The 121,896-nt window shown below is 45.4% G+C and overlaps 3 protein-coding genes across 5 annotated transcripts; 1 reads left to right on the top strand and 2 right to left on the bottom strand.

The window, feature by feature from the left end:
* The first annotated feature begins 3,962 nt into the window (after positions 1 to 3,962).
* ZNF697 (zinc finger protein 697) lies at positions 3,963 to 5,671 on the top strand. Its single transcript, XM_055002923.1, has 2 exons — positions 3,963 to 4,011; positions 4,845 to 5,671. The coding sequence occupies exons 1-2, from the start codon at positions 3,981 to 3,983 to the stop codon at positions 5,669 to 5,671; spliced, it is 858 nt and encodes a 285-aa protein (XP_054858898.1). The 5' UTR covers positions 3,963 to 3,980.
* Positions 5,672 to 8,709: 3,038 nt separating this feature from the next.
* On the bottom strand, positions 8,710 to 17,267 carry LOC129345698 (3 beta-hydroxysteroid dehydrogenase/Delta 5-->4-isomerase-like). The gene is made up of 3 exons (XM_055002922.1): positions 17,114 to 17,267; positions 13,264 to 13,428; positions 8,710 to 9,524 (listed from the first exon to the last, which is right to left on the bottom strand). The coding sequence occupies exons 1-3, from the start codon at positions 17,265 to 17,267 to the stop codon at positions 8,710 to 8,712; spliced, it is 1,134 nt and encodes a 377-aa protein (XP_054858897.1).
* Positions 17,268 to 20,732: 3,465 nt separating this feature from the next.
* Positions 20,733 to 77,342, bottom strand: HAO2 (hydroxyacid oxidase 2). 3 transcript variants are annotated; one of them, XM_055002528.1, is made up of 8 exons: positions 77,248 to 77,342; positions 52,648 to 52,800; positions 40,596 to 40,747; positions 33,515 to 33,798; positions 28,566 to 28,781; positions 27,822 to 27,980; positions 24,626 to 24,695; positions 20,733 to 21,825 (listed from the first exon to the last, which is right to left on the bottom strand). In XM_055002528.1, exons 2-8 carry the CDS (start codon positions 52,776 to 52,778, stop codon positions 21,770 to 21,772), a joined length of 1,068 nt encoding a protein of 355 aa, XP_054858503.1. In that variant the 5' UTR covers positions 52,779 to 52,800; positions 77,248 to 77,342; the 3' UTR covers positions 20,733 to 21,769. The 3 variants fall into 3 exon arrangements, with proteins under 3 accessions (XP_054858503.1, XP_054858502.1, XP_054858501.1); XM_055002527.1 differs by having other exon boundaries at positions 77,239 to 77,340; XM_055002526.1 differs by lacking the exon at positions 77,248 to 77,342 and adding an exon at positions 69,871 to 70,058.
* Positions 77,343 to 121,896: the final 44,554 nt, after the last annotated feature.

Raw genomic sequence — 121,896 nt, 5'->3', positions numbered from 1 at the left:
TTATTCCTCTAAACAATGTTTGTCATCAATCCTGGCTTTCTATGGGGTTATGGAAATCAGTGGCCTGAATTGGACAGAATGAGTGGATGTCTTGGATCTCCTGGGGTTGCCTTATTTCATGACTTTTTATTTAGTCAGAAAATTCAAATGCTATTCTTCCACTTTGGAAGTCCACATGTAAGGGCCATGAGAACTAAGCACTGAGGTAACCCTTCTTCTGTCCTGTTTGCAGTGAACCTTCCACCCTGTTTGCAGTGTCTACGACCACTGGCTCCCCACGATTTCACACGGATCAGGCTCTCACCCGCCGCATGTAGTAGGCAAAAGATGAAGGCCGCGTTGTAGCAGACCTGGCGCAGGAGGGACACTGATGGTCTGCCTCTGTCTCTCCACAGAAACCAGCGATGAAATCACTGCTTGAGCCTGACCCGTCACACAAAACAGAAAGCTCAGGAGAAATCCTGACCCATGGAAAGCAAGCAGGGAGGGGCTGATAGTGCCCGTGCTGATGGCAGCGCGTAATACAGCAAACTGCTAGAAGTCGACAGAGTCTTTATCAGTGCATCTTTGATAGTCTGAACTATGGCAAATTGCAATGGTAGAAAAACTGGCCTACCAACTCAAGGGTTGTCAAAACGCTAGAATGTTGGATTTTTATGAAACGTGGCGAGACTTTATTACAATAATCAGAAAAGTGCTCAGCACCAATATTTATCTGAACCCTTCTTCAAATGGTGGAAAAGAGATTAGATTTGTAGCATACATGGAAATGCTCCAGAAAAAAGGAAAAAAATGCCAATAAAAATTCCTCTCTGAGCTCTACATAGTACAAGTTGAAAAGTCCTCCTTTAATAGGTCGATTCAACATTGCCTATTTTCTTTTTCTCTTTTTTTAATCACATATGTTCTTTCTCTGTTCCCTCATGTAATTCTGAATGTTATGTCTGTGGCCTAGATGGTGTTTTTTATGTTGTGTTTGAAAAACAGTAAAAAAAAATTTTTTTTTTTAAAATCCAAACGAAGTAACAATCCCCAAATCCTTCCTTGTGTTTCTTTTGCTATAATTTCAATGAGAGACTGGCTAGGCAAGAGCGCTCCTCCCATCAAGACTTCCGGCTTGCACGGCGTCTCCCTGAACGCAGGCGGTCACCCAGTCAAGCAACAAGCTTGGCATCTAAGAAATGAGAGTGTACACTAGCAAAATCAAAAAGAGTCCAGTAGCACCTTTAAGACTAACCAATTTTATTGTAGCATAAGCTTTCGAGAATCAAGTTCTCTTCGTCAGATGCCTGATACAGAGACTGGCCAAATACAGAAGAGCAGGAGAAAGAAGAGAGGCGGCAATTAGGGGGGGAGGGGGAGGGAGCAATCAAAATCAAAACATTCCTCTGCATCTACACTAGCAAAGACTCCCAAAAGTATTTTCAGCTCTGTCAACACTGGCATTTATCTTTAGTTGTGGAACGCCAGCACGCCACAGGGCCAAAAGATGCTTTGTGTGTTTGTGTGCATATGCATGCGCGTGCACACACATGGACTTTTCCATACCCAAAGATTCAGACATCAGTATTACATGGGGACTGAAAGATGCAGATTCACATGGGCTCATTGAGATAGAATGTTATCTATCTAAATATATCATCTTGTCTTTTACTCTGCTCACTTCTTCACGATGGGTAGCTGTGTTAGTCTGTCTGTAGTAAAGAGCAAGAGTCCAGTAGCAGCCATAAGACTAACCAAATGTGTGGTAGGGTATGAGCTTTCATGACACACAGCTCACTTCTTCAGATACCTTAAGAAGTGAGCAGGTATTTGAAGAAGTGACCTGTGACTCATGAAAGCTCATACCCTGCCATAAATTTTGTTAAGTCTTATGGCTGCTACTGGACTCTTACCTTTTTAAGTCTATGGGAAGACTTAAAGATGATTGCATTAAGTCACAATATGTAACCCACCTGTGAAGAAAGCTGACAGGAAGAAAATTGATTCGTTTGAAATGTGGTGTTGGCGGAGATACTATGGAGGGCCAAAAAGACCACTAAGTGGGTACTAGATCACATCCAGCCTGAATTCTCCCTAGAAGCTAAAATGACAAAACTGAGGCTATCGCACTTTGGTCACATTATGAGAAGGCAGGATTCTCTGGAAAAGTCCATAATGCTGGGGAAAGAGGAAGACCCAAGACGAGATGTCTGGCCTCAGTCAAAGAAGCCCAGTTGGCGGGATCTGAGCCAGTCTCTTAATGCCGGGGCGTTTGGGAGGTCTTTCCTCCACAGGGTCGCCACAGGTCGGAGGCGACTTGACGGCGCATAGCGCACACCCAGCCCGCCTCAAGTCCCGGCAAGAAAGGCGGGCTGTAAAGAGCAAGAAGTAACGCTCACGAAGCCCGCGCGGCCTCTCCGGGCTGCCCCTCTGGAGCGTGAGGGGAAGGATTCCCGCGGGCGAGGAAGGGGCGCGGGCGGGGCGGCTCTCTTCCCAAGGGAGGCCGCTGCTTCTGGGCCTAGGCCAGAGGCGCCGCAGGTCGGCGGTCGGCCCTTCTCGGGTTTCCTCCCCGGGCCTGAGGTGAAGCCTGCCCGGCAAGGGTGGGAGGGCCACGGCAAGGCCGGGCGAGGCGCGGAGCTGAAGGCCCCGCCGCGTCGCCCTCCGCCCAAGTCAGGGAGCGGCGGCTGGGCCTGGCGGCGGCGGCGGCGGCAACCTCCGGGCGGAGCCGAGCCAAGGCGGAGAAAGGAGGTAGGAGGGCGGCCCGGCCTGCCGCCTGCTGTCGCCGCCCTTCCGCGGGCCGCCGGGAGTCGGAGGGCTTCTTGGCCCTTCCCAGCCCGCCCTTGGCATAGGAAGAGAAGGCGGCGGCACCGCAGTTCCGAACCCGGTGCTTGGTTCCAAACACGTGTGCGCTCGTGGGAATGCATTGTGCTCACGTGTTTCGAGCAGCGCGGGTTTCTTCTTCCGCGGTAGCATGCGAGTGGGGACAATCCCCTTCCCAAACGGCACTATGTAAATGCAGGGGCGTTAGAGACATTAACTGTATTTAATCCAACCTGTTTTCCCGAATCAGGGCAATGTCATCATTCACATGTTACACTGAACACACGTGCATAGAATCATAGGCTTGGAAGGGCTCTCCAGGGCCATCTAGTCCAACCCCCTGCACAAAGCAGGAAATTCACAAATACTACCCCCACACACACCCTTAGTGACCCTTGCTGCGTGCTCAGGAGATGGTAAAATGCCATCAGGATCCCTAGCCAAAGTGGCCTGGGAAAAATTGCTACCTCACCCCAAGGTGGCAATCAGCATTACCCTGGGCCTGTAAGAAGGGGCCACGAGAACTAAGCACTGATGTAACTTTCCTTCCCTCCCTCTCATGATCTGCCCAATTCACAGAATTTGCATTGCTGTCATATGGCCATCTAGCCTCTGCTTAAAAACCTCCAAAGAAGGAGAGTCCACCACCTCCCGAGGAAGCCTGTTCCCCTGAGGGACTGCGCTAACTGTCAGGAACTTCTTCCTAATGTTTAGCCGAAAACACTTTCAACCCATTGATTCTGGTCCAATCTTCCGGGGCAGTGGAAAACAACTCTGCGCCATCCTCTATATTGCAGCCCTTCAAGTACTTGAAGATGGTTATCCTATCACCTCTCAGTCATCATCTCCTCCCCAGATAATGGTGGAATTGGAGCAGAGCTTTGGATGATGCCCACAATCATGGGGCAGGTAGAAATGGGTAGATAAGGTGGATCTGCTATCTGAATACAGTTTCTGTTAACATGGTAGCTGGCAAAGGGGCATTGTTTGTATCTCTGAGTGCTTTGTTGCATTGATTATTGTTCTTGAAAGAGATTTAACAGATTGCTGCAGTGCTGATTGTTTTGGTTTTGCTATTGGTTCATTTTGCTTTTTGTTACCCTGAACAGATCTCCTTAGCTTGGCGTCTCTAGATGGAACCAGAAGAGGACTTGTGTGTGTCTGTGCTCCAGGTCTCCATGGAAAGAGAAATCCCCTCTGACTTCATAGGTAGGAAAGAAATGTGACCACTTTGAAAAGAGGGTTATTTCCTCCAAAGATTTCTGAGTGGGTTAAATCCATTGGTTTCTTCAGATCTCTGGCAGTTTCCATCACTAAAATAGGTATACCTCCCTGTGAACGTTTTCTCTACCATTCCGCACAACTTTGTGTGAGATGGCTGACTTTGTAGCTGTATATTCATTATGACACTATTCTTTCCCATAGATCTGCAAGTTGCCCCAGTTCCTTTTGCCTTTTCCTTCCCTCACATACTCAGACAGGATTGGGGAAAGGAGGCACCTGGACTTAGTGGCTGGTAGGCTTGCAGCCGATTTTACCTCTGCTTGCAGAAGCACGATCTGCATGTTGGCCACCCCGGAATAAGGGTGCTGGTCTTTTGTCTGAGGTTACAAAAAACCTTAAATCTAAAGCAAATTTAAGATATTTATTTCTCTGAGAACTGTAATAGATTCCCAGTGCACACCTTTGTAGTGTTACTCCAGGCTAGGACAAAGACATTTGTCACAGCAAACCAGGATTTCTGTACAAGTCAAATCCTGGTTTCACAGCCTAACTGTAATCAGACCATGGTTTCAGGTTATGTTTATCTTTCACGAGGAAGCTTCCTCTCTGTGATGTGTGCAGGTAGACTTCTCAGTGACCTCATTCACTTGTGCCGTTTTCAGTTGCTGGCACAACTTTGTGATATTTGGAATAAATTTTTGAATATACATATATTTTGGGTTTTGTTTTCCAAGTCAGAGGAACGAACAGTAAAGAAACAGAAGGGCATTCCTTTCTGGCTGTTACCAGGAAACATGGTAGGTTTTTTTCTCTTCTAGGAAGCTATGATCTTCTAAGTGAGTATGAGGAGGTGATTCCTCCAGGGGAAGTTCCTGAGACGGTGGAGCAGCGTAAGAATTTTCTGGGGCAAGCTGAAGAAAAAGCTCACGCTGAGAAAGAAGCTTTTGCAGATCAGCAAGTGGAAGACCCGTGCACCTGTCAGCTACAGAGCGAGTCTTTTGATGCAGAAAGAGGCTTGGGGATCCTCCAAGACATCACTCCACCACCTGGGATTCCCCTGGCTGTGGGAGCTTTGGGTTACGATGAACACAGGGAGAACTCAAGCCTTGATGACCCATCAGAAATCTCTCCACTGGGAGAGAAGCCTCATAAATGTACTGAATGTAGTAAGAGCTTTAACTGGCGCTCGGACCTTATTAAACATCAAAGAATCCACACGGGAGAAAAACCTTACATCTGTAGCGAATGTGGAGAGAACTTCACTGTGAGCTCTCACCTGTTCACGCACAAGAGAATCCACACAGGAGAGAAGCCTTTCCTTTGCATCGTGTGTGGGAAATGCTTCAGTCGGAACTCGCATCTTGTTAACCACCAAAGAATCCACACAGGAGAGAAGCCCTTTGAGTGCAGCGAGTGTGGGAAGAGCTTCAGTGATTTCTCAACACTAACTCAGCACCAGAGAACTCACACTGGTGAAAAGCCTTATGTATGTGTTGAATGTGGGAAAGGCTTTATACAGAGCTCGCATCTCACGAGGCATCGGAAAACCCACACAGGAGAGAAGCCCTATAAATGTGCTGAGTGTGGGAAAGGCTTCCGATACAAGGCTCACCTTGTGCAACACCATAGGCTTCATATCGGGTGAGAAAGGAGGGACAGGACTACTTTCCTGCCCATATGAGCTAGTGACTGGTTTTGTTCTCTGAGGCATTGCAGTAAGAAAAGAAACCTACGGAAAATGTTCAAGTATTGATCGAAGCCAGCCCTGGCAGCAGCTCCGTGTTTTAAAACAGAACAGGTTCACTGTGCGTATGCCAAATGTCCCCCTGCAGCAAACATGTGAAGTAGGGCTAATACATGTACGCGTGTCTGGAGGATGTGCACAGGTGTTTATAGATGCATGTACACAGTTGTGGGCTGTACATATTTACTGCAGGTAACACTGGTGTAACACTGTTGTACACACAGTAATAAGGAGCTACACACAGAGAAATGTAACATGTGAATCAGTAACTTGGGTTGGGGATAGGGGGGCGGATGCCACCCAAACACAGGGATCTGGATTCTGTAAGAATATGGTGCATATGAATTGTTTGAAGTACAGGAGGTGAGAGAAGTTGAGAAAAAGGTCTCTTGAGTCCTTATTCAGACAGCAGAACATGTGCTGTCCTGTAGCTCAAGTGCTGTTTCTGGAAACATTTCTCTTTTTCATCTCTGGAAGAAAGAATTTGCATTATTTCGTACACTGTCTCCTACTAACGTATTGACTTTTTAATATATATTTATGGTAGGTGCCCAACCTGATGGGCAAATGCACCAGTTTTTCAATTGACTGTTATGAAGTTAACTGTCCTTTCAATAAAAATCCCATTTAAAGAAAATGAGCCCCTTCTTCTGCCACTGTTTCTTTATGGGTGAAGATGACCTTCTCCCATGAACAGCCTCCCTCTCCCATCTACCTTGCAGAGAAGGAAAAGGCCGTACACGCGTAGGAAGGAACTCGCTTTCCGAGTTCCACAATGACAGGTGAGGCCACGCCCCCTTCACCCTAATGGCCAGCCTCTGCTGCTTGCGTTGTATACAGGTTAGAGGGGTGGTTCTCTGACTTTTTGAAGGGAAGCCATTTCCCCCCTCTTTGAGGACCCATCACTGCAACTCCCCAAATCCTGGACTTGACTCCCAACCTAGCTGCTGCTGCTGCTATGGGGACTAGAGGCAATGAGCCAGTTGCCTCCTGCCAGCCAGGAGGAAGCTGAGCCCCTGCACCCTGGCTGCACCCCAGGATGAGGCTTAGCTTGGGCTGGCCCCCAGCAGCATGTGTCCAGTTGGCAGTCGGCTTCGCCCATGGCCTCCTGCACCACTAGTGGCTGGGAGCTAGCTGAGTAAAGAGTGCAGCAGCAGCTCGGCGCTCCCTCATCCCTGTGCATCTCAGGCTTGAGTCTTACAAGCCACCTTCATGAGAGTTGTGGCCCACCTTTGGATCATGACTCGCAGGTTGAGTGTGCTCATCTGTGTTGCCTGTCTGAATAGGAGAACCAGCATCTGGGAAGAATGCAAGTCGTTGTCGCCCCCCCCCCCGCCCCGCTTCATGTGCAGGGAAGTGGCCTCTTAGTAACGGAACATTTAGGCAGCATCACTCTGAGTTCTCTGCGGTATTACACTCCACAAAAATCAGTGTCACTTGCTCATAGCTATTGAACAAACTGCCCCACGAAGTCCTTTTTAAACCAAGCGGGCTTGCAAGACAAAATTCTGTGAATTAGGTAAAGGTTCAAGGGAGTCTGGGAGCTCACCAGAGGTCAGCAGAGTTACTGGAATGCTCTGAAAGGGGAATGTTCACATGCAGACTGAACAGTTAAAAAGTCTAGCAACAAGCTACACCAGCTATATGATCTCTGTGATGTGTGTGTGTGTTACGTGCCATCAGATTGCTTCTGACATATGGTGACCCTATGAATTAACGACCTCCCAAATGTCCTGTCATTGACACTCTACCCAGCCTTTTCCAAATGACATTATATCTGGGATTCCCTCCCCTGCTCCCCCGTTCATAATACTGGCCCCAATAACGTGTGTGTATTTCCTGTTTCCTTTCTTGTCTAGTCATTCCATTCTGATTTCTTCAATAGGGGCTATTGATTTGAGAGGCACGCTTCACCCAAAATTGAATTTCCTGCAGCATTGGGTGTCCTGCAGCTCACAATCTGGGGTGGGGCTGCCTTGAAAACATTGTAGAGACAGATGAGAACTGGGGTCGGACAGTTCCGCAGGGAGCACAAGTAGGATGGATCATGTGACAATCCAATTAAATGAATAGTTCCATGAAAGCTTTGGAATCTGGCACCCAGTCTGGTACTTCTGGAGGATCTGAGCCTTTTGCAAACAGGGATCACAGCCCTCTTTTTGTAAGGCCCCGTGGGCTGGATCCCACAAATCTTTTTTACTAGTAAAGGTGCTTTCCTCCAGCAGAGGGAACCTTCGCCTGTCACAAGATGTGTCTTACAACATGGCACTGTTCCTTTTGCTTGAGGAAAGCGCCTCTGCTTGTGGGATGGAGACACAGGGATGCTTCGTCAGCACGTACGCTAAGACTGGGACGATGCGCAGCATTCAGGCCTTTGCCTCTTTGGTTGCACTGTGCCTTTGTAAGACCATCCTGCATTAGCCTTGCTGGGGCGGGGAATGGCCCTTCCTTGAACTCTTAAGGATGGTTAGGGGGTTCCTGACCAAACTTCTCCATTAAAATAAAAAAGCAGACTAGTGGCACCAGACTGTGTGTTGGGAGATTGCTGTTTGACTGGGAAACAGTTGCAGATGCTGCTTATTAACGAGAGCCCCTGTTAGCGTGCCGGTGTGGGCTTTGGGCAATTCAAAACAACAGCTGTAGTCAGCTCCTTTCTTCATTCCTGCTGAGAAATAAATACTGCAATGAGCCACCGTGTCCTCTTTGGATTCCCCAGGAAATGTTTTAAACAGAAAGTGGTGAATGAATCAAGCATGAAGGTTTGTGAGTTACTTATTAACAGAGTAGTTTACCCATCCTAATGCACAGCGAAGCAACGTGGGAATTTCTGGATCATTTATTCAGGTATTTCAGTATGCGGCCCCCGCCCCAAGGCGCGCTCTGTTCCATTCTCTCCTACTGTCCAGTGACCAGTTTGCTTTGGCCTGTTTGCCTCTGCTTTAGACTTTCTTGCTTCTCAGGTAGGTTGTTCTCGATGGTGTCACCTCAGCAATCCACTGGCTGGTGTGCCGTTTGGCCTCTTCCCAACTGTAGCGAGGTGTGTAGCCAAAATCTCTTTGTGCCCTCTTGTAAGAAAAGGTGAATGGGGTGTTCAGCAAAGTCAACACGTGACGATTGATGACGGGGACATACCGGACAAAAGGCCGAAGCAAGAAGCTCATGATTTTCAGCAACAGAGCGTAGCAGTAGAGGACTGTCAGGGGCATTGCTAGCTTGGGCTCCACGCCAAACCCCAGCTCCTTAGCCAACTCATGGTTGAAGTCTGCGTAGCTTAAATGGGGAGAGTCATCTGCAATGTAATAGAATTGTCCTCGCACCTGCTTGACCTTCTCCGGATTCCTCATGGCTCTTGCTGCTTGGATATGAGCCCAAGCGATGTTCCCCACGTAGACTGGGTTTACGAGAGCTTCCTTCCTGGAGATCCTCAAGAAGACTTTATTGTTTAAGATGCTTTCGTCAATGTGCTTCAGAAGAAAAGGACTTCCTTCTCCAAAGATATACATGGGCCTCAACGCACACGTCACAAAACTGCTGCCGTCCTTCAATGGCAGGCCGTCTAACTCCAGCACAGATTTTTCTGCCTCTCTCTTAGTTTCAGCATAAGGGAATCCGTCAGTGACTTGGTATATTGTGTCTTCATCGCCATTGCATATGGGGTCACCTTTGCAGTTTGGACCTGCCACTTCGATGCTGCTGGTGTAGATAAAGTATTTGACATCACTGAGGAGGCATGCTTCCAGCAGAAGTTGTGTACCTTCCCAGAAAGGAAAAGCAAGAGGGGGAATAAGTTAGTCAAGGCTGAAAACAACACTGGGTCTGTGCAAAAGTTGTTGTGAAGAACAGCAGTTGTGGAAGAGCACCACTGTGTTTCTGTGCAACTGCCATTTATTTGAGTGCAAAAGAACTTCTTGGGGTGTTATAGCCTGTGGATTAGATCTGTCTCTCCCTTGCTCTGTCACCTAGTCCAAATGTATCTCATCGCATCGCCTCATTAAAGAGCCACTTATTTATTTGCTTCATTTATACCCCACCTTTCTCCCAACAGGGACCCAAAGCAGCTTATATTGTATTGAGCAAAGTGATTGAGAGACCAGTAGCTGACCAACTCCAGGACTTCTTGGATAATTCTAGTCCTCTGGACCCTTTCCAGTATGGATTCAGACCAGGTCATGGGACAGAGATGGCTCTAGTAGCTTTAGTGGATGATCTCTGTTTGAATATAGACAAAGGTTATGCCTCCTTATTGCTCCTCCTGGATCTATCTGTAGACTGTGACCATGCCATCCTGTTGAGGTGTTTGGAGACAGAAGTGGGCATCAAAGGATACGCCTTGGACTGGTTTAAACGGTTTCTCATGGAATGGACTCAAAGGGTTGCTGTTGGAGATCAGCTGTCTCCAGAATGGGAATTATTTTGCGGGGTTCTACAGGTTCCACAGATTTAGAGATCTTAAATCTTAGAGATCTTAAATCTCTATGTAAAGCCTTTAGGAGAACTCATTTGCAGCTATGGAGTGGGATGTTATCAATATGCGGATGACACGCAACTCTATATCTCACTATTCAAATAGCCAAAGGATGCAGTAAAAATCTTGGGTCGCTGCCTGACAGCTGTGGTCAAATGGCTGAAAACAAACAAACTGAAACTGATCTCAGATGAGATGGAAGTGATGGTGGTCAGGAAGGCAGAGATCCTGAAGGACGTTGCACTCCCCACATTCAGTGGTGTTTGTCTGACCCTTGCTGATTCAGTTAAGAGCCTATAACAAAAACATTTCATTTATATAGCGCCCTTCAGGACAACTTAATGCCCACTCAGAGCGGTTTACAAAGTATCTCATTATTACCCCACAACAATAATCACCCTGTGAGGTGGGTGGGGCTGAGAGAGGTCTGAAAAGCTGTGACTGTCCCAAGGTCACCCAGCTGGCTACAAGTGGAGGAGTGGGGAATCAAACCCTGCTCTCCAGATAAGAGTCCCACCGCTCTTAACCACTGCACCAAACTGGCCCGGGGTGGTTGTACTGGATCCAGTGCTACTGCTAGAAAGCCAAGTTAAAGTAGCCACAAAAATTGCTTTCTACAACCTCACTCCAGCCTGGAAGATGGCTTCCTACCTTGACACACCCAACCTGGCCACCTGGATCCATGCTATGGTAACATCAGGACTTGACTATTGTAATGCACTATACACAGGTCTCCCCTCTAGGAGACTCCAGTCGGTGCAGCATGCTACAGCTTAGCTGTTGTCGGGAGCAAGCAGGAGCATGAAAGTCACTCTCATTCTGCAGTCTCTCCCTTGGCTACCTATCAGTCACAAGGCTCAATTCATGGCATTGGCTATCACATACAAAGCTCTTCACGGCCTTGGTCCAGCATAGCTACGGGACCAGCTCTCCCCTTATGTTCCTCCATGGCAGCTTCTCTCATCTGAACAGGGTCTCCTGCAAGTGCCACCCTGCCCATGAGTGAAAGCAACCGCTGCCTATTCACGTGCATTCTCTGTGGCGGCCCCTCCCCCACCCTATGGAACAGCCTGCCTGAGCAGGTCCGAAGAGCCCCCACTCTCTTGGCTTTCCGCAAACAATGCAAAATTGAATTATTCAAGAGGGCTTTTTTACTCAGATAAGGGGGGGGCTGTACTGCAGGATGGTCAGGGCTCATTTTGAGGGGGAACGTGCAGGAACACAGTTCCAGCAGTTCTCCAAAGAGGTCACATGTCAGGTGCCCCCACCCATCTGACTTTCAGCCATTTTGGGCCCGTTTCGGCCTGGATTGGGGCTGAAACAGCCCAGATTGGGTCAGCCCCTTTTTGCCATTTTGAGCCCAATTTTGGCCCTGAATGGCCAGGATTGGGTCCAAAATAGGCAGGATAGGTGATGCCATGGGGCGTGGCATATGCTAATGAGTTATGCTAATGAGTTATGCTAATGAGCTCCTCCAGCTCTTTTTCTATGAAATGACCCCTGAGGGTGGTGGTCTCAAAGAGGTGGTTCACTAAAGAGATAGGGACCATAGACTTCATCTCTATATACTATCTGTTGCTTTATGTCCTATCTGTTGCTTTAAGTATGTGCTCCTGTGTACTACCTCTTGCTTTATGTATGACCCTACTGGGTAGTTTAATGTCTAATGTAAATCGTAGAATTACTTATGATCTGTTTCACCATTTCTTCAACTCTGCATTGGATTTTTGCTGATGTTGTGTGTATTAAGTGCTCTCAAGCCACACCTGACATATAGCCAGGGCTTTTTTTCAGCGAGAACGCGGTGGAACGGAGTTCCAGAACCTCTTGAAAATGGTCACATGGCTGGTGGCCCTGCCCCCCTGATCTCCAGACGAAGGGGAGTTGAGATTGCCCTACGCACAGCAGAGTGGCATGGAGGGCAATCTCAACTCCCCTCTGTCTGGAGATCAGGGGGCGGGGCCACCAGCCATGAGACCATTTTCTCCTCGGGCAACCCACTGAGTTCCACCACCTCTTTTCCCAGAAAAAAGCCCTGCATATAGCAATCCCAGCAAGGGGCTTCCAAGGCACATGAGAAGCAGAGGTGGCTTGCCATTGCCTTCCTCTGCAGAGTCTTCCTTAGTGGTCCCCCATCCAAGTACTGATGAGATGCCGCCTTCCCTCCCTTGGCTGATGGAGGGTCTTTGTAAACTTGCATTTATTTACCCTACGGCATTGTTTATTGAAATACCCTTGATATTGACTGAACTAATCTCACACCATGTAATCCGCCTTGAGTCTCAGTGAGAAAGGTGGACTATAAATGACAAACATATGTACTCTTCACACATAACAACAACAACAACATTCGATTTATATACCGCCCTTCAGAACAACTTAACGCTAACTCAGAATAGTTTATAAAGTATGTCATTGTTATACCCACGATGGGTGGGGCTGAGAGAGCTCTGAGAGAGCTGTGACTGACCCAAGGTCACCCAGCTGGCTTGAAGCAGAGGAGGGGGGGAATCAAACCCAGCTCTCCAGATCAGAGTTCCGCACTCTTAACCACTACCCCAAACTGACTCTTATGCCTGGCCCCATTTAAGTACCCCCAGAACCATTCACATGGAACATCAGATTCTGAGGAGGGAGAGTGCCTTCCGCCCCTTGGGATTTCCCCAGATCTTTCTTGTCTCATGCTGATGATGCATATGAGGCTGAACCACAGCAAAGGGCGAGGGTAAGGATCGCGCAGGCCCAGGAGGAGGACACCTTTTATACTGCCCCCGTGGCGCACTGCCTCGTCTTCGTTGCATGACTCACAGCAGTGTTCTTGGGTTTTCGGGCTGAAGAACGTGCCCTGTCTCTAGGTTTGGACATTACTCATCCTTCTAAGGAAAACCCCTCCAGTCTCCAAAATTATTACTTGGGTGGGGTGGGGTACATTGAAATATCCTTCTTGGATTCTAGGAGCAATCAAAGACCTGCTTGCCTGTATCCCCTGATGAGTATTTCCAACACGCAAACACGCTGTTAAACTCACCTCCAACGTTGATGTCCCACAGCACCTGCTTTTCCACCAAACCCAAGATGTCGATGACGCAAGCTGAGTGTATGACAAGTGAGATCCCTTGGACAGCTTTGTGGAGGAACGATGCATCCCGGATATCCCCTTTCATGATTGTCAAGAGAGTCGTACTCTTCAGATCTGGAAGGAATAGCACCAGACAAAACAGAAAGCAGTGGTTGGCCTCCATTAATCCAGTGCAGAGCAAGCCGTGACGGCCACCCTCTAGTTAAGAAGAGCAGGAGGAGAATCCTCCACTAACGCTCGAGGGACCGTAGATCTCACCACTATGTCGCCTTACGTCCTACCTGTTGCTTTAAGTATGTGCTCCTATGTGCTACCTGTGCTTCAAGTATGATCCTACTGGGTTGTTCTACGTTGCCTAATGTCAGTCCTAGAGTTGCTTATGCTCCGTTTCAGCATTTCTTCAGTTCTGTATTGGATTCTTACTAATGCTATGTAAACTTGTGTTTATTGACCCTATGGCATTGTATATGGAAAAGTCCTTGATATTGACTGTACTAATCTCACACTGTAATCCGTCTTGAGTCTCAGTGAGAAAGGTGGACTATAAATGGCATAAAAAAATAATGAAATAATAAGATGCACCATTTAAAAGAGTGGCCAAAATACAAACTGTAAAGTTAGGGCTGGGTGAGAAAGCAGCATAGTATAGCCCAATCTCGTCAGAAGCTAAGCAGGGTCCATACGTGGCAAGGAAGGCGGACGGTTGCTCTGTGGAGGAAGGCAATGGCAAAGCACCTCTGCTCCTCACTTGCCTTCAAAGCCCCTTTATGAGATCACCCTAAGTTGGCTGCAACTTGAGGCACATCCATACATATAATGTTCGGGCAATGAAAACATAGTTCCAAGTAACAGGAAAGAGTTAAATGTGCTTACATTCCAGGGGCCTTAAATCTGCCCTGTGCGGTGTTGGATCCACTTGAAAAGCATGTTTCATTTTGTCATAATGGACCTAGCTAGCACATCTCTATGAGGGACATCTAAGGTTGTAGAAAGCAAGCAACATCTTTGATTTTAACAATTAGGGGTGTGTGTGTGTGTGTGTGTGTGTGTGTGTGTGTGTGTGTGTGTGTGTGTGTGTGTGTGTGTGTGTGTGTGTGTGTGTGTGTGTGTGTGTGTGTGTGTGTGTGTGTGTGTGTGTGTGTGTGTGTGTGTGTGTGTGTGTGTGTGTGTGTGTGTGTGTGTGTGTGTGTGTGTAATCTGACATATTACCACCCTGTTAATTGAAAGTAACCGCTGGACCAAGTAATTGGCAGTAACTTTCTGGAAGCAAAACAATGCCTTGGAATTTCCAACACCATTTCTTTAGCACTGAAATATTCTGTTTCATTTAAAAAGAAAGAAATATTTTCTCATGTATAGTAAAATTTGGACCTCACTTAACCAGCTAACTCTGCATGTGAGAGGTCAGCTGAAACAAAATTCAGTTGCCTGAATGCCAGCCCTGGGGATTGGTTGGGATGATGAGATTTTGTTATCTGAAGGCTGGTGGTCAGTTGAATGCAAAGCAAGTCAGTCGAAGTTAGGAGGGAGTCCGTCCCACAAACATCCTTGAGAAGAGATGCATAAAACACCCCAAAGGAGTGTAGCATAATCATTGCAGTGAAACATCAGGAGTCTCTGAGAGGCTGATACCGCCTGATGGATACTGAAGGAAGAGCAGGAAAACATTTCGGAAGGGAAAAAATGTGGCAAGAGCGGAGTGGAGGGATGGATGAGATAAGCCTCTTCCTGTGTCCCAAAATGAGGAGGTGAGGCCTCAGCACTGCAGAGAGCTCGGGGGACAACTTCACTGAGAGCCAAGCCACAAGTGACAAAGGACACTTGCCTGGCAAGTGAACAGACTCACGCGTATCCCTCCCTGTTCACTTGCCCTCCACTTGCTCTCCGCTTGATCAGGCAAGTGTAATTCGTCCCTTGTAGCTTGGCTCTGAAAAGAAAACTCTTAGTAGTAAGAGTGGTTTGGCAATGAAACTAGTTACAGGATTTACTCAAATGCAAGACTGGGTGTTCGCATGCACGCCATCAAAACAAAATGTGTGTGTGGGAGAGTCATCTTGCATGTGCAAACCAGGTACAGGTATATTCAATAATGTGTGTGTGTGTGTGTGTAACATTTTAAGGGGGTCTTCTTACATTCAGGGTCATCTTTCTTTTGAGTAAATACAGCATCCGAAGGTCAGCTGCCTGCTTCTCACAATTGCCTTTATAAACTGGCTCTTGTTTTGTTTGCCGTGTTTCTGTTTTAATTTTTTTGCTTAAATTTTCCAACAGTAGACTGACTCTGGTATTCCAGGGTAAAAGCCCCAGAGAAGAAATATTTAGCGAATTATTCACATTTATGGGAACTTTGCTAACAGGGTTAAACGTTAAAAATATCAAAGTAGATTTTTTTCTAGTTACTTTCATTGGTTCACAATATTAGTCAAGGAAAAATTTTGTGATCGGAATAACTATCAAACCCAGACCTTCGCTGTTGTTTTAATAAAGTGAATGCTTTAAGAATACTTGGCCATTATTAGTCAATCTGTCATCTGACCATATCTTTAATAATAATTGGAACCAAAAGATGAAAAACAGTCTCCTGTCTTTTGAACTGGTGGAAGACGTGTTTACAGAGCAAATAATACAGCTGTCCTTGCGGTGGCTGTTAGGCTGTATTATAAAATTCACCCAATTTTCATGTACAGGTTTAGAATTTAAGGGACTGAACTTAAGCGTGACTTTGCCTTTGGTTTCTCCTTCCTCACTAACAGCATCCAGAAGAGACATATGGCGGAAGTTTCTCAAAAAGTTTACATGCAGCAATTGAAGCAACTGTCAGATAATCTCCTGTTACACTTGTGAATTGTTGAAATGTGCAAAGCAGGCCTTGGTGTGTTTTACTGTCACATGTCTTTGCACCCAGTGAGAGGCAATCTGAGGGTTCAGTGTCAGGAATTCCGTGAATGGCATTCCATATTGTTTTGTTACCTTTGAACCCTGGTGTTGAGAAAGCTGGGGGAAATGGGCCATGCGGTGTGGGGCAATGCCACAGAGACCTGGATCATAGAAAGAATGACAGTGAGCATAGATTTTCCTGCTTCTTGGACCCTCGGATTCTGATTAGGAGTATGGTGCAAGGAGTATGGTGTAAGAAGGGTTAAGCCACCCCCCCCACACACACAACTGTTTCCCTGATCCAGAGTGAATGTTTGCCCCATGTGAATGGAGTGCCCCAGAGCATGCCCCAGAATCCACAGCAAGGTGAAGCAAAGGTAGTCTGAAAGGTAGTCTTGGCAGTAGAAAGTAGTGAAAAACCACTGCAGTAGCAGACTGTACCGGGAGAAGAAAAAGAGGAAGGCAGACAGCTGCAGCAAGGGGTCCAAGAATGCCTGCTGCACTGGCACAGCCTGGCCAGTCTCCATCAAATGGAAGTGATGATAGATACTGCCTACCCAGTTTTCTATACAACATTCAGATGCCCAGGCATCTTGTGGAGAACTGCTTACAAATTTGTTACAGATTTTAAAAAGGTTGAGGCTATACTAATTCAGGCTGCAGATGAACACTGCCATGAAGGAATGTTCCTGCAGACTGAAAAAGAAACCAGTCGCCTGTAGAAAACAAGCTCATCATGGAGAAGAATTCTATGCTAGCTTTCTACATGCAGGAAAATGTATAAAAGTCATGTGAACTCCCTATTGCTCAGATACACTTGTCCTTCCAGAACGAGGCCATTTTCACGAGTCAAGAGATGCAAGCTTATAGGAAAGCAGAACTCTCTTATCTTTTAAAAGACGACCACAGTAGATTCACTTACCTTCGAAACGCCGAAGAGTCTTGGAACTGAAAGCCTTGTCCAATGCACGAACCTCGGCCAGTTTCTCTGCTTCCTCCAGCAACTGGCAAACAATTGTTTGGCCAAGAAACCCCCCAGCTCCCGTCACCAGGCACTTCAAGCCAGCCAGGGACATGGCAACAGACTTGTGGACAGCAGAGTTTTGCAGGGTCAGCCCCTTCCTTCGAAGAGCAGAGAGAACGCAGAAATGGACTGAAAAGTCTAGGGAGACAGGAGGGGGAATCTCAGGTATGCCTTTGCACACCAGAGGGAGGCTTGGTAACCTCTGCTACCGGGGCTTCTCCGAGGCTTTCTGTGGCCCTGTGCCCTTTAGGGCCATCAGCCCAGGAGGGGAAGGCCAGTTGCCTGCCACGATGCTAAGGGGCGGGAGCAAACTGAGCCCCAGTAGTGGACACATCAGTGCTGCCCTCCTCATGCCCCCAAACTGGCCCTCAGCATTGCATAGTTGGGTCCCCACTGGCACCACCACCACCACCAAGAACAAGGATGAAATTCCAGATTCACCAAAGGTTAAACCCCAGTTGGTTGGTGCTTACAGCTGCTTCAGCAAGAATCCAATGACAACCGAGCTGTGTTCACGCTTCTGCTTCTGGCCTCGGTCAAAAATTCCTCTAGCAGAGAGGGCAGTCCTTGGTATTTATCTCTCCCTCCTCTTATCTTTTCAAAAAAGACCACCAGTGAAGAAGTCATGTGATCTCCCTATAGCTGAAATATTCTCCTCCCCCCCCCCTTGCCCCAAAAACCCAACTGGACATCAAAACTTTCTCCCGGTCTGTCCCCCCCACTCCCACTTTGGAGAACATCCTTGAAATGGTAATTTATGGGAGCCTGTGTCAAAGTTATCATTTGTGTTTGTTTTTGAAAGGGAACACACACCGCACCACTGTGTGTGCAAAGACAAAACATTGGTCACAACTGAATTTTCTTTGTGAATCAGATGACCCAGGAGGTGACTGACGACTCTAGCACGAGGACAGCACAATCCCCAGCTGCGGGGGCGGGGGGGGGGACACTCACAGATCTGTGGTCATTGGAGCACTTGCCCGTGACTCACTTTCCTTTGCTGTGAGCAAGGGGAGTTTGTGCCTTGACCCCCGTCTACCATTGTCAAAATGGCAAAACATTTCCCTTGGCTCTTTCCTGCTGGCCAAAACGGTCTCGAGGACAGCAGGTGTTTGTCTCACCTTGAGATCATGGTCACAGATGAGCCCATAACAAAACACCTTGAGCGCTCTTTTGTGTGTGTTGCCGTTGTTTTTGCCGTACCAGTAACACACAATTCCTGTGAATGCTTTCTACAAAACATCTTTGGGTTTTCTGTAGCATGTCTGGTAAGAATTGTTCAGAAGAAAACGTATGACTTGATCCAAGAAAGAAGATCTGTACACAAACGGTGTTCAAGAGCAGGATTTCTGAAATCCAGCGGGATCATTTCTAGTCTGCGTAAGAGGTTGGCAAGCTGTTGCCACCAGAAAAGTAGGGGAGTCTTATTTTTTTGTAATGGGAATTTGCATGCTTTGTGCTGTCACATAAAATTCCATGCGTGGAAAAGGCCCTTGGATGTGTTTACAACAAACTGCATCTGTTCTAGCTACAGGGAAACAAAAACCACCTTTGTTTGGAGAGCAACCAACGGCTCAGTGGTAGAAGCCCCCCTGCTTTGCATGCAGAAGATCACGGGTTCAGTCTCGGCCAACTTCTGCTGAAGGGTCTCGGGGAGCAGGTGCTGGGGAAGAGTCCTTTCTGCCTGGGAGTCTGAGGAACAGTTGTGAGTCAGGGTAGCTAACACTACACAACACAGACTCGGTATACGGAAGCATGTCTGTGCACAGGAGAATGAGGGGAAGCAGCACAGAGAAGCAGCCAACAGAGGCTCCGAGGAAAGAGACCTGGCGCGGGCCGGCTTCTATAGAGGGTGTGGGTGTGGGGGCCACCTCCGCCACCTTCAGGCGCCCTCCTACCTGAAGCAGGCCATCATCCCCCCCACTGGGGAATGATGTCACGGAGGGCCAGTCACAGGGAGGCCATCCTGATGGAAGGATGCTGGTGCTTGAGGCCACTCAGTCATGCCGCTTTATGACACAGGCGACAGGCCCCTGTTTTAAGGGCGAATGGGCATTGTGGCGTCACACAATGGCCCGGCCAATAGGAAGCTGGAGGAGTTCTGAAGCCGCAGCATGGTCAAGCATCCTCCCCGTCTCTGTGTAGAGTTTCCAATGCCAGGTTTGGAAATTCTTGGAGATTTAAGGGCAGATCCTGGAGGGAGGCTGGAGCTTGGGGAGGGGAAGGCTCTCAGCAGGATACAATGCCACAGAGTCCAGATCCCAACACCACCATTTCATCCAGAGGAGTTAGCCGTGACAGTCTGTAGTTGCAAAATAGTAAAGAGTCCAATAGCACCTTTAAGATTAACCAACTTTATTGTTGCATAAGCTTTTGAGAACCACTGCTCTCTTCGTCAGATGCATCTGATGGAGAGCCGTGGTTCTCGAAAGCTTATGCTACAAGAAAGTAGGTTTGTCTTAAAGGTGCTACTGGACTCTTTACTATTTCCTCCAGGGAAGCTGATCTCTGTAGCCTGGATATCAGTTGTAATCCCAGGAGAACTCCAGGCCCACTTTAAACCTCAACCCCAACACCTGGGAGGTTGTTGTGGAGCCCAGAGAGAACACACCATACATTCGTTTTGCAATGATACCAGCAAAAATTAGTTTGGGGGTTACGTGCATTTTGATAGCTCTGTGCTGCATGGCTTTCAGGTGATTTCTTTCCCCTGATCCACCTTGGACTCCCTTTGGATTACCAAGACACTGGGTGACCTTCTAGGAGGACATTTCCTGGTGGTATTCTGTTTCTTCCCTCCAGTTGTTTTTGTTCTGCGTCTTTTAAACAGAAATATAGGAATGTTATCCTTTGCTTTCGGTTATGTTTATCAGTCTTAGTCCTGTTCTGACTCTGGGACAGTCCCTCAGTGAGGGGGATGCCCTGCCAAATGCTTTCCTCCCTAACCTACCCTGTGCAAATTAGTGAAATACACTGGGTTTTTTTAATTTTTAAAATTTTATTTGAAAAAGAAAATAGAAATAACAATAGAAAGTGCATAGAACCTTATACAAAATACATTAAGCTACAATGAAAAGTATAGCATATATAATAGATTTAAGTTGCATAGGCGATATAAACAAGATTTATAACATTACTGAGTTTCATACTGTTACTCCTCTCCCTCAATGTATGTTATAGAAAGAAGAAAGGAAAAAATCTGTAATACTTCTAGATAGAATATTTAGTATCATATTTTTAGGGTTTGGGGGAAGGGGTTTCAGCACAAGGTGAGACTTAAACATTTTGTATTCAACATAATATTCAGCCTCACAATAGTGAAATACACTGCTGAGGGTGCTTTAAATCCAACCTTCTAGATGATATGATGTATTTGAGAAAGCCTAACATATTTCTTATTGTCCGAACAAACTGTGGAGAAACAGCCCTGGAGGACCCACGCAGTCTCTGCTGATAAGTGAACATCCTTGAAATCTGGCTTGTGTCTTGCTATTCCAATATTTTATCTAGGCAGCAACTGTGTTTGCCAAGAAAGCACTTTATCAACAGTGTACCAAAAAAAGAGCCCATGTGAAGGCCATGGAGAGGCACAGTACAGATGCATTTATCTCAGAGACAACCTCAGATCTTAACAGGATCTGCGAATAAGAGGCTCTTGAGGGTCCAGCAGTTGTCCAAACAGGGAAGCCAATGGGATAATTCATTCGTGGCACTGTTCGTCAGCCATGTTGGTAACAGAAAGAAGTTGCCTGGTGCGAATCCCTCTTCTGTTCTCAAGATGCTCCCTCCCTCCACATCTTTACTGCCTGTTTATGGGTGGAGGTTGTTGGGCTGGCCAGCTCAAGGAGACCAGTCAAGTCAATGTGGACTTAGCAGAGGACTTCCCGTTTCTGACTCTGCTCCTATGATCGAACCTCTGTGTTAAAAGCTGTATTCTCACATATACAGGACCAAATGTATATCTTAATCACAAAAATGGGAATATAACAATGGGAATGTCATTTCAGTCCCTCCCCATTTTTTATTGCCTGCATAAGGTTCAAGAAGGAGCTTGGATTCTTTAAGGATGCAGGAATCACCAGGGCCTATGGGGACGTACAGCTCTTGGCAAGGGTGCAGTTAGTTGGGATGACGGCAGAGAGAGACAGAGAAGAAATTTTCAGTTGCTGTGGCAAGGCCTTCACATGGGCTCTTTTTTTGGTACCCTGTTGATAAAGCGCTTCCTTGGCAAACACAGTTGCTGCCTAGATAAAATATTGGAATAGCAAGACACAAGCCAGATCTCAAGGATGTTCCCTGATCAGCAGAGACTGCGTGGGTCCTCCAGTCTTCTCCATAGGGACACAAAGAGAGCTGTTTCTTCCATGCCAGTGAGGAGCTTAGCAACAGTCAGGGGCAGCAGTTAAGCAAGCCTTTGGAAGTTCATGGACTTGTATATGGCAGCCTTGCTCTGCCCCACAAGGGGCGGGGTGGGAAGTTATTCTGGCATCCGTGCACGGCAGCACAGATTGGTGGCCTGTTTGGCTGGTCTGCTGAGCATTGCAGGGTGATCCTTTACAGCCTGGAGAACTGGACCAAGTGTCGGCCAATTTCAGAGACATTTCGACAGCCTGAAAGAAAGTGCACAGAAGGTTAAAAACAAAGCACTTAGGGCAAAGATTTGGGAAAGCAGGAGCCTTGTGGCGGGATTCTGGTGTGATTCTATGCAAGTAGATAAAGCAAGTAAGCCTGAAGGGGCTGCTGCTTTTACACAGAGGGAAACACAAGGATTCCGTGTGGTCCAGTGCTTAAAGCTGCTGGAAGGAAGAGGGGGAAGTAGAGGACCATACGGCTGGGATGCTCTTTACCTGGCAGTCCCAGTGTCTCACTAGGCTCTCGGGTCCAAACAGGTGCTGTAGCATGGTTATGCACATGAGGCATTGCCTTCAAGGAAAAATATCTAGAATGGCCAGGCAGGACTTGACAACAGCAAGACATTAAAAACCAAAAACCAACAAACGAAAAACCCTGAAGCAACAAAGTTCCTCCGTTCCTCCCATGCATAATGCCATCCACAAAGATGTCTATTGTGATGGATTTCAACTGTATGCATTTGGGGAGTTAGTTTGGTTAGAAAACATCAGTGTATCAAAAATAAACAAACACGTAACAGCATTAAATCTGGCGGAAAAGTTAGAATGCATGTCTTCTTTTCAAATACACCAAGTACATTTTATGTCTGAAAAACTGAAATATCCCCCCCCCGCTCCTTGCCCAAGTAAATCAACTGGATTTATTAACAAAGCACAGCTCTTCTGCCTTTGCAGTGTCTTCTCACAGGTTAGTGGTTTTGGGGTCTCAAGTTAGGATTTTGAGGGCGGGGATAGTCGACGCCACCCATCAGAAAGCTTAGCAGAGGCAGTGAGTATTCTTTGCTGCCATTGGCTGGGGTCATTGGGCCATCAGGTTGCCACCCTCCAGGTGGGGCCGGGAGAACTCCTGGAACTGCAACTTATCTTCAGGCTACAGAGGTCAGTTCTGCTTTGAAGGGTGGACTTTGGCATTATAACCCATTGGGCTCCCGCCCTTCCCCAAACTCTGTCCTCCCCAGACACTGCCCCAAATCTCCTGGAATTTCCCAATCTGGAGTTGGCAACCCTATCACCCACCCCCCAGCCAGTTATCAAGCAAGCTGTTGGCCTGCCGGGGGGGGGAGGGGGCGTGATGGAGAGGAAGCGGAATGGATCCCATGAGCTAGATATCTGTGTTGATGACGCTCGTTGGCCAGACAGATCCCTCCAGTGGAGTCAGCGGCCCAGTAAAAGAAGCAAAGGGAACCCCCAAAGTGCTGGGACGATTCCTGGTTCTGGCAGCATTGCATCTGCCCAGACCACCGGAACAGCCTTGGAAGGAGAAGAATACGGTCATTTAAAACACTGGGAACCAACAGCTGTGTTCAGCCTCTTCTGGGGTGAACAGTGGAATATAAATACGTTAATAAAATCAATAACCCCTTTGTAGCAGCAAAAACAATAATCACAATAAAATGGAATGCTAAGGCAGCACCAGATATAGACCAATGGCTTAGTAAGGTGTGGGACCAAATGATTATGGAAAAAATTACAGAAAGAATTCAACAATCCTCAGAAAAAGAAAAGACAACAGAATTTTACAGTAAGTGGAAGCCATTTCTTGACTACATTACAACAAGCAACATACAGTCTACGAACACAATCTACCAGTCATTAATAGAAATATAAGTAATTGAAGAACAACAAAACTTTCATGGATCTATATGAGGAAAACCATTTAAAGAAAAAAAACTTTAAATGTTAATAGTAAACTTGTAAATAAGTTATTGTTATGTGAATGTAAAGGTAAGACTTGAATTGGACTATGTGCTTGATAACCTTTAATAAAATTTAATTTTAAAAAAATCAATAACCCTAATACTCTGACAAGTATGAGGCCCAGTGTAAGGAGGTCAGCCTCCCCCCGCCTCCTCAGATATCTGCAGATTGTTCCTCCTTTTCTTTGGCAGCCTTGGTATTAAGTAGTATTGAGATTTCAGCTCATAGTAACAGCTTCATTGAAGATTGGAAGCAGACAGACTGAAGACAGGCTCAACGGGAGCCAACTATATACACGCCCCTTTTACAAGCAACACGCCCCTTTTACAAGCCACGCCCCTTTTACAAGCAACAGCCAATAGGCACACACAACTAGAATCCTTAGTTAGCATTACTATATGCAAAGTAACTTATTTGCAGTACAGTGATGGGTCTTTATTATACAGCACTGATTGGCTGCTGCCAGCAGGAAACAGCCAATAGTAATGAAGACTTCAGGAGCCTTAGCTCAGGCAGAAGCTAAGTCAATACAGAACACTTGGGATACAATAAAGAACGCAGACATCAAGTCTTTTCTTGATTGCATTTGAAATTTACACCATTACATCTCCCAACTGTACTTCCTGCATTTCATGGGCCTTTGGCCCTGATATTTAAACATGTTCCCTTCATATCTCTCTATATGAATGCCTGCTTAGAAAATGCCTGCCCTGACCTACATAGCCCAGGTGAGCCTGATCTTGTCAGATCTCAGAAGCTAAGCAGGGTCTGCCTTGGTTAGCAACTGGATGGGAGACTGCCAACAAAGACCAGGGTTGCAGAGGCAGGCAATGGCGAACCACCTCTGTTAGTCTCTTGCCATGAAAATCCCACTAGGGGTCTCCATAAGTCAGCTATGACTTGAGGGTACTCTCCATCACCAGAAAAGACCCAGTAAATGCATTTGATAAGGTGGGCTATGGTCTTAACGATTCATTTTGAAATAAAATATTATTGATCATTACGGTGCTACAAGACTCCCGTTTATTTAGTCACCGAGTACTGAAGGAGCTCATGACAAGAGAAGGAGTAACAGGTTTACCGGTTAGAGCCATGGACAAACGAAATTCATCTTTCAAAATCTGCAGCACATCTTTAAGTCCCTCTTCACCCTGTCCAGACAGACGAAAAGGGAAATGGTACGCAACATCATAAGCAGTTCTTTTAAGACACAAATGTGCAGAGCAGGGATCGTTTCTTCCTTTGTTGTTCCTTTTACTCTGTGATGGAACAGCCTCGTTGACCTATGAGCACTGCCCCTTCTTATCCTCTGGGGTGCCTGGAGTGACCAGTGACAGTCCAAGTCTCTGCCTGGCACGTGCCACCCACATGCTGCCTAGGGTGGGTAGGCCCCCTTACCCTCCTGGCGGGAGGTAGGAGACTGGCACTCACCTTCACGCGCACACTCCCGGCCTGCGCGATGGCATCACCTCCTGGAAGCGATGTCATTGCGTAGCACCTTGTGCCACTCCTGGGAGCACTCCTGCACTTCACAGCGGGCCGATTTCAGCCCACTTGGGGCCAAATCAGGCCCATTTGGGGCCTAAATTGACCCGCTGTGAAGCACCGGAGCTCTCCGGGGCCCTCCCACCAGCTCTCCCATGCTCCACAGCAGGCCTAATCGTTACTGTTTGGGGCCGAAATCGACCTGCTGCAGAGCGTGGAAGAACTGCCAGAGTGGTGCAGGGTCATTGTGCCCCTGCTTTTCAACCACAATGAACCCCCCCTGAGGTGCATCTAGGGTTGCCAGCGCCGGGTGGAGAAACTCCTGGAGATTTGGGGGTGGAGCCTGGAAAAGGAGACGTTTGGGGAGGGGAGAGGCCTCAACAGGTTATAATCCCATAGAGTCCACCCTCCAAAGCAGCCATTCTCTCCAGAACTGGTCTCTATGGCCTGGAGATCAACTGTAATCCTGGGAGATCTCCAGCTGCCACCTGGAGCCTGGCAACCCTAGCTGCCCCTGGGAATAAATCTCCCTTTGCGGATCCTGTCACTGAGAACCTTCAGAAGTAACAGAGCCGAAAAATGAGCACTCTGAGAAAGGAATGGGTGCAAAATGCAGACGTGGACTGAGGCACGTTGGGGAAACCACCTGAGAAGCAGGCCCAGGCTCACGGGGACAGTGAATTTCTCAAGCCCTTGGTTATTCTGCCTATTTACCCTTCTGGATGAATCTGGTCTCCCTTAAAATTCAAGTCAGAAACTCTCGTTGCTGCAGAAAATGTCACAGCTTGGTTATTACAGTGGGGTTATTATCAGGAACTAGACGGAGCAGGCATATGGCTCCCACTCTGCTCTTACTCCATTGGCTAGCAGGCCCAATTCGAGGTCGTCATGACTACCATGTTCAAAGCCCTTCGTGGCCTTGGTCCCTCATATCTGTGGGACTGCCTCTCCCCCTGCGGCCCCCGTGGCAGCTTCGCTCATCTCAGCAGGGCCCTCTTCACCTGCCACCGTGCAAATAGGCAAAAGCGCCGACTACCTGGACGTGTGCATCTTTATGGAGTGGCCTGCCTGAAGAGGTCAGGAACTCACACTTCCCTGGCATTTTGCAAACTACGTAAAACTGAATTATTCAGGAGGGCATTTTTACACAGAAAAAAGAATTTTATTTTAATGGAACGGTTCAGGAAGAATACTTAAAGGAAGGGAAAGGGACTGTGGACTACACTACCATGTACAGCTGCTGTTTGTATTATCCTACTATGTAATTTATATATCATTGAATATGTCATGTTAAAACTGATGCTTTGTTTCAGCTCAGTTTCAGATTTCTGCTTGATTTCAGGGCTGTTTCCACACGGCTCCCCGCTGCTCGTAACAACTCGGAAGATAGCGCAAAAAACGCAGAAGATCACGCAAATCTCGTGCGAGAAAATGCGATCTTCCGCGTTTTTTGCGTGATCTTCCGGGCTGTTATGAGTAGTGGGGAGCTGTGTGGAAACAGCCCAGGTTACTGCAGTCGTAATCCTATCACATCGCTTATTGGATGTTGCACCCTGTTGATTGTATTGACGTATACTTTCTAGTCTGCCGGGAAACTTAGTGTGAAAGGTAAACTATAAATAACATAAATTAAAAAAATAAATCAAGTGGATGCAGGAAGGACTATAGCACTTTTAAGTGGCTTATAAGGCCACAGTGTGGGGTAAACACGGTGGTGTGGTCCACGAAGGGCAGACTGAAAGAAATCGGAGTGGAGGAGAGTCAAACGCCCCGTGGTACACCTGCAGCCCCTGACTTCACCTTCTAAACCCATCACAATGACGGCAACCTACTCCTGGCATATCTAGTTTTGAGGGATAACTTTGTTCCTCCCTGGTTGAGATTGCTGAGGAGCAAATTAGGTTATGATGGTTTCTCCCAACAATATCTATTGTCCATGAATATGGCACAGGCGAGGGTCCTGATTAAACAGAGAATCCTAGATGTGGAAAGGCAACATGACCTGACCAGAGCTGAGAACTATTTATTGGAGAGGTGCATCATGAATAGCGTTTCACCAATGCCCTATTTAAACATCTTAGAGAATCCTGATTATAGGAGAGCTTTTACTTTATTACGGTATGATGTCTTACCCTCTGCTGTCTTGGAAGGCAAATATAAGAAGATACCTTATGAAAAATGTTTGTACCTATGCAGCGATGGAAGTGTCAAGTTTTCTTTGATTGTAAAATAGATGAACATATTAGGGAAACATATATTAACCCTATAATTGATAGTCTGCTTAGGAAAGAGAGAAGGAATTGTATTACAATTATGTTAGCAGACAACAATAGGGAAATGATGCTCCAAGTGGCAAAATATGGCTGGATGGTCATTAATAGGAGGAAATCCTGGCTTAGTGTGCAGAATCCTAGATAAGTATCAATATAATCCAATAATATAAGGTAGTTTGAATTTTAGATATTTATATTATGTAAATTATAGTAAGGTGCAATTTCAGTGATTGTCTGGATATTTTAAGTATATATTGCTGTTGAATAATTATGCTTTTAGGATTGATTAATTATGTTTTAAGATTGGTTTATTAAGCAAATTTTTAAACGTGGTAACTTGCTGAAATGTGTAGCTTTTAAAATATTTATTTTATTTGGTGTGTGCCTTGCTGATGTGCAATCATATGTAATGCTGAATTGGTTCTGAGAATGTGATGACCTCTGGCTAATAAACTTTGTTGTTGTTGTTGTTGTTATTGTTGTTGTTGACTCCAACCTACTCCTGGCTTGCTTATTCACCTTATAGGCAAGACCCCATAAGGCTGGCCTTCCAATGAAGACACACGTGGCCCCTAAGGCAAGAGCTTTCAACACGTCGCTTCCAGTTCGTACCCCGCCGTCCAAATAAAGTTCAACCTTGTCTTGCACCGCGTCCTTAATTTCCACCAGAGCATCGATCTGCAAAGGAACAATCAACAAGAAATTCAGGTGACCACAGAGGCATCAATGCGGGGAGAGGACACAGATGCACCACCCACATCTCATACTCGTAAGGACCCATTTCTTACCACTGTCCTATCGTTCAAAGCCGTCTTTGGATGAACAAACTCCTAATAAACGCCAAGCCGGTTATGCCAACTTGACGGTCCCCACCCTCCATACCTGCCCAAGTCTCATAATTTAAAAATACTTCTTCTGTTTTAAATCCTGCCCTCCCTGCCCTCTCCTGCTTAAGCACCCTTGTAAACATCTGGAAGGAAAGAAAGCAGCTAACGCGAGGATAACTGTTCTTCTTCCAGTGAGAAGCCTCCTAGTTATGGGAGCCTTCCTTCTCAGGATTTCTTTGAAAGACATACAACTCCAGTCCTCTCCCTTCTCTATCCCAGTTCCAAAGGTTGTGAATATTTTCATGCAGCCTTTTCAGTGCTTTCATTAATGAATGATGGTCTATCCTGAGTGGGAGTCGGGCCAACCGCTCCAATAATGATAGTCCTGGACATTTTTGCACATGCAACCCTGACAGATCAATGGCTCATCACTCACGCTTGCTAGGACCCCATCCAGCTGCCTCCCACCATGGTTGGAGACCATGATCCCTTGAACTCCATGTCTCACGGCCAGTTCAGCATCTTCCCTCGTCAGGATTCCCTTGAGGATGATGGGCAGGCGGGTCAAGCTCTGCAGCCAGTGGATGTCCTCCCAACAAAGGAAGGGGCTCATGGAATTAGCAGGCAGCCCGTACTCTGAGCGATCTTTGTCCTGTAGAAGATGAGTGGCAGGAAACCTCATTGTGGCTGACACAGTTGGCACATCTCTTAAATGTTTCCTCTGTCTCTTAAATGTTTCCTCCTGCTGCCAGATTTTGGTATATTGGCCCTGTGAATTTTCACTCTATTGTTCCCCACAATGAATAGTGGGGTCAAATCTGGATATGTTCTCTATTTTATGTTTTGTGCAGACTGGCTATCACTTTGATTATATTAATCTCTTTTCCTACAGGGCCATGGGTTTTCAAGCTTTCTACTTTCAAGGGATCTTTGTTACAACAATTGTTCTGTTACAGAACCTCTACATGTTGCAGAGAAGTCTGGGGCACATTGTAGAGAGCACACTCGTGCTCACTGGGTGCTAGCCAGGCCTTTTGGGCTTCATCATCACCCCACATGAGCTGAGAGTTCACCCAAGGTCATGGTACGAACCAGGGTTGCAGACACGAGCTTATAGGTTTTGGAGGAAAACTCACTGTACAAGGTTAATAGATTTAACCAAGAACACAAAGGTTTTAGATAAGTCTCTTTTAGAGGCCAAATTAGATTCCCAGATTCATCGGTATCAATATTTTCAAATAAGAAACTTAGTTAACATGCTTAAAGAACATTTGTCAAAACCTTTGACTGACTTTGAAAAATTGTTGGAAGTACCTCCAGCAAGTGACAAAGGAATTATCTCAAGCCTCTACACAGTCTTATTAACGGCCTCCAATAATAAACCACCATCATATGTGCAGGCTTGGCACAGAGACCTTCGTTTTACACTCTCTGAAGATCAATGGCAACAGATCTGGCAATCTAAATTGGCTACTTCCAGATCAATCCATATTAAAACCCAGATGTTTAAATGATTACTGAGATGGCATCTTACGCCAGTTAAAATTCATCATATGAACTGCAACCAGCAATCAACCTACCGGAAAAAATGTGGAGACCGAGGTTCCTGTTTTCCTACTTGATGGTCTTGTAAATTCGTCCAGTCATTCTGGTGTCTAATTCAAACTCAAATATTTACTATCATAACATGTCTAATTCCTTTTAAGCTGGAAGTAATGTTGTTGCATTTCTTTCAAAATACAGGTATACACCAGTTAAGACTTAACCTAATGGCATTTTTATGTTCCGCAGCCTGCTTAGTCATTGATGCAGCTTGGAAGAGCAGTAAACTCCCTTTGTTATCTGATTGGTACAAGAAGATATGGGACATATTTGCAATGGAGAAAATTCTAGATCAACAAAAGCAGATCGAGTCAGACCAATATATCTCTGATTTTGCTGAAATATGGCAACTTTTAATTGACTTTATAGCAAGAAATGAGGTAACATTCCACTTCACCCACTCCAAACAGTTCCTACGTTTATGATGTAGATATATCGTTAGCTGTAGTTCTATCCATGATTGTAAATTTAGTTGTGTAATCCTTGTGTATACTTTAATATTTAGCATCTTTCAATGTTTTGATTTCTAACTTCTGATGTATGTTGTTTTTAAGCTGTTATTGTACAATTTTTCTCTGTTTTAATAAAGTTTATTTAAAGCGGGAAAAAAAGAAGAAGCAGAGAGTGCACCCAAGGACACATACCGATACCAGCAGTTGAAAAACTCTTATTTAGGGGCAGTTGTCAACTCTTACTGGTTTGGTCACTGGCGATCCCTTGAGAACCTTCTGAGGAATCTCAAGATTCTATGGAAGAGTTTGAAAACTTCTGCCTCCAAATTGTGGCACCAGAGGCAACGGGGTCTGGAAACTGGTCACTTTCCAGCACTCATCCAAGTGCTCATCTTGCAGGCTTGGGGCTGCAGTTCTTAAAACAAAAGCCAGAAACCTACATTTGGCTCACCCATCTTATCCGCCACTAGCTTCTTTTAGCTTACTGGTGTGACTGATCTCATTTTTAAGTATCTTACGCAATGTCATTAATGGGTAGATTACCATGCCATCAATAATGGTGTGAGACTTCTTCAAGCCATCACAAACCAGAATATACAAGAATCCAGATTCTCAGCAGTGCCTGGGGAAGACGGAGAGGAGGTGATATCACCTCTGAACGATGCTTTAGGTGTAAGCAGGGCTTTTTTTTCTGGGAAAAGAGGTGGTGGAACTCAGTGGGTTGCCCTCGGAGAAAATGGTCACATGGCCAGTGGCCCCGCCCCCTGATCTCCAGACAGAGTGGAGTTTAGATTGCCCTCCATGCCACTGAGCGGCGTGGAGAGCAATCTAAACTCCCCTCTGTCTGGAGATCAGGGGGTGGGGCCACCAGCCATGTGACCATTTTCTCCGAGGGCGATTTAAACTAAAAAACTCCCCCCTTGTTCCAGCTGACCCAAAGTGACATCATTGTGCAGTCCTGGGAGCATGCACACACTTTGTGTGTGTACAAGTGGTACCAGGGGCACCACCTCTCACCAGGAGTTGCCCCCTGTGCTGGCAACCCACTGAGTTCCACCACCTCTTTTCCCAGAAAAAAAGCCCTGCTCCTACCCAAGGCCCCCAGGCCTCTTCAGGAGGCAGCATGCCGACACAAGAGAGATCTCTGGGGGTATTAATGGACACTGCAAGTCAATGCAGAGCCATGGAAGCTACTTTAAAGTCGATATAGACTGTGTGATGGGTCACCCCTGAAAAAAAGGATACACAAAAGAGACTAAGACAAGAATGAGCATGTCTAAAATATCTGAGAGCTTTTAGTGTGTATAGAAAAACAGGGGAACTGCTGATCGTGAAACAGCATCCAACGCCAGCATTCCTCCTGACAATTGTGTGGGGATGTTGCCTTCAGGGACACCTACCAAAAACTCCTCTTGCATTTGAACAAGGAGCCTCTTCCAACTCACATATGGAATCCAGGTTTCTGACCTCTCACCTTTCACCTGCTTTGCCTGCTGCTACTCACCTGGGCGGTAGGACAAAAATTTCTGGGGACAATGGGTGGCAATCAGCATTATCTGATGCCATGGTGTCACTTCTGGCGTGACGAAGAAATGATGTAATCACATTGGCTGATGTTCTAGCATTTGCCCCAAACTCTATGGTTAAACTTTATAATTTGGGGCAATTGCTAGAGCACCACTAGTGACCTGTAAGTGATATTGCTGCACTGCAGGCCATGTCACCTTGTTGCTGGTGAGGCCCCTTGCCACAGGTAAGTCTGCTGGTTGCCAGTCTAAGAGTTGGCAGCCCAACTTCCACATGTTTCAAGTAGACCTTTTCCTAAGTTGGCTACAGTCTGGGGGGAAAGAGATGCAAGTTGAGGAGGTGAAATGGCTCCTCTGAGAAACTGGATGCTGGGGGCAGAATTACCCTTTGCATTTGGGAATGGTTTTCACCAATATATTTTGCCTTTATGCTACACAGATTTCAAGTGGCATAGTAGCACAGGAGAGAAGCCCTTGCACCTGTTGTTGCTCACCTGGGACCTGTTAGAGGTAGCACAGAAGGAGGACAGTTGGCAGGGCAAATGCTCTGGGTCGGCCCTGCCCCCCTCCCTGTTGCTTTCACCTCCACTGGGGGAAAACTTACAGGCACACGAGGCAATAAAACATCTATGCAATGGAGAAATGGTTTGAGGTGATTCAGCTCCTTGATCTGCAGGAATCCACTCAGACTTTTGGTTTCACTTCTCTTTCTCTTCAATTCTTATCCCATCCTTCTTCCACATTGCTCAGGACGGAGTAGATGGCTTCCTCCAACTATCCACACACCATTTTATCCTGTGAGGTGGGTTAGGCTGAGGCACAGTGGCTGGCCTGAAGTCACCCAGTGAGCTTCTCAACTCAGGGGGAGCTCGAACCCAGATCTCCCCAGCCCACATCCAATATTCACACCCAGTAGTTTTCAACCATGCCAGAGCTGGGACTCACCAGGTGGCAGCATGAGAGTCAGCCTAATTTTGTCAGTAGGTTAACTTCCCTGTTACTTACATCCCTGTTGAATTGCTCTCTCCTCACTCTTCCCTGTCCCGTTTGATGTAGTGGTTAAGAGCGTGGGACTCTAATCTGGAGAACCAGGTTTGATTCCTCACTCCTCCACTTGAAGCCAGCTGGGTCAGTCACAGCTTCTAGGAGCTCTCTCAGCCTCAGCCACCTCACAGGGTGATTGTTGTTGTGGGGATAATGATAACATACTTGGTAAACCACTCTGAGTGGGTGCTAAGTCGTCCTGAAGGGTGGTATATAAATTGAATGTTGTGTTGTTGATATTATTATTCCTGCTGGCTCTCTTGAACTCTAAATCAGGGGCCAGGATTCTAGCCGTATCTAAATATTTCTAATAATTATTTGTTATTAGTTTTCAGTAGGGAGTAATTAGAATAACAATACCAAAGAAAAGGGTATTTTCAGTTCATAATTGAAAAAAGCTGATGTGCAAAGGCCAGATACATATGTGAGGCATATAACGATGACGACAACAACAACAACGACATTTGATTTATATACCGCCCTTCAGGACAACTTAATGCCCACCCAGAGCTGTTTACAAAGTATGTTATCATTATCCCCACAACACGACACCCTGTGAGGTGGGTGGGGCTGAGAGAGCTCTGAGAGAGCTGTTACTGACCCAAGGTCACCTAGATGGCTTCAAGCAGAGGAGTGGGGAATCAAACCCGGCTCTCCAGATTAGAGTCCCAGCACTCTTAACCACTACGCCAAACTGGCTTTCCAGTTTGTGAGGATATGAGTGGTCTTATCTCCTTCTCTCCCATCACAAGTTTACAAACCTCAAAGACACCTTCCAAGTTCTTGACGGACATGTGCTGAGGGAGATGGAAGTTGTTGCGGATGTCGTCACGTCTCTTACCGGCGTAAGGCACATCCACCGTTAGCACCAGAGCCTGGAATCCCAGGGCTTCTGCCCTCCTCACCAGCATCTCAGAGGCTGACCTCTTCTGGTGAATGTAGAGTTGGAACCATCGGAAGCCAGCAGGGGCTGCGGCTACTATTTCTTCCACGGAGCAAGTGGCGTAAGTGCTGGCAATGTAGCAGGTATTCATGGCATCTGCAGCTTCAAAAGGTACGGGCGAAGTGGGAGGAGAATCATAGAATCTTAGGGGAAAAGGGGCCTTGTATGCCTCTAACTAAGGTTGTGAACTTCCATGTGGGGCCGAGAGATCTCCCAGAATTACAACTAGGGTTGCTAGTCTCCAGGTAGTGGCTGGAGAGCTCCCAGAATTGCAACTGATCTCCAGAGGACAGAGACCAGTGCCCCTGGAGAAAATGACTGCTTGGGAGGGTGCGTTCTATGGCATTATACTCCGCTAACGTCCCTCCCTGCCCCAAATCCCACCGTCTCCATGCTCCTTCCCCCCCATACTCCAGGAATTTCCCAACCTTAACCTAGCAACCTTAATTACAACTGATGTCCAGAAGACAGAGATCAATTCCCTTGGAGAGGACTTCTGGTTTGGGATCCATGAAGGTCTAATGCAGCTCTAAGAGCTGAGCTGTCCGGGCTGCTGTTTTGGAGGCTAGAGGGGCGAGGATTTGCCCGTAGCCAACTGTTCTCAGGTGGAGAACGCTCAAGAACCTGAGGGCGCATTGATCTCGGGCGAGGGGGGGGTCCTGCGCAATGGACTCTCTCCTGTCCCTTGAGGTCCCACCCGAAGAAAGGTTTTGCCAAGATCTCTACAGCAGTTTTGGAGCCAATTTGGTTGGCATAAGACCTGCATGCCCAAGCTTCATAAAGGGACAAGGGGACTTGAAGTGAATTGAATACAGAAACAGTGATTACAACCCGTGAAAACGACTAAGAAGGTAAAGATTACTATCTCTTGAAATGGGACAGATTGCTTTAAGAAATAAAGTACTAAAGGAAATTTAAAAACTGCCACAGATTGATTACAATGAGGGGAAGTTCCGGCAAGAAATTTTTTTTAAAAAGGACTATGTATAACGGAGTTAGTAGAGAAAGCTGATTATAGTTTACATACCTGCGGAGAGTAAGAGATAGTGGACTGTGGGAAAGTCTCAACGTCGCGAGAACTGCTGTGTGTGGCAGAGGAACAGGAAATACGTCAGAACGATAGAGAAGCTGGAGAGAAGCGGCCTTTTCTATGTGACAGGAAGTAGAAGATCGCCATTTTGAAGAAGGGAAAGGTCGTGGCTTCAGCGGAAGAGGAAGTAGGCCATCTTGGATTAGAAGTATAGTTGAAATAACCATAGAGAAAAGACGCCCAACATTTTGGACTGTGTAAATGTGTTTTTTTTTCTTAAAGGAATAGATCAAATTCAGGACTTTTAAAAGTAAAAGTATATAAAGTTAAACGCCACGGAGTTAAGAAAAAGAGCGGACTCATGGGAGCAAGGCAAAGCTAGCCCCACGATGTCGAAAAAGGAGTGGCAAGCAGCAATTGAAAGTCTGGATAAAAAAGTTTCAGAAGGAAACAAAGAAGTTAAAGATATGATAGAAGAGATGGCGAAAGAGTTTAAAGAGACACTTAAGAAGGAATTGGCGGAACTGACGAAAGGTATGGAAAAAATATAAAACGACTTGCAAATCACACAGCAAAGGGTTAATGTAGTAGAAAATGCAATGGACACTTTAGCAGACACGCAACAAACTGAGATGAGGGCGATGAGAGGCAGAATGGCTGTAGCAGAAAGTAAACATATGGAGAAACAACTGAGATTTCGTGGTTTGCCGGAAAGTGAAGGAAAAACTGCCCAAGAACAGATTACAGAAGTTTTGGCTGGATACCTGGGGAAAGAGGAAGCAGAAATTGCGGCTTTCCTAGATGTAGTATACAGAATAAATTCAAGATTCGCGACCCAGAGGAAATTACCAAGAGATATGATCGTGCAATTCACGACTAGAAACACAAGAGAAATGATTGTGAGTAAACAATTCCAGGACCCATTGGAGGTCGATGGCAAGGTGGTGATTATTATGAAGGAATTGCCCAGATCGGTGCTGTTAGATCGCAAAAAATATAAAGATTTAGTCCAGATTTTGAAGGACATGAAGATAAGATATAGATGGGAAATACCAGAAGGACTGTCCTTCGAATTTGGAGGAGCTAAAAAGCGCATCAGATCTGAATTGGAGATGGAAAAGTTCATTAGGGACAATGTAAAGGACTTACCAACAACAAGATTATGATTATGGAGTGCAAAATAATATCTAGGAATGTAAATGGACTTAACTCGCCTAATAAGAGGAAAAATATCTTCCATTGGCTATTAAAACAAAAATGTGACATTGTATGTTTGCAAGAAACCCATATTAAAAAGCAAGATATAAAGTATTTAAAGTTTGCAAAATTGGGAAGTGAATTTGTGGCTGCTTCAAAAAAAAGAAAAAAGGTGTGGTGTTGTATATAAAAGAAGAATTACAGCCAAAATTAGTAGTGAGCGATGTGGAAGCCAGATATTTAGCAGTGGCAATTATGTGGAATTTAAAAAAGGTGTTGGTGATTGGAATATATGCACCTAATGGAGCAAAAGAAAATTTTTTTGAGGACTTGGTAAAACAACTGGATGAACTATCTTATGATCAGATAATTCTAGCTGGAGACTTCAATGGAGTTACCAACTTGGATGAAGATAAGAAATCAGGAACTGCACAAAAGAAAAGAGGATTACTACCAAAGTCTTTTTTTGCAATAAAGGAACAAGAGACTTTAGAAGACGTGTGGAGGAGACAGAACCCCAAAACTAGACAATATACATTTTATTCTGCAAGACATTTTACTTTATCACGAATTGACATGATCTGGGCCTCCAAAGACTTAGCGTTATGGACTAAAGATGTGGAAATAATGCCTATGGTAGGCTCAGATCACAACCCAATTATGTGGAGATTTGGGAAAAGAAATAAAAGAAAAGGATGGAGAATAAATGAGGATCTTTTGCATGAAGAAGAAAACATTGAGTTGTTACTAAGAGAGACCAGATTCTTTATACAACATAATATGAATAAGGAAGTTTTGACTAATAAGGTATGGGACACTTATAAAGCAGTGACCAGAGGCATACTAATGGATTTAAATGCAAGAGCTAGAAAGAAAAAAGAGGAGAAGAGGTTAGAGATTATGGAGAAAATAAAAGCCAAAGAGATTCAACTTAAGAAGAGACCGGGAAAAAAGATATATCAGGATATTAAAATCCTACAAGAACAATTGACGGCAATGAATAACAAGGAATTGGAATGGAATCTTAAGAGAATGAACCAGAAGTCGTTTGAGGGTGCAAACAAGCCTGGGAAATATTTGGGGTGGAAACTGAAGAAAAGAAAAGAGAAGAGAATCATAAATAAAATTTGTGAGGAGAATAAGACATATTTGGAGCAGGCAGCCATTAGTAGAGCTTTTTAAAAATTTTATGCAAAGCTGTACCAAAAAAAGGAAGTGAATAAAGACTCTATAATGAGGTATTTGGAAAAGATGAAGCTCCCTGCAATTTCTGAAAGCTGGAGAGAAAAATTGAATAGGGAAGTGACGGAGGAGGAAATAAAAGAGGCAATTCAGTCAACAAAATTAGAAAAGGCACCAGGTCCGGATGGACTAACAGCTAAATTCTATAAAGTAATGGCTAATGAATTGGCGCCTTTCCTGAAAGAAGTGATTAATGGAGTCATGAGAGATCAGAGGATCCCCGATACTTGGGGAGAAGCTGATATATCATTGATTCCTAAGGAGGGACAGGATTTGACCAATGTTAAAAATTATAGACCAATTTCGTTGCTGAACAATGATTACAAAATCTTTGTGAAGATTTTGGCTGAGAGAATAAAAGGATGGATGTCTGAATTTATTGCGGAGGAGCAAGCTGGATTTTTGCCAAATAGACAAATCAAAGACAACTTAAGGACAGTTATAAATGCTATTGAATACTATGACAAGCGTTGTGATAGAGAAGTTGATTTCTTCTTCGCGGACGCTGAAAAAGCATTTGACAACTTGAACTGGGACTTTATGTTTGCCACTATCTAGAAGCTGCAAATGGGAGAAAAGTTCATACGAGCAGTGAAAGAAATTTATAGGGACCAGAGTGCAGCAATTGTGGTGAATGATGATGTGACTAAAAAATTAACAATAGGTAAAGGTACAAGACAGGGTTGCCCTTCACCATTGTTGTTTATTTTGGTTTTGGAAATATTGATGATTCAGATACGGGAAGATGATGCAATCCGAGGAATAAAAATAAAAGAGTTTTCCTACAAGGTCAGAGCATTTGCGGATGATATAATGTTAATTGTGGACGACCCAATTGAGAACATGCCAAAGGTAATGGAGAAAATAAAGGAATTTGGAGATTTGGCAGGATTTTATGTAAATAAAAGGAAGTCAAAGATACTATGTAAGAATATGACTAAACAGAAACAACAAGAACTAATGGAAATAACGGACTGTGAAGTAACAAATAAGGTGAAATATCTTGGTATTGAACTAACTGCGAAAAACATAGACTTATTTAAGAATAACTATGAGAAATTGTGGATACAAATAGAGCGAGACTTGATAAAATGGAATAAGTTGAATTTGTCATGGTTGGGAAGAATTGCAGCAGTAAAGATGAATGTATTGCCAAGAGTGATGTTCTTGTTACAAACAATTCCAATTATCCGAGACTCCAAACAATTTGAAAAATGGCAAAGGAAAATATCGGACTTTGTGTGGGCAGGCAAGAAACCTCGTGTGAAAATGAAAGTATTGCAGGACGCTAAAGAGAGAGGTGGAATGCAGCTGCCCAATCTAAGACTATATCACGAAGCAATATGTTTGGCATGGATAAAAGAATGGATGACGTTGAAAAACCGCAAGTTATTGGCTTTGGAGGGATACAAAAAAACATTTGGATGGCATGCATATTTGTGGTATGATAAAGTAAAAGCAGACTCTATGTTTATACACCACTATATCCGGAGAAGCCTCTTCACAATTTGGAAGAAGTATAAAAATTACCTACAAGATGGAATTCCTTCTTGGGTGGTTCCATATGAAGTAATAGATCCGAGAGCTGTTGATAATGAGCAGCAATGTTTAACCTACAAGGAGATAACTTGAGTAGAATTTTCAAAACTGAGAATAAAAACAGAAGAAGAGCTGTCTCCATGTTATGGATGGTTTCAATATAGACAGATCAGAGATCTTTACAATTCGGACTGTTTGAAAGGAGGAATAAGAATGGAGAATTCAGAATTAGAAGATGTAATTTTTCAAGAAGGTAAAAAGGAAATTTCAAGGATTTATAAAGTACTTTTAAAATGGTTTACAGAGGATGAAACAGTAAAAGTCCAGATGGTGAAGTGGGCTATAAATTTTCACAAAGAAATAAAAATGGAGGCGTGGGAATACCTGTGGAAAACGACTTTGAAGATTACAACATGTACAAGTATTAAAGAGCATGTCTACAAAATGATTTATCATTGGTACTTGACACCAAAGAAAATTGCGCTAGGAAATATTAATATGTCGAATAAATGCTGGAAATGTAAAAAACATGAAGGATCATTATACCACATGTGGTGGACTTGTGAGGTAGCGAAGCAATACTGGGGAGATATAATTGAAGTAATTAATGAGGTTTTGCAAACCCAAATAAATAAGAACCCAGAATTGCTGCTACTGAACTTGGGAATGGAAGATGTTCCAATGCAGTATAGAACATTGTTATTTTACATGATTACAGCAGCAAGACTTTTATATGTGCAGAAATGGAAAGTACAAGAAATACCAACTACAGAAGATTGGATCTATAAATTGCTGTACATGGCTGAGATGGACAAAATGACAAGAAAACTTAAAGATCTTGATCCAGGACAATTTAATGCAGATTGGGAGAAATTGAAACAATATCTAGGGAAAAAATGGGACGTGAAAGGGGAACTGTGGCAGTTCGAGAATTATTGAAATGTAATAGAAGAAGAAGAGAGAAGTGATTTTACCGGGAAAGGGGGAATATAATTATAGAAATCTAAGCTACCATTGGCGTTATGATAAAAGTAAAAATTATAGAGTATTAAATAATAGATGTTTTATTATGGATATATAAGCTATATAAGTTTAAACTAGCTAGATATTATGTACAATATATAGTTTAAGTAAAGAGTATATAATAGATATTTGAGTATAACAGTTACCTTATAGACTTAAAATAAGCTCAGAACAAGAAAAAGTAAAAGATGGGTGTGTAATAGAATATTAGAGTTTAAGTTAATAATAGAATTAGGAGGATTGTGGAAAGTAAAGAGTTTAGATAATCGGAAAGTAAAATGGATGTAATGTTATATTTTTAATATCTTGATTGCTAATATATATGATTATGCTAGCATTATCTTAGGTAGAATATATGGTTTACCTGAGGTATTTAAAGGGAAACTTGTACCATAGAGATATAGAGATATTTTTAGTAGAGATTTAATAAGCTTAGAGAAAAGAGTATTAAGTGTGTGTTTAACAGGGTATATGAGATATTAAGTAATTAAGTAATAAAATAGACCAAGGGTTGGAAAACTGTTGGAAGTCAACTAAAAAGGGGGGGAGAAAGGGAGGGGGTTAGAAATAGACTTACAAGGGGGTAAGGAATGTGCTGAATGATATTATAATCTAATCCAATAAAAATTTTTTAAAAAAAATTCCCTTGGAGAAAATGGCTGCTTTGGATGGAGGAATCTATGACATTATACTCCACTGAGGTCCCTCCCCTCTGTAGGCTTCACCCCCAGTTCTCCAGGAATTACCCAAGCCAGTGTTGGCAACCATATCTGTATTAGTTTTGGACCACCATGTTCCCATGGTGAATCAAGCATGTCACCCCTGCCCCATGGTTGTTTCGTTTCCAGGTAAGGAGAATTTGACATACCTTTGGCTGTGCTCTGCTCCCCATCGGGCCAGGCCAGCTTGTGAAAGCCTGTGGGAGCAATCCCTACAGGGAAGCTGATTTCCGTGCCAAGGATCGTGGTCCTGGTGTCTATTGCAAGCACGTTGCGCAGCATGCGGGGTCGCAAATGGATTCTGTGGAGAGAAGCAGAGGGCTGAAATATTAGGCCTGGCTGGTGGACGGTAGGACTTCCTGGGGCCCAAAGAACATTCGGAGGAAACCCATCTCATCGGACAATCTCTCAAGACTCCCTCATAACAGAGGCCGTCCCATTTCTTTTTAATTCATGGAAAAAACTGGGGAAGAAACAAGAGAGTTTACCAAAAGCAGCTACCACCAAGAATCTGCTTTAGTCAGAGACTAAAGAGGTACATTTAACCCTAAGGAATGTAATGTAGATCTACCTGATGACTCAAAAGGAGAAGGTTAAAGGGGGATTGTTTATCCTGCTTGGTAGGGTTGCTAGCTCCGGGTTGGGAAATTTCTGGAGATTTGAGGGCGCATCCTGGAGAGGGCAGGGTTTTGGGAAGGGAGGGACCTCAGAGCAGAACCACAAGTGACAAAAGGCACAGACTGGACACTTGTCTGCTTCCCTCAAGTTTTGATGGGAAATGTAGGCAGCTTGGCGGAATGTTGGACAAGTGACAGTTGAAAAGTCCGTTGGACAGCAGTCGGAGAGCCAAGCTGCAAGACCAGGATGCCTACATTTCCCATCAAAACTTGAGGGAAGCAGACAAGTGTCCAATCTGTGCCTTTTGTCACTTGTGGTTCTGCTCTCAGTCATACATTTCTCCATCAGCAGGAGAATAATACCATAGTGCCCACCCAGCCCCAAATCAGCTAATTTATCCAAGAGAACTAATCTCTGTCTTCTGAAGATGAGTTGTACTTCTGCAGAAACTCCCACTCCCTACCTGGAGTTTGGCAACTCTGTAGAGAGCCACGTGCCTCACATTGGCCGTTTCCACAAAGCTTACCTTGTTGTGGAAAATAGCGAAATCTCGCGAGAAGACTGTTATCGCATCTTCTCGCGTGATAACAGCGTCTTCTCGCGAGATTTCGCACGAGATTTCGCTATTTTCCACAACAAGGTAAGCTGTGTGGAAACAGCCATTGTTTTGTGAGCTTTCTTTCATGTGGTGCTCATTCCAAGAATTACCAGCTCATGGCTGGCAACCCACAGGATATGAGGGAGGAGCAAGATAACCACCGATTTTGGGGAGAAGGATAGAGCGTTGCCTGACACCAGGGCTTTTTTTCTGGGAAAAGAGGTGGTGGAACTCAGTGGGTTGCCAGCACAAGGGGCAACTCCTGGTGGGAGGTGGTGCCCCGGTACCACATGCAGGACTGCACAATGACATCACTTTGGGTCAGCTGGAACAAGGGGGGAGTTTTTCAAAGTTTAAATCACCCTCGGCGAAAATGGTCATATTGCGGGTGGCCCTGCCCCCTGATCTCCAGGCAGAGGGAAATTTAGCTTGCCCTCCACGCTGAGCAGCACGGAGGGCAATCTATTTTCTGTCTGGAGATCAGGAGGCGGGGCCACCAGCCATGTGACCATTTTCAAGAGATGCCGGAACTCCATTCCACCGCGTTCCAGCTGAAAAAAAGCCCTGTCTGACACAATGATGTCACTTGGAAGTTATGCTGGAAGTGACATCATTGTGCTAGGCAATGATGATGGACACACAAACACCCAGTTTCCCCTGGCATTTCCCCCCTGCTGCCCAGCTGAATTGAGGTGGGGGTGGAAGGTCTCCCATAAAACCAGGAGACCTGGTAATCTTGTGAGGTGTTACAGAGCTAATGGCTCAAAGAGAAGGCTGTTCAATGATCCACTGCTAGTGAGTCACTGGCAGTTTTCAAGAAGAGGCTGGATGAATACTTGTCAGAGATGCATTAGGCTGATCCTGCACTGGGCAGGGGGTTGGACTAGATGGTCTGTATGGCCCCTTCCAACTCTATGATTCTATGATTCTATGAGTCATTGAGCAAGAGTGTTGTACATCTGCTGACTCAGAGATGAGGCCACTAGTGGGCCAAACCAGCCTGTGAAAGGCTGTGGGAACCATCCCTACAGGGAAATTGATTTCCATGCCAAGGATCGTGGTCTTCGTTTCTGTCACAGACACATTGCGCAGCATGTGGGGTCGTAAATGGAGAGAAGCAGAGGGCTGAAACATCAGGGCTGGCTGGTGGGAGTTAGGACTTTGAAGTTCACCTTCCACCTATGCTAGGGTTGCCAGCTCCAAGTTGGGAAATTCCTGGAGATCTGGGGGGTGAAACCTGGAGAAAGTGGGGTTTGGGGAGCGAAAGGACCTTGGCTTGGCATAATTCCATAAGTCCACCCACCAAAGTAGCCATTTTTTCCAGGTGAACTGATCTCTGTGGCCTGGAGACCAGCTGTAATTACGGGAGATCTCCAACCACTACCTGGAGGCTGGCAACCCTAACCTACGCCGAGGCTTCGGAATGGGAGGGGGTTGAATCTTCAGCCTGGTCCACCTCCTCCCCTCAGGATGCTCTTGCCTTTTCTCTGAGGTAGCTCCAGGATGAGAGGAGTACCTTAGTCTCCTTGGCTCTGGGCTGGAGGAGCTTAAATAACTCTTCACAGGCCCTGCAAGCCCCTCCCTCTCCTCCGGTTTGTAGGGGGCCAGCCAGTCCCCTGTGCTGCCTCCCATTCTGGGGAGATGATCTGTGACTGCTTGTGGTGAACTTTTCTCCGGCCTTTTGCTTGGCCTCACCCCTTCAGGCCGCCCTTGGACAGGGCCGTATTATTCCTAAGGTTGACCAGGCCGAAGCCTAGGGGTCCCACAGGGACTAAGGGCCTGTCAAATTTTTTTTGCTGAGGCATACCCCTACATAAATTACAATTAATTGATTCTCTCATATAATATTTATTAATAAGATAATTAACTGCTTCCTTATTGAAGTGAAACAAATTGTCTCTTATAGTAAAACAATTATCCATAAATTATATATATATTAAAGAAATAATAAACATTTTATTCACTTCAAAATACTACAGTATTGAACAATTATGCCACCCAAAGTGTGCTTTCCTGAAGAATTCTACTCATGCAATAAAAATATTTTAAAAATTGTGAATAGAATTCTTCAGGACACCCTCAAAATGGCTATAGGGCTATGTACTGTGGTCTAGTACCTACCGTACCAGGGTTAGGTTGTCAACTGTAGTGGAGTGAAAGATACGAAGCGGAAGTTGGTTCCCAGTTCTGTACTCACAGTTCCTAGTTCCTTATTCGCAAAGACAAAGAAAAATATTGTGGGGAAATTGAAAAGCTCTGAACCCAAAAATGAAGTTTGCAGAGGCACATATTATACACCTCCAGATTCAGCAGACTCAGCCCTCTAAGAGCTAAGCTACAAGTAACGCGTGACACAGGTTGGACACCTGTCATCTTCCCTCAAGTTTTGATGGGAAATGTAGGCATCCTGGTCTTGCAGCTGTAATGGAGAGCCAAGCTGTAAAACCAGGACGCCTACATTTCCCATCAAAATTTGAGGTAAGCTGACAAGTGTCCAACCTGGGTCAGGCGTCACTTGCAGTTTGGCTCTTAGTGGACCGATACTGGGCCATCCTACGAAATCCAGATCTTGAGTTAACAGCTTCAAAATAGGGTGCCCCCAGAACAATTCAATAAGAAGGGGCGGCAGCTGCAGCAGAAAAAAACTTTGGATCAGCCCAAATCACGCAGCCCTGAACTTGAGAGATTGTCCTCTACAAAAGGATATGTGCTGGATCTGATCCAGTCTCTACTTCTGGAGCTGAGACCTACTATTTCACCTTTCTCTGAAAACCTTGCATTAGACATTGCTGTGAATAAGGAACTGAGAACCATAAGAGGCCGCTGCACCCCCAAATAATCTTGGGATCACTCCAAATCACACAGCCATGAACTCCAGAGACTGCCCTCTACAAGAAAACATGTGCTGGATCTGATCCAGTCTCTGGTTCTGGAGCTGAGGACTCCTATTTCACCTTTCTCCCAGAACCTTGGATGAGACATTGCTGTGAATAAGGAACTGGGAACCATAAGAGGTCTCTGCACCCCCAAATAATCTTTGGATATGGGAGAAAGGTGAAATAGTAGGCCTCAGCTCTAGAAGTAGAGACTGGATCAGCACCAGCACATGTCCTCTTTTAGGGGACAGTCTCCAGAGTTCAGGGCTGTGTGATTTGGGGTGATCCCAAGATTATTTGGGGGTTCAGAGGCCTCTTATGTTTCCCAGTTCCTTATTCACAGCAATGTCTGATACAAAGTTCTGGGAGAAAGGTGAAATAGTATTATTATTATTATTTATTAATATTTATTATTTATTACATTTCTAGACCGTCCTCCCAGTTGGACGGGCTGAGGGTGGTGTAACAAAATACAATTTATAACATACAGTTTAAAACAATAAAAACATTATAAATAAACATTTAAAAACATTATCCATGCGCAGTAAAATTTCTCAGATGGCGGATATAAGTATGTGCCACACTTCATGAGCTGGTGCATGGGTGGGGGGCGGTCTTCTGTGGTATGGCCGGTAAGAGGACAGCCTAAACCCCACCAAATGCCTGGCGGAACACCTCCGTCTTGCAGGCCCGGCGGAAAGAGAACAAATCCCGCCGGGCCCTAATCTCCTCAGACAGAGAGTTCCACCAGGTCTCAGCTCCAGAAGTAGAGATTGGATCAGAACCAGCACATGTCCTCTTGTAGGGGACAGTCTCTGGAGTTCAGGGCTGTGTGATTTGGGGTGATCCCAAGATTATTTGGGGGTGCAGAGGCCTCTTATATTTCCCAGTTCCTTGTTCACAGTAATGTCTAATGCAGGGTTCTGGGAGAAGGGTGAAATAGGAGGCCTCAGCTCCAGAAGTAGAGACTGGATCAGAACCAGTACATGTCCTCTTGTAGGGGACAGTCTGGAGTTCAAGGCTGTGTGATTTGGGCTGATCCAAAGTTTTTTTCTGCTGCAGCTGCTTTGCCTTTATTCTTATTGAATTGTTCTGGGGGCACCCTATTTTGAAGCTGTCAACTCAAGATCTGGGTTTTGTAGGATGGCCCAGTATAGGTCCACTTAGAGGACTTCATTTTGGGGTTCAGAGCTTTTCAGTTTCCCCACAATATTTTTCTTTGGCTTTGCGAATAAGGAACTAGGAACTGCGAATAAGGAACTGGGAACCAACTTCAGCATCGTGTGAAAGATTGAAGTGCCAAATGGGGTCCGAAATACCTGAAAGCCTAGGGGCTCGGCCATGGGTCCTGCCCTTGGCCTGCAGAGGCATGGCTTTCGTTTCTGGCCTGCAGAGGCTTGAAGCCATGCGCTGCCCGCTTGCCCCCTACTTCTGCAGCCCTGAGGAAGGCTGGTCTGGCAGCTGCACAAACCACCAGCCTTGTCTCTTGAGCCATAGGTAAGCCCTGTGTTACTTTCTCAGCCCTGCCCCCTCCCCCGCCCCACCTTTGTGGCGGTTGTGGGACCAGTGTTAGCTCCCATCAGGCTCCAACACTGGACACTGGGTGTGTGTGTGTGTGTGGGGGGGGGGCTTCTGCAGTTTCTATTTTAAATTGGATCACAGGAAAGCCTCCTTTGATCTGATTTCAACGGAGCAGTGGGGTGGCTTCTGATGAAATTTCCCTGTGGAAATGTAACCCTTGTCCACTAGAGGGAGATAAAGAGTTGGGGTCTTGGCTTCCCTGTGCAGTCTGACAAAGTAGTTGAGAGCGTTGTCCAGTATTTTGGTGTCCTGGAATAAGATACTGTGCCCTGTTTGAGTTAGGCTATGTTCAGCCACTGCTGATTTTTCAGGTTGTCCAAGTCTGCAGTGTCTTTCATGTTCTTTTATTCTTGTCTGGATGCTACGCTTTGTGGTCCCGATGTAAACTTGTCCACAGCTGCAGGGTATACGGTATACTCCTGCAGAGGTGAGGGGGTCTCTACTGTCTTTTGCTGATCGTAGCATCTGTTGTATTTTTCGGGTGGGTCTGAATACTGCTTGAAGGTTATGCTTTTTCATAATCTTTCCCATCTGATCAGTAATTCCTTTGATATATGGCAAAAACACTTTTCCTGTAGGAGACTGTTTTTCCTTGGTTGTTTGATTCATCCTGGGTTTGATTGCCCTTCAGATTTCATTTCTGGAGCAGCCATTTGCCTGAAGTGCGTGGTTTAGATGATTAATTTCGTCATTGAGAAAGTGCGGCTCACATATCCGTCTTGCACGATCCACTAATGTGGATCATTATGCCTCTTTTCTGTCAGGGGTGGTGATTGGAGTTTTTGTGTAAGTACCAATCAGTGTGAGTTGGTTTCCTGTAGACCTTGTGACCTAACTGAAAGTTTGCTTTGCGGATGACCAAGGTATCCAGAAATGGGAGTTTTCCCTCGATTTCTTTCTCCATTGTGAATTGTATGTTCTGGTGGATGTTGTTGTGATGATTCAAAAACCCCAGCAATTCTTCCTCCCCATGGCTCCAAATGATAAATGTATCATCCACAAACCGGAACCATACACTAGGTTTGTGGGGTGCTGATTCTAGAGCTGTTTTTTCAAAATGTTCCATGTAGAAGTTTGCTATAACTGGGCTGAGAGGGCTCCCCATGGCCACCCCATCCATCTGTTCATAGAATTCATTATCCCATTGGAAGTAACTGGTTGTCAGACAATGATGGAATAAGGCTGTTACATCCTCTGGGAAAATCTGATTAATAAGTGCAATACTGTCTTTTACTGGAACCTTGGTAAACAGGGATACAACATCAAAACTGACAAGTATGTCTTGTGGATTGAGTTTCAGAGAACTGATTTTGTTGATGAAATCTGCTGAATCTTTGATGTAAGACGAGGTTTTCCCGATGTGGTCCTGCAGGAGATTGGCCAGATGTCAAGCTAATTCATATGTCGGTGAACCAATGGCACTCACAATGGGTCGGAGTGGGACTGAATCCTTGTGTATTTTAGGGAGTCCATAAACCTGAAAAATCAGCAGTGGCTGAACATAGCCTAACTCAAACAGGGCACAGTATCTTATTCCAGGACACCAAAATACTGGACAACACTTCCAACTACTTTGTCAGACTGCACAGGGAAGCCATTGAAATTCACAAGCATAAGCAAAACTTCAACAGGAAAGAAGAAACCTTAAGAATGAATAGAGCATGGTTTCCAGTTCTGAAAAACACCAGGCTAACAAAACACTCTATACCTGACAATAGCCCTGCAGAGAAGATTAGCACATCAAGCACCAATCCATATGCAAAAGAGCCTCCTCAGGATACAGTGAAGCCTCCCGCAATTAGCATTCCACACCCTGGGAAACTCTTACAGGATGACTCAGCTCAACCCCACCCCTCCTGAGTAGATATAAATGACCTGCCAACATCTTTTCCACACTGTGACACTGAGAGATCTCTGTCTTTTGGTGCTACACCTCTGAAGATGCCAGCCACAGCTGCTGGTGAAATGTCAGGAACTACAATGCCAAGACCACGGCAATACAGCCTGGAAAACCCACAACAACCATTGTTCTCCGGCCGTGAAAGCCTTCGACAATACATCAGTTTGGGTCTTCCTTAGAAGGAAAAAAGGCGTAATTTTCCTTGAGAGACTGGAGGGCCTGAGACTGCCAGGAGAAGCCCTCTCTCCTCAGAAACACTCCTTTGTATGAAATCTCTGTTAATGTTGTAGGTATGAGAATTTCTTATACTTATTACTGGAAGGGAGGATTGTGTTTATATTAATTGGCTTTTAGTTGTATTTTGATTATTGTTGGGACTATTTGAAATGAATGTTACATGTATAAATTTTCTCTGAGAGACGGGAGGGCCTGAGACTGCTGGGAGAAGCCCTCTCTCCTCAGAAACGCCCCTTTCTATCATCACTCTCTGTTAATGTTTTAGACTCCTGTGAAGAACAGAAGTCATCCCTACGCAGAGCACAGCTACAAGTTGCTGCATTTCAAGGGATTGGCTAGTGGACGTCAGAAAGACTGAGACTCGGGTCTGCTTGAGCAAAACAGCCTGATGTTTTCTTTTCCAAGTCTGTTCATTGTTATTTTTTATAAATGCAAGTGTCACAAGGTGGGATCACACTGTCCATAGACATGAACTCTCCCAGTTCTCAAATTAGATATATCTATTTATTTGATGTTGTTCTTTGAACAAAACAGGTTACAGAAATATTTTGGCGCCTGAACAGGGACAGTGCTGCCTTGTGATTTTAACATTCATACATTTTACTATTCTTAAGCAACTTGCGGTATTATCTCAGCTAAAATGGAGCTGTGTAAACTGTACACATTGGATCCAGATCGCTCTGTTAGGCTGAGTGGAGAATTGTCAACTGTGTCTGATACAGATGTGGAATGTTCCTTAAGTAACTATGGTACCATCAGCAAATATAAAAGGATGCCTGGTGCCAAAGTAGGAATGGTATTGTGTGAGTCCAAAGAGAAATTCTCTGCCCAGTTATTGGCAAAAGCCTGTAATACCTGTAAGTTAGAAAATCAGTGGGTAGTAACACCCATTAAGCAAAGCTTAAAGCATAGTACCCCACAAAAGAAGGAGCATACAGGTAACCTGGCCAAGTCAGGGGAGACAGCAGAAGGGGCATCTGGCTCTGTAGCAGTTGGTAGAGATTCTATAGTGGAGGAAACTCCTAGCGAAGAGCCCTTTCTTATTCCACCCACTGTGGCTGTGCAGGTACCTGAAGGAGTACATAAAATTGTTGTGGGGCATGTTCTAAAATCATTAGCGACAGAAGGAAGTAGTTATAATCATGCTTCTTATAGATTAAAATGTTTTTCTGGGAAAATGCCAAAACCTGTAGGAGAAATAGATTTTGATACATGGAGATGGCAAATACAACATTTATTGCAAGATTCTGAGATATCTGCCACTGGGAAGAAGCACAAATTGTTGGAGAGCCTCTTGCCTCCTGCTCTGAATGTAGCTTTACATGCAGGAAAATTGCGCCTTTTTTTCCTTTTAAGGAATACCCCAACTCTTTATCTCCCTCTAGTGGACAAGGGTTACAGAAGCTCCGCCTGGAGCCAACTTGGGGAGGGAGCAGAGCTAAGGTTCACTCCCCACTTTCTTCCAGCCCTTTAATGGGTCTTTTCACAGTGATCTGTGGTTTTGAACACTGCGCACAGCTGCACAGCTGCGTTGGGTTATGTATGTGGGAGAATCTTGTCACCTCAGTGCTTCTGTGCCAACAAGGTGAAGGCAGGAGTGCAGGTGTGGCGTCATTAGGGAGCAGTATCAGGACCGAGTGTGTGGATACAATCCCCTCCTCCTCTCCTCACAACGGCTTCCACAGCGTGGGGACACCTTTTCGCCCTCTCTGCAGAAGCAGCCAGCCCAGCAAAGCTCTCAGACACGTGAGACGAAAGCTGCCTTGAAAGCAATGTATACAGTGGAATTGGGGGGGGGGGCGGAATAGAATTTAGATGAGTCCTAATATCTCATAGCTAAGGGTTGCCCTCCCGTGCGTGTCAAATATCTACACAGGAGGGCCACTCTGATTACAATTTAGGGTTCTCCAGGCCTTGGAGAAAAATCCAGAGTGGGGAGGGGGCATAGAACTAGCAGCAGAAGACGGCGATAGAAAAACTTCTGTGCTGGCAACACACTTTTGCCTTCTCCTGTCATCAGACCCCCCAGGTCATGTTACGTAGCATTTGGTTCATGAGATCCTGCCCCCCCACCCCTGACCTGCACTGTCTTTTCAAGAGGGCTACTGGGGGACGGGAAGAGGGAAACCTGCAACATGCAGGATGCAGTCCACAGCCTTTTCAACACAGCTGTTTCTTAATGGTTGAATGCTACCCCACTTTCTTCCAGAAATTTCATCAAGTCCTTTCTGTTCCTATCCTTCAGGGTCAAACTACTCAGCAGCCTCGTGATTTGAAGAGGGAGGTGATGTTTAACCCTTTCCTTCCAAGCAGTTTCTCTACAGGGCTTTTTTTCTGTGAAAAGAGGTGGTGGAACTCACTGGGTACCAGCGTGCACTCTCGGGACCATGTGGGCATACGGGACAGCACTCCTCTGCCCAACAGCAGCCCGATCCTGGCCATTTTGGGCCCCAATTGGGCCGAAACAGGTCCAAAACGGTCAAAATGGGCTTGAATTGGCTTGGAATGGGCTGCTGCCACAAGGGGCAACCCTCGCCCCCATGACAGCAGCCCGATCCTGGCCACTTTGGGCCCAAAATGGCTGAAACAGGTCCAAAACGGTACAGATTGGGCCTGAATCAGCCTGGAACTGGCCACTGCTGTGAGGAAGAACCTTCCCCACCTGGCAGCAGACCAATCCTGGCCATTTCGGGGCTAAAATGACCCAAACAGGCCTGAAACGACCAGGATCGGGCTTGAAACAGCCAGGATTGGGTCCGAATCAGCCTGGAATGGGCCGCTGCCACGAGGGGGAACCTTCCCCTGCCCAGCAGTGGCCTGATCCTGGTCGTTTTGGGCCTAATATGGCAGATGCAGGCCCAAAACGGCCAGGAATGAGCCTCTGCCATGCGGGGGAACCCTCCCCTACCCGGCAGAAGCCTGACCCTAACCCTAATACCCACTAATTATGTGGGTATTTTAAAGAGGTGCCTAAATGTTGTTCCACTGCGTTCTAGCTGGAAAAGACCCTACTGGCACATACATCTTTCTTTCCCCTCCACTGAACCAAATGCAGCTGAGATGGGGGTAGTGGTCTGGGAGTGGAAGGAAAGGGTTAAATACTCCCCCCCCGCCCCCGCCTCCATCCACTGCTTCCCTGGTATTTAAAACTAGCACATGGGACTTGGAATTGGCCAAAACAAAACCTCCTCACAAAGTCTGGAGAACAGTGTGTTCCCAAACGTTGGATGTTTCACACATGGAGAGATGCTGCAGGGTTTCTACGTTTTGTGTACCCACAGTGTGTTATGTGCGGCCCGAAGGCCATTTTTGATAAAAACAGCATGTTCTCCCATTTATACATAACTAATGGAGTAGAAAGGTTCGCTTCTGCTGATGCCCCACAGAGTGAAAAACAGATGCTGGATAAATTGATGTGGGCAGAAAGCCACCTGACAGGACACACCCTCTTCCCTGGGCTGGCAAGGGGAGTGAAATTTCTCGACTCCCTTGGACTGGTTGCCTGGAAACGGAGGAGGTCTTCCAAGTGATTCGCTGAAACTCGCAAGAACACTAACATGGATCGTCCATACGGAAGCAAACCTTCTCTCCCGCTGGCTTCATCCACGTATCTTTGGGTATTGCTCTGTCCTTGCCCTGTAACAAGGGTCTCCAACCTGACACAAGGGGGTGGGCATAACCACAAAATGACTTCCACAGGAGGCAGAACCAACCACAAAAGGGAGTGAGATCAAGCATAACCCTAATAGTAACTCTTCAAAATTTCAGGTAGAAGCTCTATTTAACAGGTTGCACTTTTAGAAGAACCTATTGTTTTAACAATATTTTCTTGCATATCTTCAGCTTACCTTCAGTCATGCAGTGAAGATCGCTGTGCTGCAGTTGCAGCTGTCGCCCAAGCAACTTTTAAGAAATCTGCACAGCTAACCTTATCTCCAATGATTAGTCAGAAGCCCTGTCTGGGCAACAGCCCCGCCTAGTTCCATGTACTTCCTAAAAATACTTGGTGGGCAACAGGAAGGATATCAGCGGGCACCATTGCCCAAATGGCTACCATGTTGGGAACCTTGGCGCTATAGCAATCCTTCTCAGGTGAACTGGATTGTCCAGTCTGGAAAAACCAGTTGCCAAAGCCTGCTACAAGCACAATAATAGCACACTATCCAATAATGTGTAGATGAAGTCTCTTATGATAGACGCCTCCGTGCTTCACATTTGTGAGAAATGCCAGCAATGAACAAAAGAGGTGGACCCAGAGGCGTTCACCCCTTATCAGATCTGTTCTGCCAGACCAAACATTTGGAAATGTACAAGAATGGCTGTTCCAACATCTCAGTTTCAGATTTCAGCACTGAACGATCTACCCTCCGAAGACTATTTGCCCATCATACCTTTTATATGCCATGAGGTTGTCATCCCGAGTACAACATTCATCCGCCCCAGAGGCCATATAATCCCAGGTGGCCTTTGGAAGATGTTTCTTTGCGTAAGCTTCAAAGTCTGACAAACACACCAGGGGCATTTCAGAGTAATGTGAGAAAAACCTGGAGGGCAAAAGGAATAGATTGAATACAAGAAGCTCAGAAACAATGGTGTTGCAGTGTGTGTGTGTGGGGGGGGGTGCATGAGATTGCGGAAGAAAACTGCCATAATAACAACAGTGTCATGTAGTGGCTACAGTATCAGACAATGATCTAGTAGACCCACTCTGCCTTGGCAGCTCTTTGGGGGATCTTGGGCCATTTAGTCACTCATCCTTACCTTCCTCATAGAATTATCAATCAAGCAAGCAAGCCTTTATTGGCATAAATAAAAATATAAGATTTTAAATACAGAAATGAGTCCATACAGAATGAGATTAAAATACAGATAGGAGCAGGGCAGCAGGGCAGCAAAACCAGTACAGAATATTACTTGTCAGGGCGTGTAGCCATGGCACTGCAGAGAAACTTTGCTACTATTTCAGTTATTTCCCCATCTGGGTTGCCAAGCAGAAACTGAACCTTAAAATCATCAGAAAACACTGAAAGTTGGGCTAAGATGTAGAAGATCCCGGTGTGGCGCCAGATAAAAAAGAGCATTGGAGAAGAACATGGGAAACAGTTTCAACACAGCCCATCAAACAAGGACAACACCTGCTATAATAAGGAATTATTGTCGAGAGAATAAAATGGAGAATGAGAGAATAATATTGTTGGCCACTTTGGGGGGAGAAAAGCAACGGTGTAAATATGTGAATAAATGAAATACAAGTGATCTGCAGCATAGTTAGTGGATTAAAATAACTTTAGCTAGGATGGGAAAACCTAGAAGGATTTCCCATCTAAGCACCTCCCCCCCCCCATTCGCAGGTCTCATATTTATCGAAGGTCTCTCATATTTTCAGAAAACACTGGAAATGTATCTGTTCTCTCAGGATTTCCCATCAGATGTTTTCCTCTTCCTCTTCCTTTCTTTCTAATTGAATCTTAGATTTTAAAAAAGATTGCAGGAGTACAGGGCCTCTTTCCCCTTGCTATTAAAAAATTCCTGGCAAAGCTGCCCCAGGGATCTCTGTGGATGCTGGCAGGTTGGAGGTCATGTTGCAAAAGCTGCAGAGGAATTTGATAAGAATGAGATTGGAGGAAAAGAGAAAAAATGTAACACTCTCAAGGCTCTAATGCTAGGATGCGAAGCTGATAATTCGCCGATGGCCATGAGATAATTCTCCAAGAAGGGCACGCACTCCCACCAAGCCACAATAAAAGCTGGGTAGAGACTCCCAGGGCAGTTTGTGGGAAATGAAATGAACAAAGTGAATTTGCAGAGATGCCCTCCTCCACTTCAGCTGTGCCTCAAACTGATGTCTGCAAATATTACTGATCATTAAACAGAATAAACAAGAATAAGAATGTAACCTTTTCCAGTATTTACTTCACATAGTTCAGTTAGTAACTTTTTCATAGACTGTGCTTTGAATAGCTGCCAAATCCAGGTTGGAAAGTTCCTGGAGATTTGGGGGGGGGGGTGGAGCCTTGGGGGGGGGGTGTTGTGAGAGGAGGGACCACCTCAGCAGGGCACCGTGCGGTAGAGTCCACCCTCCAAAGCAGCCATTTTCTCCAGGGGAACTGATTTCTGGGGTCTGGAAATCAATTTTAACTCTGGGAGATCTTCAGGCCCTGCATGGAAATTGGCAACCCTAATTGTGCATGTTTGGTTAAGAACCATAATAACCCTGCAGAAGACATTGCTGCTGGTGGTTTTGCATAGCAGTTACTGATGGTCAGATCCTGTTTTACTCCAATCACTAGTACTGGTGTTCATTAGGGGCTTGCTGGAGTTACCACCAGGATAAGCTCTGCTGGCTCTTCTCTAGAGCTGGGAAAAGGACACCAAAAATAAACCTGCGGTTGGAGTACCTGCCCTGTGAGGCAAGTTGAATGTCTCTGGGGGCTTTTAGTTCAGAAAACTATACACCCAAACTATACGTCTTTAGATAAACAATTTATCCCATTTTCCAGTTTTGAATAATTCTATATAAACCTATATATCATAAACCATAAAAATTTCCCACATTTAAATCAAACAATTTGATTTGTTCTCTATATATTACTCATTTCAACTTTTTATGGTAATTCTATATAACTCCTCAGATACTCAATCAATTTAACTCTTCTATACATTCAGTTTGGTGCATATAAATCTTGTCAAAGAAAGAAAATATTGTTAGTTAGTCAATCCTCATGTTTAAACCTTATCATTAATTATTCTCTATCAGTTGACCTATACATATCTATATATATCTCAATCAATTAATCTAACTGCTTATAAATTCACATTTCTCTTCCTCCCCCGGTAAAGTCACCCCTCTCTTTTATACTTTTATTATATTTCAGTAGTTCTCAAACTGCCACAGTTTTCCTCCCACCTCCCATTTCTTCTCCAGGTATTGTTTCAGCTTCTCCCAGTCTGTGTTGAACTGCCCTGAGTCCAGATCTCTCAGTTTTCTTGTCATCTTGTCCATTTCAGCCATATACAGCAATTTGTAGATCCAATCTTCAATAGTTGGTACTTCTTGTACTTTCCATTTCTGCGCATACAAAAGTCTAGCTGCTGCAGTCATATAAAAAATCAACGTCCTATGATGGGCTGGAATTCCCTCCATTCCCAAGTTTAGCAGCAGGAGTTCTGGGTTCTTATTTATTTGAAACTGTAAAATTTCACTCATTTCTCTTATTATTTCCCCCCAGAACTGCCTAGCTACCTCACACGACCACCACATATGATAGAGGGAGCCCTCATGTTTCTTACATTTCCAGCATTTATTAGAAGTATTCAAGTTCCCTAGCGCAATCTTCTTTGGTGTCATGTACCAACGATAGATCATTTTGAAAATGTTCTCTTTAATATTGATACATGTCGTTGTCTTCATTGTAGTTTTCCACAAGTATTCCCATGCCTCCATTGTTATTTCTTTATTGAAATTTATAGCCCATTTCACCATCTGTGTTTTAACTATCTCATCCTCAGTATACCATTTCAGCAATACTTGGTATACCTTGGATATTCTTTTCTTGTCTTCTTTAAGAAGGGTCTGCTCTAGTTCCGAGTTCTCTGTTCGTATGCCCCCTTTTGCAAAGTCTGAGTTGTATAAGTCTCTAATCTGTCTATACTGGAACCAATCATAGTTAGGTGATAGTTCCTCTTGCGTCTTTATTCTAAGTTTAGATACTTCAATCTTAGTTATTTCTTTGTACGTTAAACATTGTTGTTCATTATCCACAGCTCTCGGATCTATCACCTCATATGGAACCACCCACAAGGGGGTTCCTTCTTGTAGGTAAGTTCTATACTTCTTCCAGATTGTAAATAGACTTCTCCTTACAAAATGATGCAGGAACATCGAGTTGACCTTTACTTTGTCATGCCATAGGTATGCGTGCCATCCAAAAAATTTTTTATATCCCTCTAGGGCTAATAGTTTCTTATTCTTTAATGTCATCCACTCTTTTAGCCAAACTAGGCAGATTGCATCATGGTAAAGTCTCAGATTGGGCAGTTGCATTCCGCCTCTCTCCTTTGCATCTTGTAAAACTTTTACTTTCACTCGAGGCTTCTTGCCTGCCCAAACAAAATCTGATATTTTCCTCTGCCATTTTTCAAATTGTTTAGAGTCTCTGATGATTGGTATTGTCTGTAACAAAAACATTACTCTTGGTAACACATTCATCTTAACTGCTGCAATCCTGCCCAACCATGACAGGTTCAATCTATTCCATTTGATCAAGTCTCTCTCTATCTGAGTCCATAATTTTTCATAATTATTCTTGAACAAATCTATATTTTTTGCAGTCAGCTCAACTCCCAAGTATTTCACCTTACTAGTTACTTCACAATCCGTTGTTTCCATTAACAATTGTTGTTTCTGCTTAGTCATATTTTTGCATAATATCTTTGACTTCTTTTTGTTGATGAAGAAACCTGCCAAGTCTCCAAACTCCTTGATCTTGTCTATCACTTTTGGCATGTTCTCCAGTGGGTCTTCTACAATTAACATTATGTCGTCTGCAAATGCTCTGACCTTATATGAATAGTCCTTTATTTTTATTCCTCGTATTTCCTCATCTTGTCGGATTTGTATCATCAGAATCTCCAATACTAAAATGAACAACAATGGAGATAACGGGCAACCTTGTCTTGTTCCTTTACTAATCATCAATTTCTTGGTCAGTTCATCATTCACTACAATTGCTGCAGTCTGGTCTCTATAGATTTCCTTGATTGCTCTGACGAATCTTTCTCCCAGTTGTAGCTTTTCCATAGTGGCAAACATAAAGTCCCAGTTTAAATTGTCAAACGCTTTTTCAGCGTCTACAAAGAAGAAACCAACCTCTTTGTCACAACGCTTGTCGTAGTATTCAATAGCATTGATCACTGTCCTTAAGTTGTCTCTTATTTGTCTGTCTGGCAAAAAGTCTGCTTGTTCCTCCTCTATGACTTCCGAGAGCCACCCCTTCAATCTCTCCGCCAATATCTTCGCAAAAATTTTATAGTCATTATTAAGTAGTGATATAGGTCTGTAATTTTTCACGTTGGTCAGGTCTTGGCCCTCCTTTGGGATCAATGATATATTCGCTTCACTCCAAGTATCTGGAATCCTTTGATCCCTAAAAACTCCATTCATCACCTCTTTTAGGAATGGTGCCAGTTCATTGGCCATTGTCTTATAAAATTTAGCCGTAAGTCCATCTGGCCCTGGCGCCTTTCCTAGATTTGCAGATTGTATTGCCTTGCTTATTTCCTCGTCAGTTACTTCACTGTTCAACTTACTTCTCCAAGCTTCCGAGATTTCTGGAAGTTTGGTTTTCTCCAGATATGATGCTATTGATTCTTTGTTTACTTCTTTTTTATTATACAGCTTAGCATAGAATTTATAGAAGGCTCTACTAATGGTAGTCTGCTCCAAGTACGTTTTATCTTCTTCACAGATTTTATTTATTATTTTCTTTTCCCTTTTCTTCTTCAATTGCCATGCCAAATATTTCCCAGGTTTATTAGCACCCTCAAACGCTTTTTGATTCAGTCTTTTAAGATTCCACTCCAATTCTTTATTACTCATTGCTGTTAGCTGTTCTTGAAGAATTTTGATTTCCTGGTATATTTTCTTTTTCCCTGGTCTCTTTTTTAACTGTACTTCTTTGGCTTTTATTTTCTCCTCAATCTCTTGTCTTTTCTCCTCTTTCTTTTTTCTTACTCTGCCATTTAAGTCCATTAGTATGCCCCTTACAACCGCCTTGTACGCATCCCAAACTTTATTGGTTGGTACTTCTTTATTCACGTTGTATTGTATAAAAAACTTAGTCTCTCTTCTCAATGTTTCCATATTCTCACTTTCCTGTAACAAGTCCTCATTTATTCTCCAGGCTTTCCTTTTTCTCCTTTTTCCGAATTTCCACATAATTGGGTTGTGATCTGAGCCTACCATCGGCATTATTCCTACCTCCTTAGTCCATAACGCTAAGTCCTTTGAGGCCCAGATCATATCAATTCTTGATAATGTAAGATGCCTTGCAGAATAAAAAGTAAACTGTCTGGTTTTAGGATATTCTCTCCTCCATACGTCTTCGAGAGTCTCTTGTTGAATCAACTCAAAAAAAAGCTTTGGCAATAATCCTCTTTTCTTTTGTGCTTTTGTAGTCTTTTTGTCTAGTTCCAAATCTGTCACTCCATTGAAATCTCCAGCAAGAATTATCTGGTCATATACAAGATCGTCTAAGTGCTTCCTTAAGTCCTCAAAGAAGCTTTCCTTTGCACCGTTAGGTGCATAAAGTCCGACTACCAACACTCTCTTTAAGTTCCAGTTACATTCCACTGCTACAAATCTAGCTTCCACATCTCTCATAACAAATTTTGGCTGCAGCTCCTCTTTTATATACAACACCACTCCTCTTTTTTTCTTGTTGGAAGCCGCTACAAATTCTTTGCCCAATTTTCCAGATTTTAAATATTTTACATCCTGTTTTCTAATATGGGTCTCCTGCAAACAAACAATATCACATTTTTGTTTTAGTAGCCAATGAAAAATATTTTTTCTCTTATTCGGTGAGTTTAGTCCATTTACATTCCAAGATAATACTTTACTCTCCATATTCATGGTTTTGTTGGTAAGTCTTTTTCATTGTCCTTAATAAATCTCTCCATCTCCCGCTCAGATCTGATACGCTTTTTTGCCCCTCCAAACTCAAAGGACACTCCTTCCGGTAACTCCCATCTGTACCTAATGTTCATGTCCTTCAAAGTCTGAATTAACACTCTATATTTTTTCCTGTCCAGTAACACTGATCTGGGCAATTCCTTCATTATGATAATCGTCTTGCCATCAATCTCCAATGGGTCTTGAAATTGTTTTGTCACAATCCTCTCTTTCATATTTCTAGTTGTAAACTGCACGATCACATCCCTTGGTAGTTTCCTCTGGGTTGCAATTCTCGAGTTCACACGATACGCCACATCTAGGATAGCCACAATTTCCTCCTCCTCCTTCCCCAGGTATTCAGCCAACACCTCAGTCATCTGTTCTTGCGCTGACTTCCCTTCAACTTCTGGCAGACCACGAAAACGAAGCTGCTTCTCCATGTGTTTAGTTTCTGCAACTGACATCCTCCCCTTTACCGATCTCATCTCTGTTTGTTGCGTTTCTATTAAATTCTCCATCGCGTCTTCTACTGTTTTGACTCTCTGTTTCGTTCCTTGTAATTCACTGCTAATCGTTTCCACGCCTTTTTTCACTTCTGACAGCTCCGACTTTACTGTCTGTGTAACTTCTTTGACCTCTTTAATAAGCTCCAATTTCGTGTCCTTAAGTTCTTTCATCATGTCTATAAGTTTTTTGTCCAAATTTTCTATTGCCGATTGCCACTCTTTTTTCAACATCGTGGGGCTTGCTTTAGCTCGCTCCCACGAATCTGCTCTCTTCCTCAGCTCCGTGGCGTATAATTAAACGTTTTCCTTTTTTTTCAAATGTCCCAATCTTTGCCAAAATTAATTTTTTATATCCAAAATGTCGGGCGTCTTTTCTCTATGGTTTCTCTATATTATTATAATCCAAGATGGCCTACTTCCTCTTCCGCTGAAGCCACGACCCTTCCACTTTCAAAAATGGCGATTCCCCACTTCCTGTCCCTTGGCAAGGGCCGCTTCCCTCCAGCCACTCTATTGTTATTACGCACTTCCTGTCTCCCGTCTTCCCACAGCAGGTCTCGCGATGGTGTCTTTTTCCCACAGCTCCAAGACCACAGGTATTCAAAACAATAGTCCGATTTTTGTAATAACTTCTTTAAACTTAGTCTCTTTTAAAATACAACTCCTGCCGAATCTTCGCCTCCTTTTCACTAGTCTGTTGCAGTTTAAAAATCTACTTTCTTTCCTCTCTGTTTTTGTCAATCTGTCCCGTTTCAAGAGATAGCGATCTTTACCTTCTCTTCAACTTTCTCGGGTTGTAATCGCTGTTTCGATCTTAAATTCTCCTCTCGACTTCCCTCCCCGATCGAAGCTTGGGTATGTAGGTCTTATGCCAGCCGAGTTGGCCCCAAAATTGCCGCAGAGATTATAGCCGACCCGTCGCAAGGTGGGACCTCAAGGATCGGGGGGGAGACTCCTTGTGTAGAGCCCCCCCTCGTCCGAGATCTAGCTCACCCTAGGGTCTTGAGCGTTCTTTGCCTGCTCCCCGCCTGAGAGCAGTCGGCCGCGGGTTATTTTCACCCCTCCGGCCGGTTAAAACGGCAATCCGGTCAGCTCCGCAAATGGAGCTGCGTTAGACCTCCATGAATCCCAAACCGGAAGTCCAAAAATGTAACACTCTCAAGGCTCTAATGCTAGGATGCGAAGCTGATAATTCGCCGATGGCCATGAGATAATTCTCCAAGAAGGGCACGCACTCCCACCAAGCCACAATAAAAGCTGGGTAGAGACTCCCAGGGCAGTTTGTGGGAAATGAAATGAACAAAGTGAATTTGCAGAGATGCCCTCCTCCACTTCAGCTGTGCCTCAAACTGATGTCTGCAAATATTACTGATCATTAAACAGAATAAACAAGAATAAGAATGTAACCTTTTCCAGTATTTACTTCACATAGTTCAGTTAGTAACTTTTTCATAGACTGTGCTTTGAATAGCTGCCAAATCCAGGTTGGAAAGTTCCTGGAGATTTGGGGGGGGGGTGGAGCCTTGGGGGGGGTGTTGTGAGAGGAGGGACCACCTCAGCAGGGCACCGTGCGGTAGAGTCCACCCTCCAAAGCAGCCATTTTCTCCAGGGGAACTGATTTCTGGGGTCTGGAAATCAATTTTAACTCTGGGAGATCTTCAGGCCCTGCATGGAAATTGGCAACCCTAATTGTGCATGTTTGGTTAAGAACCATAATAACCCTGCAGAAGACATTGCTGCTGGTGGTTTTGCATAGCAGTTACTGATGGTCAGATCCTGTTTTACTCCAATCACTAGTACTGGTGTTCATTAGGGGCTTGCTGGAGTTACCACCAGGATAAGCTCTGCTGGCTCTTCTCTAGAGCTGGGAAAAGGACACCAAAAATAAACCTGCGGTTGGAGTACCTGCCCTGTGAGGCAAGTTGAATGTCTCTGGGGGCTTTTAGTTCAGAAAAAAGGTGAATGGGGGATGTGTGCCTGCAGGGGCGTAGGCTTTCCAGTTTCCTGGGAGAGGGGGCTGGGGCTGGGCCAGAGGCACTGCTGTATCTGGTCCTTAAAAGAACTGGGATCCAGTGACATCATAGGGGAGGAGCCAATGACATCACAGGGAGGGGCTTCCATTGCCACCATCTATGGAGGCGGGGCCATGGAGGATTTAGGGAGGGCTCCCCACAAATTCAGGGGGACCCAGGCACCCATGAGGACCCTCTTAACAATCCCTCTGGGCTGGGCCAAACCTAGGAAAAGGTGGGAATTGGCCAGTGGTTAAGTGCTATCTCAGCAAACTCCTGCTGTGTCCTGTTTTTGAAATTCACTTTTAGGATAGTCACTTTAAGATCTACAAATATACATGCCACATGTATAGGACAAACTAATGGTCACAAATTTGACACTAAGAAAGACAATACAGAAAAGACTGTAGGGGAACATTTTAAAAGTTTTCCTGGACATTCATTTACAGGAGTCTTGATTCTGCCTTATTCATAAGGATGACTTAGTACGAAAATTTACTAAATTGTGGCATTGCAGATGCCTTCATTTGGTAAATGTGTGGTTGAAGTCTGAACCAGGGCAGAATACAAAACAGTTGCTAGTGTCCGGGGTCTGGGTCCCAGCCCCCAGACTTGCTAGGAGGGAGCAGTGGGAGGCAACCAGGAGGCAGTGGCCCTACCACCCCAGCCAGCAACCAGGTTCAGAACCTGCCCACTCCAGAGGGAAGAGGCAAAAGGCCCAAGCCTCATAGGGCTGGGGGGAGCAGGGGGAGACCAGCCAGTCCCACCCTCCAGGGGGAAGAGAGGGGGCTAAGCAGGACAGAGGCAAAGGGCCAAGGCAGGGGGAACAGGGACCCAGCAACAGCCCAAACAGAGCCCTTACCTGCCAAGGACGAGAAGCAGCCACTACAGCCCAGAGCCACACCCTGGCTAGAGGACAGCAGCCTGGCTCAGGAGGTGCTAGGAGCCAAGCCCCTCCAGGTGGGGCTGCCACAGGCATTCTGGGGGAGGAGGTGGGTAGCCCCGCCCAGCATCAATGAGCAGGCAGCACGGAAGCCGGCTGGGGCAGCTCCTCGTGAGCAAGGCAAATCAACAATGGCTGCTTCCTTAGAAACTGGCGAAAATGTTGGGACTAGACCCACGGGAAGCATTCAACAATATCAAACACCCACTTAAATAATTTTTTTATAAATTTTCAATATTTAAAGTGCAAGTGCTATAAACAAGGTTAGTGCAATACATTAGTTATAATAAATATACTAAATAGCTAATTCTTCATAACCTCAAACAAGCAATATAGCAGCAACGATTCATGTACAATTTAAATACATTCTACTGGAACAACCGGGAACAATAAAGTTGGTGTTCATGTCCTGTCTCCATTGTCGTTTCTTCCAACAATTGTCTTAAGGTGTCTCCTCCAGATGGTAAGAAAGCCGCAGGATTGGAACTGGCAAGGCGAACCTTTTCCCCCTATCTGGGGCCGGCTGAAGCACAGATTTCACAAAAGCTTCCTCAGGAGTAACTGCTCTATTAAAACACATACATACATTCTAAAACCATCTCAAAATACAATAAGTATTACACAAAGATCCTTCTTCCTATTGCAAGCATACTCACATGGCAAAACCACGGAGAAATCACTCAGAGCCTATGATTTCTCTGTGGTTTTGCCGTGTGAGTATGCTTGCAATAGGAAGAAGGATCTTTGTGTAATACTTATTGTATTTTGAGATGGTTTTAGAATGTATGTATGTGTTTTAATAGAGCAGTTACTCCTGAGGAAGCTTTTGTGAAATCTGTGCTTCAGCTGGCCCCAGATAGGGGGAAAAGGTTCGCCTTGCCAGTTCCAATCCTGCGGCTTTCTTATCATCTGGAGGAGACACCTTAAGACAATTGTTGGAAGAAACGACAATGGAGACAGGACATGAACACCAACTTTATTGTTCCCGGTTGTTCCAGTAGAATGTATTTAAATTGTACATGAATCGTTGCTGCTATATTGCTTGTTTGAGGTTATGAAGAATTAGCTATTTAGTATATTTATTATAACTAATGTATTGCACTAACCTTGTTTATAGCACTTGCACTTTAAATATTGAAAATTTATAAAAAAATTATTTAAGTGGGTGTTTGATATTGTTGAATGCTTCCCGTGGGTCTAGTCCCAACATTTTCGCCTCGTGAGCAAGGCCAGGCATGCTCAGCAGCACAGAAGCCGGCTGGGGCAGCTCCTCGTGAGCAAGGCCAAGGAGACCTCAGCTGGGGATGGCTCGCATTCAACCCCACCCTGCCAGCAAGGCAAGGAAGCCAAGAAGGGATTAGTGGTAGGAGGGAAACACCTGAGGGAAGGCACAGCTGGGCCAAGTCAGGAGAGGGAACAAGCCTAGAAGGAGGGCGGGGCGGGGAAAGGAAACCCTATATAAGGTGGCTAGGAAGGGCTCTGAGGTGGTGGGTGTGAGTAAGGAGTGATGGTGTGGAGTGAGAGCAGTGTAGTGTGAGAATGGGGGCTTGGAGGAGAGTTCTGGGAGAAGGAGATGAAGGAGGACACAGAGGGTAAGCAGGCAAGCAGGCCAGGTTGAGCAGGCCAGCGAGTGGACTGAGAGGGAGTCTGGGTGATGTATACCGCCCCTCCTTCCACAGAGCAGGGTCCTGCAGTATTCCTGGCGCCCCTCTGATGCCAGGGCCGGCCCAGCTGGGGCCCTGCCCAGCGGTGGCAGCAATGAGCCCTGACAGCTGTGCACTTGATTTCTGAGCAATGTACAGAGTTCAGAGTAGTAGCAATCTCCTTCTTCTCATTTCAAACTCATATCCTATACAAGCACATTTTTAGGCAATTTAGAACAGTGCTAGTCATGACCCCAAAGAAAACTCACAGTTATACTACCTAGGATTGTATATACCTTGCTTTCTTAGCACACTGATTAAAAACTCCACCTTAAAAAAACAGACATTCAGAACACATTATTAACAAAATCACATAATTAAGTGTATATTCCTTGCCAATGTTCTCTCCGGGCTGCACACAGGGCAAAAGGAAATTTTTAAAAGGCCTCTGATCTGCATCCCACCCCCCAAATCTTGTTCATGCAAATGGACTTTTTCATTGTTTCAGAGAGACAACACTTAGGCTGTCATTTTAGGAATTGTCCTTTTTGGCAATAGATACCACCTCTCCATTTAAAAATGGAATGGAAATTGAAAGAGGAGCTTAGGAGTGGCTGAAGCACCCCCACACACTACCATGAAAAAACTAACTGTTCTCCCACCCCCAGCCCCCAGCCCCAAAACAGCAAGCAAGCAAACAAACAAAGCTATTTGAGCAAGGAAACAGAAGGTCTACCCCTTCCCAGTGTTCCATTTCCAAAATACAATGTAATGATAAAGTAACTGAAAAGTAAAATAAAACAGAGTCATTTTTCCCTATTAAAAGGAACAGAAACTGTTCCTTAACAGAGTAGCATTGATTGCAGAGAAAACGTGATGATGGGTGGTTGGAGCATGCTGGCTGGTGTCAGTGTAAAAGAGAAAGAGAAAATAACAAACTTGTACTTGCCTTAGTTTTAGAAAAGAAGTAAGAGTTCTTTATTATAGGATTTCCGTACTTTGATAGGAAAGTGGAGAGAAAATTCCTATCTACTGATCTATTCCTGAGCAGGAAGTTCTGAGATTAACAATCTACACATCAAAGGATAGTTCAGGGCAGTAAAGGAGTAAACAGATGCCCTGACCTGTCTATCTTTCTAACTCTCTGGTTTCTCCACTTCTGAAACATGAGGAAATGGACAGTGTTAGAAGTGAAGTCTTGTTGTTATGTGCCATCAAATTGCCTCCAACCTATGGCGACCCTATGAATGAAAGACCTCCAAAACATCCTATCATTAACTGACTTGCTCAGATCTTGCAAACTGGAGGATATGGCTTCTTTTATTGAGTCAAGCCATCTCATTTTGGGTCTTCCTCTTTTCCTAGCATTATTGACTTTTCCAGAGAATCTTGTCTTCTCATGATGTAACCAAAGTACAATAGCCTGTCATTTTAGCTTCTAGGGAGAATTCAGGCTTGATTTGATCTAGTATCCACCTTTTTGTCTTTCTGCCTGTCCATGGTATCTGCAAAACTCTCCTCCAGCACCACATTTCAAATTAATCCATTTTCTTCCTGTCAGTTGTCTTCACTTTCACATCCATATATAGTAATGGGGAATATCACAGTTTTGAATTACCTTGATGTTGGTTCCCAGAGAGACATCTTTAAGGATCTTCTCTAGCCCCCTCACAGCTGCTCTTCCAAGTCTCAATTTTCTTCTGATTTCTTCATTGTAGTCTCCCTTTTGGTTGATGATTGAGCCAAGGAATAGAAAATCTTGGACAATTTCAATTTCTTCATTTTCAACTTTAAAATTGTGTAATTCCTCAGTAGTCATTAGTTTTGTCTTCTTAATATTCAGTTGTAATCCTGCTTTAACGCTTTCTCTATTAACCTTCATCAGTAGTTGTTTCAAGTCTTCACTATTTTCTGCCAGTAACGTGGTGTCATCTGCTGCATATCTCAAACTGTTAATGTTCCTTCCACCAGTTTTCACTCCACCTTCTTCTAGATTTAATCCAGCTTTCTTTATGATATACTCTGCATAGAAGTTGAATAGGTAGGGAGATAATAGGAATCCTTGTCTGACACCTTTGCCAACTGGAAACCGTTCTATTTCCCCATGTTCTGTCCTGCCAGTAGCCTCTTGTCCAGAGTACAGGTTGCACATCAAAACAATCAGATGTTATGGCACCCTGATTTCTTTTAACAGTCTCCATAGCTTTTCATGATCCGCACAGACAAAAGCTTTGCTGTAATCTATAAAACACAAGCTGATGTTCTTCTGAAATTCCCTGATATGTTCCATTAGTCACTGTAAATTTGTAATGTGATCTCTGGTGCCTCTTCCTTTTCTGAATCCGTCTTAAAATCTGGCATTTCTTATTCCATATATGGTAAGAGTCTTTGGTTTAGAATTTTGAGCATCACTTTGCTTGCATGGGAAATTAACACGATAGTTTGATCGTTCCTGTACTCTTTGGCGTACCCTTTTTGGGGAATTATAATGTAGACTGAGCGTTTCCAGTCTGTGGGCCATTGGTTTTTTAAAAAAATGTAAATTGGAGCCAAGCAATTATGTTGCAATTATGTTCAACAGAGGCCTTGCAATCTGACTGTTGCTACATTGAAAGTGGGCGGAGCCAGCCAGGGTTAAGGCCTAAGATACTTAGTGTTGGCCATAACCATAGGCATTTTAAGGCAGTGTATAAATTCTTTTTTTATATAAAATTTATTTTTATAAATATAAGCAGAACAGAGAAAATAAAATAAAAATGATAGCACAATTGTAATTACATCAAAAGAAAAAGAAATGAAAGAGTAAACATAATAAATATAAACAACTTGGGTTTTTTTATATCCAGTATATATCAATCCTTGAATGTGTTTGACGTCTGTCAGAAGAGAAAGTATAGTCCCCAGTATTCAGATTTTTGATCCTCCAAGCATCTTCCAGTTGTAACATTTCCACATAATTAAACATATTTTTGGGAAGTTTGCCTTCTTTGGGTTTTTTCACCTATCATTTTTTTTTAGATCTATTACCCCATTCATATCTCCAAAGATTACTACCTGCTTGAAAATCGAAAAAGGATTGGAAAACATTTTCATACAAAATTTCTCTTGCATTGTTTGGCACATATATTGTTGCTAGTGTGTAAATCTTGCCTTCCAGGAGCCTGATTTTCAAAATCATATGTCTTCCGTCAGAGTCTCTTAATTCTTCTGTAGCATTTATTTGTAAATTGTTTATATAAACTGCAACTCCTTTTTAAAATGATAAATTCTTAATAAACACAGAAATACATAAGAGCAAAAAACAGGAACAGAGCCCCAAAGAATCATGGAAATTGTAATATAAATAGGAGGGGTGGACAGTCCTGTGTTTCAGCTGCCATTATAACTGAGTCCCTCATATGATGGTTGTTGTGGATTTTCCGGGCTGTATAGCTGTGGTCTTGGCATTGTAGTTCCTGACGTTTTGCCAGCAGCTGAGGCTGGCATCTTCAGAGATGTAGCACCAAAAGACAGAGTCTCAGTGTCACAGTGTGAAAAAGATGTTGGCAGGTAATTTATATCTACTCAGGAAGGTGGGTTTGGGCTGAGTCATCCTGTAAGAGTTTCCCAGGGTGTGGAATGCTAATGGCGGGAGGCTTCACTGTATCCTGAGGAGGTTCTTTTGCATATGGATTGGTGCTTGATGTGCTAATCTTCTCTGCAGGGCTATTGTCGGGTATAGAGTGTTTTGTTAGCCTGGTGTTTTTCAGAACTGGAAACCATGCTCTATTAATTCTTAAAGTCTCTTCTTTCCTGTTGAAATTGTGCTTATGCTTATGAATTTCAATAGCTTCCCTGTGCAATCTGACGAAGTAGTTGGAAGTGTTGTCCAGTATTTTAGTGTCCTGGAAAACTCCAATCACCACCCTCGACAGAAAAGAGGCATAATAAAAACATTAGTAGACTGTGCAAGACGGATATGTGAACCGTACTTCCTCAGTGAGGAAACTAATCATCTAAACCACGCACTTCAAGCAAATGGCTACTCCAGAAATGAAATCAGAAGAACAATTAAACCAAGGATAAATCAAACAACTAAGGAAAGAGTCTCCCACAGGAAAAGTGTTTTTGCCATATATCAAAGGAATCACTGATCAGATGGGAAAGCTTATGAAAAAGCACAACCTACAAGCAGTATTCAGACCCACCCGAAAAATACAACAGATGCTATGATCAGCAAAAGACAGTCGAGACCCCCTCACCTCTGCAGTAGTATACCGCATACCCTGCAGCTGCGGACAAGTTTACATGGGGACCACAAAGTGTAGCATCCAGACAAGAATAAAAGAACATGAAAGACACTGTAGACTTGGCCATCCTGAAAAATCAGCAGTGGCTGAACATAGCCTAACTCAAATAGGACACAGTATCCTATTCCAGGACAGATCACCTGGCAAGTCTGCCTGCTTAGAGCCAAGCTACAAGTGATGCCTGACATGAGAACTTGCGTCAGTTTCCTGCAAGTTTTGACGAGAAGTGTAGTCGTTCTGTCTGGCTTGTAGCTTGGCTCTAAGAGTTGATCTGGGTAGGGCTGATGGACGTTGTTGTTCACTGATCACTTCCTTACTCGCCGCTCACCCCGATGGCCCTCCTGCAGCTTGAGGGTTCTGCTGCTGGGCTGTGCTTCCCACAGGTGAGATGGAACCCCCCCTTTACCCGAGAGAGGACCCCGCTGCACAGCCCTCCCAGTTCCCCAGCTCAAGCAAACGGGTGCTGGAGCGCAGGCAGAGCTGCTCACCGCAGGGACTGCCCACCTCTGAAAACGATCAGCGATCAGCTGGGCTGCACCTCACCCCCACCCTCTCCTGGAGCCGTGCAGGGTCAGGCTCTGGCCTGGGCTGGGTGGTGCAGGCTCGCCTAGCAGCCACCTTGTACTACCTGGCCAAGAGGAGCCGGGAGCACTGCCGGGGCTGCACTCCCTTGGCTGCCTCCAAGGTGCAGTGGCTGGATGAGGCAGCCCAACTGATCATGCCCGGCCTGCCACCAGGCCACGGGGGAATGGAGCAACTGCCAGGTGAGCATGCCTGGCCCAGAGTGCAGCTTGTCCCCTGCCAAAGAGCCGTGGGGCCAGTGTGCACACAGCTTGATGGAGCCATGGGCCAAGGCCCCCACTCCCAGCGGCGGCAGGACGAGGCTGCAGCTGTGCATGGGGGAGGTGGACGGCCCCTGTGGTGGGCAGCTCTGCTCGTGCTCCAGCACCCAGGTGCCTGAGCTGGAGCGCTGGGAGGGCTGCACAGCCCTCTTCTCTCAGGTGGGGGGATGTTTCTGTCTCACCTGCGGGTAGCGCATCCCAGCAGCCCGTTCCGGCAGAACTCTCAAGCTGCAGGAGGGCCATCGGGGCGAGCGGCGAGCAGGAAAGTGATCAGTGAACAACAACTTCCACCAGTCCCACTCAGATCAACTCTTAGAGCCAAGCTACAGGCCTACATTTCCCGTCAAAACGTGTGGGAAACTGACACAAGTTCTCCTCGTGCCGGGCGTCACTTGTAGCTTGGCTCTCGGTCTAGTGATACGGCTGCGCCGAGAAACATACCAGATGCTGCCAGAAAACAGGAATCCAAACACCCAACCAGGGCTCAGTGATCTGCCCCAGATCAGTCCTCTCCCCCAGGATTAAATCCTGGATAATTGATGTTGGCATTCAGGCCTGCTATTCAGCAGCAGTCTGTTGGTATTTTGGCGAGACTTTCGGGATAGCTCTGGTCGAGAGAAGGACAGGAACAAGGAAGAGTCATTTTATTGTTATTGTAGAAAAGAGCAAGAGTGCACTTTCAGTCAGCACTGCTGTGTACTCACATTGATTGGCGCTGAATCAACTTCGGCTCCTGCCTGCACTGCACGATCTCAAGGTGATTTGGTGTCTGCTTTTTTGAGACCAGGTGTGTGTGTGTTTGAAGCCACCTTTTGTGGGGGCTGGAGATGTGTGCACAGCCAAGGAGGGACTGTTTTGCAACAGCCTTTTCTGAGCATGACGTTACAGTCCTTCTTCGGCTTAAGGAAAAAAATACAAAGGAAGTGTGTGCACAGCCAGGGAGGGAGTGTTTTGCAACAGCGGTTTCAGAGCACAACATTACAAACCTTCCTTGGCTTAAAAAAAAAAAAAGAATAGGTGTGTATGTGTGGGTGGAGGGAGTGGTTTCCACTGGGTGGCCAACCAATCAGCACCCAGCAAAAGGAACTGCATTTTGTTGTAGATTTTGTTGTAGATTTGCCTGTTGTATTTCTGCAATAATTAATGACTGAAGATGATTATATGAGAGAGTATAATTCCTGTTGAAGATTTCCTTGTATTGGACCTGATGAAGGAACTGGATTCCCAGAAGCTTCTTGTATCTGACATCTGTCTAGGGAATTAGTTGTTTGCATTAGTCGATTGCGATTTTACTGTACTTTGAATTTTTGATAGTTGGGCAAACTGTTGCTGTTAGCACAATGTAGTATTTTAAGTTCAATAGAATATTTGTGTCGTTTGAGTAATTACGAGTTACTACCACACGGCGGCTCTGTTGCGTTGCTAATATCACACTGTGGCCCATTGTATGTATTGCGTTTTCACAAGGGGGACTGATCGCTGCAGACTGGAGACCAGTCGAATTTCAGGGGATCTCCGGGCACCACCTGGAGGCTGGCAACCCACTCTCCTCACCTCAGTTTCTCCATCTGCGTGTTCCTTTTGTAATTAAAGTTTGGAGACCCAGCTGAGTGGTAGGAGCAACCTGTGCACTCATCTTATCCTTGAAGTGGTGACCCAAAGGGGAAAAACCCCTTCAAGAATACCCCATTGGTTGTGCCACATCCCGGGCAAAAATGGCTCACCCTCCCTACAAGGGGTGGTTACTCCAGCGGGCAGATGTGAAAAGTCCATTCTGGGTGTGACTGTGGGACTTTCCGGAGTGACCCAGCCAGCACCTGGCGGCAGCCTTTGGTGGCCGCGGCAGCCCCGAGAGCACCGAGCAGAGGCCTCAACAGACTGCCCAGAACACTTACCACCAACCCACAAGCACCGATTGCTGCCTTCTGATAATCTTGTTGCAAGTGAGGGGTTGTATATTAAGGATCTGGATTCGATTATTTGGCTCATTTTGTTCATTAGCTTTTTTGCCAGTGCGGAATTTTTAAATACAAGTGTGACAAGTATTTGGAGTAGTTACTGCCTTGGAATGGCCTTGCTCTCGGTTTCAATAGAACCATGTTTCTGTCTGCCTGTTTTTGTCTCAAGGCCAATTGGAATGAAATTTTCAGGAACTGTATGCCTCACCCAAGGGCTCCTCCTTCCCAGTTTTCCATTTAATAGACAATTGCAATTCTCACTTGCAGACTGGGATAGGAGAAAAAAATGCTTTAAAAGCATCAAAACTCAGTGTAGCTAGGCAAGGTATGTGCGTGTGTGTTTGGGAGCGGGACAAGAGTTTACCCCCTTTTACTTGTACATTCCACTTTTTCAAAAACAGACACCCTCCTCCTCTTTACATGTCATTGAGCAAACTTGGGTATAGCAGGGCCGTTTCCACACTACTTATCTTCCTCCAGAATGGGGTGCAATGTCACAAAAAACCCGCGGAAGATAGCGTCTTCTCACACGAGTTTTGCACGATGTCGCACAAAACTTGCGCAACAAGATGCTATCTTCCACATTTTTTTTGTGGCGTTGCACTGTGTTCCGGAAGAAGGTGAGTAGTCTGGAAACAGCCCAGGTCTCCTCAATGCTGCTTGTTTTCATTGCAATTTAAGAATACACCTCCAGTGTCTGTGACATTAAATTAGTAGTTCTCTGAGGTTGATGATCACTTTCTGTGGGATCACTTATTATTTCTCGTGTTTCTGCGCATTTCTGCTTAGTCTTTATTGTGTGTGTGTGTGTGTATGGGCCCCCCCTAAAGCTGTAGGCATCTTCCCTCCTATCCATGAGATCCACAGGCTGCCTGGAACTGGAAAGCCTGAGGCTTCTTCTTTCTTCCACCTCATCAAAGCATTGTCCCTGCTTGCCTAGTAGATGCATAATCACAGGTAACAAAACAGATCAAACAAACATTCACTTGTCAGGAAAAGCGCTCCCCCTGCCCCGAGTCTCTGAGTCAGTTACTGTGTACAGGGGCATCAACTGAAATTGTCCTGTTGGATGCTGTCAAGGGTTAAATGTTTGGTTGGATGATGTCCCTGTCAGCCATAGAATCACAGAGTTGGAAGGGGCCATACAGACCTTCTAGTCCAACCCCCTGCCCAGTGCAGGATCAGCCTAAAGCATCCCTGACAAATATTCATCTAGCCTCTTTTTGAAAACTGCCAGTGAAGGGGAGCTCACCAACCCCCTAGGCAGCTGATTCCACCTTTGAACTACTCTGACCGTGAAAAAGTTTTTCCTAATATCCAGCCAGTACCTTTCTGCATGTAATTTAAGCCCATTGCTTCGAGTCCTATCCTCTACTGCCAACTGGAACAGCTCCTTGCCCTCCTCCAAATGACAGCCTTTCAAATATTTCAAGAGAGCAATCATGTTCCCCCTTCAATCTCCTCTTCTCCAAACTAAACATTCCCAAGGCCCTCAGCCCTTCCTCATAGGGGTCAGTCTCCAGACCCCTGATCATTCTCGTCGCTGTCTTCTGCATCCTCTTCTGCATCCTCAACCTTTTTGAAGTGAGGCCTCCAGAACTGCACACAGTACTCCAGGTGCGGCCAGACCAAGGCAGTATAGAGAGGGGCTATGACCTCCTGTGATTTCGATGCAATGGCCCTTTTGATACAACCCAAGACTGAGTTTGCCTTTTTTGCCACTGCATCATACTAACTGCTCATATTTAGTTTACAGTCCACTCTTACTCCAAGATCTCTTTCGTGCACACTACCACCCCAATCTGATGAAACGCCATTGACCATCACTCTTTGGATGCGGTCCTCTAATCAGTTCCCTATCCACTGAACTGTCCTATAGTCCAGTCCGCAATCTTCCAGTTTACCCATCAGAATATCATGGGGGACCTTATCAAAAGCTTTACTGAAATCCAGGTAAATCATGTCAACAGAGTTCCCACGATCCAGTAAGCACGCCACTCGATCAAAGAAGGAAACCAGGTTGGTCTGACAAGATCTGCTGGGGACAAAACCATGCTGACTTCCCCAGATCACTAAGTGGTCCTTCAGATGCTTACAGATTGATCCCTTGAAAATCTGCTCTAATATCTTCCCAGTGGTCATTGCCACATGCTCTGCTCCTTATCCTGGCTGGGTGAAGGAAAGAAGGACATTGCCTCTTGCTCCGCACCTGATCCCAAATGGGTGATGGAGGGGTGAGTGGGCATTACCACTTGCTCCGTCACTAATACCAGCTGCGTTAAGGCAAGGGAGGGCATTGCCACCTGCTCCACTCCTAATACCAGCTGGATTAAGGCGGGGGGGCATTATCACCTGCTCCACTCCTAATACCGGGTGGGTGAAGGCAGGGGGTGGACATTTCCACCTGCCTCACTCCTATTACCAGCTGAGTGTAGGCGGGCATTGCCACCTGTTCTCCTGTTGGGAAAAGGAGGGCAGGCATTGCCATCTGATCTGCTCCTGATCCCAGCTGGGTGAAGGGGGGTGGATATTGTCACCTGCTCCGCTCCTAATACCCGCAGGTTAAGGCAGTGGGTGGGCAAAGCCACCTGCTCTGCTTCTGATCCTAGCTGGGCGAAGGGGGGTGGGCATTGCCAAGTGCTCCACTCCTAATACCAGCTGGGTTAAGGTCGGGGGTGGCATTGCCCCCCCGACTCTGCTCCTAATAACAGCTGTGTTACGGTGGGAAGGGAAATTCCATTTGCTCTGCTACTAATACCAGCTCGGTTAAGGCAGGGGGTGGGCATTGCCATCTGTTCCGCTCCTAATAGCAGCTGGATTAAGACAGGGGGCGGGTGTTGCCACCTACTCTGCTCGTAATACCAGCTGGGTTAAGGCATGAGGGTGGGCACTGCCACCCATTCTGCTCCTTATACCAGCTGGGTTAAGGTGGGGGTGGGCATTGCCACCTGCTCTGCCACTAATACCAGCTGGGTTAAGGCAGGGGAGGACATTTCCACCTGCTCCACTTCTAATACCAGCTGTGTTAAGGTGGGGGCTGGGCATTGCCACCTGCTCCGCTTCTAATATCAGCTAAGTTAAGACGCGGGGGGGGGGGCGGGCATTGCCACCTGCTCCGCTGCTGATATCAGCTGGATGAATGCGGAGTTAGGCATTGCCACCTGCTCTGCTCCTAGTACCAGCTGGGTTAAGATGGGGAGGTGGGCATTGCCACCTGCTCCGCTTCTAATATCAGCTAAGTTAAGACGCGGGGGGGGGGGGGGCGGGCATTGCCACCTGCTCCGCTGCTGATATCAGCTGGATGAATGCGGAGTTAGGCATTGCCACCTGCTCTGCTCCTAGTACCAGCTGGGTTAAGATGGGGAGGTGGGCATTGCCACCTGCTCCGCTCCTAATACCGGATGGGTGAAGGCAGGGGGTGGGCATTTCCACCTGCCTCACTCCTAATACCAGCTGAGTGTAGGCGGGCATTGCCACCTGTTCCCATCCCGATCCCGGCCTGGCCTTCCTGCCAGGCATGTTTTCTGGAGGGACATGGAGCCTTGCCTGGGCTTCCCTCCACAGCAGCGCCTTCTGGTGGTGCCCCAGGGTATAAAGTGAGTTTGAAATATGCTTACACAATCAATTATATAGTAGGATGCTTGTGCGGAGCCCACACACTTTTCAATAAAATCCTCCCCTTCCTTGATTTCCTGAAGGGTGGTGATCCTCTCCATCAGGCTCTGAACCTTCTCCTCCAAAAGCCTGACCAGCTTACACTTCTGACAAGTGAAGTCCAACTTCTCTTCCAGAAGGAAAACAAAATGGCACACTCCATGCAGGTGACTGGAAAGGGGCCTTCTGTCGACATCATTGCATTTCAAGTATATTCCAAGAGTACTCTTCTAGCAGGTCCCTTTCCTTCTTCTTCTCAGAGCCCAGATAGCTACTGAGTGCACCTTTCCTTGCAGTCTTTCCCCTCTCCTTTGCTGACCCAGGGAGATGGGAAGTTAAAGATGGCATGAGGAAATGGAAGATATCATTGCACCACTAAATGTTAGAATCATAGTGTTGGAAGGTACCTCTAGGGTCATGTAGTCCAACCCTCTGCACATGCAGGAAATTCACAAATACCTCCCCTTCCCCCACACACAGCCATGCGCAGAAGATGGCAAAACACCATCAGGATCCCGAGCCAAATTGGTCTGTGGAAAATTACTACCTGACCCTAAAGTGGCAATTGGCATTACCCTGGGCATGTAAGAAGGGCCACAAAAATTAAGCATTGATCTAACCCTTCTTGCCCTCCCTCTCATGATCTGCCCAGGTTCACAGAATCAGCATTGCTGTCAGATGGCCATCTAGCCTCTGGTTAAAAACCTCCAAAGAAGGAGAGCCCACCACCTCCTGAGGAAGCCTGTTCCACTGAGGGACTGCTCTAACTGTCAGGAAGTTGTTCCTAATGTTTAGCTGAAAATTCTTTTGATTTAATTTCAAGCCATTGGTTCTGGTCTGGCCTGGGGCAGCAGAAAACAATTCTGTGCCATCTTCTATATGGCAGCCATTCAAATAGTTGAAGATGGTTATCATATCACCTCTCAGTTGTCTCCTCTCCAGGATAAACATACCAAGCTCCTTCAACCTTTCCTCATAGGACTTGGTCTCCAGACCCCTCACCATCTTTGTTGCCCTCCTCTGGACTAGCTCCAGCTTGTCCATATCCTTCTTAAATTGTAGTGCCCCAAACTGAACACAATACTCTAGCTGAGGTCTAACCAGAGCAGAGTAGAGAGATACCATCACTTCTCGTGATCTGGACACTATGCTTCTGTTGATACAGCCCAAAACGCATTTCCCTTTTTAGCTACCACATCATACAGTTGACTCATGTTCAGTGTATGGTCTACTAAGACCCCTAGATCCTTTTTGCACATATTACTGCCAAGAAAAGTTTCCTTTCCTTTCTAAACGCAGAACTTTTCTCTGTTGAAATTAGTTTTGTTTGTTTTAGCCCAGTTTTCCAGCCTGTCAAGATCATCCTGTATCCTTACTCTGTTTTTGACTGTATTTGACACCCCTCCCAACTTAGTATCATCTGCAAATTTAATAAGTATTCCCTGTACTCCTTCATCCAAATCATTTATAAAAATGTTGAACAGAACGGGTCCCAGGACTGATCCCTGAGGAACTCCACTTGTCACTCTTCTCCAAGAGGATGAGGAACCATTAACTAGCACTCTTTGGGTGCGATCTGTCAACCAGTTACAGATCCACCTAATAGTAATAAGGATCCAAACCACATTTTACCAACTTGTTAACAAGGATATTGTGTGGAACATTATCAAAAGCCTTACTGAAACCCCTGATCCAGCAAGGTAGTAACTTTCTCAAAAAAGAGATAAGGTTAGTCTGACATGACTCGTTCTTGAGAAACCCATGCTGGCTCTTAGTAATTACAGCCATCCTTTCTAAATGCTCAAGGACCAACTGATGATTTGTTCTAAAACTTTTCCAGGTATAGACATCAAGCCGATGGGTCAATAGTTACCTGGGTCCTCCTTTTTCCTTTCTTAAAGATGCCCACCTCCACTCTTCTGTCACTTTACCTGTTCTCCAAGAATGGTGTAGTGGTTAAGAGCGCAGGACTCTAATCTGGAGAACTGGGTTTGATTCCCCACTCCTCCACTTGTAGCCAGCTGGGTGACCTTGGGTCAGTCACAGCTCTCTTGGAGCTCTCTCAGCCCCACCCACCTCATAGGGTGATTGTTGTTGTGGGGATAATAATAACATACTTTGTAAACTGCTCTGAGTGGGTGTTAAGTTGTCCTGAAGGGCGGTATATAAAGACATACTTCCTTTTGTCCACCATGAATGTTGTTGTTATTACTATTATTAAATGATGGACAGAGGCTCAGAAATTACATCTGCGAGTTCTTTTAGTACCCTTGGATGCAATTAATTAATTTGGATTGATTTTTTTCCCTACCAAAAATCAGAAATAATCTCATTTGAATTAGTTATCCTTCTGACATTAACAAACGTGGTCTGTTTGAATAGGATTTTGGTTAGGCAGGTTCTGAATATGCATCACTATTGTGAACCAGGCCCCAATCTATTTCAGTAAAATGAACTTACTTTTAGTACCTTAGAGTGAGCAGCACCTGTTCTAATCCTTTGCTTCAGCCCAGATTTCCAAAATGAATGCAAGTGAAGCCCTTTGACAGAATGAGCACTCTGCATTTTGTGCTGAGAGTGAAGAAGGCAGAGAGTTAATAAATTACTGCCAGAGATTAACGCTTAACTTTCTTGTAAACTTTGTACTCCTTTCACTGATTATGCAAAAGCCTGAACAGTTTGCAAAGACCCTGACAAACAGAGGAAAGTGTGAAGGCAAAAGTCTGCTGAGAAAAAATAGTCGCATCAACAGCCATGTTGGGTGAGTCCCACCAGAGTGCTTCAGAATTCTCCAAGACTGGCAAGCAAGAGGAATGTATCGGTGTGACTGCATGGGTCCAGCGTTTTGTTTACACGAGGCCACAATGTATTTGTTTACTTCACTTATACCCCACCTTTCTCTCAATGGTGACCCAAAGTGGCTTACATCATTCTTCTTTCCTCCAATTTTTAGTCATAACAGCCCTGTGAGGTAGGTTCAGTTGAGAGGGTCACCCAGCAGCCTTCCAGGGCACGGTGGGGATTCTAACCTGGGGGCCTCGGAGTCGAATTGGGCAGTCTAACTGCTGCCACACATCGGCTCTCTAGCCGTGGCCGTTTCCTCACGACTTCCCTGCCTGCGGACCATCACCGGAAAGACCCAGAAGACGGCGTCCTCACGCGTGAAACCGCACCAGGAAGACGCTGTTATCCAGGAGTTTTGTGCAAAATCGCGTCTTCCTGGTGCGATTTCACGCGTGAGGACGCCGTCTTCCGGGTCTTTCGTGTGATGTTCCGCAGGCAGGTAATTTGTGTGGAAACGGCCCTTGTTCACAAATCCAGGTACTGGTCCCTCTTTTCATTTGTGAAGTGAGCACGCGTTGGCTTTTTCATACGAACAGAGGTACACGCAGTCATGTAGATTTCATACATGCATTCACTGTAAACAGGGCTTCTATCTAGCCATCCAACTCCCTTACCATATTTAACAAAATCCTGTTTATGAAATTCAGTGAGGAAGACTATAGGTTTCTTTAAAAAAATCATGCTCAGTATGCTAAAATATTCTTCTGTCCTTGTGGTTTGAAGAATCGGAGTGTCCCAAACTATTCATGCCACATTAGCACCTAGCACAACACCTGCCTGGACTATGCTTTCGTGACATGCTAACATTGTATGCGCAGTGTCTGAAACACTAAAGTACATGAAACATCACATGGGTTAATTTTTGTGGGACCTTCAGTGTGCCTTTAATTTGAGCCCAAGGTCAGGTTGTAAGAAGGGGGGAGGGGGGGGAGCAAGACAGAGGAACCAGAAGCCACACATAAAACCTGGACTGGAACTCCAGTGCAGACTCCTACAGACTCTGAGGACAAGTAGAAAATACGGGACGGATTTCAAAACTTGACACAGCCCTTCCAGTATGCATTCTAAGTGCGCATCCATCTTTCTGGAAGCTTTATTTTAACAAAGCACAAGAAATCTGGATGCTGTGAAAAAGGACAGAGGAATTTATACCATGTGAAACAACTGTTGGCATGTAGACCAAAATACATTCCTCTTTTCTTTCTTGATGCAAAACTTTTGCCAAAATTAAGAGCTGTGAAAAACTTAAAATGCTAAATGTAAATATAAAACTTGACCAGGAAGAGGCTGGAGCAGAAAGGATGGAAGGTTTCCTGTCAGATTGCCTAAACCTGGTATATCGACCAGGACTTAAATTGCTGCAGAGAAGTGGAGATGTCAAAGAAATTAATCATAATACCCTTTTTTAGAATAACTTCTGATAACGAATGAGTGCAGCGTAGAAGTGTATAAACTCAGTCCCTCTTGCACGCTCCAGCACCAACCTCAGATCTTATAAAGATAGGGAGGAGCGTTCATTACGACTGTGACATTTTCCTTCTTGCTTTGATTTGCAGTGCACACCCGTGTGATACGGTGTTGTGTAGTGGTTAGAGTGTTGGATTAAAATCTGGGACAGCCAGGTTTGAATCCCCCCTCAACCATGGACGTTTATGGAGTGACCTTGGGCCAGTTACATACTTTCAGCCTAGCCTGTCTCACAAGGTCGGTGTGAAGATAAGAGCCATTTTCACGCATCGTGCTGGCCGCGCAAAATCTCTCAAAACTCCTGGAATGATGGTGTCTTCCTGGTGCGGTTTCCCGTCATGACTCCGGGCTGGGAACATTGACATGACTCTGGTTTGTGGCACAATTCGCCATCGTTCCAGGACTTTTACGTGAACACAGTTAAAGTTTAGGAAAAGTTTTTTTTCTAACCAGCAGATGTCAGTATAACTCTATAAAACTTTCTCATAAGGACCATGTTACATGTTCTGGTGGACACCTGGGGAAGTTCACAGGATGACCCTAACATCAAAGTCTGTTTGTACCCATGGAAATCTTCATTACGCGCTTCTAATCTAGTTCTTAAATTATGGAGGGAGGGGGAGTGGGAATAGATCATTTAAGTCCCTCATTTCCCAGCTGTGGAACTCTCTCCTTTTTTTTGTAAGACGTATATTGGAGAAGAAAAGACAGCAAATGTCTCTCTGTTGCCACTACGGCACCATTCAACACTGCTTTATGAACCACCGATGCAAAGCAGCAGTTACACATTAGTCATTTAAAGCAAGGCAGTAATTTTTTTCCCCTTAAGCAATCAAACTTCTGATGCAAGCTTTTATTCCTGTCTCGTTGCTCTCGTATTATTTTAAATTATTTCTATTGTTGTTTTGCAGATATAATTATGGGTTGTTGGGGACATAAGCCTTTTAATACATGTTTAGCAGCATTTGAGTATTTCAATTTAAAAAGGAACTTAAAAGCACTATAATTAGTGAATTGTTCTTCTGTTATTACTAGTTGTGTGACTAGGATGAGATTGATGTCACCACTATACCCTGAAATGGCTGTTCCCGCATTTATGACCCCATTCCATCTCCGACCCTCTGATTAAGTCTTATTCAGGGGCAGATTGGTCCGTGAAGGCCACCACGGCTGCATGCCTTCACACACAGACTAAAGGTCGTCTTCTCCACAAAGAAGGATTGTCTGCCTGACAGGCTAAATTGACCAAGACTACTCCTGTTGGATGCAAGAAATAGATAAGAAACTATTTAGCCTTGGGTTAGTAAAGGATGATATACTGAGACTTGGGAAGAGTGACTCAGACTCATCAACCATCAAGAAACGGATAAAAGATCTAGATTACTCTAGCTCAGTTATATGAACTTGGAGAGTATGCTCAACCCAGTTCTTTGGCATTCTTCTATCTCCAATAATCCCAGCCGATGTTAAACTCTTAACAGTTCCTCACCATTGCAGAGCATTTATGTTGCATGTCCGAATGCTGCTCCTTCAGCAGTTTTACATGGGAGATACTGTAATATACCCTGTTCGGACAGACTTTGCAAATGCGACATGGAAAAGCTCGATTCTTTGCCCCATATAATACTGGAATGACCTCGTTATAATTCTTATCAAGAACTGTGGATTACTCCTATCTTAAATAAACTACCCCCTCTTGTACCAAAAGACAATGTAGTCCCTTATTTGCCGGTGGATAGAGACCCAAGGATCACGCTGGCTTTGGCCAAGTATCTCTTGCATGCCAAAGTACACTGTTAGACAAGGGATGGTGCCCAGCTCAGTTGTTTGTGGGATGGAAAAAAAACTCTACACTGCCCATTGCAAAAGACTTTGTCACTGAGCCTGACAGCTGAAACAACACAACAGCACATTGACTGAAGGGCTCAGGAGCTTCTTCACCCACAACCAAGTGACAGTAGAAAAGAGCAAGAGTCCAGTACATCTATAAGACTAACAAAATTTGTGGTAGGGTATAAACAGCTCACTTCTTCAGATACCGAGGGACAGATACTCAGAAAAGTTTTCAAGGAAAAAGCAGATTGTAAAAAACAGTTTTAAAAGAACAATCCCTTACTTAAAAGCTTTGGTGAAAAGAAATGTTTTGGCTGTCACCCCAACGTGTCAGGCAAGCCTTGGTGGGGGGGGAGGGCATTCCACTGGTGAGGTGCCGCCACTAAAAAAGCCCTGCCTCTGGTCGCCACCTTTTTCTCCACTGCAAGTGGAGATTATTTTAATAGGTGGGCTGGACAGTCCAGGAGGAGGCAGCCATATTGCTTTCATAAGAATTTTAATTTCTGAAACTGCAGCCTGTTTAAACCCACCAGCTGCCGACCTGTCCTTGTATTGTGTGTAAAAGCGCACCAAAAGGGAGGGCTCGATGTTGGTTTTTCCTTCACAGGAAGGGAAGTAGAGGGAGGATGGATCTCTTTTTTCCTGGTAGAAGTGAAAGACTGGTCAGGTTGTGGGCTGCCAGTTTCCCTTTCCAAATAAAACCATTAATCCAGAGTTAAATGAAAAAGAAGAACTGAACAAGTCCCCCAGATCAATCCTTCCACGTGGAACACCGATCTGGCGAGACTTGGGTGTGTATGCATGTATGAATGTGCAATGCAGGCTGCTACCTCCCCATTATTTAATGCCGGATTAACCGTTTGATTCAGAGAAGGCCCCAAAGCCAGAAGGCTTTCTGGGTAAGATGACATTCCTCTTGGTGCTCCTCCACCAGCTATCTTTGGAAGACTTCTTAAGCCACAGTGAGTGGCCCTGGGGCACCCTGGTGCCTAAGTGAAGGACAGGTAGTCTGTATGGATTAGATGGCCTGTATGGCCCCTTCCAACTCTATGATTCTATGACAGCAGCAGGCGGCTACAGAATGGGCCTGAACCAGCTCCACATGCCTGGGACCTCCACAGTGCAGTTCTCCTTTAATAGTTGCATTTTCTTTCCAATTTTCACCCTAATCTGCATAATATAGACTCATAGAATAATACGGTTGGAAGGCACCTCCAGGGTCATCTAGTCCAACCCCCTGCACAATGCAGAAAATTCACAAATACCTCCCCTTCCCCAACACATACCCAGTGCCCCCTGCTCCATGCCCAGAAGATGGCAAAACCCCCTCCAGGATCCCTAGCCAAACTGGCCTGAGGAAAATTGCTTCCTGACCCCAAGGTGGTGATTGGCCTTACTGTGGCCATTTAAGAAGGGCCACGAGAACTAAGCACTGATGTAACCCTTCCTGCTCTCTTTCTCATGGTTGTCTAGGTTCACAGAGACAGCAGTGCTGTCAGATGGCCATCTAGCCTCTGCTTAAAAACCTCCAAAGAAGGAGAGCCCTCCACCTCCTGAGAAAGCCTGTTCCACTGAGGGACTGCTCTAACCAGGAGTTTTTTTTCTGGGAAAAGAGGTGGCGGAACTCTCAAGAGGGAAATGAGGAAGAAACACATGGGATTCTTTGAAATCATATTATTTTCAAGCACTATTGCCGAGTATTTTCAAGAGGTGCCAGAACTCTGTTCCCCCTGAAAAAAAGCCCTGGCTCTGTCAGGAAGTTCTTCCTAATGTTTAGCCAAAAGTTTTTTTGATTTAATTTCAAGCCATTGGTTCTGGTCTGACCTGGGGCGGCAGAAAACAATTCTGTGCCATCCTCTATATGGCAGCCCTTCAAATACTTGAAGATGGTTATCATATCACCTTTCAGTCGTCTCCTCTCCAGGCTAAACATACCAAGCTCCTTCAACCTTTCCTCATAGGACTTGGTCTCCAGACCCCTCACCATCTCCAGACCCCTCACCATCTTTGGGCATTGCGTGGGCATACACATGAGCCTTTGCATCAGCCAGGGTCTCAGAGGATAAAGGAGACCCCTCCCTCCTCAAATCCACATGCGCAGGTCCACGTGGATGTTGCTGGGTTGGCCTTTCCTGGAATTGTGCGTAAGAAAGCACAGAAAGGGTGGCGCTGGCACGGATGTCCCCATGCCGTCTGCTGCTCCCCTTCCTGGTGCAAAGCAAACCTTCGATCCCTACAACCCACCCAGTGCCAATGCCATTGCCCAGGAAGTGCTGAAGAAAAAATGCACTCATGCGTGCCGTGCACGTCCCCTTCCTGCCAACAGAGTTAACACCAAGGGCTCAGAGCCAAGCTACAAGTGATGCCTGACACAGATTGGACACTTGTCAGCTTCCCTCAAGTTGTGACGGGAAATGTAGGTGTCCTGGTCTTACAGCTTGGCTCTCCATTTAATTGAAGTTTACAGAAACGCCCCCCCCCCAGCAGAGGGGAAGGGGGGCTCCTGGAAAGAGCCCGACGCCTGCGCTCCCCTTCCAACCGCATGTTCTCCCTCCCATAGACTGCCGCTCTGTAAACTTCAATTTAATGGAGAGCCAAGCTGCAAGACCAGGACGCCTACATCTCCATCAAAACTTGAGGGAAGCTGACAAGCGTCCAACCTGTGTCAGGCCTCACTTGTAGCTTGGCTCTCGGTCTCTCCCTTTCGGAGCCCATTGGTTGCATGATGAATGTAGCTGTTAAGGGAAACAAGATGCTGCTGGCCGGCTGAGCCCTCCTCCCTGCCTGGCCCGTGGGTGCAGCCTCTGTGCAATAAGAACGGAAGTGAAACACAAACTTTTGGGTGGTGGTGGTGGGGAGTTGTTATGGCCTCATTTCCAGGATTTGCTTAGTGTCCTGGAAGCTGTTTTAATGAGCTGTGTGTATTTTCAGCTCTTTTTCTTGACTATGCAGAGACCCTACTGGTAACTACTGTCATACAGTTCTCAGTTTTGGTTGGCTGGAAAATTCCTGGAGATTTGGGAGCAGTGCCTGGGGATGGTGGAATGTGGGTAGTAGAGGAGCCCCAGTAGGGAATGTGATGCTAAAGAGTCTCCCTTTTGAAGCTGCCATTTTCTCTCCATTTTCTCTGAGCAGAACCACAAGTGACAAAAGGCACAGATTGGACACTTGTCAGCTTCCTTCAAGTTTTGATGGGAAATGTAGGCAGCTTGGTGGAATGTTGGACAAGTGACAGTTGAAAAGTCCGTTGGACAGCAGTCGGAGAGCCCAGCTGCAAGACCAGGATGCCTACATTTCCCATCAAAACTTGAGGGAAGCAGACAAGTGTCCAATCTGTGCCTTTTGTCACTTGCGGTTCTGCTCTCAGTTGAAATTCTGGGAGAACTCAAAACCCAACCTGGAAGCTGGCAACCCTGTCTCCAGCAGTTTCACACTGCAGTTTTTCCTTGACGTTTTGGAGAAGGGGGACTTTTAAATCTAGAAGAACATGCAGCTGGCATTCTGGTCCAGAGCCCCAATCCCCCGCAAATCATCTCTGTGTGTAGTCTCTCTACACAAGACATCATACACGACAACGCTCAAGTGTGGAGTGATGCAATGTTAGATGGGAAGAGTAGTTTAAAAGACAATTTCACCTCTCTACAGAGCCGGCAAAGATAGTTCCTCAGAGGGTTTGTTAATTTCCTCTTTGCCTCACCAAAGGGGAAGTGAAATTGACAGAGCCTTCAGGAAGGCAAAGAGGAAATTAACAAACCCTCTGAGAAGTGATCTCCGCTGGCTCCGAAGCATTGCATTCCCCTATACTTCTCATGTAAAATGTCTCGTCCCCCTTCTGATTATACTGCCCAGTTATACAGAACAGCAGGTTTTGCCTATAAGGCCAAACTACTCATACTTTGTTCCAAACAGCAGTGGCCACACAAAAACAACAAGAAGGACCTCTGTAAGGAGTAGCTCTTCTTCTGTTCCCTACTTGATGGCTGCTGTGACTCCTCCGAGTGGAAGCATGTTGGTGGGAAAGATGTACAAAATCCTTTTGCCACCTGCATGGGGGAGGCCACATCTCAGAGGGAAGCTCCTTTTGAGAAGTGCAGAGAGTGTCACATTGTGGTGCTGAGAGCAGCTTTGCTGTAGTGTTTTCATTAGTCTTTAAAAAAAAATCTCATTCAGAAATGATTTACCCATTTATAACTCCAGTGAACTGGCCAGTGGACCAGAGCAGGAGAAAGTGCAAGCAATCTCCGGCCTCTCGAGCGTGGAAGGCATACAGGCCAGGAGGGCTAGTAGGGACTCTCTGGTGCACCTCCAAATTAATCATGTTTACATCTGGCTTGAGACAACGTCAAGCAAAGATGTGTTTCCAGTTAACGTTTTAAGCTGCATCACAAAGGCAGAATGTCTATTAGTTAATAGCCAGTATCATTTTTCATGCCTTTTAAAGTCATAAATATTTTAAATATCAAAGCATTTTTCTTTGGTGTGCATATGTATCTCTTTCTCCTAAGTGCCTGCCTATAATGGCTTTCCTTTTCTCCCCTGTTCGACTGAGTTGATGCATGATGTAGTCTGAAAAGTCCCATTTAGCTTTTTACTTAGGCAACACATTTCTGGCGGTTCCCTTCCCAGGTGCTTGGTTGCAGTGCCTTTCACTACCAAATTCTTACACAATACTCACACATGGGATTCTGGTAGATCTGTATTTAACAGTGCAGGCTGACCCTATGTATGTTTACTCAGAAGTATTTCCCTCTGCTAGGTAAATATCCAGGTGCGTGTTTTTAAATGTTCCCGGGTGGCTGTGATTATTTAATTGGTTGAGCAGAAACTCTCTCTCGCTCTCTTTTTCTGCATGGGGATGTCCAACTTTCTGCCGTTGATCCCCTGAACATTTGATTGCCGCAAGCAGAGCAGTCACGCCTGCAGCAGCTCAGCATTTTGTGAGGGGTAAGTCAGTAATCCTTGAATCCACTCCCCAAAAACGTGCAATTAATTAATGGAGTGTTTATTAAAGACACAAAATCAAAAGACTATATAAAACCCCCATAAGCACACGTGCAAAACACTAAAAGGAGATATTTAAAAATGAAATACGTTTGCATTTTGGTTAATCATGAATATCAATGCAAGGGTCCTGAATCAGATTAGAAGACTTCTCATCATCACCATTAGTAATTATTATCCCTTCCCTGCAAAAACCGTACACTTCAGACAGGCAGTGTGAAATTTATTGAAGTTGAAGCCTGTGTGTAGTTCAAGATAAACTTTTTTGAGATAAATATCCTGGGAAAACTGAGCAGGGTAAAATCAGCCACTCAGGTGGGTTAGAACTAATCTTCCTACTAGATCAAAGACCATTTCAATTTGACCCCAGCTCAAGCCTGGACCTAGTTTTACTTCTGCTTGTAATATTATAGCTCCAGTTCCCAGAGAGGGTTCTGTCACTTGGCTACAGGATAACATAATTGAAGAAAGACTCCGCAAGTGAATTTTAAAAAATCCTTTATGTTCTGGGCCCAGTAGCATCCTAGTAGCTTGGTGTTCAATCATAGCACCAACAGGCTGAGTTTTCACAAACGGCTTCAGAGCTAGAGTTGCCACTAGCCAGGTCATGGCGGAAAACATCCTGGCAAAGCTCCGTGTCCTCTGCCCCCACTCAATATATCAGTGGAAGGAAAATGTGCAGGGTAGTGGTGGTGGAATTGGTGCAGAATGGATTTGATTGATGCCTGGATGTCCCTTTGTTTTGGAATAGGAAGTGATGTCAAGGTACTCTAGGAATTTCAATTAAAAATTCCTAGTGTGTCATGATGTCACTTCCTGTTCTGAAACAGAAAGTGCTGTTGTCATATATGCCTATCTGCATATCTGCCATGAATGTATCCTGTGTCCTCTGAGGCATGAGAAGTTTCTTATTGATGGTAAGGAAGGAGGTTATCTCTCAAGTATTTACCTTCTCTTTCCCCACTGCCTCCAGCAAGTGTCCTTGAAGGCTGGCTGTGGCCGGCTCAAAATGTATCCTTCTTGGGAACTGAGATGATTTCATTCTTTGTTCTGTCTAGCCTAAACCTAGTGTCATGGCCCAGTCTGAGAGTGAGGTCTCCTCAGGAGAAGAGGAGCCCTGTGTAGCCAGCCCTAGCCCTGATTCAGCAGAAGCCAGCAATCAGGAGCAACACCTGCTGGCTGATCAGAGCTTGCAGCCAGCAGCTGAGACACCAGCACCCTCTAGCCCCAATACCACGGGCGAAGCCAGGGACTTCTACAGGTGCAGCGCAGCCAAGAGCCTCCACCCCCCCCCCAGGTTCACCCACGCCCAAGGAACGCTGCAGGCAGCGCCAGAGACTGGAACTGCAGGAGAGACGGCGCAGTGCTCACCTCTTGAGCCAACGCCAACTGCTGGAGAGTGACGATGAGTAGCATCAGGATGGAGCCCCAGCAGCTGGCTGAAAACCACGCCTGGCTATAAGAGCCAGTCTGGAGGAACTGCTGGGTGTGGAAGCAACGTGTCTACTGTCTGCAAACACTCTGTGTTCTGTGAACCTTGCCCGTGCCTGCTTTTGGACCTGACGCTATCGGTGACTGACCTTGGACTGTGCCTGACCTTGCTCTTGGACTCTGGACTCACTCCTGGCTTTATCTCATGCTCTGACCACCGGTTTGACTTGGCTTTTGCTCTTGGAACTCCCCTTTGACTTTGGCCTTAAGGTTTGGACTTGAACCACCCTGCTTGGGCTAGCCCAGCCCGTGACACCTAGCTTCTCCCTTTCACCTCCCCCCACCCGGCTTCTCCACGCCCAAACTTTAACGTCCTTATCATGATGGTGGGAACCTTCCCTATAACTTAACACTACTGATCCCATCTACGTCACTTCTGCTAATTTCAGTTGCCTGAGCACCTTGAACTTGATGGATCTCTAATAAAGTTACTTCAACCAATCCCCTCCTCCCACCTTCCATCCCCTGGCCCCACTTACCTGGCTGGAGGGGGAGGCACGGGCCTCATGGGTGCACTCATGGGTGCGTGACATGCTCCTGGGTGGCATTGTGCACTTCCACAGACCTAAATGGGCCCAAAACGGACAGGACAGGGCCTCTGCCAGTGGGGGAGTGTTCCCCCGCATGGCAGCGGCCCGTCCCAGGCCGTTTGGGGCCCAATCCTGGCTGTTTGGGGCCAGTTTTGGCCCAATTTGGGCCTGTAACATCCAGGATCGGGCTGCTGCCGGGTGGGGGAGCACTCCCCCACTGGCAGCGGCCTGATCCTGGTCATTTTGAGCCCAATCCGGCCATTTGGGGCATAATCCAGGCCATTTGGGGCCTGTTTCGGAAAGAAGGCAAGGTAGGTGCCAGGCCTCTAATTTCCTGCTGGGGAGGTCAGGGGACCTGGCAACCCTAGGTGGGGCAGTTACAAATACCCGGAGTCAAGCCAAGATCAAGTCTGGACCTGTTCAGGGAACTGGACCAATGCCAGTGCTGCAGGCATACAGCAGGGAAACAGGCTGGCAGTCAGCCTGGATATTATGTGTCCGTGTGGAGGTGAAGAGAGACTTCACTTCCTGCACTGGGCAGGGGGTTGGTCTAGATGGTCTGTATGGCCCCTTCCAACTCTATGATTGAAAACTGCCGGTGAGGGGGAGCTCACCACCTCCCTACACAGCTGAGTCCACTTTCGAACTACTCTGACCGTGAAAAAGTTTTTCCTAATATCCAGTCGGTACCTTTGTGCATGTAGTTTTAGCCCATTGCTTCAAGTCCTACCCTCTGCTGCCAACTGGAACAGCTCTTTGCCCTCCTCCAAATGACAGCCTTTCAAATATTTAAAGAGAGCAATCATGTCCCCCCTCAACCTCCTCTTCTCCAAACTAAACATTCCCAAGGCCCTCAGCCTTTCCTCATAGGGCTCAGTCTCCAGACCCCTGATCATTCTCGTCGCTCTCCTCTGCACCCTCTCGATTTTGTCCACATCCTTTTTGAAGTGAGGCCTCCAGAACTGCACACAATACTCCAGGTGTGGCCTGACCAAGGCAGTATAGAGAGGGGCTATGACCTCCTGCGATTTCGATGCTATGGCCCCTTTGATACAACCCAAGATTGAATTAGCCTTTTTTGCCACTGCATCACACTGACTGCTCATATTCAGTTTACAGTCCACTCTTACCCCAAGGTCCCTTTCACATATACTACTGCCCAGAAGTGTATCCCCCATCCAGTATTTGTGCTTCTCATTTTTGTGGCCCAGATGTAATACTGTGCACTTGTCTTTGTTGAATTGCATCCTATTCACAGCTGCCCACTTCTCCAGAGTATTCAGGTCTTGTTGAATTCTTGGGTGTTTGCTATTGCTCCCAATTTGGTATCATCAGCAAATTTAATGATCAGCCCTTCCACTCCTTCATCCAGATCACTGATAAAAATATTGAAAAGTACCGGGGCCAAAACCAAGCCCTGTGGCACCCCACTGGACACCTCCCTCCAATCTGATGAAACGCTGTTGACCACCACTCTTTGAGTGCGGTCCTCCAACCAGTTCCCTATCCACCCAACTGTCCTATAGTCTACTCCACAGTCTTCCAGTTTGCCCATCAGAATGTCATGGGGGACCTTATCAAAAGCTTTACTGAAATCCAGATAAATCACGTCAACAGAGTTCCCCCGATCCAGTAAGCTGGTCACTCAATCAAAGAAGGAAACCAGGTTGGTCTGGCAAGATCTGTTAGAAACAAAACCATGCTGACTTCCCCGGATCACTGAGTGGTCCTTCAGATGCTTACAGATTGATCCCTTTAAAATCTGTTCTAATATCTTCCCAGCAACAGAAGTCAGACTGACCAGCCTGTAGTTTCCCGGGTCATCCTTCCTCCCTTTCTGAAAGATTGGGATAACATTCGCTCTTCTCCAATCTTGTGGCACATCCCCAGTCCTCCAGGGCCGTTTCCAGACGGCCCCCCGCCTCGCGAAATGTCGTGCGTCGTCGCGCGTCGTTGCGCAGAAAACGCGAAATATCGCGTTTTCTCGCGCGAGTTTTGCGCGACGTCGTGCAAAACTCGCGCGAGAAAACGCGATATTTCGCGTTTTCTGCGCAACGACGCGCGACGACGCACGACGTTTCGCGAGGCGGGGGGCCGTCTGGAAACGGCCCAGGAGGCCTTGAAGATGATGGACAGGGGTTCTGCAAGTTCTCTGGAAAGTTCTTTCAGCACTCTTGGGTGCACCCCATCCATCCCAGGGGATTTGTATTCATCCCGTGCTGCCAGATGCCTCTCCACTACCTCTCTGTCAATGTCAATTAGCCACTCAGGTGTCCTGCCACATTTTCTACTATCTCTAGATGTGCCTGAGTTCTTCAGGGAGAAAACAGAGGCAAAAAAGTCATTAAGCCTGTCTGCTTTTTCTCTGTCCTGCATCAGAGTTTCTCCATCTACTCCCAACAGCGGTTCAATTGCCTCTTTTACCTTGCGTTTGCTTCTCACATATCTGTAGAAGTTTTTCTTATTGTAGCGAGCCCTCCTGGCCAGACCCAGCTCGTACTGAGCTTTGGCCTCTCTGATGGCTGATCTGCAGTACCTAGTAACCCTCATATACTCCTCTTTAGAGGTCTGTCCTTCTCTCCATTTCCTGAACATTTCCTTTTTCTCCCTTAGCTTTTTCTGGAGCTCTCTGTGCATCCACATTGGTTTCTTTTTTTTTTTTTTTTTTTTTTTTTTTTTTTGAAAAATTTTTATTGGGTTAGAACATTTTTATTTTTACATTACAGTCAATTTTCCCCTAATTTTTCGTTTCTAACCCCCTCCCTTTCCCCCCCTTTTGTTGACTTCCAACAGCTTTCCCACCCTCTGTCCCTTTTCCCTTACTTCTATTAAATTCCTCTGTCTAAAACAGATATACATTCTCCATTATATTAAGCAGTACATCTTTAACTCCTTTACTTATTATACACCCAAACTATACGTCTTTAGATAAACAATTTATCCCGCTTTCCAGTTTTGAATATTTCTATATAAACCTATATATCATAAACCATAAAAATTTCCCACATTTAAATCAAACAATTTGATTTGTTCTCTATATATTGCTCATTTCAACTTTTTATGGTAATTCTATATAACTCCTCGCATAATCAATCAATTTAACTCTTCTGTACATTCAGTTTGGTGCATATAATTCTTATCAAAGAAAGAAAATATTATTATTTACTCAATCCTCATGTTTAAACCTTATCATTAATTATTCTCTATCAATGTTCTATCAGTTAACCTATACATATCTATATATATCTCAATCAGTTAATCTAACTGCTTATAAATTCACATTTCTCTTCCACCCCCGGTAAAGTCACCCCTCTCTTTTATACTTTTATTATACTTCAGTAGTTCTCAAACTGCCACAGTTTTCCTCCCACCTCCCATTTCTTCTCCAGATATTGTTTCAGCTTCTCCCAGTCTGTGTTAAACTGCCCTGAGTCCAGATCTCTCAGTTTTCTTGTCATCTTGTCCATTTCAGCCATATACAGCAATTTGTAAATCCAATCTTCAATAGTTGGCACTTCTTGTACTTTCCATTTCTGCGCGTACAAAAGTCTAGCTGCTGCAGTCATATAAAAAATCAACGTCCTATGATGGGCTGGAATTCCCTCCATTCCCAAGTTTAGCAGCAGGAGTTCTGGGTTCTTATTTATTTGAAACTGTAAAATTTCACTCATTTCTCTTATTATTTCCCCCCAGAACTGCCTAGCTACCTCACACGACCACCACATGTGATAGAGGGAGCCCTCATGTTTCTTACATTTCCAGCATTTATTAGAAGTATTCAAGTTCCCTAGCGCAATCTTCTTTGGTGTCATGTACCAACGATAGATCATTTTGAAAATGTTCTCTTTAATATTAATGCATGTCGTTGTCTTCATTGTAGTTTTCCACAAGTATTCCCATGCCTCCATTGTTATTTCTTTATTGAAATTTATAGCCCATTTCACCATCTGTGTTTTAACTATCTCATCCTCAGTATACCATTTCAACAGTACTTGGTATACCTTGGATATTCTTTTCTTGTCTTCTTTAAGAAGGGTCTGCTCTAGTTCCGAGTTCTCTGTTCGTATGCCCCCTTTTGCAAAGTCCGAGTTGTATAAGTCTCTGATCTGTCTATACTGGAACCAATCATAATTAGGTGATAGTTCCTCTTGCGTCTTTATTCTAAGTTTAGATACTTCAATCTTAGTTATTTCTTTGTACGTTAAACATTGTTGTTCATTATCCACAGCTCTCGGATCTATCACCTCATATGGAACCACCCACAAGGGGGTTCCCTCTTGTAGGTAAGTTCTGTACTTCTTCCAGATTGTATATAGACTTCTCCTTACAAAATGATGCAGGAACATCGAGTTGACCTTTACTTTGTCATGCCATAGGTATGCGTGCCATCCAAAAAATTTTTTATATCCCTCTAGGGCTAATAGTTTCTTATTCTTTAATGTCATCCAGTCTTTTAGCCAAACTAGGCAGATTGCATCATGGTAAAGTCTCAGATTGGGCAGTTGCATTCCGCCTCTCTCCTTTGCGTCTTGTAGAACTTTTACTTTCACTCGAGGCTTCTTGCCTGCCCAAACAAAATCTGATATTTTCCTCTGCCATTTTTCAAATTGTTTAGAGTCTCTGATGATTGGTATTGTCTGTAACAAAAACATTACTCTTGGTAACACATTCATCTTAACTGCTGCAATCCTGCCCAACCATGACAAATTCAGTCTATTCCATTTGATCAAATCTCTCTCTATCTGAGTCCATAATTTTTCATAGTTGTTCTTGAACAAATCTATATTTTTTGCAGTCAGCTCAACTCCCAAATATTTCACCTTACTAGTTACTTCACAGTCCGTTGTTTCCATTAACAATTGTTGTTTCTGCTTAGTCATGTTTTTACATAGTATCTTTGACTTCTTTTTATTAATGAAGAAACCTGCCAAGTCACCAAACTCCTTGATCTTATCTATCACTTTTGGCATGTTCTCCAATGGATCTTCTACAATTAACATTATGTCATCTGCAAATGCTCTGACCTTGTATGAATAGTCCTTTATTTTTATTCCTCGTATTTCCTCGTCTTGTCGTATTTGTATCATCAGAATCTCCAATACTAATATGAACAACAATGGAGATAACGGGCAACCTTGTCTTGTTCCTTTACTAATCGTCAATTTCTTGGTCAGTTCATCATTCACTACAATTGCTGCAGTCTGGTCCCTATATATTTCTTTAATTGCTCTGATGAATCTTTCTCCCAATTGTAGCTTTTCCATAGTGGCAAACAAAAAATCCCAGTTTAAATTGTCAAACGCTTTTTCAGCGTCTACAAAGAAGAAACCAACCTCTTTATCGCAACGCTTGTCATAGTATTCAATAGCATTAATCACTGTCCTTAAATTGTCTCTTATTTGTCTGTCCGGCAAAAAACCTGCTTGTTCTTCCTCTATAACTTCCGAGAGCCACCCCTTCAGTCTCTCCGCCAATATCTTTGCAAAAATTTTATAATCATTGTTAAGTAATGATATAGGCCTGTAATTTTTCACGCTAGTCAGATCTTGGCCCTCTTTTGGGATCAATGATATATTCGCTTCGCTCCAAGTGTCTGGAATTCTTTGATCCCTAAAAACTCCGTTCATCACCTCTTTTAGGAATGGTGCCAGTTCATTGGCCATTGTCTTATAAAATTTAGCCGTAAGTCCATCTGGCCCTGGCGCCTTTCCTAGATTTGCGGATTGTATTGCCATATTTATTTCCTCATCAGTTACTTCACTGTTCAGCTTATTTCTCCAAGCTTCCGAGATCTCTGGAAGTTTGGTTTTCTCCAAATATGATGCTATTGATTCTTTGTTTACTTCTTTTTTATTATACAGCTTAGCGTAAAATTTATAAAAGGCTCTGCTAATGGTAGTCTGCTCCAAATACGTTTTGTTTTCTTCACAAATTTTATTTATTATTTTCTTTTCCCTTTTCTTCTTTAATTGCCATGCCAAATATTTCCCAGGTTTATTAGCACCCTCAAAAGCTTTTTGATTCAGTCTTTTAAGGTTCCACTCCAATTCTTTATTACTCATTGCTGTTAACTGTTCTTGAAGAATTTTGATTTCCTGATGTATTTTCTTTTTCCCTGGTCTCTTTTTTAACTGTACTTCTTTGGCCTTTATTTTCTCCTCAATCTCTTGTCTTTTCTCCTCTTTCTTTTTCCTTGCTCTACCATTTAAGTCCATTAGTATGCCCCTTACAACCGCCTTATACGCGTCCCAAACTTTACTGGTTGGTACTTCTTTATTCACGTTGTATTGTATAAAAAACTTAGTCTCTCTTCTCAATGTTTCCATATTCTCACTTTCCTGTAACAAGTCCTCATTTATTCTCCAGGCTTTCCTTTTTCTCCTTTTTCCAAATTTCCACATAATTGGGTTGTGATCTGAGCCTACCATCGGCATTATTTCTACCTCCTTAGTCCATAACGCTAAGTCCTTTGAGGCCCAGATCATATCAATTCTTGATAATGTAAGATGCCTTGCAGAATAAAAAGTAAACTGTCTGGTTTTAGGATATTCTCTCCTCCATACGTCTTCGAGAGTCTCTTGTTGAATCAACTCAAAAAAAAGCTTTGGCAATAGTCCTCTTTTCTTTTGTGCTTTTGTAGTCTTTTTGTCTAGTTCCAAATCTGTCACTCCATTGAAATCTCCAGCAAGAATTATTTGGTCATATACAAGATCATCTAGGTGCTTCCTTAAGTCTTCAAAGAAGCTTTCCTTTGCACCGTTAGGTGCATAAAGTCCGACTACCAATACCCTTTGTCGTTCCTCCCCTTATTTCTACCCATATACTTTCCACTGGGCTGTCCACCCCATTCTCCATAACTTCTTGACAATCAAGCCCTCTCCTCACATACAACGCCACTCCACCTCCTCTTCTACACTTCCGGTTTTTCTTGAACAACTCATACCCATCCACTAGCGCATTCCAGTTATGGGAATCATCCCACCAAGTCTCAGTAATTCCTACTATATCATAGCCCTCTGTTTGCAATAGAAGCTCAAGCTCTTCTTTCTTATTACCCATACTTTGGGCATTGGTATATAGACACTTGTAGCCTTGTACCTTTGTTTGACCTTTCCTACCCAGGTGGGTCCCCACTGTGTTCACTTCATCATTGAAGTCGCCATGTCGATCGTCCCCTTCCCCTTGCGGCATCAGTTTAAAGCTCTCCTGATGAATTTCTCCAGGTTCTTTCCAAACGTTTTCTTCCCTGCCCTTGAGAGGTGAAGCCCATCATGAGCTAGAAGGCCTTCTCTAAGAAAACCTATCCCATGGTCCCAGAACCCAAAGCGTTCCTGCCGGCACCACCATCTCAGCCAGCGATTCACCTCAAGTATGGCCCACTCCCAGCGTGCTCCTCTTCCTGTGACTGGAAGGATAGAAGAGAATACCACCTGAGCCCCCAATGTCTTCAACTGCCTTCCAAGGGCTTCATAATCCTCTTTAATTCTTGCAACAGTATTCGAAGCTGTGTCGTTCATTCCCACATGAATCAGCACAAACAGGTACTTATCAGCAGGCTTGATGAGTTTTGGCAGCCGGTCGGTAATATCCTGAATTCTGGCTCCAGGCAAGCAACACATCTCTCGGAATAGGGGATCTGGCCCAGAGACATGGCGTTCCATACCCCTGAGCAAGGAGTCCCCGATGACTACCACCTTCCTTTTTTTCCACTTCCATGAGGCCCCATGTCTTCTGCACTCCCTCTTCCAGATCTTTGTGGTTCTCCTCCCACTGTCACCTCTGTCACCATCTCTAGCACTTCAAAGCAATTCTTGAGCTCAAGTGGACCAGAGCATCTTCTTCGTTGACTCCTTTGGGTTTGTACTGTAGATCTGAGAGGAGGCTCAGAAGGGAGATCGACTCTTTCCCCTCCTCCTTGACTTTCCTCTTCTTGGCTGTGCGGAGCCCCCAGGCTGTTGTCAATAAAATCCTCTCCCTCCTTGATCTCCTGAAGGGTGGTGGTCCTCTCCTCCAGGCTCTGAACCTTTTCTTCCAAAACTCTAACCTGCTTACACTTCTGGCAAGTGAACTCTGTCTTCTCTTCTGGGAGGAAAACAAACATGGCACACTCCATGCAGGTGACTGTGAAGGGGGCTTCAGTAGACATGATTGCATTCCAAATATACCTAGAGTACTAGCAGAGTTTCAGGTCCCCCAGGCAGATCCCCAGGCTAAGAGCCACAGGGCAAGAGCCCTTCGGCTCACGCCTCTGGCGAGGAGGAGCCTTTTGTTCCAAAAGGTCACTTCCTGCCTAGCCCAGCAGGGCCCCAGGACACTAGGGGGCGGGGCTTGTAACCCACAGCAACAGCAACCAGCAGCAAACAACAGCAATTCACACAGCCCCCAACAGTCTCACACAGAACTTAACCAGAACCACTCTCTAGCAAGCTACACAGAACCCACTCACCCTCAGCTTCTCACACAGTAGCTAGGAAAGGCAAAAGGCAGAAAGACAAAAACCCTTACCTTCTAGCTTCAGCTCTCCACCATGTGCTCTTGCCTCAGCTCAGGTGCTTCTTGTTGTTTAGATCTTGTTGAATTCTATCTCTGTCTTCAAGGATGTTTGCTTCTCCTCCCAGTTTGGCATCATCTACAAATTTAATGAGTAATCCCTTCACACCCTCTTCCAGATCATTCATAAAAAATAATGAAAAGCACAGAACTGAGCCTATGGCACTCCACTGGACACCTCCCTCCAGTCAGATGTGATGCCATTGACAACTACTCTCTAGGCGTGAGAATTGTTGAGGGACAATGGGAATTTTATAAGTGCTACTGTCTGATCCACCCTACAGGAATATCTGGAACATGATGGCCATTTTCACACTGTGTGAAAATGGCCACGGAACATCTCGCCAAGCTCCTGGAACGACAGCGTCTTCCTGGCCTGATGTCGTTCCGGGAGCTTGGGACAATGTTCCGTGGCCGGTAAGCAGTGTGAAAATGGCTGATGTCTATTTGGTGAAAGATCCAGCTACAATAAAGTTGATTAGTCTTAAAGGTGCTACTGGACTCTATTTGGTGAAAGAATTTCTGTAGGATGTGAACTAGTACAAGCCATCACTTAATGTCTGTAAATTATGGGATGACATTTTAAAATGTTTAATCCCATGATGGCAATTATAGGCAACTTCCAGTTACTTAAATTCTCTTACTTTTTTCAAGATTTAAGTTAATTTTAAAGTTATTGGAGGCAATTTCTCTGAGACTCCTTGGAATTAAAATCCCCAAATGTTTCAAGTGGTGAACAAATCTAGAAAGACTGTCCTTATGAGGCCCAGTTGAATATAGTTTGGCTAATATAGATGTAGAATTCTTTGATTATTGTATTATTTATTTAATTATTATTTTAAATTTTTATAATCAAAGAAAAATTCAAAAGCAAGGAAAAGAAATCTCAACACTGTAAACATGACATACAAGTTGTACAAAACCCATCATCAATACATACAAAACACTGTTAGTTTTCCATTAGTTGAAACTTTCGTTTTCAAATACTAATGCTTTTAGTGTTTTTCTTTTTAAGTAAGCTATCAATCGAATTGTACAAAACATCTACTTTAGTTTGTCTGATAATTCTTTCTTACTTGGGCACAGAAGGATCAAGGCACCAGAGCAGTGGCAGGAGAAAAGCAAATGGCTGTCAGCAAGCTGACACTTCAGGGAAACCCCAAAGGTGATATCATACCTCTCTAGGAATTGCTGGAAATTCTATTGTAAAGCTAGAGAGATTCTGGTGATTTCTAGAGAACACCGTCATTGTAATGTTTTGCCAGGAATATATTGTTGTGTGCTTTATTTCTGCTCATAAATGTGGGGTTTTGAATATATGTTTGCAATGGTTTAAAATGTAGGCCTCTAGGGGAAGAAAAAGGGGAGATGGATGCATGAGTGAAGTGTGTTATGACTGGATGATAGCTGTACTCAAGGGTAGTGAACTGTATCATGGGTTGGTAGCCCCTTCCCCCCTGGACTCATCTTGCTGTCCCAGGGAAGTAGAAGCGGCTGCGGCCAGGCTCCCCACGACTTCTGGTGCGGTGGCAAGGTCCCTGGCCGGAGCAGGAGCATCAGCGGTGCCCAGGGCCACTGCCAGGAGGCAGTTGGCGGGGCCCGAGGCAAGCCCCGTGGCGGCAGGCAAATCTGAGGCCAGTCCAAGAGGAGTGGTGGGGAGGACGCCAATGGCTCCAGGAGCGACGTGGCCTGCCACAGCTCCGCTGGCAGTGGTGCAACCTGGGGCAAGCCCCGGGCCAGCAACGCAGGCTGCTGCAGCTCAGCTAGTGGAAGCTTGTCATTGGCCTGGGGGAAGCCCCAGGCCAATGACAAGCCCCACCACAGTGGAGAAGGAAATGATGGGGCCAGAAGGTGGTGCGGAGGTGGCAGGCTGCCCCCCCTGGAGCCACAGGCTGGGCCAAGCCACAGGCAACAGGCCCCACCCTCCACAGAGGCAGCCTCGCCGGGTCTGAATGGGCCCAGCCAGACGTGCCCTGCAGAGAGGCAGGAGCAGCCGGTGGAGGAGCCCTGAACAGGGAGATGTCGAGGCTGGCACTCTCGCTGGCCTCGTGGAGGGCAATCCACGAGGGAGTGGGGAGGCAAGACACAGGATAGGGCAGAACTAGGGGAGGCAGGGATGCCCCTTGACGAAGGCCACATAAAAGTGGGCAGCTCAGGGAGGCCAGCGAGGAGTGCTTGGGAGACAGGTAAGGAAGGTGCAGAGAGAGAGAGAGAGAGAGAGACATGAGCCAGGAGGCCTGCCAGCCCAGTGGTGGGAGAGAGGGCTGAGGGTGCTGTAAACCTCCCTCCTCCCTCCAATTCTGAGGTCTACCCTGAGCCAGCCGGGTTTATGGGGTAGAGGCTCACAAGAGGTTCTGAGGGAGACTCAGGGTCTCTCTACATGAGACATCTGACATGTGAAGAGCACGTCAGGAGATGTAATGTTAGCTGGGAAGGGTAGTTTCAAAAGACAGAGCCAGCGGCAGGGCAAAGGCTTTGCTATACACTGGAGCTGTGTGAAGGGGCTACGAAATGCCAGAAGGGAAACTTCAGCCCATTATAACCTCTCTAGGTCCAAGCCTGGCTCTGAAAGGCAGCTCTAGCCCATTTCCACACCTTGCTGCCCTCTTGTAACAATCTCACACACTGCTTTAGACTGGAGAGTTGAAATTGAGAGAACCTTTGGGAAGGTGATGATGAAATTAACAAACCCTCGGCTCTGTCTTTTTAAACTATGCTTCCCAGCTAAAATTGAATCTCCCTACACTTGACGAACACTCATTGAGGTGTCTCATGTAGAGAGACTCTTGGTCAGAGAGAAGGTGAAAGACAGAGGAAGAGTGAGGTGCTGGGAAACTGAGGGATGTCTATGTGTTCTTTCTTGGGGATAGTATAAGCCTAGGTGGCATCTGAGGGAATTAAATCTTTGTGACCATGTCTGTTTAAAAAATATAAAGTAAACATGGACCTGTCTTGCAGCTAGGAAGCTAGTAGTCTTAATGAAGCTATCCTTATGGAACTACCATGAAATGATTATGTGTATGTACTTCTAAATAAACTCTCTTTCTGTTTAAGTAAAAACGTGTTTATCTAAAATAAAGGATCCCTTTTTACCTCAGTCACCCCCATGCTCTGACCATTCTGTCATTCTACCAAATCTAACGAATCCTTCCTGTACCACAGGTTAAACAGAGAGAAGTAAGAGCCAAGCCAGACAGTGGCCATGGGTTTATCCCTGTAATCACTGAAGACATGTTTCATGGGATTTGCAGTTTTTAACACAGAGCAAGGTATGGAGGCTCGCTGGCCAGCTGGCTCACCAGGGGGGGTGGTCTCATTGCTGCGCCGTGGCATGCCCTGCAGCCCTCCACCTGACTGCTGCCACCTCATCGGCTGCCTGCCTGGCTCCCTGTTCCCCCCATGCTCTGGGTGGCTATGTGGTGTTAGCTGCATGTCCAGGGGGTATGGGCTGTTGTGCACGGCTGCCTTCCTCCTACTCTCATCTGGTTTCCCAAGAGGAAGGTGGCAACCCAGCAAGCAGAAACATACGAGAGCAGGATGAAGACAGCAGTGGCATGCAATGGCTGAACCTGTGGCCAGTGCCGTACCACCATTACTCCAAGTGCAGGGGGGGAGCAGGGAGTCTGGTAAACAGCTGGCAGAGGCAGCAACAGCCAGGTGGAGGGCTATTGAGCAATCCCTCCCCTCTCTCTGTCCCTCCCCTCCCCCCCCCACATGCCAGCGTGAGGTGGTGAAGTCCTGCCTCCTGGCAAGCTGGTGAGCCATCAAGCCTGCACGCCCAGTTCTGTGTTAAAAAATTCTATGACATACGGTGTCAGCAGCCACGAGGGTAAACCTGTTTTGCCTAGCTTGGCTCTAAGCTAAGGCGAGAGCTTTTGGTTTGGTGGCCGTGAAAATCTTGGGCTCACTAAGGAAGTCAGAGAGGCTGCATAATACAGGTGTTATAAATGGAAGGAAATGCCACATCAGTCCTCTCTAGGAATCGCCGGAAATGCTGTGGTTTTACCATAGTATTTCTGGTGATTCCTAGAATGGTGGGGCATCTCTTTCAAATTTTCCCTAAAAGTTTCCCTTGCTGATGGATGGCCACTTCTCATGCCCTTGCCCCTGGTCTCCTGCTGGTGGCCAGCCCATGTCTGGCAGCCTGATGTGGCGGCTGGTTTGTGGTTGTGCCTACCAACCCGTGTCAGAATTCCAAAGGAGCTCACAGGGTCAAAAAGGATGGGGATGGAAAAGATTTGTTCAATGTGTGGGGAATGGAGAGGGGAGGAGACTGCCTGCCCACGTTTTACTATTATTGTTTTACGCCTACAGATAAATGGATGAGGAATCAGGACTCACTTCCTCTCCGTAATCTTGGCTGAGTGGAAACAGACTGAGATTCGCAGAACGCTCAGGGAAAAGCTTGCACGAGGATTTTCCATCCGCTGGTTTCATGACGAGATTCCAGAGCTCAGTCCCAGTCCCTGAACCAAAGTGCCTGGAAATGGCCTGTAGTTTGTTGCAGCGCTCCAGGAAAGCTGGCCTGCAAATGTCTTATTATTGCTATATGCAGGGCTTTTTTTCTGGGAAAAGAGGTGGTGGAACTCAGTGGGTTGCCCTCGGAGAAAATAGTCACATGGCTGGTGGCCCCGCCCCCTGATCTCCAGACAGAGGGGAGTTGAGATTGCCCTCCGTGCCAATCTGTGCTGCTCGGCGGCGCGGAGGGCAATCTCAACTCCCCTCTGTCTGGAGATCAGGGGGCGGGGCCACCAACCATGTGACCATTTTCAAGAGGTTCCAGAACTCCGTTCCCCCGCGTTCCCCCTGAAAAAAAGCCCTGGCTTTATACCTGCTCTGGAGGATTATGCAGAGGGCTTGATCCCAAGGACCTCTTCCCTTCACTTACTGTGGGCCAGTGCGCCGCTTGCTAGTTAGACGCCTCAGAGACCCAAGCCGGCCGCAGCACAAGCTGCAACATACTAGCAGAAAAGAAGCCTGGCAGGAGGAAAGGGATGCTGCTCCATTGAAGGGCTCAGCGAAACAGAGCGCAGCCTGCATTGGGGGGTGAATTTGAAACTGTTTTTTTTCTTCCAGAGCCTTTTCTTCTCCCTTGGAGCAGGGAGGAACACCAGCTGCTCGCTCAAGACGGAGCCACCCCCAAAACTCCAGGAATTCCCCAACCTGGAGTTGTCAACTCTAGTTGAAGTTTTGCTTTGCTAGTTTGGACCCAGAGTAGTGGTGTGCATGCACACAGCTGAATGGAAAGACCCCCGCCCCTTCACTAGGTTGCTCGTGTATGGCCCTTTTGCTTTAAGTAGAAACAACCAGTCCATTTGCCAGCGAATCTGTTTGGAATATTGCAGGTTAGCATGTGAAAGTGATGGATTGGGGCTTGCCTAGGTGAGGAGGAGAGAGTTCGCCCTGGCTGCTACAACCCTCCTTGAAGTTGATCAGATCATCTGACCAAGAAGATTGCAAGCAATCCGCTGCGGATAATCAAACCATGATGGTGAAACAGATGTCGAGCACCTTGGAGGCTTTCCTTGAACACTGAACCAAAAGGAAAGAGCTCAAATAATAAAACGAGGAGGATCCTGGCAAGAAATATAGTGTGCTGACACTTTTATGACCTGAGATGCTTACAATATACAGAAACCGCGTTTTGTTTGCTTTCCATACACAGCTTGAGATCACATGCTCTGTTCTCTCTGCTGCCACTTGGAGTCAGGAAGGACAATATATTTTCCTTTCCAAATAGACCTAGTGATTCTCGTCAGGTGCGGAAAGGGAATAAATTACAGGAGACATTTTGTGTCTATGAATCAGTTGGTTTGTCATCTTTGAATCCCTGATCCCCATGAAAGAAAGTGGGAAAGGGGAGCTAGGCTGGTCCTGGAGAGAAACATTTGGTGTCCTTGCAAGGAAAGCCCAGAGCAATGTTCTCCCCGAGAAAAAAACGGGGAACTCCATTGAGGCTTAGGGTTGCAGCTGCCTGGTGACAAAATGCCTTGTCCTTTTAATAAGGCTTAATAGGATGCTGTTTACTAGATGATGTTGTTTACCTCCTTACCATGAAAAGCTTAAACTGCCCATTTGTATCATTCATTCATTCATTCATTCATTCATTCATTCATTCATTCATTCATTCATTCATTCATTCATTCATTCATTCATTCATTCACTGCCTTTTCCCTGATGGGGACCTGAAGTGGCTTACGTTGTTCTCGATTTTAACCTCACAAGAGCATTGTGAGGATGACTTTCTTGATGTGCATCACTGAATGATTCTATTTAGCAAAATAACAATACTTGCATTCTTTAAAAAGAAAAATACTATATCAGTTAGGCAAATTTCCATTATGGCAAATCTAAAAAAGGGTCAAATGGCCATGGAGGGCATCTATTGGCTGGCACGTGTGATGTAATCTACACCCCCAATCCTTTAAGCAGGTTTATGGTTGTTGTTAACTGTTTGTCATCCTGAGGAGTGGGGGGTGTCAAGGGAAAGTATAAGCATATACATAAGGGCTTTTTTCAGCTGGAACGCGGGGGAACGGAGTTCCGGAACCTCTTGAAAATGGTCACGTGGTTGGTGGCCCCGCCCCCTGATCCCCAGACAGAGGGGAGTTGAGATAGCCCTACGCGCCGCAGGAGATCAGGGGGCAGGGCCACCAGCCATGTGACCATTTTCTCCGAGGGCAACCCACTGAGTTCCACCACTTCTTTTCCCAGAAAAAAAGCCCTGATCTACATAAATACATATGTAGATACATTTCCTTTCATTACTAAGACCAATCCTAAGCAGGTCTAATCAGAAGCAAGTCCTATTTTCTTCTGTGTCTTTCTTAGGTTTGTGGCCTAAATACTGTTTCAGATGTTTGTGTGTGCGCCATCAAGTCGCAGCTGACTTACAGTGACGCCTGCTGGGGTTTTCAAGGCAAGAGACGCTCAGAGGTGGCTTGCTCTGGCCTAACTCTGTGCAGCAATCCCCCTTGGTGGTCTCCCATCCAAATATCGATCAGGAAAACCCTGCTTGGCTTCCAAGAATCGATGAGATTGGGCTACCCAATCCAGGTCCAGGTCAGGGTTCAGACTTAGGGAGGAAGAAGTTGGTGTCTATGAAAAAAGAGAAGAAAGTTGGCTAGTATTCTTACACCAAGTTTGTGACATCCAAATCAGAAGGCACAACATCAAATACATGGATGTGCTACTCCTAACGGGAAAGCACATAATTGTGTTTGGTATTCCCATGGATATTTGGTTATTTGGCTGTCTGTCTGAGAAGATCATCGTGGTAAGCTGTTAAATACACCCTTGAATATTCCTCAAATCTGCACAGGTTTTTGGTTAGTTCTGGCCCCATACAGCTTCAGTTTAACCCCTGAGTTCCACACACACAAAGTACCCCAGTTCTGTCTTCAAATTGCTTCCCATGTTCTGCACAACGAAAGGTGATTTTCCCCCTGGGTTTTCTGAGGGTTTTCCTTCCTGAGCACATACACTGATTTTTTTTTTTTTGCAGAGAAGTTAAAGACAGTTTTTTGAAGTGCAGAATGTTTTCTTTGGTGAAAGCCCTGCCTTTTATCTTTTCCTTTATCCCCCTGCGTCCTGATTGGTTGAACAACAGTGTGTAACCACGCCATCCCTCCCTTTCTTCCCTCACCACTCTCGCCTCTCATCCTTTAAAAAAAGAAGAAGTCATAATTGTTTGTTATGTGTTGTGTGTGCACGTTAAACTTGGCACTATAAAGCAAATTGTCTTCTCACCAACACAAGCTATTTAGGATGATATTTTGTGCAGGAGTCTTGTTGCTGCCCAGCGCTGAGTGGGCAGCGGGAGGCGGGGGACAGCGGTGGCAAGGAAGACACAAACCAGCAAAATGGGGTTAACAAGGCCACAACTTTATTAACAGTTACAAGGATAGGAGCATTGGCCGCATAGGGATCGGATCCCTCATCGCCTGGCCCGCCTGCCAGGCGATGCCCTCCAGCCCCCTCAGGCCGCCCTGCGGAGGGGAAAACCAAGGGATGGCAGTTGGCGGGGTCAATCGGGTGTACACCCCTTATTGACCCCCCGCCACCTGGGAGTGAGGCTTTCTGGCAGGCCCCCGAGCTGAGCCTGCCCCCTGACCTCACCCCTGAACCCCTTATGGGGGTCCCCATAAATGGGGGTTAGATGTGGCCGCTAGGCCCATCTCCCCCCCGGGGGATCGGATCCCAATGCCAACCCGCCCAAAGTTGTGACAAGAGAACTCAACCAGAATGATACAGCAACAGGAATGCACATCATACAGGGAGCGGTGGGTGGGAGATCGGCAGCGAAGGCGCGAATGCCGGGGGCCCCTCGGCTGCTTCCTTAGATAGGCTGCGGACGGACCGGAGGGAAACCTGGCCTCTCCAGGTCCGACCCGCGCCCAGCCCCCTGCCCCCGGCCGCGCTGATTGGCGGGGGCGGTTTAAACTGATTGGCTGGGCAGGCGAAGCAGCCGAGGGAGAAGATGGCGGCCGCCCGTCCTTCCCCTGGCCCCCCGCCGCCTGCGCGGACAGCAAACTGGCCGCCAGGTAAGTCTGAGGCCGTTGCTTTCCTGTATTTTAGTTCCGTTTTTTCATCAGAATTAAAGAAAACAACAGTGCAACATTATTGTTTAATTTTTTTTAAAGTTGCAATTTTTAAAGTTTTCCACTAGAACACCTCGGCCAATTAACATATAGAAATTTTTGCTACATTTGGAGCTCAAATAACACCGTCCAATCACTGATGGACAAGTACAGAGGTTAACTAAAACCACTTCTAACATTCCAGTGTTACAACATAGAAATGCATATGCGCGTGTGCGCACACACACACACGATGCACTGATGAAACTGCTGACATCATCTTCTTCCAGAAAGCCTGCAGCAGAAATGGGACATTTTTCTAAGTGCAGAAATAAAAATCAGACAGCAACCAGACACCACTTTTGTTCAATTCCCTCAAGTGTGGAATTAAAGAAGCCCAAAGCAGATCTGATTCCCTTAGACCAAATACCCGGAAAGCCTGCTATAAGTGAGCATGTGGAAGAGCCCATGCATTCTCTCAGCACATGCACAACATGACTGTAGGTGGCCCACAGAGCTATCAGCCAGTTTCACGGAGTACCTTTTCATACGGTAATATCTGTACCAAAGCAAAACATGTACATCAGTTGCCACGGGCCCCCCAAAATGTTTATTTTGCTTTGCGCTGACTGGAAAGCTAAATGAAAACTCCCACAGACTGTACATGAGAGTGCATGCATTTCTATGAGGATGCTCTCTTCTAGAAAATGTTGTGTTTGACACAGGCCTGAGACAGAAAATTCTGCTTGAATGCCGGGAAAGAAAGGAAAGGAGAGGACAGCCCTGTGTTTTACCATGTTATTCACTAACTGCACTTTTAGCCTGATTTCTCTACTGAATGCCGACTGGGAGCAGCTATTAAACACATTTTGAAGACGTTGTGTGCCACATTTTGTAAATACAGAACTGCAAGGAAGCAGTTTGGTGTAGTGGTTAAGAGCGTGGGACTCTAATCTAGAGAGCCGGGTTTGATTCCTTGATCCTCCACTTGAAGCCAGCTGGGTGACCTTGGGCTAGTCACAGCTCTCTCAGAGCTCTCTCAGCCCCACCCACCTCACAGGGTGTTTTGTTGTGGGGATAATAGTGACATACTTTGTAAACCGCTCTGAGTGGACATTCAGTTGTCCTGAAGGGCGGTATATAAATCGAATATTGTTGTTGTTGTTGTTGTTGTTATTTCTTGGAAATCTCATAAAAATTCAGTCCCGAATACTCAGTTCTCCAAGCCCCCAGCTGCTGTCTGAACTAGACCAAAAACCAAAGAGGCTTCTGGGGATTGCAAAAACAAGGACAAAGATCCACCCCAAATATTGGAGTACTGGAAAAGTCACACCTGGGGAAATGTGCATCCATCATTGGAAGAGATAACATAGGGAACACCCTGCAGGAAATTGATTGTACAAACAGTGGAGTTACGGAACATGTGCAATCCCTTGAAAAAGGACTGACGAAACAGCTAACAGCCTGTCGGGATACGGGATACCCTATAATAAGCTTTCCCCCTTTGGGGATCCAGAGGACTAGATTTGGAGGACCATATCTCCCTTTGATTTGGAGACCTATAAAGACATCAAAGGAATTAAAAGGAACATTTCCGACATTCTCAGCATATTAAGGACTACCATTTGGATGCATGCGACTGTACTTCGGACTGTACTTCTCTGAGAAGAAGGGTCCTTTGGAAATTGTATGAACTGAGTCTATAATTCCTTCAGCTGTATACTTATTGGATGTAGCAGTTTATTTGCACATTTCAGAAAACTAAGAGTTTGGCCACGGGGTTCTGAGTATTGTAATTGAGCTGGTAATACTGAGTGGGTTGCACTGTTGTAGCTAATAAGTACATTTCCCCCAGGTGTGACTTTTCTAGTACTCAAATATATATTTTTGTAGGTGATACTTTATTACTTTGTAAATGTTTATATCAGCACTGAGAACTTTAATGCAATACAAAATATAAGAACTAGAGTGAGTAATTGTAATTTGGGGTGGATTCGGGGCGTCCTTGTTTTTGCTGTCTGAACTAGGGCAAACCAGACGGAAGCAAAGTTTGACAGGAAGAGCTTGGCCTACGTCAGAGGGGTTTTAGGGACTGTGAAGCTCTCTCCAATGAATGACCCTGACTCCTAAACAGAAAGGTCACTTTTCGTGGGGCGTAGAAGGATAAAAGCATGAAATGCCACATAATGATCATCAATGTGATAGTGGCAGAGTCAGTTCTCCGGCCCAGTCACGCAAGCTAAGCTTTAGGCAGCACAATGCCAAGGGTGTGGGTGTATGATAAGAACGTGGCTCTCTTCCAGCTTCTAGTGGCATAGGAGGTGACTAGTATCCCTCCATGAACCCACCTGGTAATAGCATGGGCCCAAGAGGCAATTCTTGCTTGGTGATGCAATACCTTGAACTTGCCCTCTACAGAGGACAAACCATTCTGTAGCCTGTATAATGTTTTTGTGTTGTTACAACAGATACCAGCACGGTGCCAATACATACATAATGCTTCTGGGCAGATGCATAGAAGATGTTTTCAGAACTGTTACAGCTATTTGTGTTATTCTCTCTTTCTTAGAATTTCTCCATAAAAATATTGACTCACTCTACCTAAGACAGACTGCTTTCCCCTAAAGGATAAAAAACTAGAAGAGCATTAAATTTTTTCCCATATGTATATATATATATTAAAAATCTACAAATAAAGAAAAGGAACTCTTTTGATTTATGAATGTAAGCATTGGCAGTACGGTAAATAGTTTGGCACACTCTTATTTTTCACAGCTGTGTCCTCTATAGAAGGACTGTATAAGCAACTTTACTGCCACTTCTTTATACTGTGTGCTTAAAAGTGCCTTGCCTTCTTACAGAAAACTAAAACCAATTCTGTTATAAGTTATTTGTTTAATTTATTAAAAATAATTTATTTTCATTTTTTTCTTTTAGTTCCACTTTGGTACAACAACTTCTGGAGTGTAAATATATGCAAGTATGAAGCTGCCTTTTACTGTGGTCTATCTAAATCAAGATTGTCCCCTCTGACTGGCAATGGCTTTCTGGGGTCGCAGGTAAAGGTCTTTGACATCTCCTGCTACCTGATCCTTTTAACTAGAGATGCCAGAGATTGAACCTGGGACCTTCTTTAAGCAGCACAGGTGCTCTACCACTGAGCCATGGCCCCCCCTGGAAGGACAGGGCATCATAGAGTCATAGAGTTGGAAGGGGCCAGACAGACCATCTAGTCCAACCCCCTGCCCAGTGCAGGATCAGCCCAAAGCATCTCTGACAAGTAGACTGAGACAATTTTACCTCAGCAGGAAGAAGCTAAAGAGCAGAAGGTGTGGTGTAGTGGAGTGGCTAGGCATAAATATACGAAAGGACAATTACGTCTCTTGTTCCACTGATAAAGTGCAAATTGCAGACTCATTAAGCCTCAGTATGTCACAAGGTAGGGGGATTTAACCCTTCAATCTCCACTTGGTTTTACTGTTTGAAATCTAGCCCCTTTTTTGTTGCTGGCATTTTAAAGGAGAAAGTGCTGTTTATTTTCTCTTTTAAAATGCAAGTAATCAGGGCTTTTTTTCAGGGGGAACGCGGGGGAACGGAGTTCCGGAACCTCTTGAGAATGGTCACATGGCCGGTGGCCCCGCCCCCTGATCTCCAGACAGAGGGGAGTTGAGATTGCTCTCGATCTAAGCTCCCCTCTGTCTGGAGATCAGGGGGCGGGGCCAGCAGCCATGTGACCATTTTCTCCGAGGGCAGCCCACTGAGTTCCACCACCTCTTTTCCCAGAAAAAAAGCCCTGCTAGTAATGGAGTAGGAAGCTTTGTTTCAGACAGTGAAACCAAATGGAGGCTGAAGGGTTAAATAGCTTCTTCCGTCCTGACATGGCCCTGAGGCAAATTGGTGCAGGAACCTTCAATCTGCATTTTATGGATGGAAAGAGGTGCATGATCTTCCACTCATTTGTCTGAGCCCTCAGAGACTGAGGTAGCACTCCCCAGTCTGAATTTTACCTCAAACGTGCACTCCCAAGCTAGTTAGGCTTCTCTCGCCATAACCCGACCCCGCACTAGCTGCCATAATGCTGCTGCTGACCTACTTTACTAGGGTTGAATCCAAGGGTCATTTTCTGCCAGTGGAAGGGGAGAGGTTTCTGGTTCCCTCCTCCCACTACAGACCTTCCCAATATTTTCCCTGAGCCCCCACCCCCCTCAGCAGCATTCAGGGAAGTCAGCAGGCTGCAGTATACCAGGGTGGGGGGTGGGGGGGGACTGGAGAAAACATCAAACAACCTTTGCAGTCAGCCCAGTGTTGTTACCAAAACTGATTATGTGAAGTGTTTGTTTATTTTAAACATTTATATGCCACCTTTTCAGAGACGTCTGGAGGCTGCTTACAACATAGAAGACTAAAATCATAAAACGTAGAATCATTAAAATTAACAACCATTAAAATCAGCAATGCAAATACTGCTATGATTATCTCTTGGGTTTATCTTGAAAACTATCCCTCCAGGAAATAAAATATGTGGTAACGAAGCAGGAGTAGTTAGCTATAAAACAGCTCTAAGTTTGAAGTATTGTTTATGTAGCTGATGTTTCATTTTTGACACATGATGGAGCATTTCAGTGGATGCATCAAATGGAAGATCCCCGTGTTCATATGGTTATTGTGGTCAGGGGTGTGCAGATTTGGGCATGTCCAAAACTTAAATATATTTCAGCAAAAAGTGGTTCAGGTTATGAATGACACATTACACAGTAATATACCGACATATCCTAGGATAATTTTGCTGGTATATTTTAACGGATTTACAGCTGCTTCAGATTTTGAGTCAGTCTTCTTAACTCTGCTAAAATGACTATTGCATGTTAAGAAACAACCTCGCAAGTCCTGATCCTATTTGGAACCTTAGAGACTTCCCTGGGCATCCTGGATCTCTACTCAGTGGGGCCCCTCTTTCATTTACTGTAGTTGTCAGGTCTTGCCAGGTAATTCCCCAAGCACTTCACTGCATCACTCAGGTGTTTGAGTTAAAGTTGTTTTTATTAAAGAAAGATACCAGTATCAAAATACTATGACAGGGGAATTGGCTGGAATGCCTAAAGGTAGTAAAGCAAGGTCAATTAGAGGTTGGTGTCTTCACCCCCCCCCCCAGTGGGAAGAAAAGTCCATTAGGAGTTTTGGCGCGCAGTACCTGAGAAGAGGGGAGGAGAGAAGAGAGGAGCTTAGTTCAGTCTCTGTGTTGCATTCAAGGTCAGGTTCTCAGGCTTTGGCAGGAACTCAAAATCAAAACACCTTGCCTGCAAGATAAGCATTTAGCAACAAGGCAACAGAAACCAGGTTTTACTCTACATGTATTCAGAGGCATATTACTCTAGCAAGAAACACTTAATACTGGGCAGGTGTGCTGGAAAGGGGTGTGTGCCTCGAAAATATTTAGGTTTCCCGTTTTGGGTTTACCTGAAGCAGGAAAAAAATTCGGAAATACCCCAAATCCAAAGTGGCAAGTCGCTTCGTATTTGGGTATTTGAATCACTTCGGAATTCTCCGTAAAGATTCGGAGCATACCAAAGTGATTCAGGGGGACTGGGCTTTCTCCCAGCACCCCACCCACTCCCACCCCTCACCCCCACTTAGCCCCCCCCGTCCCCTCCACTCCACTTACCTGGCCAAGCAGGGAAGGCCAGAGCCTCCTCCTCCTCCTCCTCCTCTGCCTCCTCTGGGACTGGAGAGGTTCGTAGGGTGGCCAGGAAGGCTGGAGCCACCTCCTCCGGATCTTCTTGTCTCTCAAATGGCCACCGCGGAAGGGCCTTCTCCGCCTCCGCCTCCTCCACCACCGTGCAGCCCCATAGCGCTGTGAGGAGGGCTGGTGCTGCCACCAGTGCTGCTGCCGTGCTGCCTCCTCTGGGCCTGCAGCGACCCGCAGGATGGCCGGGAAGGCCAGATCCAGCGGCGCATGGCCCCACAGGGTAGCAGGGAAGGCTGGAGCCACCTCCTCTGGCCCTTTCAGGAAGGGCCTTCTCCACCTCCTCTACTGCCGTGCGGCCCTGCAGCACTGTAGGGAGGGCTGGAGCCACCGCTGCTGCCACCGCCGTGCCATCTTCTATGGGCTGTGCCATCTCCTCTGGGCTGGCAGCAGCCCACAGGGTAGCTGGGAAGGCCAGATCCAGCGGTGCGTGGCCCCGCAGGGCACTGGGGAAGGCTGGAGCCACCTCCTCTGGCCCTTCCTGCCCCTCAAATGGCCACTGCTGTGGCCATTTGAGGGGCAGGAAGGCCCTTTTCCACCTCTTCTGCCATGGTGCGGCCCCGCAGGGCTGCGGGGAAGCCTGGAGCCACTGCTGCCTCCCCACTCTGCCACCTCCATGGCTGTAGTGGCCTGCTGAACAGCTGGCCACCTCCACCACCACAGCAGCAGGGCCAAGATAAGTGGGGGTGGGGTGGGGGTGGGGGGACTGGGGCTGGGGGTTGGGGGTTTGGGACATTTAAAGGGCCCTGCTGCTTGCAAGCAGCACGAAAGGACCCTTTAAACTCAAACCCCGAAGCTTCCCGAAGCAACCCAAATGTTTCGGTGAAGCTTTGATTCGGGATTTTCAAATCGGGACCAGCACGCTGGCCCCGATTCAGGAATCCTGAAACTTTACAGATTGAGTCCGATCCGAATATTTTATCCAAATCGGAAACCCAAATCACACACCCCTAACACTAGAGGCTTATCTTACATTCTGCCCCCCCCCAAAGATCTATTTAGCAGTTGGCTTCTCTGGATATGCCTTGTGCAATTGGCGGACTAGTTTGGGAGCATTCACATCAGAAGCCTTAACCTATTCTACATTACTCTTATCAAAATGAACCCATTGAATTAAGTAATACAGCTCTCCATGCTTCATTTTAGAGTCTAATACAGCCTGCACTTTGTAGTGAGGTTGACTGTCCACGATGAGAGGGGGTGGGACCCCCAGGTCCGAATGCCACACGTCAGGACGCGGAGCTTTCTTCAGAAGGCTAAAATGGAACACAGGGTGAATATGTTTCAAGTTCTTTGGCCATTTAAACTCCACCATCACTTCATTGAACACTCTGAGGATTTCAAATGGCCCTAAGTATTTCCACCCAAGCTTTTTACTTGGCTGCTCCCCCTGCAGATTCTTAGTGGATACGTAGACCCTATCTCCCACTTTCAGGTCCCAGAGAGGAGAGCACTTTTGATCAGCTTGTTTTTTGCAATCCTCTTTGGCTTTATCCAGTGTCCGTTTAATCACTTCCAATTGGCTAGTTAGCTTAGTTCACCACTCAGTCAAGTCCCTCCCTTTTTTCTTGCCTGGGTTACTTATGAAAGGCATAGCTTTACCTTCAAACCCCTGTGCAATTTTGAAAGGGGATGCTCCCGTGGAGCTATGTATACTGTTACTGTAACAATATTCTGCAAAAACTGGAAAGTCAGTCCAGTCATTCTGCTGATAATTAATATAATACCTGAGGAATTGCTCCAACACCCAATTAACCCTTTCAGTTTGTCCATCAGTCTCGGAGTGATAGGCAGTGTCAGACTGTGGCTAGATAAGGTACTCTCTGCAAGATTCCCTTTAGAAGCAAGAATAAGTCCAATGTCTGGCAAAGGAAGCTTTATTGCAGAAAAGGTCCATTATAGTCCACTGTCCTGAATAGGAGACTCAGGATGGTACATGATCATTGTTACCAATGAAGAGCAAGCATAGGATACAGAGTAACAATACCCATCTGGAACAGCTTCCCCCCACAGTTCTCAAAACAACATCTTTCAGTCCTGGGAAGCTGCTCTCCTTCAAGGCCAATGCCTGGTGGAACGGTGTTAGACAAAACAGTCTCCTCTGGTGGGAATGCTGCCTGGGAACTGGTGCACCTGAGGAGAAAATACTTAAACACTAAAAGCATTAGAAAATGGAGTCAGTATAGTTAAGATATATACTGGACCTGACAGGCAGAACTTAACCCTTGCTCTGTCCTCACCACTTGTAACAGTTCTTTCCAGAACTTGGCTATGAACTGTGACCCTTGGTCGGAGATGACCTTATCTGGAAACCAATGTAAACGCACCACATGTTGAATGAACAAAGTGGCCAACTTTTTGGCCGAAGGCAGTTTGGCACACGGTATGAAGTGGGCTTGTTTTGAGAATAAATCCACCACCACCAAAATCACAGTCTTTCCCTTAGAGAGAGGAAAGTCCGTAATGAAATCCATGGACACAGCAGCCCGTGGACAAGCCAGAGTCTCAAGAGGCCAAAACAAACCGGGAGGCTTCCCTCCTGTCTTCTTTCCCATTAAGCATACTTGGCAGGTGGAGACATATTGCGACACATCTTGCCTCATTTTAGGCCACCAGAATTGTCTTTGTACTAGGTGTAATGTTTTCAGGTATCTGAAATGCCCTCCCAATTTGGCATCATGACAACTTTTCAGCACTTCTCCTCTTAGGCTGGCGGGCCTTGCCTGTACTAGCCTCTATGATCACCCTTTTCCAGTTTGTCCTTGGGCATCTCCTCCCCCTCCTTTTCCACCTCAGCTTTCACTTTTTCTTTCCACTCTGTAAGAGCAGGCTGCGCCGCTTGGGCTTTCGCCTGTTGCCTAGTGATGATCGCCCCTCCCAGCTGGGCGGGCGAGAACATAGTGTCCACCACTTCCTCCTTTTGACTGTCATGTTGGGGGAGGCACGAGAGAGCATCTGCCAGGAAGTTCAACTTGCCCAGAAGATGCTTGAATACAAAATTGAATCGAGAGAAAAACTCTGTGCATCGTAGTTGCTTGGCACCCAATTTGCGAGGGGTGTGTAATGCTTCCAAATTTTTGTGATCAGTCCACACCTTAATTGGCATTTTAGCTCCTTCTAACCATTGTACACAGAGCCAATTTAACTGCAGCCACCTCTTTATCCTACACCGCCCAGTGGCACTCTGCCTCTGAGAATTTTTTTGACACATAAGCACAGGGGTGTAATTTCCCTTCACCATCCTCCTGTAGGATCACCCCCCATTGCCACGTCACTGGCATACACCTGTACCACAAATTTACGATTTTCATTGGGGTGGTGCAGGACTGGCTCCAAGGTGAACAACCACTTTAAGTTCTCGAAAGCCTCCTGACACTCTCCGGTCCATGCTAACAGTTTCGGTTGTTTTTAATATGTTCTCTGTTTTCACAGCCTGTTCTTGGAAGGCATGTGATTGGGCGGTAATTGCCAGGCTCATTGCCTTTTCCTTCATTTTTCACAATCAGAAATATGCGGGCTTATTATTATTATTATTATTATTATTATTACTACTACTACTACTACTACTACTATTATTATTATTATTATTTGCATCTGTAAGCACTGAAGTGCTTGGGGGAAGATGACTCTTGTCTGTACTTTTCCTGATGCCATATCATAGCTTGGCAGCGAGGCTCCAGGGTCATGGGTAGAGTGCAGATCCCATTTTTGTAATGTTGATATGATCTCTAGGGTGCAAGGCATTGCAGCACACAGCATATCAGAGGGGAAAAAATAGAACCCTCTTTCTGTAAAAGATTGCTTTAATCGGATCTGTTATCTAGCCTTAATAATTACATTAACAAATTACCCTAAGGATGCAAATGAATAATTCACAACATACAAATAAGTTTTGTGAACTGTCAGGAGCATGGAGGCCTCCCCCCACCCCACCTTACTGGGACAGCCCAGCGAGGGAGCCGCACCAGGGGCCGAGCTGGAGGAGGCGAGCAGCGCCGGGCTGTGAGGGCCTCTGGCCACCTCTGCAACGAGGAGCAGCAGTGGGGCCCAGGACAAGGGAGGCCGCAGAGCAGAGGAGGCAACGGAGCGAGATGCAGCAGCAGCGTGCAGCCCTCCAGCGGCCTCTGCCACCAGCAGGACTAGGCCAGCGCCAGGTGCTGGGGCCGAGCCACAATGACGGGAGGGCCCGACGCACATCGGCAGGATGCAGGGCAGTGTCCTGCCCGGGTCAAGCGATGAGGCTCGGGCACGGCAGCAGGAACACCCACATTGGGCTGGGCCAGCCAGCCCCGCGCTGTGTTGGGGTAGGGCATGGCCAGCTGGGAGCCCTGAACACCAGGGCAGGACAGGTGGCCCTCAGGCAGGCTGGGAGTGCCGCCCATCATGGAGGGAGGGGGTGGGCAAGACAGGCATAGGGGAAGGCGAGGGGGAAGGTGGTGAGAAGCAGGAGGACTTCCCCATAAAAGCAGGCATGACAAGGAGGGCGGGTGGCATAGTTGAGGTGGAGTGGGAGAGCGAGAGGGGCGAGAGGAAGTGAGAGCAGCGGGGTGAGAGAAAGGGTCAAGACGTTGGCTAGGCAGGGGGAGAGAGGGAACAGGGTGGCTGTAAACCCCCCTCCTCCTGACGAGGAAGTCTCAGAAGAGAGCAGGGTGCAGTAAAAACCCGTCCCCTCCCAACAGTGGGTGGCGGAGAGGGAACAGGGTGTTGGATACCTCCTCTTGCCACTTCCCCCACACCCTCTTCTGAACCCCCACAACAAGCCAGCCAGCTGTAGGGGCAAAACTGACAACAGCACCACCCTCTGGCCCTGACGCCCCGGCAGGCGAGGCCCACACGAACACTGTCCAATTCTTATTATTTATTGGAATGAATAAGTTATAGGTAAGACATACCCCCCCTTTTTTGTGAATTCTTGTAAATACCCGTCTCTCTTTTTCTTGTAAACACCTCTCTCTCTCTCTTTCAAAAACTGAACCTGAAAAAAAAGAAAAACATCCCTCCGTGAAGATATGTGGTAATGAAGCAGGAGTAGTTGGCTTAAAACAGTTCTAAATTTAAGTATTGTTTATATATATTTCAGTGGATTCATCAAATGGAAGTTACTCCTGTATCTTCACATCTTATACTTTATAGTTCTGTACAAGCCAGGGATGCCTAAATGGCTTGTCTTGGGATGTGGAAGAATGAAAATGTGTAGAATATGAATGGCTATAATAGATGAATAGACGAAATACAGACATTAACTATATATAAATATGCTGTAGGCATTTTACTGTGGAAGATGCACAGTAATTCTGCAATATGAAAAATGCTCCTTTCTTAAATTAGCTACTCTATGACCAGTAATTGTTCTGGAATAAGCAAAGATCCTTTTGTCTAAAAAGTAATACGTTGGTTTAATTTGTGTGTGTGTGTGTGTTACTTTCCAAGGGACACAACACGCAACCCGTTGACTTGTGCAATGAGCCACTAGAAATATACACAAATACACACAAACCCAGCCTGCTTGGCAATAAGCAAATAATTATCCCTGCCTAACCACACCATATGTTTCCTGACACAGCGCTTCCCCCTCACTCTCAGTAGCATTACCACATATTCCTTGCAAATTTTTTTTGGAAAAACAAACACATACTTCATAGTGTGAAGTGGAGCTGCTAGTTTCCCAGCAAAAATTAAGCTCAACAAACGTCATTGCTTTTTGGAACATGTAAGGAGAATTGAATTGTGCCTTGATTCGACTGAATGTGGCACAAGTCTCAACAGTTCAGTTCATGAAGGAAATATGACTTAAAATCAAAGAAGTAAGTGTCACATGTGGCTCTTGTGTGGTATGCTAAATTCTAACACTACTGTCAGATGTAGCATCTGCCATAACCATGACAGAAGGGGGGAGGTGGGGGTTCCCGTGAGCTGACTGTTTTCACTCACCTGCTTCTCGTGCTGGGAAAGGAGTCTCGGTGGCCTTGGAGGCTTCAAGGCCTTCCCTGTACCCATAGTTCCCAGCAAGGAAGGGGTGGGGGAGGAATACTAGCCTGGGAGGGATTTATGTGTCTGTGCTGTGGTAGTGCCTTATTTTGGACAAAGACCATCGTAGGATGTTCATCGTAAGATTATGATACTAGATTCGTTCAATAGAGCTTTACAAATCCTGTGGAGACTTCTGGAAATGTGTCTTGGCATGATCCTTACAACTACAGAGAGGAACCTGGGTAGCAGGGTTGCCAGCTCTGGTTTGGAAAACTCCTGTTGATTTGGGGCAGAAGTGAGGAAAATCCAGGAGGATGGCAACCCTACTAGGTGGAACTTTTTGACCTTAACTTGGTTCATAGTGAACGAGGAACCATTGGCACAAGATGTGGGGACGGGGCATAGCCCAGTGTTAGAGCACCTGCCTCACATGCAGAAGCTCTCAGGTTCAATCCCTGGCATCTCCAGTTGGAAGGACCAGATAACAGGTGAAGTGAAAGACCTCAAGACCCCGGAGAGCTGCTGCCAGTCCGAGTAGGCAATGCTGACCTTGACGGACCAAAGGTCTGATTCAGTGTAAGGCAACTTTGTGTGGCCATGTGATGGTTGCCATTGATTTAACAGGTTTTGAAGAGGATCAGGTACTCATAGCAAGTGCGCCTAATAAAAGGCCTTTAGCAATGAATGCCAAATGAAAGATTGGCTGGCAGGCCTCTCTGAATGCCAGTTACTTGGAGAAGGGGGAGAACGCAGCTGTTCATGGCCTGCTTGTGGTCTTCTTGGAAGCATCTGCTGACTGATGGAAACAGTATACTAGACCACACTCTCCTTTCATGTTTAATGATGAATATATCTCCTAATGTGCCTTAGAGGGAAGGGGGGCAGGGAAGTCTATTGAAGTGTTTGGTGAAGTCCTTTCTTTCTCACCCTTCCATTCTTGAATGGATCCTTGGAGCAGACTACAGCACGTTTAAAAACAAAAGACATAAAATTACCATTTCAATAAAAACAAAGCCACTGGCCACCTAGTAATTCCTCTTAATGACAATAATAAACACCAACACATTAAAAACAACCAGCATCCTTTAAAATCAACGTAATTAGAAGACATCAAACCAAACCAACCAATAAATGGCAGCAGAACCCCCCGCCCCCACAAACCCTATTAAAAAGTACCATCTTAAGTCTGGGATGAAACGTTACCAACGATGGAATAAGGTAAACTTCCCTGAGCTCTGGAGTTGGTACAGTGAAGGCCTTTCCCCACCTTCCCCAGCTACTCTGTGCCTCCAATAATGGTGCTATATGGAGAAGGGCTTCCAGTGGTGATGTCAGGGCCCAGGAAAGCTGCTGCTGTCACCTTGCTAGACTGTTTAGCGTTAATGCTTTGAGTTGGCCTGGAAGCCAACCGGCAACCAGTGTAGACAGTTTGAAATCAATGACCTTCAACTTCGCGCCTGGAGGCACGATAGCACCCAGTATGATATTCCCTGGCACCCATTTGTTTCATGAGTCTTATTTCTTGTGAGGAAATAATTCACTGACAGGAGGTTCATTGAGGCAATACAGAAGTATAAAGAAACAAATATCAGTATTTTCAGTAATAATGCAACATTGCACCCCAAACCGAGGAATCCTTGAGGTGTGTCCTGATGTCGGGAACTAGTGATTCCACACTGATTAAGCTGTACTAAAATTAGAAATTCTTAATAGGGTTGCCACACTCCAAGCAGGGCCTGGAGATCCTTCAGAATTATGACTGATCTCCAGAAGACAGAGATCAGTTCCCCTGGAGAAAATGGCTGCTTTGGTAGGTGGACTCCATGGCATTAGATCCCGCTGAGGCCCCTCCCCTCCCCAAACCTCAGCCTCTCCAGGCTCCACCCCTAAATTTCCAGGAATCCCCCAAACCAGAATTGGCAGCCCCACTTCCTTAGCAAGCCTACTCAGAATCCTCTGCAGGACTCTTCACTGGTTTTACTTCCAGAGAAATATTCTTGAGATTGCTCTGTGAATCTCTTGCGGTGTAACTTTTCCCCACACCTGCCAATCTGTTGCACGTAACTCTGATTAGAAATAAATGCTAAGGATATACATTTCAGTGCACATGATGAAGGGAGCTGAGCTCTGACCCATGGAAACTTCTGCTGCTTATTTTTGGTCATTGAGTTACCCCACTGGACTTCCGTTTGATTTTGTTGCAAAGGACTCAGGCGACTGGAGACCCCAAGATTCATGTTGCTCATAGAATTTCAATAAGCTCTTGCTAAGCTGGAGCTCTCCACGATTATATAATAAATGTAATGGATTAATTAAAGTTGACAATGAAGAAATTAAATTCTTAAAGGTTTCCTATTCCTTGAACGGGCAGCCATGAAGGAACTAGAAAATATCCTTAAGAGTAAAGAAGTGCCACTGGAGACCAACATTAAGATAATTCACATCATCGTATTCCTTGTTACTATGTATGGGTATGAAAGTTGGACAAAGAAGAAATCTGGCAGGAAGAAAACTGATTCATTTAAAATGTGGTATTGGAGGAGAGTTTTTTGGATACCATGGATGGCTAAAAAGACAAATAAGTGGGTTCTAGATGAAATCAAGCCTGAATTCTCCCTAGAAGCTAAAATGACAAAACTGAGGCTATTGTATCTTGGTCACATCATGAGAAGACAGGATTCTTTGGAAAAGACAATAATGCTTGGAAAAGTTTAATGCAGTAGGAAAAGAGGAAGGCCAAACATAAGATGGATTGGATCAATAAAGGAAGCCACGGTCTTCAGTTTGCAAGATCTGAGCAAGGCAGTTAATAACAGGACATTTTGGAGGTCAATCATTCATACAGTCACCATAATTCAGAAGCAACTTCATGGCACATAACATAACCAGATTAATACCTGACCTTGACTCAAGAGTGCCAACAGAGGACAAGTGCTGCGAATGGCATCTGAAGGCTTTTAAATGCACCTTTATTAAATTCACCTTTAAATGCACCTTATTGATCACAGACAACACGCTTCTTGCTCAGACTGCGAGACTTTCTGGAGACTTGGCCAAAGAAGTTTCTACCAACTATTACAAGCAAGTTCCACGCAACTGATGTAATATTTACATTTTCTGTCATCCGTGGCCAGCTTCCAGCAGGAGCCTTCATGGAAACACACACCAAGATTCTGTCCGTATTGGCTGATGGCCAAGTAAGTAAGTCAGACCCAATGCCAGCACAAATGTCTGGATATGGAAGATGGACTCAATCATCCTGAATAATTCTGAGACTTTATTTTGCTTCCCAGCCATACTAAAAAACCCCGCAAATATTCCACAATTAATATAATCTACATTTTCTGAACTAATTTTTGTTTATTTATTAAAAATGTTTGTATTCTACCTTTCCAGAAAACAGCCAATAGGGTTCAAAGTAAATGAACAAAGCAAGTCATTGTGAAATAAATAGAAAATACTTACACCGGATATATAACTATAATAGCAGGCAGCATATAAAAATAGGGTAAAAGTAAAACCAATCAACATAATCACAGGAGAAGATATCAAGCCAGCATTTTAAAAAATCAGGGTAATCCAACACAAGTTGTGATCCCAGCCTTCTATGGCCAAATCTCTTCTTTGAAATCCACGACTGCATCACTGCCTGACCCACAGCCTGCCATAACTTTTTAGATTTCTCATATGCTAACTGCGCCCATACAATCATCCCTCCATGCTTCTATGACCAGCAGTGGCTCTGGGATTCTGCTTAGGGGACCATACCTTGGCTCCAGAGCCATGAGTCACCAGTGGTTCCGCGGAGACGGCCATGCAGCTTGGGGGTCCTGTTTCAATGGAATGTGCCTGTGGCATACACACTCCAAATATTTCTTCTTTGCTTTTCAAAGACTGAAGGAGGATTGGCACCCCTCAGCTGGCAACAGGAGACCAGGGGAAGGCAGCAGAATTTGAGACCAGGGGAAGGCAGAGAATTGCGCCACAAACTGGAGTCATGATAGGAAATCGTGCCAGGAAGATGCCGTTCTTCCGGGAATTTTGTGTGATTTTGCATAACTGGTAAGACGTATGAAAACACCCAAAATTTCCGGCTGCATAACTGAAAGTAACTTCACTTCCTAACCTCACCATGGCTATTGGGATCAATGAGACTTAAGTTACTCCATGCATGTCTGCACTGCACCATTGATTTTAACAGGGCTAATGGGAGAAAGGCTTTCTCTGGACTGGGGCCACTGTGTATCTTCCAGACTCTTTTGGTTCACAGAAACACAAAACTGCATTTGCACCAGATGATTTGAAATAAATGACCCCATTGCTAGGGTCTATAATTCAGACTTAAAATGCCATTTCCTGTGTTACAATCTGTGTTAATTATATTTGTAAATTCAAAAAATGGAAAAGAAAATAGGATTTTAAATATTTCATTAAATTTCCATTACATTGGTATAAATATGCATTGTTTATTTTGTATTTATTGCTATTGTTTTAGATTACAATGTATTTTTGCATGGTTTATTGATCTATGGCTTTTGTAAGCTATTTTGACACTAAAGTAAGCCTATAAATAATTTAATAAATAAATAATAAAGATGCAGAGATAACAAGGATGCCCAAGCAAAGCAGCGAAGCCATAAGATTAGGGGCTTTATTGTGCATACAGTGTAATGATAGGGAAGTAACCGTTTACATATATCCCAAATTATACTGCTACCAAAAGAGAGAGACAGAGTTGGGAAAATTCATGATTACTGCATCACTGATTATATATCCCTGCAACCCGCTCATCTTTCTTACATACTCAAATAATGCAATCCTGAGCAGAGTTACTCCAGTCTAAGCCCATTGATTTCAATAGGTTTAGACTGGAGTAACTCTGCTCAGGATTGCACATGTAAGAAATCTAAAAAGGAAAATGAAGCATGAACAAGAGAGGACAGAGAAGAAGAAGAAAACATACTGTTGGAGAAAATAAGGGACAAGAGAAAGGATTTGTCCCTCTGGAACTTGTCAATGCAGCTGTCTTATGGCATACATTCTTCTGTTGACTTTGGGCCCAATTATACCACTTTCTGTAAAAGCCTATGGCTACTTCCAGATGTCCTCT

Source organism: Eublepharis macularius, chromosome 18, assembly GCF_028583425.1.
Source record: "Eublepharis macularius isolate TG4126 chromosome 18, MPM_Emac_v1.0, whole genome shotgun sequence".
Lineage (NCBI taxonomy): Eukaryota > Metazoa > Chordata > Lepidosauria > Squamata > Eublepharidae > Eublepharis > Eublepharis macularius.
This window is presented reverse-complemented; position numbering and strand designations above follow the sequence as displayed.

Coding starts and splice junctions, on each gene's coding strand:
- ZNF697 (XM_055002923.1), top strand. CDS start 3,981: ATGGAAAGAGAAATCCCCTCTGACTTCATAG. Junction 4,012..4,844: donor AATCCCCTCTGACTTCATAG/GTAGGAAAGAAA, acceptor TTTCTCTTCTAG/GAAGCTATGATCTTCTAAGT.
- LOC129345698 (XM_055002922.1), bottom strand. CDS start 17,267: ATGTCCCTGGCTGGCTTGAAGTGCCTGGTGACGGGAGCTGGGGGGTTT. Junction 13,429..17,113: donor GACTCTTCGGCGTTTCGAAG/GTAAGTGAATCT, acceptor TATTCCTTCCAG/ATCTGAAGAGTACGACTCTC. Junction 9,525..13,263: donor GTGGGACATCAACGTTGGAG/GTGAGTTTAACA, acceptor CTTTCTGGGAAG/GTACACAACTTCTGCTGGAA.
- HAO2 (XM_055002526.1), bottom strand. Junction 27,981..28,565: donor TGGATGGGGTCCTAGCAAGC/GTGAGTGATGAG, acceptor GTTCCTTTGCAG/ATCGATGCTCTGGTGGAAAT. Junction 21,826..24,625: donor TTTGTCCATGGCTCTAACCG/GTAAACCTGTTA, acceptor ACTTTCTTTCAG/GCTGTCGAAATGTCTCTGAA.